This window comes from Myripristis murdjan, chromosome 9 (assembly GCF_902150065.1).
Source record: "Myripristis murdjan chromosome 9, fMyrMur1.1, whole genome shotgun sequence".
Lineage (NCBI taxonomy): Eukaryota > Metazoa > Chordata > Actinopteri > Holocentriformes > Holocentridae > Myripristis > Myripristis murdjan.
This window is the reverse complement of record NC_043988.1, coordinates 26976649-27099920: the sequence shown is the minus strand read 5'-3', so window position 1 is coordinate 27099920 and position 123272 is coordinate 26976649. Positions and strand designations below refer to the sequence as shown.

The window sequence follows — 123272 nt, the reverse complement described above, 5'->3', positions numbered from 1 at the left end:
AGTTGTCCAATAGGGCTGTCGGCTGTGTAGTAACCTGACTTCTGCACAACACAACTGATGGTCCCAACCCCATTGATAAAGCAAGAAATTCCACTAATTAACCCTGATAAGGCACACCTGTGAAGTGAAAACCATTTCAGGTGACTACCTCTTGAAGCTCATGGAGAGAATGCCAAGAGTGTGCAAAGCAGTAATCAGAGCAAAGGGTGGCTATTTTGAAGAAACTAGAATATGAAACATGTTTTCAGTTATTTCACCTTTTTTTGTTAAGTACATAACTCCACATGTGTTCATTCATAGTTTTGATTCCTTCAGTGAGAATCTACAATGTAAATAGTCATGAAAATAAAGAAAACGCATTGAATGAGAAGATGTGTCCAAACTTTTGGCCTGTACTGTATACTATCCTGATGGGAGTGGTCTCTTCCAGGATTTCCACAGGGCATGAAGATGAAAAAAAAAAAAAAAAAAAAAAAAAAAAACAGGAAAAACAGCAAAAAAGGGAATATCTTTTGGAAGAATTGTGTGCCATCTCTCCAGTTCAGTTCCAGGGACTTAATCTAGCACAAGGCGCATATGGTGGCCCAACACCTTAAAATCACACACAATAAGTAATGAAAAAGACAGTATGCTTATTAAGCATACGAAAAAAGACAATTCGAAAAAACACTGTCATATCTTAAAGTACATAAAAGCACTCTATATAACTAAGCATACGGCTGTCTTTTTTATTGATGTGACTTTTTTATTGTTCTATCCTTATTGTTATAATGGACTGTATTTGCATCTAAATTATTATGTATTTAATATAGTGCAATTGGAAATTGCCTCATGTAATACAAATAACTTGTTGTAGCGACTTGATGTTGATTTTTCCTTTAATTCATCACCTGTCTGTATATTAAAAATAGTCAGATTCACTCATTCGCCAGAATTTTGCACAGTTTGATGTAGGAGAAAAGCTGTGCTCATAATATTTATTACCACCCACTCTTGCTATCATGTAGGCCTACCTACCTAGCACAGACAAAAGCTGTTCTGAATTAAGCCGCATATTAAAACTTTTTCTAACATGGTTGTCTCCTTGAGTCAAAATCATCAAAAGAGAGTCCATGGTCTGTTATCAGTTCTTTTGAGGGTCCTCGACATGTTTAGGTGCCCAACATTTTTTTGTGTGTGTTTACAGTATGACATTTCACATTCCCTTCATTTTTCTCCAATGCATGATGAATGCATTTTCTCGTCTCTCTTGGTTGAAATTAATTTCTCAGCGCTTAAAGGCCTTGAAACATGGCATGGGGGATGGCATGTTTATTTTTATCCTCGTGGAGCGGTGATGGTCTTGAACGTCTCCCAGTGGCGAACGAGCGCGGCACAGCGCCGTCGGGTGTCTCTCGTGCAGGTAGGAAACTTGCCTGTCAGGATGGAGGACTCTGATTGGTCCGCGGCAGACTGGTTCCACATCAGCCGACGGATGGCTCTATGGAGGCGTGCCGGCCCCAGCGGAGCGGCGTCCCGCAGGACCAATCACAGCCCGGGTAGGCTGTTTCAATTAGAGCATTTTCAGCCAATGAGAGAGGCAGAGCGTCAGGATTTTTTATAGGGGTGTGCCCAATCAGAGAAGGGCAGTAATGACCCTCCTCTCTGTCTGGTCCTCTCCTCCAGAGTTCGAGTTAAGGATACAATGGAATTCTATTCTATTCTATTCTATTCTATTCTATTCTATTCTATTCTAATTAAGTCTAAAATTCAGCTGGCCATATTCATACGTTACTGCTTTTTTCTTTTTTCTTTTATCTATCTATCTATCTATCTATCTATCTATCTATCTATCTATCTATCCAACTACAGTGGTGGAAAAAAGTTTTCGGACACCCCATGCATTTGTGAAATATTGCATCAAGAATCACTCTTAGGTCTTCAAGTGCATTTTTTTTAGTACAGTCAGAGCCAAAATACTAAACAAATCCTAAAAAAAAACATTAAAAACTTAAAATTGATTGGTTCCATAAAAATACATAAGAAATTTTGAGTATTGGGTCATTTTGGTACCAGTGATGAAGGTCGTTCTTTTTATTAAAAGACACAATTTTTGTTGCCAAGCTTCGTGTCTATATAAAGCCAGCACATTTTTAAGTTCTTCAGACACAAAAATGGCTAAAACAAGAAACCTAACGCAGGAAACACGCCTGAAGATAAAGATTCTCAGCCAGGAAGGGCACAGCTGCCGCCAGATAGCCAGGAAGTGCAGATGCAGTCCTTCAGGAGTTGGATACACTCTGCAGAAATACAGACGAACCAACAGCTTGGAAGACAAACCAAGATCTGGGCGCCCAAGGGTTTCTTCAGCAAGAAATGACCGCATCCTGATCCGCATGTGCAAGCAAAACCACGAAATGACATCACAGGAGCTTCAGCAGCAGTGGTCAAACCAAACTGGTGTCCAGTGTTCCACCCGCACTGTACGTGGCCGACTTTTAGATCATGGCTTAAGGTCCTACAAGGCTATCAAGAAGCCCCTGATCAATGAGAGACAGAGGTTAGCCTGGCATCGTTGGGCCCAGGCACACAAGAACTGGACAGCCAGGAACTGGAAGAAGATTCTGTGGTCAGAAGAATTTGTCAAGAATTTAGTTTTGTTAGTTTTTCTTGAAAACAATAAACAAAAAAATATAATTTGTATTTGTTTGTATCTGTCTAATGCAGCCACACCTTTTGAAACACAAAACAAGATTTTTCCACAAATATTTCATGATAATATTTGAGATTGTGTAAAATTTTAAGGGTGTCCAAAAACTTTTTTCCACAACTGTATCTATCTATCTATCTATCTATCTATCTATCTATCTATCTATCTATCTATCTATCTATGCGTTTGTCTGTCTGCCTGTTCATGTCCAAATGTCCATGTCTAAATTTCTAAAAACAGCATAAATGGACAATTTCTCCAACAACCATGGTATTTTTTGTCAAAGCATAATCTAATTCTATTATCAAGAGAAATGTATAGTATATTGCTGAAAGACACACATTATCTTTAACGGCTTCACCTGCTAATGGAAATTTTAACCATCTACATTAGACAAAACAGCTCATGAATGTGTGGTGTTTCAAGGCTCATCGCCAACTGCTAGGTGTTTAAAATCTGCCCTGCTTCTTACAGTTACCACTCTTTGACTAAAGGAAAGATAATCCAAACTTCCCTTTTGTCTTCATCATATATGTGCACTTATATGACCTCTGTGACCAGATTGCTGTCACATATGGAGCACGTGGCCAGCTCACGGAATAAATTATACATTTGGGGGGATTGCAACAGTGAAGTAACATCCCTCCTCTTACGCTGCAACTTGAACTGGCTTTGTCCGGCTCTCTTGAGCAGATTTTGGAATGTATGCACACTTAACCTCCCACTCTTCCACATGGCAGTTTGGTCTGGCACAGCTGGTACAGGACAGCGAAGGAGAGCGATAGATTGGGCTAACAGAAAATGTTGTAACCTGTCTGATAATGTTTTGTAATGTGGTATCAGAGACAGCGCGTCCTTATGGGCTGCACACCCCAGAGTCCAGATTGCAACAATGGAGGTGTCACTGTCTCAAACTTGAACTCTGAAACCTTGGCAAGAGTCTTCTTTATACTGTGAGATCACATGAGGAACACTCAGCAACCACAGTGTGCTTCTCATGTGCCACCACACTCCTCCCGGTGTTTTGGCTAAAGCCTTTATCAAACGACTTGGGGTAAGACCTTGATAATGCATTAGCCAAAACAACTTGTGTAGGTAGAATATCAATGATAATGATAATTCTTGGAATGTATTTTTTGTTAACATAAAATAAAATAAAATAATATGTATTAATAAATGATTATTACCATGATGCAGCCAGGTTCAAAGTACTGTCAGAACTGAATCACACTCCCAAAATGGAAGATATTCCTGACCAAAATGTTTTCTTGAAAGTAATTTAGTCTAGTATAAAGTTTTTCATCTAATTCCAATTTTATGGGATATAGATTTTTTTGCTGATACTACCTGTTGTACACCATCAAATTCTAAGAGGTGAGACTGACTACTATGTGTGCCCCCAACATCTCCATGGCTTATCTTCCTTTTTAAAACACCAGCATCACAATTTATAGTCTTTACAGGTCTGGGTTGCATAGGCTTTTTGGAAGTGTGTCTCATGTGCCCTAAGGACCTTTCAACAAGAAGAATACAACAATAAATAAGTTACATCAGTAAGGGAAAAGACTGCAGTATGCTTATTAAGCATACAAAAAAAGACCATTAGAAAAAAGACTGCCATATCTTAAAGTACATAAAAGCACTCTCTATATAATTTATTGAGAATATGGCTGTCTTTTTTTTTTTATTGATGTGACTTTTTTATTGTTGTACCCTTATTGGTGTAATGGACTGTAATTGCATCTGACTTATTATGTATTTAACATTTAATTTGAAATTGCTGCATGTAATTCAGATAACTTGTTAAACTTAATGATGAGAAGTTATCTATATGTTGTTTTGCAATACAATTGCATGCATTCAGTGGTCACATGACTACACTATTATACACACTTGTGATCAGTCTCCTACTGAGCAAGCCTAGCAACATTCAAAACACATTGCTGGCCATGCTTTTTACTTACAAAATATTTAAAATATGTAGAAATAAATAGTATATTGACCAAGTGGGTCTAGTGCTTTTTTGGTGTGCAGCAAGATTTTTTTGGAACATATTTGAATATCATGCCCTTTACTAACACCTAAAGAAAGCAAGTGTTTGGCTGTCAGGGGATGTCCTTTTGTAACCTTACAAAATGGAAACATTTAATCAAATTTTATGCATTGTCAGAAAATTGTAGTACTTGTTTATATTATTATGCACAATCATGACTTCATATTGATAATGATTGCACAGAGTGATAAAATATAATATTCATAATATTCAATAGCCTGTAACTATATATAGGCCTGTGGTACGTGTAGACATATGGTTGTAGCCGATTGTATCCTGTGCACTATTGTTCCTGTATCACAATATTACTATTTGTTTTTCAATATTTCTGTTCCATTGTCACATGTACTGTTTTCTGTACTGTGCATGCCATTACTGTAACTGGTGAAATATAGTGATTCTGACTCTGACACTGTTTTAACTTGAAGTTGACTTGAATTGAACCCTAGTTAACTTAAACAGTACGCAGCTCTTTTTTTTTTTTTTTTTTTTATCTGTTTACCTTGGCTCTGCTTCCACATTTCCTTGTATGTTCATCAGAGATATGAGCTGCCGGTGCCAAAATTCACAGTTTTTGGCATAAGTCTTTTGCCTCCTTTCATCATGACCCTGTCAATACGTCTTTCCCAATGGCTTTCCCAATGGCCAAGTGGCACATGGTTATTATATAATGCCTTACAACCTAGAAATTTATCTGGCAGTCATGTTCAGAAAAATGAGTACTAGATCAGCATCAACACAAATGGCTAACAGCATGGAGAAGAGTCACAGTGCAGTGACAGTATTGCTTTGTTATGGAAGCTTGATTTATGTATGTTTGAAATATTTACCTTGATGCATCACACACACACACACACACACACACACACACACACACAAAATCAAAGGCATCAAGTCAGCTTTTCAGTCTCCATTAACATCAATGACAAGGCAGCCAATAGTTTTGCACTAACTCCAGTGACAGCTTATGTAGACTCCAAATACCATTTAATGATATCCACCCTAAAAATGTTTGGACTTCAGCGCATCAGGCTACACAAATGGTATTGCCTCAGTGTCACCATAGTTAGCTATATTGCCGTCACTGAGTAATTCTGGATGCACATGTTGCTTCCTTCTTAGGGCTAAAACCGTGACATCATTTTTACAGGACAAAGCACAGTCTTAAGTATTAAGGAATATGGCAGCATATTGCATACTGCAGCATAAATGGGCCAAATAAGACCATGAAAGCAGCGAACTTGTAATTTACTGTTTTCAGTCATTTTTGAATGACTAAATGACTGACTGTGAATCCTTAGTTTTGAGAGTGTACCTTTCTCCTCTGTGACAGGGTAGATAGCTCATCCACAATTTCAAGGAGAGGCCCTGTCCTTACTCAGGTTTGGCCAAATGGCTTCGTCATGAGTGCTTTGCGTGACAGGCTGCCGCAGACTCATGTGATTTTATCTCTGTTTACTTTGTTTATTTCATGTGATTTTACCTCTTTTTACTGTAAAGTGTCTATGAGTGCTAAGAAAAGTGCTATACAAATAAAATGTATTGTTATTAATCTTATTATCAAAGGACTCTTGAGTTGTAGAAAAACATATAACCTCAGGTTACGGTGGCGTAAGTATTGGGACTGTAAATGATTTGTTTTCGGGAACCAAAAACATTTCCATTCCTTATCAGCTTATGAGGTAAATGTTCAGGTTGTCAGATACTGGTTTTGTGTGTGTGTGTGTGTGTGTGTGAGTGCATCTGTATATGTCTGTATTTTGAAGCATGTTGAAATTACTGCAGGATGAACACAGGACAGACTAGCTGGTTAATGTATGCACTATATTGATCAATTGTGTGATGATGTGCAACAGTGATGGATGTTTTCCACCGACATGAGCCTGATAAGTGTACACGCTGCCCAGTCAACGTAAACATTTACCTTCTCCCGCACAGGCTGTAACACGTGCATGCCTCTGTGTCCTGGACAATGTCCCAGGTAGGTTATTCTAGTTTCGAAAACAGTGGCAAAAAATAAGTTGGACATAAAATGGACATGAGATAACACAAAATGTGACTATGTGGCATATCCCTAATGAAAATGATTAAATTTTGGTGTGTGTGTGTGTGTGTGTGTGTGTGTGTGTGTGTGTGTGTGTGCATAAACGTGCTTATTGAAATGCATTAGGCTGTAGTTGTTGAGGTAGCTGCAGCCTCAAGGTTAGACAAGCTGGTGACCAAAAGGTCACGGGGTCAAATTCCAGAGTAACTGGCATGTAGAAAATCTGGCTGAGAAAAGAGAATAGAATGAGAAATGCTATGGACAACTACTGTGGAGCTTCCCTTATGCAAAACAGATAAGTTCCAACTCACACGCCATTAGTAGAAAACTGGTTGTACTGGGTGGCTCCCTGATGTGAATATGAGTAACTGTGAGTGTGACACAGGGTGTAATGAAAATATTTTCAGGCTCAGTCAGATTTACATAGAAAATACTGGTTAAAAGGAGCCTGACTAATCCTCTCTCAAGTGTGCTGTTTAAATATCCCTGAAGATGTATGTATGTCCATGAGGTCACCTATTGGCCAATGAATGAACTACAGGCAGGCATGGGCTTCACCCACATCAGTCTGCACTCCCAAGCCGCAGCTTTGACACAACATGATCCATACTTTATTGGTTTGCAGTAAAGGCACAGATATGCACTGTTTGAAGTCAGTACAATAGAAGTCTGTCAGTGCATGTTTGGAGAGTGGTGTTAAACAGAGACATATTGGAACAGTGGTAAAACATTCAGCAACTATGCAATGTCTTTGTTCACTCATATAGTTCACTCTCCAAATGAACTATATAAATAAGACAGTATGCAATAAGAGATCATGTGGCGATCCAGAAATGCAAGCATACTCTCCTGTTGCACTCACTGGACCACCTTGAAAAGGTGCATCGACCAAAGATAACGATGTAAAACTCGTATCTCCAGCAGATGGCGCACTAGTACAGTAACGTGAATGTACAATGAGAGGTAAGCCTTGTTTGCTGCCTTGTTCTGAACCACTAGATAAAACTTCAGGTAACAGTTTTCCCTTCTCTTTAATTACAGTGACATGAGATGTAAAATATGAAGAAAAAGTTGATACTACTGATTCTAGGCCTATAATTTCCCTGACTCCCTGAACATCTTTTGGTCAGAGTCAGACCTTTACCAAAAGGATGTAGAGCAACGTGGCGCATGTCTGCACATCAGTAAACCCAAAACTTTCTGCAATGTACGACAAGAAAGACACATGTTAAACTTAACATTGAATAGCAACACAGATAACATTAATGTGATATCCAATTATTCTACATTAAATAGTCTGGCAAATAATGAAATGTCTGGCAGGAGTTTGAATGTAAAATGATGGCAACATCACTGATCAGCCTTGAGCCTGGCATTTAGCTGATAATTATATCTAATTTATCAACCACGTCCATTATTCTGGATGTCCATAAATAGGAAAAGCTGTGAAATGTGGGACTTCTCAGTCACTGACCAGTGGGGAAAGGCGGTGTTTGAATAAAGTCAGAATTCGCAGTAAAGTCAGAATTTTGTCAATAAAGTCAGCATGAGTAAAACTAAATGCTCAAAAGACAGGTTGACGCTTGGATTGCATAATTTTTCTTCTCCAGATCACATGACAAAATAGAAAGCCTCGTGACGTCAGCACCTGTCACGGAAGTCAGCCCTAGTGATGGTGGCGGCCTCGTCAGCCTGGCAGGAAGAGGATGTTTGTTTCTTGGGAAGGAATCATATCGACTGATCATCAAGCCTTGTAATTGACTGAAGCGCCGTGTTAGTTTCCGTTCAAAGCCTGCCAGAACCAAGACAGCCGATCTTCCGCGTCCGGAGCCAGCCTGTGTGAGCCTGACGCAGGGAGCAGGACAAGATGTCCCTGTTTCAGTCGGCACTTGATTTCCTAGCCGGGCCCGGCTCGTCCGGAGCGGCCAGCCGGGACCAGACCGACTTCGTTGGACAACTCGTTGAACTCGGTGACATGAAACTGAGGATCAAACGGGTGATCGCAGAAGGTGAGATGGTGTAGCGCTTCATCGCAGATTATTCACGTCCGTCAAGGCATGCTAGGCGAACTAGCTAACAGAGCTAGCATAAGGTTAGCCTCCGCTGGTTTGCAGTGAAACTATCGTTAGCTTATCGCAGCCATGAGTCACCAAGTAAACACCGGCTCGCCTGCTTGGTATGCGCCCTGTGCGCTGTAAGCAAACTTCTTGAACCGTTTTACCTCGTAAATGTTAAAAGGCAACTTAAACGTAGCCAGAGACAAAACATTGATTCTTGGCTGAGCTATGACTCATAGCTAAGTAGCCAAACGTTTCATGAGTGCAGATCTGCACCCCGAGCTGCATTTTATTGGTGTAACATTACGTCCTCCAGCACAGTGGCACAACTCTTCTTGCTTGGCTGCAAAACATGTTTGAGTCAAGAAAGTAAGTGAGAGATGAAAATAAATTGAGGCAGATGGACAGGACAATAACACACTGCGCTGGAGCAGAAGATCAGTGAAGACAATCTGGTTTTAAACCCCTTACTTAAGCAGGCAGCTTGCCCAACAGCACATTTTGTTTCTTGCAGTAGGAGCCAGTTGGAGTAGCTGCAGGGCTGCTTGGATCCTGCCATGTGACATCTGGGGAGGGCTGGTCTGGTGCCAGCACTCCTCCCTGTTCCCTCCTTTTCATACTTGTCTTTATGTACTTTTGGCCTGGGCTGCACGGTAAATCAAAATATCGAATCTTTAAAGTTGGAATTTTAAAGTTACTACTACCCGTTGTTTTAAATAGGCCTGGGCGATGTGGACAAAGTCAAATGTCACAGTTTCTCTGACTGATATGACAATATTGTAGGGATGACTATCAGTGCATTTACAAGATATTTTCGTACAAAAGATTTTTGCTAAATGACCATTACTAATGTGGATATGTGACCAAGCAGGTAAAAGCAAACAATATAACAGCTTGAATAGTCTAATAAGTCAATAAAACTGTGTCCCTTTGCTGAAGTGCAGCCCTTTAAACCAAGAAATGGCAACTTTTATACCACATCAGAATATTACGATATCCAAAGTCCAAGACAATATCTAGTCTTATTCGTCAGCTGTTGCTGTTTGTACAGTGGAGCGTACTTATCTATGAACCAGCTACTTTCTTAACTCTGCCAGACAATTAAAATGGAATAGGACCTCAAAATTATATATGCAGTTACCTTAAGAAAAGTTGCTCATAGAACAGTGAAGCTCCTCAGCCACAAGAAGAGTTTACCTTTTCACTTGTGTGTGGTTTTTCATTCCCCACCTTCATGCCAAGCTGATCGAGTCTGAAGTCTGAAGGACCCCTCCTTCATTCGTATTGAGGGATATTAATGTTTGCAGCTACTGAGTGTTACAGTCTAGTTACAGTAGATGTGTAAACCCTGAGACCAAGTTGCTTTTTCATCCCAAGAGACAGGGATGTGTGCCTTAGTAAGACTAAAGTAGGCATACATTATATTTTCTCGGATAAATAAGTGGTTAAGTATCTATTCCAATATAATTAACATTTTCATCCTCTTGCTACAGGGGCTGGTGGATCTAGCAATTACGTTAACACTTTAATCAGCCAAACAAATGTATGAAATATTATTCTTAAACTTAATTGTTGGTTACCTGCCACAGGTGCTTGCAGACAAATATACCAACCACAGCCAAACCAGACCTGGTGTCTGATGGCTTGTATGTGACTAATTTGGCATATTCGGGCTTTGTCTGGTCAAAACATTAATTAGAGCAGATTTAACAGAGAGTAGGTGTTTATCCAACATTCAATGTTAAAATTCTTTCCACTTGCTCAGGAAAGATTTGTATTTTTACTTAAAAAGCAACAAGAAAGAAAATAATTGATAGTGGGTCAGTTTGAATTATGGCTGCTGTAGTTTGGCAAAAGTCATAATCTTGATTATTTTGGTCAATACTGACATCACGATTACACGATAACTCATCTTTGGAAACTATGCATTTGTTGAACTTTTTAAACAGTGGATTTCCTTGAACTTTAAATATAACTAAATATAACTGCATTGGAAGAAGTGGAGGGGGCTTCACTCCTCTGTGTTTTTTGTTCCTTTATTGTTTGGTCATGGATCTCTTCCATTTAATGGATATTTGAGTATATTAATATCAAGCAAATAAGACTGTCTAATGGTGCAGTGTGTTTTTATCCTTGGTTAGAATTTGGGTGGGTTTGTTAAATGTGCTACCTTTCATCACATAAATGTTATGAATAAGCAGTCATTTATAGTCCTCACTAGGAATCTCTATCACGCTGGGCATCAATGCAGCAGGTGTGGAAACAGGCGTAACCTGTTACTTTTAGAGCATTGGAGTGTTAGTTCCATCTTGAGAGGTGTGTGTGTGTGTGTGTGTGTGTGTGTGTGTGTGTGTGTGTGTGTGTGTGTGTAACACCGTGGCAGATGATGTGTGTGTCAGCAGCAGAGTGAGCTGTGTAGAAGCAGAGCAGTTAATAGGTAACATCAAGAAGTGTAAAAGTCACTCTTCATTGTTCACGGCAGTAACCAGAGCAGCCACAAAGAAGTCATTGCCATACTTGTTTATGCATGACGAAAATTGTAACTTTGTCAACTTCTCCCTGGGCTATCTGAGCTGCGATTGGAAAGCATTCACCAGGAAGGCTGCAGAAAACAACAAAGAGTTGACTTCAGACAAATGTTGGTGCAAAAAGGTGCCATGAGCTGGCGAGTTGGGAGTTGTATCCTCTTTGTCAGATTCCCTTATCTTTAGGCTGTAGTGTTTGGGCGCTATGCAGCTTCTTGATGGAAGAAGTAGCTTGCTACAGGGAAAGTTACATTATTTAAAAGTAGCACTGGTAGTCTTTCACTGTAAATCTCGCCTTGTATTTGTTGTTGTTCCTTGTCACACTCCTTGAAAACAAAGTGTTTCCGCACACCTGAAATGGTTTTACCTTCTTGTCGACCAAAGGCTTTCTGTCCATCATTTTGGCTTGAAATGAACTCAACATGCCACAGCCTGGCCCACAGTGAGTTTGGGCCTTTAGTGGAGGGCGAAAGCACACCAGTTCAAAGAAAAGGGGTGTGCAGGATATATATCATGAGACAAAACAAGAGCATCGTTGTGAAATGGAATGCTGCGCAATAATCGTCCCATCTTGATTATCTAGTTTTCATAATCAGGGGAAGCAAAAGTCATAATTGAAAATAAAATTTGATTAACTTCCCAGCCCTAATTTGACTCACATGATTTTTAATCATTTGATACAAGTGAAATAAAAGCAAAAAATCATCGGAGAGGGAATTCATAAATCTTTTAATTAATTTGTTTTATGGCACATTAGTCAGACCTATTGAGGGTTTATCAGCTTTCTGCTTCGCCAGCATACAGTCGAGCTGCTGCAGGCTGTTGTCTTACTCTTGAACATCACGATCCATCTCACTCAGAAATTGCTCATAAACAATATAGGATTAATTCACCATTTTTCACTGCATGGAAACTGTTGCTTCCACCATGAAAAAAATCACTTTTACTTTTTGCTTTGTAATTCAAAGCACAAATCACCCTGTCCTGAGTCCTCTTTACGCAATCCTCTGACTAACTCTGAGGTGGCAGCCAGTCTCATCTGTGTTTATAGTGACCCAAATCCTGCTGTCAGATATTTCTATAAAGCTATATTCATACAATATTCCTACATTTTTATATAGTATGATGTAAAATTAGCACCGATATTCTTCTATATCAGCATGTAACAAACCATCATATGGTTATCCTGTTACATTCTGAAACAGGTTGATAGCTAAAATAATTAGGGAAGCTTGTGAGCTTTGGCCAGCCAACTGAAACAGTAGTATTCCACCTTAAATTACAAACTGCTGACTTTTATGACAATAGGTATTGAATCATAATGGCTGGATTTGTTTTATGGGTGGCTTAAGGAGACAAACTACGAAGCGGTGAAACCCTAGATTATTGCACACTGCACCCTTGGTCTTTTAAGACTCACTATCTTACGATCTGGGTGGGAAGTTGCACCAGCCACATGCTTGTGTGTTTTTGCTGTTGCTGATTTGGGGTATGCTGTCAGCCACTTGGGCATGTAACCAAGCAACATTTCAAGGTCCATTTCACTTCTAAAAATCGAACCGACTAGTCAGATGGTACAAGTGGCTGGTAATTTTTGGAAAGCACCGCCCTGTGCTGCAGGTGGATGAAAAGTCCCATCTTTTCCCTCGTTGCCATCACACCAGTACTGAGCTCAGTTTCACAAAGACAGACACAGTCCTCTCTGGGTTAATGAACCAAGGATTGTAGTCGTTGTGCAACAGAGGCCTTTTACAGCCAAATTCAACCCTGGCTAGCATTTCATTCCTCTTGGGGTTTTCTTTCCCTTTCTGAGCAGGTGAAGCAGGAAGTAAGAGGACTCGCCACATTCAGAAGAATCCAGTGTAATTGCTAACATATTGACTGAATTATTTAACCCTAACCCATGCAAGATTTAAGAAATTTGGGTACAGTTAACTGGAGTTTCCACCCAGATGTTCAATATTTTGTGGGAATGGCTTGCTAATGGAGTAACACTGTGACAAAATGGTCTCCTTATCAGTATGAGGCAGAGCAAGTCCTCGTAATGCCCAGGGGGAAGGGGGTGTGTCTGTAATGCAAAGTCAGTGACAGTGCAGGTAAATGTTAGTGGAGGAACCAAAGTACTTTTCCCAATATTCATACTGCATATTGGGAATTTTGCGTGCTGTTGCAGTCAGTTTTCACAGCTGATGGGGTAGTGGTAGCCTCAAGGGGAATAATTACCGGTAAGTACCATCAAAGTGCCAATGAGCAGAGCTTTTATTGACCCACAGTAGAAGACTGGTTTCACTGGGCAGCTTCCAGATGTGAATGTACAGAATTCTATAGTATGAAGCAAGGCATCACTGAAGGAGAGTATGCAAGTCAGTCTTCCCTCTGTTAATAAAACTTAAATAATGAGGGTCTTGCGGGTGCAGGTTTTCACAGAGCAGGGGAGAGCGAGGCTGGTAGTTGATTTACTTGTCGCTATGGTAACCTTGCCGCAGTTTAGACTGTGGCCTGCTGAGTACACATTTACATTGAAGTCATGTCAGCACGGACGCATATGCACACCCGATGAAAAATGACAAAACCAAAACTTTTTTCATGCACCAGCCACAGCGGTTTGCAAGTCTCAAAATGAAAAGTCACCAGCCACAACATACGATTTGACGAATGATGCTGATTTCCCACGCTGCTGCGTGTGCACACACAGGCAGACAGGCATGTGCACACAGATTGACAAGCACACACCGCTCTTTGTTCTTTGTTTCTTCTCCTGTTCACCAATCATTCTGTCATGCATCCTCTGAGGAAGAAATGTCTCAGTGAACCTATTCCCTCTCTCTGCTTTGTTTGTTGTCCCCTTGCAGTTTTTTTTTTCTGATTGCTTCGGTGCTGTCTTTGAAACTATAGGCTATTTTTGCAAAACTCTACACACTAACCACAAAGCCTTGCACCAAACCATATACATCTCTTGCAAAAGCAAACAATTCTTGCAAAACTCTCTTAAAAACTTGTGTTTTTGTGTCAATACACGACACGCGAACCATCATTTGAATAAGCACACAAAGTATCAACTACACTCTGATAGTGTAGTTGGTACTTTGTGTTCTTTGTGGGTCTGGACATTAGACTATCGTATGGCTTTACCTCCTCCTGTTCCTCCTCCTCCTCATCCCCCTCTAGTTCTCTCCCTTCTTGCTCTCTGTCCAACATTGGCCTCCATTGTTGTCCAAACAAGGTGTTTACCTGTGGCTCAGGCTCTGATTTGTAAGTGAACTCATTATTTATGTGTGTAAGTGTTTTCGCATGTGTAAATGTGGGAAGGCAAACAGTGTAGCAATATAGACACCAATGCAAAAAGTGTGTTATTAAATTACAAACCGAGTGTAAAGCGGAGAGTGTTCATTCCGTTTGGCACACTTGGTAAATGCATCGGCTACAAGTGCTCATGGTGTCAGAGATAGTGTTTCAAGAATCACTGCTAGTGTTTAAGCATTCTGAAAAAAACTGTAAAACAGGTTGTTCCTCAGGTTGTTGACAGGCCCAGAGAGGTGACTCGGCATACAGATGGAGCTGTTGCCGAAGTCCCATTTTCTTTTTACTGCATTTTTGCTTAAACACTGCAGCACTTTGGCTCCATGCCCAGGAAGAATTGTCAGGAAAAGAATTGTTTATTCTCTTTGTAGACATCACAATACACAGTGAAGTGCCTAGTCACCTCTCGGCTGGGAGACACAAGAGTTTTGAGATCCAGTGTGCAGATTTGGCCCTACCATTTAACATTCATGAATGAATTACCCACAGTGTGAATGCTTTTGATTGGTGGCTGATGAATGCAAGAGGGAGGATCTAAACAATGGGACTCTTCTGCCTCGCGTTTCTATTCCCTTCTGTTGATACAATGACACTGAGTGGACATCTTTTTAGTATTATGTGGTTTGAATCACCGTCACACATCACTTGTGCTGTGTGAATGCTGTGACAATGCACAGGTTAGCAACTAACCAAAGGGAATGGTTTCAGTTTGTGTATTTGGTGATAATAATGAATTTACTAGTTAGTAGTAGCCTTGTTAAGTGAGTGGTCTTTTGCCAGCACTACTTGTTGAATGAAATACATTTGAGTGTTGCTTTCTGTCTCCAGAAAGATGCATCTCCAACTGAGAACACTCTATCCCTCTTTGATGTGTGTCACACTGTGAAAGACTGATGGATATCACACAAGGCTAAACAGATTCTCCTTCCCCCTAGACGGTGTAATATTACAACAGCACTGGCTGCTCTATCACCAGATCTGGTTGAAAACCGCAAATACAGCCCAAGTGTCAATAGCTGCCCACACACAAGGTCTGATGTTTACTACTCACTGTGGTATTTATAGTGAAACTACGTCAACCTGTCTTGGAGGTTGGAGGGAAAGAAGTTAAGGGGGATGTCATCTGGGTTATCATGTGGGCTCATGCTGTCATAGATGATTTGTTGAATTAGAGCTATGACACCTCCAGAGGGCTTATGGGTAAATTCTGACATCCTGGAAACTGTCAGTCATCCGAAACAAAAACAGCAAATGTCAAGTTTTAGTGTCTAAAGGTCTCCATTGTAGAAGAAGCAGAGATGCCAGTTTCTGCGCTGATAGGAGCCCAAACAGACCACATTGCACTGCAGCTACAAGACTTTGTGTAATTAGGTAAAGGTATGGGTCATTTTGGGAAACACGGGAAATTACTGACATAAAACTGGACAAGGCGCCTTGTCCGCTCTTACTGAAAGGATTTTCAGATTGAGGAAAAATGGCTACACCACTTATATCACAGTATATCACAGATGATGCAATCTTAAGGCTGAATTATGCTTCAGCGTTAGGAGAGCGTACGGGGGTTGTGCGAAGCACGCATTTCCTACGCAGCGCGTGTGTGTCCAACATACCTCTGCGAAACACACTGAGCAATTCTCCACCCACCAACGTCGCTGCTCTTCTGTACGTCTTTGTAATGGCGAGAGGACGAGTCGTATAGGTGCGGGTACTTGCGCACCTCCTCGGCCAGGCGTTCTTCCGCGAGATCCAGCACTCTCCAAAGTTTTCAAACACAACCGACGAGTAGAGACACAACAGTTGTTTTAAAAACGGCGCTGCCGGCCGGCATAACAACAGGATGTGATGCCGGTTGCAACGAAATGCCGGAAATGATGTACTTCGGCGGACCAATCACAGCTCTTGTGGGGCTGCGTAGGGTCCGCGTAGTTACAATTTTTGGGAGGCGCGCGGCAAGGCTCTGCGGCGGTCGCACAACCCCCGTAAGCTTCGCACAACCTCCGTACGCTCTTCCTACGCGGAAGCATAATTCAGCCTTTACAGTGCAAGAGTACTTAGTTGTTTTTTTTCTCCTTTAAAATCTCACTTAAGTGTAAGTGAAATCTTGATTAACTCTGTCTCCTCCCCAGGTGGATTTGCCTTTGTGTATGAAGCCCAGGATATCGGCAGTGGCAAAGACTACGCCCTCAAGGTAAGCTACACATTCAGCCATTTAAGAAATCACAATTTTACTGCATGCGTTCTGTGCTTCTGTTACACTTTGACTGTATCCCCGAATATTGCTGGTTTTTAATCCTTGGAAGTTGCATAGAATGATCTGGTAGCTGGACTGAGAGACCGTTTTCTTTTGTAACTGTGTAAGCTTCAACAGCAAACTGTCTGCAATTGTAATGGAGGATAGATGCTTGGTACATGAACACAGGCAGAAAAAGGTGGAGCATGTATAGCTGTATCAGTGGAACAAATTTAATCAGTAGAATATAAATGGCAGTCATCACCAGCCGCCTCAAAATTGCAGATTTTTGTGCTGTGGCTGGTAAGGTTGCCATCGACCACTTGAGGAATCCCTCTTATTCTAAAACCAGTTTGGCTGGTAAAATAATGAGTGAGTTCGGAAACCCTCTCAAGTCCCACAGCCAGCATGGCCAGTGAACAGTGCGCTAATTCCCACCATGTTCAGTCTTGCCTCAGAATCACTAACCTCGAAGCAAATCTTGAAAAGACTGTTCCTTTCAGATCTGTGAGATGGAAAGGCAAAGTGTCACCTGTCAATAGAAAAATAGCTGAAACGTGATGTGATCTGTGTGTTTCTGTTGTTTCAGAGGCTTCTGTCCAACGAGGAAGAGAAAAACAAGGACATCATTCAGGAAGTCTGCTTCATGGTATGCTTAAATTATCATTCCGGCATTATTTAATTTTTTTTTTCCTTTAGATTATTTGATCTTTTTTTTTTTAGCAGACAGCACAGGGGAGGGCAATGGGGAGTTGGCGGGGTGACAAAGTTAGACGCCACCATCATTATACTGTCACTACCAGGGAACTTACAGACACCCATACATATTTCCAGAAATTCCTTGCATAACATTCGTAAAACATCACGTTTGCATGCTTGGTTCTACTCTCCAACGTAACATGCGCCGTGTGCGCTGGCTGAGTGTGTTTCCTTTTTAGAGATGAGTCGGCGTACCCACTAATCTATTGCATCACCCTGCCTTACTCAGAGGTTATGAGTTAATATGGCTGGAAACAAATAGAATAATTCTGGGAGATAGTGATTTTAGTTTTGAATTTGTCTCATCATTCCAGAGTTGCCAGTGCATAGAAGATCGTTTTAAGATAGCTGTGTAACACTGAGCGATCTGGAGTATTTTAAGAATCTGGGGTTTCAGGTTTAACCTCTTTTGTGAAGCATTATTGGCTAGAGGTCAAGTAATATCCTGGGATATAGATAGCCAGGGCAGCAAACTAAACTGTTTGTCCACTGGCTAGTATATCTCCAGCTTTTTCACAGCAGCTTTTTCAGCAGCTGGATAGATTTTTAGAGCAGAATTTGACCCACGTTCTGGTTGGCTATGCGAGTTGATCAACTTATTCTGTATGAGATTGTGGGAGATTGCCACAGTAGCTGCTTTCACAGTTTGTCAACCGCTTCCACTAAGTGTTAGAACCCAAAACAACTTGTAGGTCATAATTTGGTACTTGCAGGAGTGGCTGGTACAGCACGGGAAGTTAGCAATGTCCCACCCAGGCTCTAACACAAGGAAATGATTAACTGTGGCTGTTGAGACAGCAGCAGTTAAGGACGCCGTGGTAGTGTCTGACCCTTGACTTGTCATCCCTTTAGAAAAAGCTGTCGGGTCATCCCAATGTGGTCCAGTTCTTCTCCGCTGCCTCCATCAGCAAGGAGGAGTCAGACACTGGACAGGCCGAGTTCCTCATCCTCACTGAGCTGTGTAAAGGTAAAGACAAGATTCTCACATACACGCATGAATGCTTTCCACCTCCCCCCTTTTCATTCGCATTTTGACTTTCTCTCACTTTTCTGTTTCCTCCTTTCCTACTGATTCATTGCTTACTCAATCACCAAGCTACATTCCAGTGAATCTCAGGAGTCAGCACTGTTTCCCAGTAGCTTTAACTGCAATATGTTGGTGGTGAAACAGTTTCCGTCCTGTGTGATCTCTGCTTCCTGCTCTGCTTCCTGGCTGTTGAGTTTAACAGTTCATTCATGTGCTTGCTTCAGCAGCACACCTCTAATCTCTTCTTTGCTTCTTTATTAGTGTGCTTGCTTCAACAGCACACTCACACTCTCGTCCATCCTTTTTTTTTATTATTATTTTTATTTTCAAGCCAAATTTTTGCTCTCTAACTGCTTTCACATTGTTTAAAAAATTGACACTTTTCAACTTTTCAAGTGTTAAATATGTTCTAGTGTTGTGTGCTTTGGAACAGATTTTTGATATTATTCATTTTTTTATTCAACTATTTTAAGTACTGCCTTAAGCACTGCTTAAACTCCTTCTTCAACTTCTTTAGATTCTGCTTAAACTACTACTTCAATTACATCAAATACTGCACAAAATATTTATACTACTACTGCTTTTGTCTGCAGTAGTCTCCTGTTTTATAAGCCAGTAAGGTGTTAAAAATATAGCAGGCCCTCCAGATGCTGTTTGATTATTTGCCAAAGCGGTGGGTAGCTTTGATTAACCTCCATCCATGAATAAAATCTGGCATTTGGATAGTGTCAGGTGTTACTTTCCCACTGGTTTTTTATTTGTTGATATATGAATTAATTGATTTTTTTGTTTGTTTGTTTGTTTGTTCCCCAGGTCAGCTGGTAGAATTTATCAAGCGAGTGGAGCAGAGGGCTCCTATGTCATGCGACACAGTGCTGAAGATCTTCTACCAGTCATGCCGTGCCGTGCAGCACATGCACAAACAGAAGCCTCCGATCACACACAGAGACCTCAAGGTGAGTCTGAGGTCTAGCACTGCGATGTTGGATGTTGGGATTAATGAGTGTTGCATCAGTGGAATAGAATACTGCAGAATGAATGACTGATGTGTCACAGGGATTAAATTCGGCAAAACAAATGAATGTGTTTATTATGATTTTTGCCAACTGGGGAAAGTGCCAGCTGTCATTTTTGGTCTCATCTTGGTACTAAAATTCTTATTTTAATTTCCCTGTGTTAATTTCTAGAGGTTCATCATAATTAAGACTAATTGCTTTTATCTTCATATTTATGGCATTTAGTTGATGTTATTATGCTTTAAGCAGGTATGCTTATGAATATGATTGTTTGTTGTCCTTGTTTGTAACATATTCAAAGGCTCTTTTGCAAAGGAGATTTTAGTCTGAGTGATACTTTACATGGGCAAATAAAGGTTATTGTCATATTATTACGACAATAAGTTAGGAGGTTAGGCTTCAGGGTCTTGCTCAGGGACCCTTCAGCAGGACCCATGGCAGCTGGCAAACTCATGTTGGCAGTTGTGGTAGTTGAACCTGTGACCTTGCACCTGACCAGGACGGTCATGGTTCCTGTTGATGTATTAATTTATTAACTGGCATTGAGATGATGAATTAATAAACAAATTTTATAACAAATAATGTGTTGATCATTTGTTTATGATCTTGGCTAACTGAGTGCTGATATCTGGGTGTGTTGTAGATTGAGAACCTGTTGATTAGTAACCAGGGCACCATCAAGCTGTGTGACTTTGGCAGCTCCACCACGCTGGCACATTACCCCGACTACAGCTGGTCTGCACAGAAGAGGTCCATGGTGGAGGATGAGGTACACACACACACACACACACACACACACACACACACATGCACACACACACACAGACATAAAAGTGCTCGCAAAACTCACATCTCAGCTTCTACCTATAATGATTGATGTTGTGGGTGCTGACCCAGTTCTACCTGCTTAAGAAATATTTATCTGTAGTCTAGAGATAGTACAGGGCACTTTGTCAGTCGGTCCCAGAAACTTTGAACAGTCTTCTTGCTTCTTATGCAACCTGTGAAGGCAGTATGGAGGGAGGCGACTGTGACCAACAGGACAGTGGTAGCTTCACTGCAAACAGACTCAAACAAGGGGAGTGCAGAAATGTCAAAAATAAGCAGGGGAAGGTTTACTGGGAATGTTTCTCTGCCAGTTCAGATGCCTCCAGTCTGCCATGTCAAGTCAGCCATGCCTTGAGTGGGCAGGCGCGGTCTGCAAATAACAGACCCACACAGAGCTCTAATATACAGCCCCAGGATACAGAAAAACAAGACCTACCAGGCTGCAGAATTTCATTCAAGGGTCCTGGATAATAACAGTTAGCAATGGTTTAAAAAGAGTTTTGAAAAATGAAGTCCACACACTTGTTGAGTGCTCCCCCAAAAAATATCTGTTTTATTCGTCTACCTTTCATCGTCCAAGGATCTTTGTCAAAATACAATAGTTTTGTCTTTTTTTTTTCTTACTTTGTATGTTGATAAGATACATGAATAAAGCTGATGTTTTTTTTGGGGAGCATTCATACAAGTGTGTGGATTTCATTTTTATTTTTCTTGCGCTCATGTTCAGTCTGGCACCTTCTGAGTATTTTTTATAAGGGGGATATAGACAATCTAGTCTTTGTTTGTAGTACTTCCACAGAGTTTGACTTCTGAAGCCAGCAAGCACAAAATGTTTATGTAATGATATTTTATACTGTCTTTTTAAAAGATTTCCATCAAAACACTAAGACAAAAGGTACACAAAAATCAATATAGTATTGGCTTATTTTATTTTATTTTACTGCCACTAATATGGATATCACCAGTCTGGAAACTACATCTTTTTGCCATTTTTTTTGTATTTTCTGTTCCTTCTTGTCCTAATTTACCTTTATTGCGAAAAAGTCTTATGCCAGGTCTTCTCAATATATCTATTGGGGGTGTAGTACATGGTCTGGTTTAGTATCTAATATCTCTGTCACTTATGGATAGCAGTTTATTCTTGCAACTCTTCACAGATGTTGTGATTTTTTTTTTTTTTTTTTTAATTTAAATCAGATAGAAAAATAAAAACTGCACTGAAAAGTCTCCGTGGACCGGTGACAGGACTGACGTCATGGTGTCGGACAGAAAACAGAAACCTCTGATTGAATTAAAAGCTGGAGGTCCAGGAAGCAGTTATCAATCAGGTTAATTTAGTTTACACCAAAACCACACAGACACACGCTGCCTGAAGATCGACGACAGATAACCTCAGCATGCAGGACGCCAGGGTTCATGCAAATGCCCCTTGCGTCCATCAGGCACCTGGTTTCGAAACAGATGCTTGAAGGAAGAGCTTGTCATGAATCCTGCTGTAGTGTGCCATGAAAAACCTTGAAATGTGATGCGCTTCAGCTGAAATGCTCTTTCTTTAACAACAACGGAAAAGAAGCGGCTGTTGTTTCCTCAAACACTTTCTCTTTTTTTTTTTTACTAGCCTTAGACTAGAGCAGGACCTCCAAATTCTGGCTTTGATAAACATCCATAGCCAATCCTGAATTTGGTCCTACTATTATCTGTTTTTTTTTTTGTTTGTTTTTTTTTAGTACTGGTTAATTATCCTTTCTTTTCTTTCTGTTTTCACCTCTTTTTAACTTTCTGGAATTTACCTTTTTCTTGTGAAGCACTTACTTTTAGCTGGATTTTATGTGATGAAAGGTGATATATAAATAAAGGCTATTATGATTATTTATGTTGGTCTTTCTGTCTGTCTGCAGATCACAAGGAACACCACTCCAGCCTACCGGACACCTGAGATGATCGATCTTTACTCCAACTTCCCCATCAACGAGAAACAGGACATCTGGGTCGGAAGCTTTACCGTTTTATTTCTGAATTTGAGCTGATGTAACCGCTTCTAGTAATGCATTAGTGCTCATTCAGGGCCGGTCATTGCGAGACTGTATCGACGTCACCACTAACCACTACTGTGGAAGCTGCAAACAACATCATTAGTAGAGAGCAGACCACCCAACTGATATCTAAACAAGACTGGTTTTGCATAAAGCCAAAGATAATGAGAGATCACAATTCATCATCACATTTTTTTTTTTTTTTTTGTCGAGGCATCATTTGGAGACCTGAGAGAGAAAAACAAGAAATGACTCAGCAGTGCTGTGCAGCTGGCAAAAAGATCGCTTGCATTCGGCAGACCACAACAACAGTTGTTTATGTAAAGAATGCCAGTTTTCACAGAGGCCAGATTATCCTGACCTAACTCAGGGAGTCATTTGCTTACTTTTTATCTCCGATGCTGAATGCATACATGATATTTCAATTTTGAATTATCACAAGAAAGTGTTACTTCATGTATTTCCATTGTGCCATTCAGTGCATGTTCAGCTTTTATTGAGATTCTGTTATTTGTTTTGTGTACTTTTGTTCTGTGCTCCTCAGTTGACGTGAAAGGATCACTGAGAGAGGTGATTATTTATGAATCATAATTTAATAACTTCTGCTCTCCCTTTCAGGCCCTGGGGTGCATCCTCTACCTGTTGTGTTTTAAGCAGCACCCGTTTGAGGAGGGCGCCAAGCTGCAAATAGTCAACGGCAAATACTCCATCCCTCAGAATGACACCAAGTACACTGTGTACCATGACCTCATACGTACGTACTCTGTCTGTCTGCCAGTCTCTTCCTCCGTTATTCTTCCTGTCCGTCCATGTGTCCGTCTGTCACCACGGCCGACTGTGTGGGCAGTAAAGTATTTTTGTCCACAGACCACAGTGCACTTGTCACTTTAATCAGCCAATGAAACCTCTGGAGTAGACCGAAATACAGGAGTGTAAATCAGAACTTTCATCATGATACAATATTGTGTTACCTTTTTTTTTTTTTTTTTTTTTTTGGATCAATATGAGAAACTGTATGATGTGCCCATTTCACACAGTTACGTTTCTAGTGACTGACAAAAAACAACTTAAATATGATTTGAATTTTTAGATCTTTGGAAAACAAATGATTCTTTTTAATAGTAAGAATCATCTGGATCATATTGACTTTCTCTTCTAAAGGTTTTCTGTTGTAAAAGTATTTGGGTGCCTGTTAGGATAGTGGAAGCAACTGGTGAATTTTGGCTGTGACTGGTGTGGGTGTGTGGACTAGATGATTTCCCTCAGCTACTGTAGATAAAAGCACTTTTCCTGCCTTAGTGAAGAGTCAGATTCGGGGGCATGGGGTGAGCAACACAAAGTAGTGTGACTGCCAGTGCCTAGTCCATACACATGACCTCATGGTGCTTTTTTTTTTTTTTTTTTTTACCTGCTTTGTCCACGAGCCTCTTCTTTTTTGTCACAATCATTTTCCTCTGTCGGCTCCAGTAGAATGTTTTTCTTAGCAAAGTCACGGTCAGTTTTTAACATTCTTATATTTATTTCTCCCTCTCCAGGTTCGATGTTGAAGGTGAACCCAGAGGAGCGTCTGTCCATAACAGAGTTGGTCAACCAGCTCCAGGAAATAGCAGCAGCACGCAATGTCAACCCCAAGTCGCCCATTACAGAGGTAGGTGTGTGGGTGTCTGTCTGTGTGTGTGTTTATGTGTGTGTGTGCGTGTGTGGGTGGCTTTGTGTGTGTTAGTGTTGCGTGAGTACATGTGCTGAAAAAGCCCTGTGGCACCACATTTGAGGAGTGGTACTGCAGTGGATTTACTTCTGCTCCATCATTTTGTTCTCACCTCAGCTTGCATACATTTGGCATTTATCAAGACAACTTCTTACAGAAAACATCAGTGGATGATAGAGTCCAGTTATCACCAGTGTAATAGGTTTTAATTTTTTATCGTGACTGGTAAATTTGGCTGCTCTTGTAGTTTAAGGGAAGGGTAAGGGAAATGCACACCTGGATTAGGAGGACACCTGCTGCAGCAAACCCTTAAAAGTCTTTTCCCTTATGAAGACGGAACGCCCATCAAGAATTTGTTCATTGATTAAATAAATTTGAGTTATGAGTGTACAGCTGCTCTTTTCTGGAATTTATGTTATTATGTTTTATTTATCAGCCTCACTGATAGGCGGTTTTCCACTATGAAAACCAATTTGGCAAGATTTTAAAAGTGGCTTTTGAATTTTGGAGTCTGCCAGCCTCTGTGGTCAGTGCATGAAAAAAAAAAAAAAAATCCGCCCCCCGCTCAAGTATCACTTTTGAGTGTGTGAGAAACGGTATTCTGGAGTAAACAAGTTGACTTGCTTATGCAAAGGCACATCCTAAGTGTCAGCCGGCCTGTCAGGAGGCTATTGACAGGCCAGCCACACCGCTTCTTCCGCCGCGTGCACGCACACTCACACAAGCGTTCGCGCACGCACATGCGCACGCTCACAAATTGCTGATGTGCTGACACTTGCTCGCTTACCTCGCACACAACAAACACACGCTTGCACACGCACACGTAAACACGGTGATGGGAACAAAGGGGGCTCTCTTCTCTTTCCCAGGCTTCTCTTATCCCAGCTGGCTCAGTCCTACTGGGCCCAGAGAGACACAGAGGTCGAAAAAGGGGGAGACAGAAACAAAGAGAGATGAAGCATGAAAGACGGGGAGGCATAGAAAAGACAGAAAGTCAGGAAAGGAGAGACTGAGACAGAGAAGGGCCAAACAAAAGCGATTCACTGATATGCCCTGTAGAGAACAAGACAATAAGAGGGTCCAGGGTTTTATATCAAAGACACAAACAGAGGAGGGCTGAAGGAGCAACAGAGAGCTTTCAGGGTTCCTCCATAGGTTTGGAAAGTCTGGAAATGTGTGTGAAAAGAATTCAGTGATTTAGCTCACCTAGTAGAAGCTTGCATAATACATATTTAACAACAGTGTCTTCTTATGCAGTAAAGCAAACAAAGTCTGGGAAAAAGAACAGAAATTTGGTCTCAGGTTCTCATACACTGTATTTGGAGATGGCTGACTCCCAAATGCACTCTCGCTTTGCACATACAGATAAATAAAAAAAAAAAATGGGCAAAAGGGTCAGCTCCTGTTCAGACTTGGTTTTAACATCTGTCACAGGTGATCTGATCACAAGTGGACAGCCAAGACGGATCGCCCTTCACACCTGGCATTACCATGTGTCAAATGTGTCTCCAGTGACCACTTGATTGAAGTGGTCACTTCAGTCTTCTTCCTTTTATTTACTTACTTTGAGTCCTACAACTCCCTCCCTGTCCTGTCTTTCTCCTTATTTCTATATCTCATACTTTCCAAATATTCACCACCCATCATATTCCCTGTCTTTGCCCAACCTCTGTTTTTTTGCTTAATGGACAAAGACATCGTCACCTCATTGTCAAGTTTGATATTCACACCAACAGTCCACTCCATCAAAGGCTGCCTCCCTCCTTCCACTATGCAATAAGGTGGTCTTCCAGTACACAGAAATGCATTAATATTCACACCACAAATGCGTCCCTTACCACATCCAGCAGCACTTTTAGTGATCAGATCAGTATGCCATCAAGATGCATTGAATTCTGTTCACACTTTAGCGCTGTTCACTTGTGATCGGATCATCTGAGATGAAAGTTAAAACCAAGTGTGAATCGGGCCTAAAAGAACCGCTGCCAAAAAGTGATTCAAGAAGACTCCAAAATAATAGAAAGCAAATTACTTCCAAGCTTAACATGGGAGAGAATTGTACAAGAACAACAAAATATCTTAACACAATGCAGAAAACATTCAGCAAAATAGCAACAGTTCAGACATACAAGAGTACTTTGTCTTTACAGTCGTGTAGCTGAAGGCAGGAACCTGACTTTTTTGACCATCAGCGATTGGTGCATCTCAAAATTTAGCAGCAGCTTTTGCATCTTTACCAGCCAAACAGGATTTTGGCATGTTCTACCTGGCACGACGGCTGGCAGAGCAGATGAACTTACCAGCCACAGCCGCAGGCTTCTTATGATTCATACTCACCAATCCTGGTGCTTAGAACCAAATCCTAAGCCAAAGCAGTGATTCATAAAAAGCTGATCTGATCTCATTTTTTATGCCGATTCTCTGGTGTATCAAAATCTAAATCCAGTTTTTATCCTCATCCTAAGTATAAGTCGCATGCATACCATTTTTTTCCCCTCATGTAACAGTAATCAGTGTAGATGAGCCACTACAAAGATACAAAGCTTTTCTTTTTTGTTGGGACCAAATTAATGTATTGGAGCATAGAGATCTGCTGCCGCCCAACCAATTAGCCGCCAGACCATTCCAAACAATGGATCATTTCATTTGTTGTTCCCCAAAGATTTCCTCCCTGAAGGTGGACAGCAAACGGTGTGCAGCAATACATGAGAAATTTACAGTGGTCCTGTCTATAAGCTTTGAAAATCACTTTTTTTTTTTTCCTACATGAGGCCCTTTTGCTGTTGGTGGTAAATGTGTGCAGAGTGAAGGCAGATTTGGAAAGCACTGATCTGATTTGGGTTAAGAAGGGGTTTCTCTGCTGGACATAAGGAGATTATATTCCTTCTCCTCCTCCTCTCTCTCTCTCTCTCTCTCTCTCTCTCCCTCCTGCTCTTCTTCACACAGAGAGAGGAAGACAAGCATAGGGAGACGTAGACTAAGATCAGAGAGCAAAGACCAAGCAAGGAAAGAAGAAAGTTGGGAAATAAAAGGGAAAGAGATACAATGAGAGGAAGAGAAAGAGGGAAGAAAGAAACGAGAGCAGAGGCGGGCTGGCTGTCATAAGTGGGACCAAGGGAACAAGACAGACCACATTTTTTTTTTAATTCTTTGCTGCAAGATTGTTTATACTGGCTACTTCGTAGGACTCGGACACTGCTTGAGCTTTTTTTTTTCTTTCCAGTTCAGTCAGTGACAGAGCAGAGCATTGGACCCACAACTGCGCTCCCAGGATTTGTCTGATGCTCTTTTTCTGTCCCCCCACATGTTGTTATCTCTATTTTTTTCTACCAGCCTTTATAAGGATGTGATTTTATTATTACTATTTTATTTGTTATTCTTATCTTACTTTACTGTCTAAAGTAGCTTCTTTTTTTCGGATGCTTGTACATTTATCTGCCTCGGACCTCTTTTCCAAACTCTCATGCCATCTTCCCACTTGCAGGAGAGTAATTTTTTTGTTATCTCGGTCTGGTACCTTTCGATCACCTTAGTTTTCATGTTATTGACCTGTCGTATGCAATGAGCATGTTGAGTGCGTACTACTGTTGGCGTCCTGTGTTTGACGGATATGAATGTCTGCAGCTGCTGGAGCAGAATGGAGGCTTCGGTAACAATGGAGCGCAGCCGCCCAACCAGATCCAAAACCTTCACAACAATGCTGGTAAGAGACGATGGGACACTGTATGGGGAGAGGGATGGGAGGGGTACGGGGGGGTTGAGTGTTTGTGGGTTATTTTCTGCTTCTCTGCGTATTTGTTTCTACTGTTCAAACTGTACCTGAGGAAGGTGAAACCTCTGATCAGAGCAGGCAATCTCATGTCATTCGCTTTGTGCCCTATATCCAAAAATGTGATGCTTATACTCATGCAGCATTACTGTGGGGCTCGCTATGACAGCCATTGTCCTCCGTCTTCCCCCTGAGATCTCATTAATGCAGACTATCATCAAAATGCCCTTGAGCAAGGCACTTAATAACCAACTGCTCTTTTTCACCAACTATTTTTAATCAGTTGCCATTTGCCACTGCCACATGATCCTCCTTCCTCAACTGTTGACACACACACACACACACTCACATACACACACACAGTCAGTGCCATGCAATGCAGTCATGAATGTCACCTCATTGAACTTAGAGAAAAGGATTACAACTAATGGTATTAGACCGGTTGTTTTCAACCTGACAGTGGGGACCCTCAAGTATTCGAGAGATGATTTTGCAGATTTGCTGATGTATTGAATAAAAAAAATACACACTATTTTGTCTTTGTGATAAATGCCTTTCTCTTCTAACAACCAGTGGCAGCTTCTACACTGCTTCCAGCTGTTAAGTAAAATAGCCTGAAAAAGGAGAGTAAAAATCATTTTGTCAAGAGGTGCCTTATTGTGCATTTGTTCGTTCATTCAGTTATTCATTTGTTTTATTACGATACAGGAAAAGATTAAAAGTAACATTACAAATGTTAAAATGTGTTAAATTTAAACTGGCCTGACTAAAAACTTATACAGTAGCCTGTTCTGCAGCACATAAAAGACATACATACAAAATAAGCAATACTGCAATTACAAACAGTTATAAACAGTTACAACAAAACATCATGATTAAGCAATCCTTCTGTTTCGTTTTCGCAAAGCTGGCCTGCTGGTCTAACTCACCAGAGGCCTTGATTGACAAGTTTTCTACTTTGTGGTGTAGCTTCTATTTTCCTGTGCTTCTCCGCAGTTTAGAAGCTGTATGAATGTTATTTATTCCTAACTTTTTCTCCCCCCCTACAAATTAGTGAAATGGGCACACATTACCCCGGGCATCCCACACAAACAACTGTTCATACAGCTTGCATGTACATATAGGCACACAATCACACAGGCTGTGCACGGTTCATTAAGAGGATTGCTGCACGGTCGGCCAACCATCTGTTGATAGCAGAATGTGTTTGCTCTTGTCGTTATGGAGTGTCTCCAGACTCCTACCCATTCATATGGTCAGCCCTGGCCAATTAATGTGCTTCAGAATGTCCTTTGTTCTGCAAATTCTTACTTTTCAAAAAAGGCAACTGTTGTTTGATTTTTCCCATTGCATTTTCTCCAGGCCAACGTTTTTCATCGTTCACAAATATAGTATAAGCTGTCCTAGACCTTACAATTTTCATTTGTAATTTGAGTGACGTTTCCCTCAAACCCCTTTTTTCGTTGAACTACCTGTTAATGACATTTAATCAGTGTTTAACTGTGACATAATACATACTGCCTTTTCAAACAGAGGGAACATGCCCTTTAGATATTTGATATCCACCATGCTTTAGAGCCAAGCTTATTTTTCACTTTTCAATCATAGTCCCTATTCATCATATTATAAACTACATGGGGATTGTTCATACCGTGGTAGACAACTCTTTCCTCCTTTTCCCTTCCATTAGATTGCTTTGTTTCAAAATACAGACATCACCAAGTTGACCAGCATGCAGTTTTAGGTGTTAACCATGCTCCTGATTTACATGCAATAATACATAAACCCAATGTCAGTGTTTTAAACCATCATGATATCCACAAATTCATCAGTAACCTCTCTTTTTTTCTGTTTTCCCTGTGCTGTATAGGTGTTTATGATCCTGATCAATCAGGCAGCGGCTTTCTAGACATTTTGAAAGGTGGGACAGAACGCTTCCTGACCAACATAAAGGACACTTCCTCTAAGGTCATCCAGTCAGTAGCTAGGTAAGGTGCTGCCCTAATGATTGCCTTGGCAACCAGTCTATGAAGTCAGTCTTTTTATCAGTTATGTGCTTATGATCATCACGCCATTGTAAAGGAATGAGGCAAAAATCTGCTTCTTGAAGCATTTAAATCCACAGTTCTAGCTGTCTGTATTCATGACACTACAAGGACATTTAGATGAAAGCACCTACCAAGTAGCATGCACTCAGTGCCACTTTACTAGGCACAAGTGTACAATCTAACACAATGCAATAAAATGTTCTGCTATGAAGTTTACCTTTATGATGCCTATGATGTTCATCTTGTTGATCCCGTCACTGAGATGTGAATTCAATTATATGTTTGGCATTGAAGTCATAGCTAGTGGTGCTGTTGTACTGGACTGCATTATATTGAGAGGTGTTTCTAATATTCTGTCCCCCCCGGTTGTATATGAGTAAGGAGGACAAAAAATTGGAAACACCTCTCAATATAATGTAGTCCAGAAGAACGCCACTGCAATTGCATTACATTGTACAGGTGTACCTAATAAAGTGACCACTGAGTATATATTAAATACTGTTGATGGTCCAAAACAAATACTCTGGTATTGGCCCCTCTGTCACCAAACCTTTCATTGACAATCATTGTGTTTCATGACAGTTGCCTTGACCTTAGTTGATTTTAGATCTTCATTATGCACCTGGAAGTGGTCAGTGTTTTCATGCATGCTCACTTCTACCCTGCCCTTAGATTTACCTTAATAGCCATGCTGCCCAGACTCACTCAAAGTCAAGGTTTCATCTGGTTAACCTGTCATTGGTTTGTCCATTTGCTTTTGTTTGTTTGGTGGTGGTGGTTGTTTAGTTTATTTTTTTGTTGTCTGTTTTTTTTTCTGTCCCGCATCCCTCATGATCCTACTGTGTCATCACCTAGCAGCCCAAGGTAAATATGGGTCAATGTTGCAGACCTGACTCATGACCCGTTCCGTGTGTGTTCCTATAGTGTGTGTGTGTGTGTTTGATAGAGAGAAAGAGAACCCTACTAAGCCTTATGCTGTGCTTTGTCCGTAATTACACACTGTAATTGCTGACCCTAACAACACTGAATGAATGAACTGAGTGAATGGAGAAAGTGAGGGAAGTGAACAGATAAGTGGCCAATTAAAAGAGAATGGGAGAATGATTGGTAAATGGAAGAAAGTTAAATGTGACCTCCACAAATGATGAAGGAACGCTTTAGGCCAGTCATTATCAAGATGCACCATCCCTCCAAGTTTCATTAAAATTGGACCAGGTGTGTAGCAATCCTTGTTTTCTATAGTTTGTAATTTGGATGTTAAACTACAGAACCTACATTACACCAATCCATGTATATTTTAAACACCAGAACATTGTGACTAAATGCACTCACACCAGTGTTGTCTGAGATGTCACGTTTAAGACTAAAACAAGTTTCTTGTGAAATGGACATGATGTAGGAGTTATGGCCTTTAAAAACTAAAAATTTAAACATTCAATAATTAGTGTAATATCTTTAAATGCCAGAATACAGTGCAGAGATCCATTATCCCTTCAAGATGAGTCAAAATCAGAACAGCTTGTCTGTGATATTACCTTAAATATTACCTTAGATGTTGTGTCCTGACAGGCTGAGAGTCCTATCCATAGCCCTCCTTGCCTCAATTTCATCACGAGTTGTAAAAACAGTTGCATAGATAATTGAATGGTAAAATGAAGGATGAATGAGTGAACGAGTGACTCTTGAGGAGATTTGATTACCCCCCCACTGTACACTAAACCAGCATTCTAGCTACTTGTGTGTCTTAACCAGCATCATGTGTGCCCTAACTCCATACAGACACAATGAAGAATCATCGGCATAGATGGATTAACTAGTTTAGCATTATAACTTGTTTGTGTGTCCCTAATGTTTGGAGAGTAACTGGCAAAAGTAAAGGGGGCTGTGCGCTAACTTTGCTTGGTTTTTGCTTGTCATTTTTCCAATCCGATTAATGTCAGAATGCCATTTTTCTTTGCTTTTATTGGTTGTTGTAAAATCCAGTGCAGCCTACTTCTTAGATGATGTCAGTAACAAATGAGAGTTAACAGCAAGGTGGCATAGTCAGTAAGGCGGCCATCATTCAACAAGAAGGCCTATATTTATTCCTGGGTTATGGCAAGCATCTACCCCGGTGAAATGCCCTTAAGCTTTTAGCTCACCGCCCCAGTGCTTAAGCTGTAGCTGTATAGTTTGTCTAGATGTAGCTGTTCCGCCTATAAATCAGTAATCCTGTTGAAGCAAAAACTGAAGAATGGTGCCCTGATGTTGATGAATATCAGGTATCTGCTATCTGAAGGCATATGTAGCCTAAACTGATTCCTTTCTGAATAATTGCTGTTCTTAATTTCTTTTCAAGTGATTTTGAAATGAAAGTGATTTTACCGGTAATCTTGGTTAAATCCAGTGGTAGTAGTTTTCTTTAAAGTGTTGGTTTTTGGTAAAGGTGACATGAAGCATCCCTTGAAGTCTTGTCTTGTATCATAATGTCTATCACTGCTGTGTGTTACCTGCAAATATAAGTATGTAGGTTTTCTTAAGGCCCTTTTTTTTCTTTTTTAATACTGGACCAGGCGTCATGCCGGTCTACTCCTCCACCCTCATCCATGACAGCCTGGCATGCATCTCTTCCCCACTGTCCCTCTTTGAGCAGTGAAGAGCAAGGCATTCAGCTCCGTTTTGAACGAGCTTGATCTTACTAAGATCTTGTTTTGAGGCGCTAGACCAGGTTGCTTGGCAGTAATCAATGGTAAAACAAAAGGTTGTATTAATTGTGGAATTATTATCTCTGTTGAAATACCTACCATGCCCCTCTCCTGTAACAATACTGCAGACAGCTCTTTCTCAAACGTTACAAAAAGGAACCAGATTTTTCATTTTTAACTTTTGGCAGCAATAAAGCAAGCAAATCCTAAACTTTTTCAAAAAAGTTTAGGAAACATAGTTTCTCCTGGGGACAGAGCACCGCAGTAGTTGAACAAGCTCACAGAAGAAAAGTGTGACTTCTGTGATGGTTATATTTACATTTTCTCCCATAGTGTAGTCAACTCTTTTTTGTTATTTAAATAGTATCTTGCACTCTGTACTATGCTGTCTACGTGCTGCAGATAAATTCATGAGTGTGCCATTTGTGTTTTCTCTCACAGCTATGCCAAAGGGGACCTGGATATTTCATACATCACCTCCAGAATAGCAGGTAGGCATCGTCCTCTGCTCAGTGATCAATCTAAACTTCAACCTGGACAGTATTAGAATTGAAAGAAGATGTGGGAGTTGCGGGGGAGGCTGTAAAACAGTGCATTGCTTGTTCTGCAACTATTAGTCTGAGTCATACATCCCAAATGTTGCCATTCAGAAAAACTGTACTGTTGTTTTTTTTTTTTTCCTTAGTTAATTTGTTGCATGTTTCCTTGTGTGTGCTTTTGTGTGTGTGTAGTCATGTCATTCCCAGCAGAGGGGGTCGAGTCAGCGATAAAGAACAACATTGAGGACGTTCGCCTGTTCCTAGACTCACGTCACGCCGGCCACTATGCTGTTTACAACCTCTCCAAACGATCCTACAGGCCTTCACGATTCCACAACAGGGTACGAATGAGAAAACACCCAAGCATGTGTGTCTGAGGGGGAAGTTATCTCCATAGCTAAATTCTAGTAAATTTTGCCTGTGGCTGATAAGTTAACCCACTCTATCAGCCGCACATTTAGAAGTTCCTCTTTTCTATACTTGGCTTGTAGAGGAGTCAAAATGGCTGGTGAATATTGGGACTGACTACCCATTAAGCATTGTAAATAAAGGTTCTTAACCTTGTGTGTGTAGGTTTCCGAGTGTAACTGGCAGGCGCGTCGTGCCCCGAACCTCCGCAGTCTCTACAGTGTGTGTAAGAACATGCACCTGTGGCTCAAACAGGACCAGAGGAACATCTGTATAGTCCACTGTCTGGTTAGTAGCTTCTCTTTTCTTCTTCTCTTCTCTTCTCTTCTCTTCTCTTCTCTTCTCTTCTCTTCTCTTCTCTTCTCTTCTCTTCTCTTCTCTCATGATGTTTTTATTGTCTCTTGTTTCTCTGTACAGGATGGCAGGGCAGCATCGGCTGTGGCGGTGTGTTCATTCCTGTGTTTCTGTCGTCTGTTCACCACGGCTGAAGCTGCCGTCTACATGTTCTCCATGAAGCGCTGCCCACCTGGCATAGCTCCCTCACACAAGAGGTTCGCACACATACATGCACATCATCCTGTAATCGGGGGAGCATTTCTCAATAGACTAGGGGGTTGTTACAGTTGTGGCCAGATCGTATGCATACCAATACAGTTATAATGCTTGTAAAATTGACAATTTCTGAGTTAATCCTCTCTTTTAGATTTTGGTCATAACCCACAGTTCAGTTTCAGTTTATTCCCGTTTATCCAGTTCACATTTACAGACTATGAACTGTAAAACCAAATGGTTGTTACTTTTTTAACATCTGAGTTTGTCCGTAAGAAAGATATTTTGCCGTTCTGTGAACATGCCATCTTGGTTTTGATTTGGTGGTTGTTTTCTGTAGGTATATAGAATATATGTGCGACATGATGGCCGAGGAGCCCATCATCCCCCACTGCAAGCCCATAGTGATCCGCTCCATTGTCATGACGCCTGTGCCGCTCTTCAACAAGCAACGCAACGGGTGTAGGCCGTTCTGCGAAGTGTATGTTGGAGACGAGAGGGTCCTCACCACGTCGCAGGAGTACGACAAGATGAAGTAGGTTTTCACGAATACTTGAAAATGTCATGGGTAAATTATATGATTGTGAAGCATGGATGTTGCTGAAAAAGAATATGCTCCCTCAGTCAGATTTCCCTGGATAAAGTTGTTCTTTTCTTTCACACTCTCATCTGCTCGCTCTCTCTCTCCAGGGATTTTAAGATGGAGGACGGGAGAGCAGAGATTCCCCTCAATGTGACAGTCCAAGGAGATGTGCTGGTGGTGATCTACCACGCTAGATCTACTCTGGGAGGACGCCTGCAGGCCAAGGTACACTTACAGGCTGATGCAAACACACAGAAACATGCAGGTGTATACACACACATAAACTTGCAGGCACAGACACACAGTTTATACCTGTATGAACATGTTGGTGAATACACTCGTATATACACCCTGATGGGCTAAGGGTCATGACTCTTGCTTTCTGGTGTAGTGTAGACCTTAGCATAAGCACACATACACAAAATATTCTCAGCAAATGTGGTGTTCATTAGTAATGCAGTCATGCTGTACTATGAAACATTAGATGCAGCTAATGTTTCACAGACTGTGCTGTGAAATATCTATGTGAAAACATTAATAGAACTTGACACTGTACTTTGTACTCATTGTAAGCCTCCGTGCCGGTGCTGTCATCTAAATGCAAAATGTGTATTTAAAGGTGTATGCAAGGCAATTAAAGGTGATTAGGGATAAAGTGAACATTTAAGTCTATTTTGTTTCAGATGGCATCCATGAAGATGTTTCAGATCCAGTTCCACACAGGCTTCGTCCCCAGAAATGCCACCACCGTCAAGTTTGCCAAGTATGTCTACAGTCTTTGTGCAATACACGTACATTGCTAAGATCATTCATTCACTGCTCAAGCTTCCTACTGGCAAACATCTGATAATTTTAACTCACTTTCGTAAGGCCTAGCAGCTAAGATGACTCATAACCTGAAGAGTAACTATTAATCATCATAGTTCATGCAGTGAACTTTTTCTTATTTTAATGCCAGAGGTCATTTTGTCAGTCATGACACTATTTTTTTTAAATGGTATATATATCGTTTTGGAATCGAGCTCTTAAAATGTTCTCTTTCTCACTTCCCTCCTCTTACCCATCCCTCTCTTTTCCCATCAGGTATGATCTGGATGCCTGTGACATCCAGGAGAAGTACCCGGACCTGTTCCAAGTCAACCTGGACATTGAGGTAGAACCCAGGGATCGACCCAGCTCCAAGACCCCTCCATGGGACGGCTTCCACACCAAGGGACTCAACCCCAAAATCCTTTTCTCCTCTCGGGATGAGCAGCAGGAGATCCTCAGCAAGTTTGGTAGGTGTTTTCACTTGATGGATCCCTGTCTCCATAGGCTCTGCTCAGCACAAGGTCGGCCTGGGTGTGTTATGGTTTAGTCTTTACTTTGAGTCTCCATTTATGAGCATGTAGGCAAAGGAGAAGCAGGATTTGAAAACAATGAGCTTCTTTTCCACACTGTAAATTTAGAACAGTAAAGACAAGATTACAGTGTTATTGTTGTCTTCCAGTATCTTACTTTGTGAAATAAATAAGTTACACTTAAAAATGCTGCACATAATGATTCCAAGTTATACAGCAGGTTTTCTGTTTAGTATCAGTCGTCCCTCCTGTTGGAGCTTGGGGGCAGCTTGAGCAGGCTCCTGCCAGGTCGTGTTACAAAGCCTGCTCTGTGGTCCGGTTTGGTTTAGCCAGGTTCTAAAGAAAGAGGAGACGCTGGCTTTGAGCCAAATAGGCCGCAACATGGCCAAACCCTGGTGTGTGAGGACAAGTCAGCAGTGAGAGGTGAAACCAGTACTTTCCATGGAATTTCAAGGATGGCTTGACCCTCAAGTGGCTAACTGGGGTCATATCTGATCTCAGACATTTACTTTTATTCATATCTTTAATGGTTAATTCTTTGATTAGTCCAAAATTTCTTGACTTTGTCAATCAGTTCGTCAATAAATCCATACTTTTTTTCAGATTTCTGCCTTCATTTGGGATGATGGCAACATTTATGTTTGAACTGTACACTGTCCATTTTGAATAAAATAAAATTGAAAATTGAAATTATGTTTTGACATGTCACTGGAGTCATATGTGAACCCAGTCAAAAGCAACGAATATCGCCTTTGTTCCTTGATCAAATTAATCTTTATAAAAATCCAGATTTCTCTAAGGACAAGATGTCAAGTGACACATATTCACAGAGAGAGGAGAAGGGGACTTTTGTGGGAAGTTTTTCCCAATTTCAAAATATGAATAATATTTGTTTTAAATTATCACTAAATATGCCATAATTGTAATAAATTAGATAATTGTAATACATTGGATGTATTACAATTATCTACAATTAGATAATTGTAATACATCCAATGTCTGTAACCTCTCTAATGACTTCAATTAAAAAAAAAAAAAAATCTTTCTTTTTTTTCCTTTTTCATTCATTTTAAACTGAGGTCTGATCTGACCCCAGTTGGGCATTAGTGGGTGTGAAACATATTGGTCGATTGAGGGTTAAATAGACAAGCTGTGTGATGACTTCACATGGATTTTATTTACCATTGTTTGTTAGTGTGACATATTATTGTGACTTTTCTGTTCTGAGTTATTATATAATTTAGTTTCTGCTCTGTAGAAAATACAGAAAATAATTTGTTTGCTGTTGTCTTCATTTTTTCAAATGAAACCTTTGATCCTTACCCCCTTCCTAGGTAAGCCAGAGCTTCCCCGCCAGCCAGGTTCCTCGGCATTTTACGACTCCGAGTCGGCCCAGCCGGCTCAGACTCCTGAGGACTGCAGTGTGACTGAAGAGTCTCCTGTCAGCGCTGAAACCAACTCCAACAACTTTTTCCAGACCCTGGACTGGGACGGTAAGAGATTTTCAATACCAGGAAAAAACAATCAGTTTGTAATGATGACACCCCAGGGAATAATGCTCAGACCGGTTTAACATGTAGTTGGTACACAGGTAAACTTTGTCTGAGATGATTTTCCCCCTTCAAATACAATTTGATGCTATTCTGAACAGGAAGGCTGAAACTACAAAAAAAGCTCTTCCTGTTAGCCTCACTTTGCTGTCATGATGCTTTTTACTTGAATGAAGGACATGATAGGCTTAAGCCCTCTGGAACATATATATTATATTTTCCAGATATTCCAGTAATATTGATTTTTGTGTTATTTCTTGTGTTGATTATGTTTAAACAAAGAGACCAGACATTGCATTGCCAGACATTGCAAATTAGCTACGACTATAGTTGCTATGTTGCAAGGTATCATATTTATGTTCAATGCAAATGTATCTGTCCTGATCAAATAAACATTAAATAAATAATAAATAAAATAAATATTATGCAAAACCCTGCCAATAGTGGCAGCTCTGAAAGAAGTTGGATAGTTGAGTGGGCATGAATGTTTGTTCTTCATTAATGTGCTGCTCCATTCACACTTACTCATTTCCACACACTCACACCTGGGCAGTGTTATTGTTTAGTGCCTTGCTCAAGGATACCTCGGCAGTCATTGCTGAAGGACAGGAGAGAAATTCTCATTCTCTCTCCCTGCCCAGATTTTCCCATCAGGATTTGAACTGGAAAAACTTTAAAATCCAGTGCTCTAAAACTTCTGTTAACCAGCCTCATCACTCTTTTCCAGATGGAAGTGGCCACCAGGACGCCTCAGACAGTCAGGGAGGCGGGACCCTGAATGACCAAGACGACCTGAGCGACCAATCAGACGGGGAGTCCTATTCTTACTCTGCTCCCGGTGGGGAGCCGCTGTCACGCGACCCCAGCGAGCCGCTGTTTGATGCTGACTTCCAGGTGGGAAACTTGAACGTTGCTTTGATTAATGATCATGTATTCTCGCTTTACAGGCTGTACTACATGACTGATTGTATGAAGTCTAGAGGTTGTAAGTGTTTTACTTGACAGAGCATCCATTTATTACAGATTCATTAGAAATTTGGTTAACTATTCTTTTCTTCTCTAATACTAAAACTCAATCAAATACCATACACAAGAGACCAAAACAATATTCCACATGAAATTTTGCAGTGTGGATATTTCACATTTTTGCAAATGTGCCATCTCAAAGTTTAACAAGTTGGGAAACAGAGGTTCGGAAGAGCAAGTTGCAATTAAGATGCTGTTGTATCATTTGTTTTATATACAGATATGGATATATAGATATAGAAGCCACAATGTCTGATTAATTCCAGAATGAATCATCTACTTTCAGCATTTTACTCACCTAACTGAGTGTTAGAGAAGAAAAGAAGCCTTAGGTGTTGCTTGGCAGTCACAAAAGTATCTGTTACATTGGACAAAGCAGTCAGCTTTAACCTGAATTTGGCAGGTGTTGATTTTCGTACTCAGGTACAGATAGTGTTTCAGCCCTCAAATCTGCCTTATTTTTTCACTCTTGCCTCCCCCCATCCATGATTTTCCTTGCTCTTCTTCCCGTCCTTGTTCCAGACTCCCCCTCCTGCCCAGGAAGCCCCTGCCAGTGACACAGCGGACCTCTTAGGGTTGAACTCTGACCCTGGACCTCATCCTGCATCCTCCTCCTCCGCCTCTGCTCCTCATGACGGAGTCCAGGCAGGCCTGAAAGCTTCTTCCAGCAACAGTGACCTCCTTAATGACTTGTTTGCTCCCCCTGCTGGTCACACTGGTGCAGTGCAGGAGGATTTGTTCTTCAGTGGGACACCTAGTGGGACAGCACCAGCTGCAAAAAGTAAGAGTTCACTCTTTGGCTGAACAATTAATCGAAAAATTAGCGAAATCGCAGTATGGACAAAATATTGCTGTAAATAAAGTATTATAGTGTTACAGAAATGCCCTGGCCTCCAAATTGTTTTTTTCCAGATATAAGAAAACAATATTATCAACTTTTATGCCAGCATTTGGTTTTCAGGAATAAGCATCAAAGTTTCCAAATGGTGGATATCTCAAATTTGACTTAACTTCAAAAGTCACTTTGTTTCTAATGTAGTGTAAAATGAGTTAATAATCAGGGCAAGAAACACTTCTACTATTTTACCAGACAAAAATGAATAGAAAATTACACCAAGATGATGGGTGGTTGCCTGACAGTAGCTGAATCAAACTTATTCACACACACACACACACACAGCAGATGTTAATTTCCTACCTGTCGAGATGTTTGGTGGTGGCTCCAGCAAGTCTTATGTTTCACAAAGTGCATTTGAGCCTCAGTTCCATCACATAGCTAAATTGGATTGGTTACCTTGGTTCCTTACTGTGGCTCTGTCACATTGCCCTTTGCAAGTAAAAAAATAATGTCAATGTTAATAAAATGTCCTTATCTTTCATTTCTAGTGTTAAAACCCTCCAATTCTTTGTCTTCCTTTCTTCCCTCCACATCTCTGTCTGTCCCACAGCCATGGCTGACCCGTTTGATCCGTTTGGGATGGGCTCCAGCTCCAGCACTGGCTCTGGGTTGGGTTCATCACGGCAGGCCTCGGGACCTGACCTGTTTGAGGATTTGTTGGGCTCTGATACTTCTGGTACCAGCGGGTTCAGTTCAGCACACAGTAACCCTCCACCTGTGTCCAACACCAGCCTCTTCAACCTCAGTAAGTGCAAGACATTAAAGCTCATCTGTATAAAAACATTTCTTGTCTTTCTCAGTCCAAGTTAATGGCCGTTTTGTGTTTGTGTCGTAACAGATAAGCGATTGAATGACCCTCCTAAGATGACGTCATCAGCCAGCCAGCCTGACCTGCTGGGGGGTTGGGACAGCTGGGCAGCCAGCACCACTGCTGGCATGAGCACCACCACCAACAAATCCAATTACACCAACACAGGTATGTGGAGGAACTTTTTTTGGATTTTGTATGCACATTTAGCAAGCCTCGCAGCTCTTTTGTGTTTTATTTCTTCAAGTTATAATAAGCTAATGTTCAAATGCAGTTGACATTTAAAATTATCCCTCCACTGAGTTTGTGTCACAGCAGAAATGGCTGGTGAACTGGGGATGCACCAGCCACAATGTGTCATCACTTTACCTGTCCATATGTTGTTGCACCCCTTGGACAGTTCTTTTAGATTGATGGGTTTTTGTAAATAAAATGATTGAATTCTAAAACACATTCTCATGTGTCCTGTGTAGCTCCTGGAGTGTCATCCATGTCAAAGGCCAAGTCTCAAACCTTTGATCCTTTTGCTGACTTAGGAAACCTGGGGTCCAATTTACCAGGTAAGAGGCCTGCTCAGTTGACAAGTTGCCTATAATGGTGGTAATATGCCAACAGCAAGCAGGGAACTGGGCAGGCAGCCTATTTTTGACGGATCAAATCTTGATAGAGTGGCAGTAGTATCCAGAAACACTTATGTAATCCTCATGCCAGTAAATGTGCAAAAAAATATATCTTTTGTCAAGTCTAAGGTGTAGTACAGCTAGACATCAGACAAAACTTTCTTAGACAACACCTGACACCTTTAAGTCCAAGAAGAAGAGCAGTTTCATCTGATGTCTGAGAACTGACTTTCTGGTTACTTTCACAAGTTACCAGTCATCACTGACTTTTTCTACACTGAAAATTATATCTGACTTGTAAATACAGTGACAGTAGCTGGTAATCATTGCTGTGTCTCAGCCACAATGGTTGATGTCCAGAAATATTAGTTTCCTACAGTGTTGTTTGTGTTCAGAAGTCTGGATGTCTACAAAACAACCACTGTAATCCAGCCTGCAGTAAATAACATGTTCTTACAAATTGTGCATAGTTAGATGGATAGACAGATAGAGTAGATTCATAATGTAGCTTGACTGACCGCTAATCATTTCTCCTCCCTTTTCCTCCAACTCTCCTCCAGCTTCCTCCAGCACTAGTTTTTCTGGCCCTGCTTTCAGCTCCAAGGCTCCTACCTCCTCTGCTAAACCTCAAGGCCAGTCCTGGCAGCCTGGAAGACCCAGCTCAGCCCAGAACAAACCCTGGATGCCTGGTGCGGGATCTGGATCGGCACCTAAAATGCCGTCATCCTCCCAGCCTGCTTCAGGCTCACAGCCCTCAAAACCGAACTACAACCTCAGCTTCTCCAGCGTCATCGGAGGAAGAGAGGAGAGGGGAGTCCGTGCACCTGGATTCGGTATGTTTGAAATTAGTTATGATCTTAATATGACATCTTAAGAGCAGTAAAATATTTTTTCCTAAATTTACCAGGACTAATGATTGTGACTATTGATCATGATCACAATTTGAGTCCCGATATGGACAATTCCCTGACTTAAAGTTTCCTAATGGATTCTTTGAATGTGTTAACAATTTTGTGTGTATATCAAGACTATATAAAAGCCACCAAAATATATATTATTACTGTATTAAATATCTCAGGTACTGTTTGTGATACAGACAGTTCCTCTTAGGTATCATGCCAAAGTACAGCAGTCAGTGAACAAGCAGCTGCAGCTTCTATGTGGGCTACATCTGTATCTCTGACATGCAACAGCATCTCAAGGCATTTCATTCAGTGGTTCATTTAGATCCCCTAGTTTAATTTCTTTACTTTTTCAGTATTTTGATACCATAGCTTCAGTTCTCTGTATTGTGTTGTGATGCAGGCCCCAAGCCCAAGGTGAAGGAGGATGATTTTGAAGACCTGCTGTCAACTCAGGGATTTGCCTCTAAGCCTGATAAGAAAGGACCGAGGACCATTGCAGAAATGAGGCGACAGGAGATCTCTAAAGAAATGGATCCCCTCAAATTACAGGTTTCCAACAAAATACACCTGCACTTAAGCACCCTACACTTAAGCACTTGCATGTCACTCTCAAAATAGACATTGCAGTGTGAATATTTTTCCAATATCATGGAGCCCTAGTCTTCAGTGTGTTATGCTTTCCAAAATACACTTTCTTTAGGAATAGACACTAGCTTCCAAGGTAGGACCCCGTTGTGTGTACCTTTTTCCATACTAAAAGACCCTTTTATTGTCTCGCTGTCTGTACTGTAGATCTTGGACTGGATCGAGGGGAAGGAGCGTAACATCCGAGCACTGCTGTCAACTCTTCACACTGTGCTGTGGGAAGGTGAAACACGCTGGAAACCGGTGGGCATGGCTGACCTGGTCACACCAGACCAGGTGAAGAAGTACTACAGGAAGGCCGTGCTGGTCGTCCACCCAGATAAGGTACAGTATAATGCCAGATCTTTTAGGCATTTAGCCAGGCAGAACAAATCAGGCCATGTAGTGAGTTCCACCATCTATCAGCCATGTAGGTTTATAAAATACAATAGGACCTCACAAGTATGGCTGGTTACCTGCCAAAGTGTCTCAAAAATTAGATCAACTTACCAGCCACAGCCACCAGGCAGTCCTCGAGTAATCAGTTCTATAAATCATAAAACATCTTGCATTAAAATGTGTTTTTGGTTTATATTGTTGTAAAACTCAAAGATGTAAACAGCAAATTCTCTTATTCATGAAGATTTTTATTCATCAAGATGCATATTCTCTTGCTCTGTCTGTCTTTGTCTGCCTCCAGGCAACAGGCCAGCCTTATGAACAGTACGCTAAGATGATCTTCATGGAACTGAACGATGCCTGGTCAGAGTTCGAGAACCAAGGATCCAAAGCACTCTTCTAAAACCCTGGTGTGGGTCAGATTGGACAGGACTGAGCCCACATTGGGCCTTAGGGGACGCAGTGCCTCTGAGAGGTGTCCTCTCTACCATTCCCTTCACCCCCACCCCCCCTTCCCTCTTTACTCGTTTCTTCATTCTTTCCTTCTACAATCGAGGGAAGAGACATTTTGCCTCTCGCCTGGCTGCAGTGAAAATTTCCTCGCGGGCCCATGAACAGTCAGTTCAAACCATCATGACCGTCTGAAAACTCACTGCCTACCTTCACGACTGCCTGTGTGGTGCTGCGATTGACATCGGGAGGGATAGATGGAGGGATGACAGACAATCACAGAACGTGGAATGAAATCAGATGTTACAAGGACTTTGAAAAGAAGCAAGCTGATTATTCTGAGGATAGTATACAGATGGAAAGATTATAACCATACACCTGCCACCAACCAAATGCTGGTAACTTTTGGCTGTGGCTGTTAGGTTTGCCTACTTTACTAGCCACTTTCGCGGGTGATAAATCATTTAGTTGCCTCAAAAAACACAACTGAAAGTGTCGGCTGAACCTTGGAACGTACCAACCACAGCAGCCTGTAGACACAAGTTCCTTTCCTGCCCCTAATGCAGTAGCAGGGTTAAAATCTCCCTAAACTTTTGGGACAAGGAGGTGCTTGGGGTGCTGATGATGACATTTGATGTTACTTTGAAGTGCCACTGTTGCACCTTTAGGGGGCACACATGGGTTGGGTTGCACTTAAGCTATTTCCTCTCCAGAAAGACAGACAGGCCTGCCAGTCGGCCGAATGCCTGCTGAACACACTACTACTAGTAGTGCTACTACTACTGTTAATACTACACACTCCTTCAACATTAAAACCTACAACCTGAGCTGCTAACCTCTGAAGAAGGTGATGCGCTTGTTTTGAACCCCCAAATTGTCCCTAGTGGATAGGAGCTCTTTGTTGAAATGTTTCTTTTAGCCGAAATGTTGATGATTCCACCAACTCAGGCTACACTACGTAGCAACCACCCACCCCCCACCCCCATCACCTAACTTCTGAGCAACCTTCAGGGTATGTGCTTCAGTTCTACATTGGGGCAGTCACAGTCAGGTGGGGCTCTTATTTTGAAGTGCTCTTTCCTTGTAGCAGAAACGGTGAGGGATCCTCCTGCTCGGGCTACGCTTAGTGGCAAACTAAATCCCATAGCAGGGCTCACGCTGGTCATCGCTTTGATTGACAGGCATTTTACGCATCGCAGTCATCATCTCATCCTCTAACAAACCCCTCCTTTTGCCGCAGTAAGCCCCGCCCACCGCCAGCACCCAGCTCTGTGGGCAGTTTTTTTTTTTTTTTTTTTTTTTTTCTTTTTTTTTTTTTTGTGGGCAGATAAAAAGTGAAGGAACAAAAAGAGAATATGCTGGTTTAATCTGGTTGCTATTGATTTTACTTTTTTCTTGTGCTTTCCTTTTTTTGTTTGTTTTGGTTGATTCTACCTTTTTATATTGAGGTTTTTGTCACAAGCAGTCATTTATTCATCACTTAAGTGTAAATATTATCATCCGTGAAGTGGCTTTGTCGAGCTCACAGACTGGGAAATTGATTTGAAATTGAGCTTCATGTGTTTCTGTGTGCGCCGTTTGTGCACACAAGTATTCAAGGGCACGTGTGTGTGTGTGTGTGTGTGTGTGTGTGTGTGTGTGTGTGTGTGTGTGTGTGTGTGTGTGTGCGCGCACGTGCATGGTTAGTGGGTGCTGGGACATACATAATTATGCAATATGTGTATGACGTGTGTGTGTAAGACAGTAGGAGGCATGTGTAATAATGAATGAGAACAATGAAGCCTTGTAGGACATCATTCCTGTCCCCAAACACAAGCTCTTTTATAAATTGTTTTTTTTTTTTTCACTGTGTTCACAGAAACCTCTCCCACATCAACAATGTTGTCTATTTTTTTTCTTTTTACGTCTTTTCAAAATGACCTCTTGATTTTTTGTTGTCTTTGCTTCTTTCCTCCTTTTTTTATGTTACATTTTACCACATGGACCAATCCGATCAGACCTGTTTTCTTATTTATTATTATGTTTTTGAGAGGGGTGTCGTATTCATGCATATTAATGGCATAAGTTAAATGACCTTCAGATAATATATGACTTGAATGTGCAAAGTAAGAGTGGGACGATTGTTGGTTGATCACAATGAGCCTCTTTGTTGCTATTTTCATTCCAAAGCATCTATTATTAATGCGAATGTGCTTTTACAAATATATATATGCTCTCTGTAGTGATTGGGTATGCGTCTATCATTTGTCCTTTGAGTCAGTCTTTAATTTTGTACCTTTTTCATTCTTTTTTTTTTTTTTTTTCTTCTGAGACCGAACTGAGGTTGTCTGGGTCAAGACTGAGAACGTTGCTTCTGTTTTGGATTTGGACATTTTGTTGACATTGCAACAAGAGGGGCCAGTACATCTTAGTAAAAAAAAAAAAAAAAAAAAAAAAAAAGACAAAAAAACAACTGTTGCTTGGAATTCAGTTGAAAACTCATTTTGACAGTATCATCATAACATACAAGAGGCAGAAATTACAAAACCACACATCAGCAGTGTTCACTGTTCCAAATTATATCATACTAATATGAATGTAGGTTTCAATGCAAAAAAAAAAAAGAATAATGACAATAAAAAATACTTTTCATCTGAGTCACGGATTTGGGTGTTTCATGTGTCGCACCATTTGCTGCCTGGCTTTTTATCATGTTCGTTTGGTTAGTTATATGTTTATTTCAGTATGATCTATTATCAACAGTGTTTTTGGCAGTTTATATTAACAAATGGATATCACCTATTGGATAAAAACTTTGTTGAACCTGGTTGAGTGCTGTATTACTCAAAGCAGCAGTCAGTATTAGGCTACACAGAATAATCCTCAGATATTGGCAGGAGCTGATGGCTAGTCTAATGTCCTTTGACCGATGTTGACTGATGTGGATCAGTCCTGTGTGACCTGCAATTGCAGCCAGAAAGTGGATCAGCTCTTATTTAGATATGCGTAGGTGATGATGGACCAGAGTGGAAGGTTAAAAATACAGCAAAAAGTTCCTGTGGCATCGTTGCATCTTTGAATTTACACGTAACTTTGCAGTTCAGCTTCTCGTAATCCGTGATAAACATGGTCATAGCATCAAAATAAGAGCATAGCAGCTACATAAAAGGGCATACAGTAAGGCCATTGTTAAATTGTTGCTGTGTTGGGTTGCTAACATTGATAGATCTATTGTTTGGTCTTGTTTAATGACCAAATTTTTGTAGGGATGACAGGAACAGAAGTCCTAAACATTACTTGGCTCCCTGGGTATTTCACTGGAACTTTAACCGCTGTGTGTAAAATAGCCCCGGCAAATTTCACAGCTGAAAGGCATGTCTTGGGGTTAGCAAAACAAATCAGCCCTGTGTTATAAAGTGTAAGCGTTATAACACTCCAAAACAACATCAACAGTCCATTTCAGACGACTTTTCCGCATCTGTGCATTCTATTTGACTGAAGAAAATGGTGGATGCTCTTTAGGAAGTAAACAACATACGCCAGCGTCCCGATGAGATATAGTTTTATTCCAAAGGTGGATCAAGTCCAACTCAGCCCATTTGTGATCATTACATCATCATCAAAGCACATCACATGACCCCCTCATCAAAGTCTCCTCCCGAGCACGGACTGTGAATGCAAAACTCTACCACATCGTGTGGTCTATACAAAACAAATTAGAAAAGAAGACAGAGAAAAAAAAAAAAAAAAAAACAAGAAACACAGAAAAAGACCTCCAAGCCTGCTCCCTCAAGTCTATTCGTCCCTGGTTTCCAGCGGGCATCGATCTTACAATGTTAGTTCAGGGTTTGTTCAGATGGGAACCATACAGGGAAAACTCCGGATGGTTCCTGGAGGAATCCCTGCCTAAAGGGTTCATGAGCCCAGATATAAACGGGGTTCACTGAGAAACCCTTTAGAGATTATTTTTGTGTGAGGAACCACAAAGTGCTAGTCACCTCCTTTAGGTTCTTAGAAGATCCCCTATTGTTTTAGCATCAGACTGACTTCTCAAATTGGGAATGCAGACACCGCACAGTATAGGGGTGAGGGGCGAAGCTGGGACGCACACAGACAATCCCATTCACAAGCAATGGCACTTCACTGGGGCAGAGGAGGACTGGAGGAGAGATAAGGGGAGACAGGGAGGCTAGGGAGCAATCTGCTGCCCTGCCCCTTCAGAAAAGAGAGCATGACGAGCAAAATCTGGGATTTTTAAATGTGAATAAAAACACCCAAAAAAAAGGTTTCCCCTCCCACCCTTATAAACATGGCCCAGGTACAAACTATAGCCACATTCATCAATGCTACAGTATTGATACGCATTGGATGTAGGTACTTTACAATCAATGCAAATTCACTATACATGCTTTTGGGGAGAAATACAGACAAAATCTATCAAAGGAGCCATAATCTGTTTGTTCCGATTGCGACATGCTTATGACAAGAGTCTGCTCTGCCACCTGGAATCGGGCAGTTTTATCCTGTTGACTTTTGGTTTGGTGTTTTGACAGGAACCCAGACAGGAAAGGCACTTTGAAGTGTGGATGTCCCTTCGATTTCCCAGAGGTCCCTTTGTAAGCCCTAAAAAATTTAAAAGTTAACTTCGGCTGGTTGGCTCCCAGTGAAGTCTTTAGTCCTCCAAACGACTGAGGGGAATCTGGAGGAGACAGAGCAGAGGGAAGAGTCGAGGTCAGAGACTGTCACTCAGTCAGCTGGCTCTCAAGAGGGATGGGAGTGTGAAGAAATACAAAATAAGATGCAGTCTGTGCAATGAGGCATTGATTCGGTCATGTGGGATTTTCAGTAAAGAACATAAGTTGGGCTGGAAATCCTCCTCTGGATAATATTTGGTACTACTACAGAGGAGAAACAGAGTTACTGTTGTTAATGTGGCAGGTGGAAAGTGAGGAAGTAATGGTGACGTTACAAGAAAGGGGAATGGCAGTGTGACATTGGGAGGTGATTTGTTGCAAAAAGCCAATGAGAAACTGAGGAGGTGACGTACACAGAAAAAGACTGCAATGACTGCTTTATATACAACAGATTTTCAGCATAAACCTCTATTTACAGCTTTAATAATAAAGTTTTCCCTCAGGGATCAGTAAATTTTCTCTTATTTCATCGTATGGAGCCAAAAAAAACGGTGATCTGACCTGTGTAGTGTGGACCTAGCCTTCGATGGACACCTCTGGAAGGATGTGTCCGTTCAGCGCTCCTTCCACTGGGATCTCCTGCATAGCAAATGAGGAACTGGATGAGGTAAGCGCTTAGACACAAGACAAAAGAAAAAAAAAAAGGCTCAAATAAGCAGCAGCCACATTAAGAAAGTCGTTTGAGTTCAGGGTGAACAGCTCAGATATGAGGTATTTTGAAAGAATGCGGATAAATTTGGATACTTAGATAACCAGCCATAACTGGAAGTCTGCTTCTATTCAAAACACAGACTGGCTGGTAAAACAGTGAAAGTTGAAGTCGAACTTTGTAATCCAACCGTCAGTGTAGAGGTTGAACTAAATGCATTTCTTAGCCTTGCCATAAATGCATAATTTGGAACTGAATTTACCAAATTGGATAATGCAAGAATGACATAGTAGACTATGAAAGACACAATCATTCTAACAAAATTATTCTGTTGGTCATGGGTGTCGGTGATAAGTGATCATCCTTGTCAGGTTTGATGAATCTTATGGCTTTTAAAATGAATTCAAATGACAAATATGCAGGGGTCCTCAGCACTAGTTATTTTTTTTTCCCAACTCTTTTGAGGTTATAAGGTTATCTGTTCTGACTTGAGAAAGAATGGCTCAATTCAGGGGGGTTATTTCAAAGTGACATACTGTATACACTACATGATCACAGGACAGGTTTTCAGTTGGATTTTGGGTCCTTACAAGCTGCATGGGCTCCACGGCAACCTGCGTCTGACACGGCATGTCGCAGATCTCTGGCTGAGGGGCAGAGAAGCCGTCTGACAGCACATCCAGGCACGTCTGCTCATCAATGGCATCCTGGAGGAGGGCGAGGTGACACAAAAGAGAAGGAGTGGGTGGGTAGGAAGAGGAGGGGTGAGGTCAGATGTGGTGAGGAGGAGAGGAAGGGCACAGTGAAAGAAAAAAGGGCAATATGGGAGGAAGAGATGGGGCAGGTAGAGGAGAATTTGGGATTTGCAATGAGAAAAGAAGAAAGAAAGAAAATGGTCAGGAGGGGGAATATTGCGACAGAGGCTAAACTCAATATACACTCTGAATGTAATGCAAAAAAAGTACAAATACAATTAGCATACAGCACTTCTGAGGATTGCTGACTACAGCTTTGCAGCTTGTGTTTCTTTTTGGCAGAGCTAAGTTAAGACCCTTGACTCCCATATCTGAGATACACAACTGGATTCTTACCTTCATGGCCTCAATTTTAAGCTGAGCTTCAATTTCCTCTTTAGCCTGAAGAAAAGAAAACAGACGATAGCATTCATAACCACCACAGTTCCACTGCATTTGCACTTCTGTGTTACTGGCTGTTTGTTTTGAAAAGGTGCATTATGTAGTTTTAGGGGATACATTTGCAACTCAAAGTGGTGCAACAATTCTACCGTACATGAAAATGTACATTACAATAAACTGTGTGCCAGGAAAAACTTCTGTTTGACTTGCAGTGTTTCAAAATGAGTTTTCTTTAAATTTATGATAAAATGAGAGTGACTAACATAAAGACATTAAATTATAATAGCAGACTCTGTAAACGTAAACAGTTATCTCTCAAAACTACAAAGTGCACCTTTAAAAGATTTTATCTGCAGTGAGTGATATGAAGGAAAAGCCACAGGATAATCTGTGGAAGTGAAGGATGGAGGAGGGAAGACCACATGGGAGAGAGAAAGGGAGGCAAGCAGGGTGAGGATGAGTGTGATGCACCTCTGCGTAAAAGCCCAAAGATCTGAACATCCACAGGCATGATTCCCCACCTCAAGAAAGACAGAGTTGTAGCCATTGTAGAAATATCAACTTTTATTATGTTTGCTAAGCCACTGCTGCACATGGGCTCCATCCTCAAGAGGAGTTTTCTGGGCAAAATTAATTTTGTTTTGCTCTCTTTTCCGTCATCAGAAGGTAGAGTTATTTTTTACATGCCTTGCTCAAAAGCAGATTGGCCATAATTTGATTTCTGTGAAGATATTTTGTTACTTACCTGAGATATATTTATTTATTTATTTATTTATTTATTTACTGAGACAGATGCAATGGATAAACTGAAAAGGTTTACCCAATTTATGCATTGTGTTTGTAATGTGTTTATTTTTGTGACTTGCAAAGCCAGCAGGCTCTGTAGCAAAGATGGAGAGTTGAGAAAAATGAATAAATAAATACATTTTATGAAAAAACATGAAACTTGGGCCTTTTTAAAGGACCGGAACAATATTGTATTTCATTTAATATTGTACTGTATATTATTTTATTTGTTTCTTAAATTGCCGTCCATGCAGTTAAAACAGGGAACTATTCCTTTAATGTTATTCTCTATATCCAAATTAATGTATTTAAAACAAATCTCTATGTTCTTGCAGTGGATTAGTCAACCCTTGTTACCTCTGACAACTGTCAAGTGAGCAACACGAGCTTTCTAAACAGTTCCTCTTGGTGATGGAGCCAAATTACCGCAGCACTTCAGCTTGCCTTCAGTAAACAATTTGACTTCTACAATCGCAACATCTGTATAATTGTGGTTGTTTAAGATCACATCTAACCAGCAGGTCCTCCAGGGACGGCCGGTACTCAGGTGGAAGGGTGTCCTCCCTCTCCCCCAGCTTGGACATTTCCTCCTCCCCACACTCTGTTTCCTGGGACCAACAACATTGTTGCCAGTTACACCAGTGTGTGTGAGTGTGTGTGTGTGTGTTTAGTGACAGCAGTAGCATTGGGAATGCAATGCATTTGTGTTTGGGGGATCTACCTGTGTTGAAACAGCTAAAACTAAAGATTTATTTTCAACACTTGAACAACATGATAAACCACAGGATGAAGCTGATTACGTGGTCTGACCAGATGATTATTTCCTGCATTCAACAATCAAAGCTCAGAGACTCACGTTCACAATTTCCTCTGCAGGGACAGGGGCGGGCTCAGGGGCAGCGGGGATCACATCCAGAGATTCTGACAGGGCGTTGAGGGCGTCGCCCATGGCCAGAGATGCCTGAATTGACAATGGGGGTGTGGATGAGTATAAATGTTTTATAAATGTGCTGCTGAAGAACAGAGAACACAATCTTGCTGACTTTTTAATATAGTGCACACAAAGCTTGTCTGAGTTAAAGTTCCAAGGAAACAAAAAATGACCTTTTCACTGTTACCTCATATCGTATCATACACCTAATTACAAATAGACTCCCACCAAATACTAATGAAAAAATACTTTCTTGTATTTTTATTTAAAAATGAATGCCACTTCTTGTATTTCTGGATGTTAATTGCCCCCCTTTTCCCTAACCATTACCGACTTTGTTGTGCTTTTGTTATGGTCCAACCCATATGATTTAAAACAGTACCGCACCTGCTGCAGTTTTCTTCTTCTGCTAATGAAGATACTTGTGACTTCAAACCTCCGGCTAATTAAGTGTCAGGATTTAGCTGTATTTGGCGAGTGGTGAGTTGTAGTTTCCCACCTTAAAGTGTTTTTTTCCTCACCTGCTGCATAACGGCAGACTCAGCCATGGCAGCCTCCACTACTGGAGCAGCGTCTGTGACGACAAAGTCATCGACCACAGTGTCGGCCACAGGCTGCACAGCAGGGGCCTGAGAGGGAGATGGAGAGGAATGGTGTGAGGCAGAAAGGAATGCATGTATTTATTTATTAGCTTGAAAAACAGCAAGTCTTCCTCCCAGCACCAACGCTGTGTGAATCTGATCAAATCGCCACATTTAAAGCAATTCAGGTAAGGGTTTCCCTTTGACTGCCAATGTAGTTTGCAGCAATTCTACATTCAATTCTCTATGTAATCAAACAAACTGCACTTTCTGTGACATTGGAGAAAGGATATTTAACATTTTGAGTTTAAGTTTAAAAAAAAATCAAAACGTATGAAAAAATCCTAGAATGGAGTTTAAGGTGCTCTTTTATGATAATTTGACAGAGCAAATTATCATCAGTGGACACATTTGCATGACAGCAAGGATAAAATTGTTCATGAAAAAAAAAAAAAAGGCTTCACCTCTGTGACTTCAGCTGCAGGGGTTTCAGCCACTTCTGCCGGGGTCTCTGGGATGACAGCTGGCTCCTGGTGAGAGGACAGATACAGCCATGACCTCAGTGCACGCACAACACATTTTTTTTTATGCTTGCTGTTCTACTGCTGCTCCCTCTACACATAACACAGCCCATTTTGCAAAACCTGCACTTAAAAAACAAGGTACTTAAGGAACCAATAAGTAAAAGGATGATCGTTGTTTTATAATTGTTGTTGACCATATATTTATGTTGGTGCATGAAAAAAAAAGGAGAAATAAACTCACCACTGGGACTTCCACTGGTGGGGCAGGAACATCCTAAAGTAAATAAACAAACATTAGGAAACAGAAATGCAAAGGCAATCCTCTTTACTTTTCAATATTAAAATCTGAATGAAATAGTATAAATTGAAGAGGCAAGTCAGAAGTATAGACATAGCCACTGTCGAGGTCCCACTTTTTCTGAATTACTGACGCACTAGTGCTGCATTTTGTCTCATTCCCAAGTTTTTTTCAGCTGGAAAAGGAATGGTCTGGTAATATCTGACTGTGCTGAGTGTATTTATTTTTTTCATAACATTCAAGAGAGGGTTGTCTGCAGTGATAAAGTAGAAAAAACTGCATCATGAGAGACATCAGTAATGGCTACTACTGTACTGCATACTACATGGAAATTGCACACTGCATGCACAGTGCAGTTCATTACAGAATAAAAAAAAAAAAAAAACACATACACACAAAAAAAACCCCAACAACCATGCATCACTGTTATTCCCTGCCCTTGGAAAGAGGGAGAAATTGAGGTTTCTAACAGAGAGAGAAAGGATAGTATTTATAACGATGTGGCACCTCTCTGATTTCAACAGGCTCATCTGCGACTTCAGGTGCAACTTCTTCTGCCAACACTTCCGCTTCGACTTCTTCTTCTTCTTCTTCCTCCTCCTCCTCTTCCTCATCCTCCTCCTCCTCCTCCTCAACAGTGGCTGTAGAGCTGACAACTCCCTCAGCCACCTCTTCTGGCTCAGATATCCCATTGGAAACCTCCTCTACCACCGATCCTGCCACAACTTCTGTGACCGTTTCGTCTGTAACAAGTTCTGCTTCAGTGGAATCGGGTTCGCTGATGAGTTCCTCCGGCTCTGCAGCCACTTCAGCCAGGGTTTGGGGTGTACAGATGGCCTCAGTGACAGGCGGCTCCGCCTCAGCGTCAGGCGCAGCATCTTCATCTGACAAGCGCTCAACCACCACTTCAATCTGTGGTTCAAAGATAGCATGCGCCTGCACATGCAATGCAACCGGACACACAAAAAAGTCAACAGGTCACACACTAAAAAAACTCCCATGCAACATGTAAACTAGCAGGCAAATAAGATAACAATCTGAGCATATGGATCACTTATCAGTCAAACACAGGGGCATAAAAGGTGCACAGATACAGGCACTGCAGCCACTCTCAGCCCCATATTGGAGGGGGGTATAGGCCTTAAACAGAAAATTACTCCTGATTTTTAAGAGCTGTACAATCAGTTTTCAATTTAAAATCACTGTTCATTGGCCCATAGCGTCCCAGATCTGCCCCTGGACAAGTCTGATGTTGACAACATGCACTTAAACGATGATGAAAGACAAAATTACACTCATCTACTACACATGTGGTGCTCAACCATGGGATGGATCTTACCTCTGCAACCTCTGTGTCAGTGACTACGGTCTCCTCTGCCTGAACCTGCAGGAAAAACGACAAATGATTGCAACAGGCTGTATAGAAATGACTGGGTGGATGACACACCCTCCAACTCTCACTTTGCCCCAGACTGAGCTGTTACCACTCCCCCAGTGGCTCTCTCCCTCTCGCTCCCTGTGAGTGTGAGTGTGCCTGTGATTGTGCTTGAAAACAGGTGTGCTGGAGTCAGAGCCATGCCAGCTGCAACTCATCTCCAATCCATCCACCTTCACTTACTTATACTATGCTCATCCACCACCACCTGTGACATCTGCTTTGTGTTTCATGCCGTTCCTACTTTTTGCAGTTCTGTTTGATACCTGTTGCCTGCTCCTGTGTTCCTCACCCGGCTCTCTTGTTCCTGCAGTTCTGTCTGCTCCTGACTCCGGCCCCTGTCCTCAGCCCCCGTCTCATCTCCACCCTGCACCCCAGCCCTGGCTTTTCCCCTAGCGCAGGGTTAGGCAACTGTGTGCCATGGAGAGCCCAGAGTCTGCAGGTTTTCGTTCCAACCAAAAACCACACCAGGTGATTTCACTGACTACCTCACTTTCAAGCAGAGAGGAGAGGCTAGTCAGTGAAATCACCTGGTGGAGATTTTGGCTGGAATGAAAACATGCAGGTCCTCGGCTCTCCATGGCTCCATGGTTGCCTACCCCTGCCCTTTCACGACCTCGGCTCAGCCTTGCTCGGGTCTCAGCTCTGCTCTGTCCCTCTGCTTCCGCTCAGCTTGGAACCACAACGCATCTATCTCCTCTGCTCAGCTCAGGCCGGCTCATCATCCCAACTCCCCTTTTCCCTGCAATAAAATGCCTTCAACTACAGCTCTGTCTCCTCGCCTGTGTGATCTGCTCTTGGGTTCACCGGTACAGCCTTCCACATAATTGATGGATGGAGTGCTTGATAAATGAGCATATTATTTATCAGCAAATCATTTCAGTTAACTGCTGCTTGTGACACCATTTATTGCCTAACTAATTGGAGCTTTGATATCAATGGCAGCTTGAAACCTATTATAACTCCAGTTTTAGGGTTTTTTGTTTCAAGTGAAAATTTGTAGTAAAAATCCCTAAATGCTGTATGTGCTGAGTTGTATGCAGATTCAGGAAACCCAACAAAACCAATTTTATCCTTTAAAAAATCCATGGGTGTGAATCTGAACCTAAGCCTGTTTCCTTTTCCTGTGCCTGAAAAAAAAAAAAAAACTGTGGACCAAGGCAGCGTCATATAAAGAGACGGGCTGCAGCAGACCTGTAGTAAACAGTGTAGCAATTATGCCTGAGGTGTGAGGCTGAAGTCATAGGAAAATTCAGCACTTTTCCATTGAACAGATTGTCTTTTGTCCATTTGCAGTTACTCTATGCTTTCGACTGCACAACTGTTTTGGTGTAACCTTCTTAATAAATGCATATTATTTCATGTAGTGAGGCTGTGAGCCCAGTGGGTGCACTTCATTGTGCCTCAAAGGAGTCAGGTTGACTTGACTGGCCACTTTTCAATGACCAGTCACTCGGTTTTTTTAAAACTTTATTTATCCAGGAATGGCTGACTGAGCATGTATCATCGCAAAATTACCCAGCTTCAAGCAAACACAGAGTAATATATTCAAGTATGAGAATGGCCACTACAAGCAGAAGTATTGTGCTGCTGGTCACTTGGAGCCCCTTGAGACTTTGACCAACTGGGCTTCCAGTGGAGCTGTGGAGTGCCTCGCTCAAATGAAAGAGCTCTTATTATTTATTTATTTATTTATTTATTTATTTCCATGTGTGGCCTTTTTTTCACCAAATGTAAAAGTTGGTGGTGTTTGTGGTTTCAGTGGCACCTCAAAAATAATCCCCACTTCAAAATAACTCATGGTTGCTGAGTGCTCTGAGTGCATTCCTGCCTATTCCCACCTGTGTGCTCTGTGCCTCTGGCTTGTAGAGAGAAACGTCTGAGCAAGTTGAGGTTAGCAGGAGAAAAGGAGAAAAATGCGGGCTGATAGACCAAGAGGTGTGTGTGTGTGTGTGTGTGTGTGTGTGTAGGTGGACGTGTGTGTTTTGTGCTTGTGTCGAAAAATGGATAATATGCAGTGCTCAGGTTTATTATACCTCATTCTCAGCAGGAGCCGCCACAACTGGGGCCTCAGCTGGGGGTGTGACCTGCAGGGGAGGGAGGGAGAGAGAGAGAGAGAGAGAGAGAGAGAGAGAGGGAGAGTACGCATGGGTCAACAAACTTAAAATATGAATACATATGCAATCTATGCAAATACATGCACATTGAATTTAGAGAGCGGTTGGCAGATGGGAATTCTGATTAGAACAAGGCACAGATTTATTAACAAGCACTCCGAAGCATTTCCATGAGCTTGAACATTTTTGGGGGAACATTTTGTCCAAGCGGACTCGCTGCCTTTACGCTACAGTGCTGCTGCTGTTTTCCTCCACAAACGGTTGAAGGTCAGGCTCTGGGAGGAGCGCACCAATCCTAAAAATGTGCCCAGAGCAAGATGATCCATCTTCTAGACAAGGGTTATGCTGACTAACTTTAAGTGTGACAGCCCAGAGGCTTTTGTTACAGAAAGATAAGTGGGAGTTAAGCTGGCTTATGTTTTCCAAGACAGGAAAGGTTGCCAAAATGTTTTCAGATCGTAAATTCTCATGACTGGGGGTCCACACATATGCACACAAACACACAGAGAGTCTTTGTAGAAGGGGAGGTGCGTTATGCAACCAAAAGTAACGTTACAACCAACTGCATAATGTTGGACAGAATAGCCCTCCTTCCTCTGGTGCCCGTGTCTTTACCAGGTCAAATCCAGAAAACCAAATTGTTCATTTCATTAAAAGGCCTGTGCCAAAATGACAAAAAAAAATTCTACAACGCACAAATGTCACACAAAGGTGCAGTAATTACAATGTTGGCTTTTGCTAGCTGTCTTTTTAGCTGGACCACAACAGTGAGGCCAGCCCTACAGATGCCGGTGTCCATCACTGAATATCTGACTGATCAAGTTTCCCCATTGGTCAGCAGAGTGTTGGCGATTGGTCGTTGCTCTTTCAAGCACTTTTCCATTCATCCTCAGGGGGGCGTTTACAGTGGTCCCACTCACTGACTGCAGCTCATTTCAAAATTTTTGCACACTAAGAACAGAATATTTTGCTTCTCTTGGATGCTACTGAAGACTAAAGACTTCTGAATTCATTGACCAGACCCTTTTGTCCATCTATTGACTGAAGCTCATTCCAAATTTATCGCATGTTAACAACAGGATGTGACAAATTGGCCACAATTTCACACATCGACCCTATATACACGATCCAAATAGGTTCTGACCTAGTCTTATTTTCAAGACTGGGTCAAAACCTAGTTTCTCTGTGAGGTGGCAGCACATTCATCCCATTCACATTCATCCATCCTGCTGAAGCGCCCTTGAGCAAGACTGCTGCTCTGTAGCCAGCATCGTGGAGCAAGTGATAAGACGTTTTCCCAAACTTGAGTCAAGAGATTATCACATTATAATTATTATTAATATTCCAAGAAGAAGTGACTGTAGTTGTGGCAGTAGCTATTTTGTGGACAGACAAAACAAATAATGGAGGTTTGATAAGATGCCATGAACACCACAGGGCTGACCCATCTCCACTTCTCTTTTCTCTTTTATTGCTCAGTCTCTGTGTGTCTAGGCCACTTTTAATGGCCTCCCAATTTCTGCCTCACCACCCAATTAGTGGCACGGCTGGCACTGCTGTAAGTGGTTGTAGGCGGCATGCTCTGCGCGGTCAAGCGTGCTGAACCATACTGACAAGCAGAGTGCAGCACATAAATATTGTATATTGTCATAGTCAGATAGTCAATTATTTACTCTGTGTTGCAGCAGCCCATATTCAGTGTAAGGCAGGTCTGTCCGTCGGATGGCAACTCCTTTCACCGCCAGTCGGGAACGGGCCAATCATGCAACATCTGGTGTATTTAGGTTATCTTGGTCTGTCTGTTTAGCTGTATAGCCTGAGATGCCACCCTCACAACAGGGAGTTTTAACGGCGCAGGTTTCAGAATTCCTCCAGTTTTTCACGAATGGGAGAAGCTGAATATATAGCTCAAAAATATAAGCTGGGGCTTGCCTGGGAGGGCTGGGACAGTTTTCGGGAGAGTTGGAGAGCAAGAGGGAGGGAAGGAAGGAGGGAGGGAGGGAGGGAGGGTGGTGGGCTATAAGGCTTCCACTGCTCCACAGCGAAACGCACACATACACACCCCCTCCAGTCCGTCCCTATGGCAGAACACTGTGTACTGAACCGCTCTGAGCGCAGATCCTGCCTCACTCGCCCTATTAAAACACACTGTAATGAGCACATGCCAAAACTGATCTGAGAGCAGCCATATATGAGACAGAGCATTTTAACCCATAATGGAACACAGTGTACCTAGATGCTGTGTACTCTGTGTTCTCAACCCAACCTCGTGCTCACACAGACACATTTCCCTTCTCTCTTTCAAAGTGACATGCCAGCCTTCCTGACAGCTACACAATAGTCTTAATCATGATACACTTCTGGAGACAGTATTTACTTGCAGTAAACTTGCAAAGCCTATCGGCTTTGTAAAAAGAAAAGTGGAAGCAAATAAAATGAAAAAAAAAAAAAAAAATGCCACAAAACAAAACAATGGCTCAGCTAAATCACTGTCAATGTATGTGGAGAGCGCACTTTCAGAGATGACAGCAGCGTGTGCGCGCAGAAAAGACTTTTGAGTATGTGGGATGAGAAGGAAAGACAAAGACAGAGCAGAGTACGAGATGAAAACAAAGAAACAAGAGGGGGGGTGGGGGGGGGGGGGGGGGGGGGTGAAAAACACAGAAAGAGGGGGGTGTTTCACTTGTTCCCTATGTAGAGGCGACTGCTTCCACTAACAAAGGCCCATACTGTCTCAGAAAGCAAACCCATAAAAGTTGGCAGAGAACGTGGAGGGGTGTGCTTGACGGGGGGTTGAATAGAATCACGTGCCGTGCCACAAGGTGTTAATCTTTCAGTCAAGTCATGAAAAACACAAAATATCACTTTACACATCCTTGTTCGCCTCCGTTTTTCTCCCTCCGTTTGACCCATCCCAACTTACAGGATTACAAACATATAATTCATAACTTTAAGAATTAAGATGATTTTTGTACCAATTATTAATGAAAACACTGCAATTACCGATCTAGTTTTGAGTGCGTCAGACTAAAGGCATACCGACCCTAATGCTGCTTCAAGACGTCTCCTTTAGTCATGCTGTCACCAGAAATTTGTCACACACTTTAAAAAGGTTGTGACAGCTGTCTATAAGCCCCCTTCAACCCGGCAAATACCAAAGGCTAAACAGCCACAACTACATACACACACACATATTTGAACACACTTGTGGGAGGATTATGGCCTTCTGGATTAGTTTACTGCAGGCGAACCCTTGCTCCTGCATCCCAACATAGAACTCAATATCCTTCTCTTCTCATTCCTGTCTCCTCCGACAACTCCTGGCTATGCACCAATGACAAAAAAAGGAGGACACATGGGAAAACGTGAGCACGTGACAAACGCACAAGCTGAGGTGTGCTTGTAAAAGGGCCCCATAGGCAAACACGCGGGGCAGGAGGAGCAAAGAGGAGAGAAAAGAAAAGGGTGGAGGGGCGCAAGAGGAGGCAGGGAGAAGGGGGGGGAGGAAGGTAGGAAGGAGGGAGAAAGAGTAAAGATAGGGGGGAGAAAGAGGCAGGGGTAGAGAAGAGGGAGGGAGGACTGAGAGGGAGTTTACAAGGGAGAGAGGGGAAGGTGAGAGGGACAGAAGGAGGGAGTGTAGGGCTACAGGAGCACACAGAGAGAGCGAGCTGGTACAAAATGTTCAGCCCAGGCAGAGGCCGTGTCCACCATAGCTTTAGACCAACGAAAAAAAAGAGCTTAACACGCACTTACCTGACTCTCCGTGGTGACATGCAGAAGTGCAGGGCCCACTTCGCTTGAACCTCGAAACCAGCTTAATATGAGCCCCATTTGTACCTGCTCCTTCCACTATCTACAGACCGAATGACCAGCTGATGTCCAGCACGAGACTGAAGCGTCCTGACTCAGAATGAGCGCTCTTATTAGCTCTGGCAAGAACTGCGGGCGCCCCTGACTGTGTGTTTGTGTGTCCAGCTCAAGCCAAGCCAAGGTTGATAAAGCTCAATGCTCAGTTGACAAAATTACTATTACTTGCAGAATAAATGCAACCTCAGTATTATATGTGTTTGCATTTACGGTCACTATGGACTAATTTTAAGTCATGCAAAAATGTATGTTTCAGTGCCTGTTGGTACGAGTCGGAGGTAAATCTGGCACATCTGCAAGCGGTGACGGAGCTGAGAGCTAAGAAGTGAAGCGAGCAGGGAGGGAAAAGGGGATTGGGTGAGGAGGTGGGAGGGTGGGAAAGAGGGGGTGGACACTGCCACAGCCTAACAACCACACAATCATAGGAAGTCCATCTCCTATAGACACTTTTTATTGGTCCTGTATAGCTCAGTGGGGAGAGGACAGCTCTCGCACTTTCAGGGTTATGGGTTACATTCCCACTGGGGCCACTCATCCTACAAGATTTAGGCTCTCTTGGCACTTGGGAGCATTGTGGGCAAAAACGCCCACCAAATTGCATATGTTTACGAGATTAAGTGGCCAACCAAATGATAACCCCTCCTTATTTCTTACACTGGGCCTGGCCTGCATAATGAACCCATGCACATGTGTGCCAATGAACATGTGAGCATGCAGTACGCATACCATATGTGCTAATGGCTCAGCTATTGGGACCAAATATGGTTCATTTGTTTGTTTGTGTGTGTGCTCCTGTGCAAGGATGCATGCATTTATCTATGTGCAAAGTAAGTTTAGGCCTATGCATATGTGTAGGCTTGGCAAGCTTAGCCATAAATGTATGTGCATAGTGTGCAGCGTATGTGTACATAGCCTATAGCCTACAGTGCATGGTGAAGACAGTACGTTCTGTACCCAAAATGTGCTCATGATAGCTGCATGACAAAGACTTTGCAATAACATCACAATTAACCTCAGTTTAAAATGTTTAAAAGTTGATTTACAGCTGTTGGATTTACAGCTGAGAGTAATATTTCTATATATTTTGGTGAGAAACGTGCACAGTTTGTGTTAGAATAAACTAGTTTAGTCAGTAAAAACTGTACACAAAACAAATGCAAGATAGACATAGGATTAATTCCTGAGAGAGGTCTAGCTAATGCCCATGCTTAACTGTTCACACAAAAGAGCTTGCACAGCATGCTTTTTTTTTTTTTCTTTTTACCAATTTCATTAATTGCAAAAATGAACCATCATTCACCATCACCTTTGGCCTGAACCTCAACCCCCACCCCTCTCTTCACCTTCAGTCTTATCAAATCAGCCTTCTTATTCAAGATATTTTTTAAAAAATTATAACTAAATTGAGAATTTGAATGAAAGAGGCACGTGCCGAGTGAAGCAGACAGTTTTGATGTAGTTGGTAATGTGTAGTGACTGGTGAACAAGCCTTGCCCAGTCCCCCACTGATGCACAATTTCTCTCTCTCTCTCTCTTACTTTCTCTTAGCTAAATGGAACACGTTGTTCCCTCTGTCCCCCCAGCCTCCCAGCCGCTCCACCTCTTTCCTCCTAAAGGACACAGCTCCATCTCACTGCCAGCCACAGCGACAGTTTTCATAGCACACACTTGACCAACCAGAATCTAAACTGGCTGTTCAGAAAACACCATTTTGCACTCTGACAAATATGGCACATGTGGGCACTTTATGGAGCTCATTTCTCCAGCAAGCACTTTTGGTACCACACAGTTGACCAACCAGCATCTAAACTGGTAGAAGAGCACTCAAACAAAAAAAAAAAAAAAAAAAAAGGAAAGAAAACCTCTGAATGCTATCTGCATGCAGTTTTAATAAACGCACATCCTGAATCCTGCGTTGCTCATTGCTCCAACAAGAAACCTGACCCATTTTCTGATACAACTTGGTGAAACTTCAGAAAAATGCACCAGGATACTCTACAACTAATGAACGAAGATAAGCTTAGATACATTTTCAAAATCACATTGCTGCAGATGCTGAGTTTTAAATAAATGTGGTTGAAATCTTCAACATTAGTTGGTAAATTGCGGGGCCTTAACATGCCTTGATCTTTTGTTAAAATATACTCTCTACAAAGTGAAAACAAACCTAAGAAGTTTGCTTGAAGAACTCCTTGATAAAGGACTCATGACCTCTGACATTAGCCTGGGGCATATAGGGGGTTTACAAGGAACCCATTAGGAACATTTTTTTCTAATGGGAAACCCTAAGGTGCTTATTGGCTCCCTTTGGAACTTAAAATAAGCCTCAATAAACATTGTTTTAAAGTGTGTACCTAACAAGGGGGGAACATTTCACAATTTCTGCCCGCTCAAATAACCCAAGCACATATGAAACAAAGTGGTTCATACCTCAGTTACTGGTTCTGGTTCTGGTTCTGGTGCTGGCTCAGGAATGATAGCTTCAGCCTCTTGTACTACTGCAGCTTCAACCGCAGGGGTCTCCACTGGCGTGGCCTCAAGAACTGGTTCCTTCTCAATGACCGGTGTTAGGGCTTCAATTACAACTTCAACTTGAGTCTGTTCCACCACCACAGGCTCGGGCTCCGGTGCCACAACCTCAGCCGGGACCGGTGCTTGAATTGTTTCTTCCACAACCGGTTTTTGGACAACTTTGGGTGGCTCTACAATGGGGACAGCAATGGGAACAGCCTCTGGAACCTTTTCTTTTACTGGCGCTGGAGTTTTAGCTGCCTTCTTAGGGGCTGCTGCAGGGGGCGCACACACTGCAATACCTGGGGTTGCTTTAGCTGGGGGGTTGGCTGCATGCTGCTCTTCGAGGGCTCTCCGCTGAGCCTGCTGTTGAGTTGGAAAAACAAAATCAGAATATAAGGGTTAATGATAATTGTCACGTCATCACAGTTGGAGTCATTAATGAAGTTCCCTATCATTCGTTTAACCAACATCTACCCTTCACTCTGCTACAGTCAATAGCCTTTTAAACAATACTGTATTATCTCTGAACCAACTACAAGATCATTTCTTGTAACGAGCCAAACCTGAAAAAAGAGAGCAAAATAAAAAGCATTTTTCCAGAGAATTCCTCCTGAGAACTGAACCTTTGCACAGTAGTTCAGTGGGCATGCATGCCGTAAAAAGTAGGCCTTCAACAATGGCCTCACAGAGAAAGTGAACAGACATTACAGAGATAAAAACTGAATGTGACAAAGATATTTGGAGTGGAAATCAGAACAAATGAGGCTCTGCTTGTTACTACAGCCCTTTTCTAGTTCAGATATTGATGTTGTTGTCCATGGGAGGTTCATTCTGGCACTTTTCTGTTTACAGGAATACCAGGGATGCCATACCAGCCAGGTCTGACATGTTTTTCCGCTCAGGACTAAACCCTTTGGGCATTATTGGAGGTTTAGGAGTGCAGACCACTGGCGGGAGGGGCCGGGGTAACTGGGAGTGGGCCCAGGAAAGCTAGTTAGATAATGGGAGCTAATTAGCTGAATCAAAATGATTCTGACAGGTCTGGTGAAGCGGGAATGGAAACCGTGTGAGTCAGCAGGGATGAGAGCTCCGGACGGGGGCCCCGCAAGCCAGACAGTGGGCCTAATCACATCATAATCAGGTTATAATCACACCCCGAAAATGCTTTGTTAAGTTGACAGACAGTAAGGCATTCACAGTGTTTGACAAGGCCTGTAAGCCGACTGTGCATGGGCGCGTGCATGTGTGTGTGCACGTGTGCGTGTGTGCATTCATGGGTGCATGTGCACATTTACGTGCACGTGTGTCAGTGCCTGCCCAGCTATCTGCCGTCAAAACAACCCCTCCCTTCTGTCAACCAACCAACAGTTGGCTTATCTTGCAATCCAAATGTCACAGAGTGTTAGTTCAATTTCAAATAAAGTTTTAATCAAAATAAAAAGGTCTTCCTTTAAGCATGGAAGCCATATTATGCTCTCAAGAGACCCAGTGAACCTTGGAGAGAAACAAGAGAGACTGTTTACCAAGGTGGGGGTGCTTACACACAAAGGCATGTGTTGAAACATAGCCGTCAGGTTGAAGTCTTCCAGTGTCCGACAAGCCCCTTCCCCTCCTGTGCTCCTGCGCCTCAGACTGATACATCTCGACCATAGAGGGCATGATGATAACACAAGGCCTTGAGTGACGGCTGGGACCATTTTTATCTAAGTGTCACTGACAGGCTCTGAGACAATCACAGAGATTGTGCAGGCTCCAATCTGGCAATCTAGTGCAAGACATTCCTACAATCCACACACTACCAAATACAGCCGTGTGGAGTGGAGAGTCAGGGACTGGCCAGCGAGAGGCTTAAGCCAGACAAGAAGGGAGGGCTGTGGAGGAATGCCATTAACTCCATACCGACAAGTCTTGAGTAAACGGCTGAACCACCGGTTTCAAGTGAGGTCAAACTACATCCTGCAGGTTTTAGTAATGGAACAATTGACATTTCTTTATTAAAGAAAAATGGAGAAAAGGTATGGTCTAAGAGAATAACTCATTATGATAGGAATAAAAACAACAGACAATAGAGTTTGATGGTGTTTGCAGCAATGCTGCATGTTGACTTCATGATGAATTGGGATGGGTGGAGATGAAGTGGGCGATAACCTTTGCCCTCTCTAGAAGTTAGAGCTTCCATGTTACATTTTCACTCTCTACAGACCCCGCCTAACCCTCCTCTCTCTGCCACACCCACCTTTCCCCTCCCAGGGCACTGAATGTTCAGAAGCACAAATCCCAGCTACAAAAAACCAAAGGGGAGGGGGTGAGGGGATCAGATGCCTCCTTTGTCATATCATTGGCACTCGATCATAATGACTTTACATATGAATATGTTTGTGTTGTGTGCTTGTGTGTTTGTGTATTTGTATGCGTGTGTGTATTTGTTTGCCTTGTTTTTGTTTTTGTTTTGTTTTTTGGGAGGGGAGGGGTTGCATGCGGGAAGCAGAGTAAAATGGTGCATCTGGAATATTTGAAAAGCCCAAACTAAAACACAGATAAATTAAAAGAAAATAAATGGTGAGACAACCAGGACCTCCATACTGCACACCTTAAAGCAATTTTACGCACACGGCGCGTCGGAGCGCCTCGTGGCGCACGGGAAGTAGGCCAAGAAGAAACTGATTTTTGTTATCTCTCACAATAAAATAGCAGTACCAAAGTAGCTACTTAGATTTATCGGCTACCGGCGCAAAAAAAAAAAATTAAAGGTGAGATAGGGTAATCTCTTTGCACAATTGTCTTATCTTTGCCAGATGGAACTTTTTACGCACGGGGTTTAACGCACTCCGCAGAGTCCAGCGCATCACTAACATCACCAGCGCGGAGTAAAAAAAAAAAAAATCCCAAATAGGAACTCAGCACAGGTATATGTGTTTTGTCATGCCTAAAATTTGTTGTTAGCGCCTGTTTAACCTCCTGTAGTTCTTAAAAAGAAATGAAAAAAGAAAAAAGACCTGCATGGAGGAAAATTCAGATATAACCATCACCTCCATTTTTTTTTCCCAAAAAAGTTTTTTTCGCTCTTCAAATCATCCCAGAGAAAAGGGCTCCTGCGTGCACTCGCAGAACACTTACACTAAAACTGGTCGGACTTCATTGCTTCTTCATGGCCCGAATGCTAACGGGTCGGAATTTTGGATATGACAGTGATGAGAACCAAAACGGAGCGAAAGGCGCCTGCGACCACTTACCACCCTCCTCATGCGACGCTTGTTCTTCTTCCTCTTGCTGGGCATTTTGGCGTGTGGTGATGGCGGGGGGCTCCAGAAACCAACGAACGAACTAAGAACAGCAGCGAGGCGCAGGGAACAAAGTGGATCGTTTTAAACCCCTCGGTATTTCTCTTATCGGAGCTCCGAACCTATCGGAGCACCAGGATGAACGATGGGGGGCGTTGACGGGAGAGGGGTGTGCGCTTGGTTACAGCTCCCACCCCGCTCCCCACACACGCCACACACACGCGCACGCGCACGGCAGCTCAGATGATTATATCAGAGCTGGACTACCTAGTGCATGGGTTGTATGTTATGTAACCACTCCATCAAACCAAAGGCAGGGAGACAGAGAGGGAGACAGAATATCACCCGTGGGCATGCAGAGTGACACACCCCCCTTCCCTGGATCAGTTGAAAATGTTTTTTTGACTGAAACACAAAGCCACGCAACACAAGAAAAATATCCATCTCTTCCCTTGTTTATCTTTCCCCCATGTTCTCTAAAACAAACAAGAAAAAAAAAAACACCATCCAATTAAAAGAAAGAGAAAACCAACAGGAGAATCGATCAGTCCTGCATATTAAACAGTCTATTTGCCTCCGTCAAGTTTTCTATTTTGAAGGCATGATTTCATGCCGCACGGAAATAGCTTTCATTATCTGTGGCTCGTGCAGGGAGAGTAAAGAGAATGAAAGCGCGCACGTGTTCCTACGCCCTCCACCCCCGAGCGCTCAGTTCGTTGCGTGCTCACATAGCTCCAAGTTCCCGACTCCGACAGTTCTATTCATGTACAATTAGATGAAAGAAAGAAACGCTCCAACTGGGCACTGCTGTAATCACTCAAAGGACACACATTCAACTCCGATTAACCTCTTTCTACATCAAGAGGGTAATGAGCATGTGTGCAAAGTAACTAAGTACTTTTGATACTAAACTACTTTGATGTAAGTAGTAAATAAAATGTAGTATTACTTAATAGTACTTTTTATTTACTTACTGTACTTATCTTGAGAACAGATATTTACTTTTTTTCAATCATGATATTGTCTGCTTTTAAAGAATCTGAGTGCCTTTTCCACCATTGGTAATAGTTTGCACTGACATGTTAAATCATCCATCAAGAAAAAGTGTAGCATGAAATGCAGAGAAGAGGGTGTGTCAGTATGGCTTTAATTTGGGGGGAGGGGTTTAGGTACTGTATGGAGTGGTACAGGATGTAACAGTCATGCATAAATTAAGTACGCTTCCACTATGAGTATTCAGGTGTGCCATACAGTGTCATGGCAGCTGTAGGGGATGATGACTGTCCAGCAGTGCACTGGAGCACTGGACCGTGAGACAGGATAAAAATCTCAGGATAATATCTGAGCGTTTGGGAACATGGATGTTTCCTGAGGATAAAATGATTTAGTGGAGTGAGACTTGGGCAGGAATTGTGAATATAAAGCATTACTGTGCAAACAAAGCTGGGGAATAATATGAGAATGAACTAAAGTCCTGTAACCACAGCAGAGATACAGTTTGTTCCACAGATGGAGCGCTCAGGACTCCAGAGGTTTTTGGGCTTGGTTTTGAGTCAAAAAGGCCGATTGAGATGAAACATGATGCATGGCCAACTCGTCACGGATGGTATCATTTGACAAGCACATCTATCATTTGACAAGCATATCTTAGAAGATTCACTTGTCAAAGGTGGCATGGTGGCTCGGGTGTTGGCACTGTTGGTTCACAGCAAGAAGGTTTGAATCCCAGGCCTGGACCTTTCTGTGTGGAGTATGCATCTTTGCATGGATTTGTGTGTGCTCCAGTTTTCTCCCATGGTCTAAAGACATGCTGGTCCGGTGAACTCATTATAATACCCGTAGGTGTGAGTGAATGGTTGTGTCTGTGTGCTTGCCTTGTTTCCTTGCCTTCTGCCCAATGCACGCTGGAATAGGCTCCAGCCCCAGTAACCCTGTTTAGGATAAAGCAGGTATGGAAAATGGATGCATGATCTATTTGACTAATCAGATCATATGCATGTGGGACTAGTGTCATATTGTGCAATGTGCATTTTAGTGATTCTCAAAGCAAATCTGGGGCCCAGCAGAGGTCTTTGAGCTTATACTGGCAAGTCTCGGCAATATGAATTTATTTTCACCTTCGGTTCACTTCATAAAAGTCAGCACGGTGAGAGAGTGTTTAAGAGTGGCAGTGTAGTTCACAGTTTTCACTGTCATCACTGTCACAAACCATGTCTACAACACAGATACTGGTCACAAATGGTCAAAAATGTTCCCAGCTGAGGTTCCTTGGGACGAAATCTCCTGATGTGCAGCTGGTGGTCCCTCACATGAACACTAGAATAAGGAGCTGTTATTACCTTTGAGTCATTCGTTCTGTTGCCCACTGAGAAAAGATTCACATAGGCATGATGGCAATTAAATAGAGGTGAGAAAGGGACATTCGGCAGCAGTGTGTGTGTGTGTGTGTGTGTGTGTGTGTGTGTCTGTCGAGTTGAGTGGCATACTTTTACACCTGGGTGCCTGTATGTTTCTGTGTGCATACGTAAGGCTGCACATACGGTTCTGTTCACCCAGTTAACTGAGCAATAATGTCCCCACCTCTCCCAAAAGAAAACAGTCTCACATGTGCATCCATATGAGAAGACATTTCTCTTTCCATTTAGCAGAAGCTGTGTCCAGCTCAGAGGCTCTTACAGGGTATGGAAAGTGTCTAATAGGCCTTTGTACCATCGTGACTAAGTGTAGCTCATCAAAAAAAGCTCCCAACATTTGTCTCTTATAATGTCAGGCCCATTACCATTTCTGCAAAATACTAACAATAGATATGATGCCATCAGTCCACTCTGTCACTCAAGTATGCACACAAGTATACTGTTGTTTTGGCTTACCAAAAAAGGTCTGTCATCGATCAACTAAGAATAAGAGCACTGTTTTTATCTTGACCACCATATATTTTTTATCCAATTGGTTTTGAAAAGGTGTCATAAACCCGGTAGTTGAAGAGGAACATGTCAGTTGAAATTTAAACATATAATAGAATTAAATATATAAATTGGAATAATGAGGTTTTAACAACAACAGCAACGGTATGTAGTAGCATTGTGTGCATGTGATACATGTGCACTCATGCATATACAAGCACATATACAGGCAAGCAGGATGCCATATGTGCACACATATATTGTGCATACCCTCGGTCAAACAGTCAAAAATATTCTCCCCACATTATGCTTAGGTGCAGCCACACTACATGTTTGCTACACATGTTCTTCAGCATCGTTTTGCATGTTTACTCCATGCGGCTGACATGGCTAGACAGCTGTGAAAGTGTATAGAAGGGGTCTTGGGTTGAGTTGCACCATGTATCACTGTCAGTCACATGCTCTTCACATGCCACATATTGTACTTATGTCTATCTATCTCAGCCTTGATTCACACCGGAAATTATATCTGATTTTTGTACCAAGTCCCGATTTATGGCGTATTTGCTGAAGTGTTGCTGAACTTTGATTTCATCCAAAAGTGAAATTATTTCATTTTGCTATATTTTCAGCTGTCTCAAGTTACAAGGAATGGCCCAGTAACTAGTTTGTTGTGAAACATTAGAGTTTTTTGTCATAATACACCAATTTAGCCCTTCATGTGATACAAAAGAACAAATTACCTGCAAGTGCAAGATAGATTTTGGGTAAATGCTTGCAGAGGGACTTCTTCAATTGACAAACAGAATTGTTCCCCCAAGGCAAAATTCAATGAGTTCATGATTTTAGCTCTTTGTGGCACAGATCTGGTGTTTTCGTTCCTTCCTAAATGGGGAAAAATCAGATTCCATTTAGTTTCACTTTGTTAGATTTGACATGAAAGGGCCACAACCAAATTGTTACCTGTCCGTTTCTGGTATAGCCTCTGGTGGCTGAAAATACCCCCCTCCTCTCCCCAGAGCTTCCACTGTAGAATGAAGCTAAAGTTATTCATTGAGAAGTGGGACTTCTACAATAATGGCACTTCTGGGATGAATCCTCCCATATTATTACATGGATTATTAGATTGAATGATTCTAAAGTGATATCTCCTATAAAAATCTCACTGTCACATTGAAGACAATTTTTTTTTCTCAATATACAAGGAGTTTCAGGGTTTTTTGGGTGGGGATGATGACACCAGGTTCATGACCTACAAAGGAAAAAAGCAGTAAGTTCTTTGAAATCACAACTTTATTTTTCAAAGCATGTTCTTTCAGGGATGGAGCCTAAGTGCAGAAGTGTTGTAGTGCACTTGAAGTGAAAAGTGGGACTTCTCCAGTCACTCTCTATCTTTTGTTTGACAGCGCATGTTTTGTACTTGCTTGTCCTTTCCATGTTGACCATGTTTGGTTATCAGTATCACTGAGTTATCACTCATTGTTCTCGGGGAATGCCTTGTCTTGAGTGGATTAACATACAGCAGAACCAATCAGTCAGGATGTCAAGTGGAGGAGTGAACAGTGCTGCACTTTGGCTCTGACAGGAAGTGTTTAAAAAAAAAAAAATCAAGTCTACCTTTGCGTTTCATGGTCTGCTAACTTTGTGGTTACACAATGAAATTCAGTTGGCACTCTCTCAGCAGCAATTAAAACCAAGTCAACACAAGACAAGACAGGATCTAAACAGACGACAGGATAAAAACAAGGATTATCAATCAATCATGGTTAAAACTGTAAAAAAATATTATAAATAATAAATAAATAAGGCAGCAGCAGTGGTAAGTAAAGTGCATAAAGACTTCAGTTCATTGCACGTATGGCTCGTATCAGTTCAGGTCAGCTTATCAGTTTCAGTCCTGTGTTTTGAGTGAGTGTGTATGTGTGTGTGAATAATTGCCAGGTATATAACCAAGGATGCAATCATTTGTAATTTTTCTTAAAAACTGAATTAACTGTAAATTATAATGCGTAACTGCTGACTAAATTGTCTCTGTAGGGCAGCTTCTCTCTCCCAGCCCTTTCTGTCACTATCAGCTCCAGCAAGTGGAATTTATTCAATCAGTGCCAGGGCAGAGATTCTGTTAGGTCTTTGTTAACCCCTCCCAAACACACACACACACACACACACACACACACACACACACACACACACTGATTGCACCCACACAATGATAGCCTGTTGCCTAATACACTGAAATAATGGTGTGTAGTTTGTGTGAGCGTGTGTGTGTGTGTGTGTGTGTGTGTGTGATGTTGAGTGAGGGTCAGTAGATTTGCTGAGGAGGCACTCGGGCCTCAGAAAGAGGACAGTATCTTTGTGTATTTTGGGTCAATTTATTCTTAGTTGGCTAAAAGTAGTGTCTGTCAGTCTTCCTATGCTGTTCCGTGTGTGTGTGTGTGTGTGCGTATGAGAGAGGGAGAGAGAGAGAGAGAGAGAGAGAGAGAGAGAGAGAGAGAGAGAATAGCTGACATTGATTAATTACTGTGTGTGAGAGGGCAAATATTTAAAGGTAAATTTGATTGAGTGCTTGCCAAAGGACACAACAGGTAAATTGTAGTCTGTAGCTTTTCAGGAACTTAGAAAATGTTTTTTATATTTTTAGCATAGCCACTGCATTTGTTTGAGTTTATCCAGTGGCTTTTGCAAGAGTTTTTACCGAAGGGTGGAAAAATTCTCAACACATAGAGGTGTAATCCATCAACTGAAGTTAAAAAATTAAAAGGTTATTCATAAAATGCATATAACCATGCTATCTATCGATCTATCTATCTATCTATCTATCTATGTGCTGTGTGTGTGTTTTAACACATCAAAGTGTGCCTTTGCTGAGCAGAGCCTGTACAGCAGGTTTATCAGGTCACATAGCTGAAGGGTACGCAGCTGCTGCTTGTCCACACCTAAAACACGTAATTAGAAAACCAAGGGAATCCTTTGCTCACCACTTGGAACTGAAAGCAAGGTATTCCCACCGTTAAACTTTACTGACTAAAGCTGCTTCTTGTCTTATTGCCTCAACAAACAGGAACACACCAAAACTGTGGCAGTAGGCGTTGGGTCAAAGAGGCCGCCTTGTCACTTGACACACCAACACCCGCAAAAGAAAACACACAGTGGGACTCAATCAAACAAATGCTCCAGAAGAAGATATCACCGTAATGAAGTTAAAAGTTCACCACAGGATTTCCACTCATTGCACTAATCAGAGGAGCTGTAATCACAAACAACAGTGTTATCTGGTCACAGCCCTGTGCACCCCGGGGGTCCAGATTGCTGTCGCATGTGGTCTCAGCAGACCGAGGAAAGAAACATAATCAAAGACAGGGACACACCGAGCTAACATCAAAGAAATAACGCCAATGCAGGTCAGTAGTCAGATCGTGTTGCATCGCCTTACACCACCTCATGTTGCTGGACAAAAGTTGTCCCTGAACACATCGCACATAATACAGCAATGAAGCATTCATGTTCTGCATATGCATGAGAGAGGATACTCTAAAAAAGGAGTCAGTAGTCCAAAAAAAAAAAATCCTAAAGTAAACCTGAAGCTGATTCTGGAAAGATAAAGAAACAAAGAGGAATATGTTGAATATGTTGAATATTTTCGTTTTTTTTTTTTGGGGGTGTGGAAGAGGTTCTGCACTATCTGGTTAGTTAGCTGCCTAGCTGGTTAGAACAATATTAACACAAGCCAATTTCCAGTTCTCCTCTTTGCTTTGGCTGACCAACCACTAAGAAGGTTCTGTGTCATGAATGGCCTCCATCACCAGTTCAGCATGTTGAATCGACCAGGTGGCCGTCGATAAGCGTGGAACACTCCACACAAACTATGGATGATCGCCAGCCACTAACAGCCAACAACAGACTAATGGCTGACGGTCAGCTCGGTGTGTGTCAGAGCTTTAAAATGCACCACAGTCAGGCACAGGGCAGGAGAACAGGAGAACAGGAGAACAAGCGCATTTTTTCACTCTGTGCAGAACACATTACATTTACCAAGTAACAGACTTCTATCAAGCATTCTGTCAAAGACTGAATGTGCAAACGCCTCGAGTGTTACAAGTTTGTTTGAATACTCTACATAGTGTGAAACATGGCTTTTTCCACTTGTGACTACCTTCATTTGCAATGCACGTGGCATTGGCATGTTTGGAGCCATTCAAGTAAAAAAAAAAAAAAAAAAAAAAAAATCATTCTGATACATAATGTAATAACCTGGGGCACATTCCTGCCTCAGGTTTACTGACACGTGGTTGTGAACCAGCCAAACATTTCGCTGTCAGCTCCTCCGGGAGGGTTTGTGAAGGACTGAGGATGCTACCTGAGAGAAGTCACTCATCACTCCGGTGCCAGGCACAGATATGACTTTGTTAGTCAGAGGCGCTGTGGCTTAGTTGGTTAAAGCGCCTGTCTAGTAAACAGGAGATCCTGGGTTCGAATCCCAGCAGTGCCTTAATAATAATAATAATAAAACTTTATTTGTATAGCACCTTTCATACAAGAATTGCAGCTCAAAGTGCTTCACAATAAAAAGAAGAAGATTTGACACACATTAAATGAAAATAAAATGTTAAAAAGAATAAAACAGCACAGGGTGGAATTGGAAAAGGCAAAACAATAAAAGACAACATATAAAGTACATTAGACTCAGATGAAGCACAGTAGATGCATATGAAGCACAGTAGACTCATATAATAATATTACATATATTACCTGGGTAACTTTCCCTCCACTGTTGTTGTATAGGTGACTATACAATGACTTATCTTATCTGATTACAAATATCTTAAACTGGTCTTGTTATGTCTTTCCTGTTTATTATTTTTGTTATTGAAACAAAAAGTAATTTCCCCCTGGGGATCAATAAAGTATTCTGATTCTGATTCTGATTTATTTCTTACTTAATGTTACCCCTATATTTGTGCATCCTAGCAGATGCAGATGTGCGGAGTCTAAATGTGTATTTGCTCAGATGACATGCTCATAGTTTATGTGTTGGATTCAGTGAACGCCTAGCCAATGATAACAGGAATTCACATTCCTTCAGATTAATTGCATGACTGTGCTAAATAGGGCAGCTCCGTGGCGTCAAAGCTGACTGGTCCTGAATCGGTGCTCATTTTTGAGACTGGAAGGATCAGAGGGAGGTGTTACCAGCAGAGCGGGGGTCAGTGGTTATCGACTCCCAGGAGCAATCACGGCAACGTCTGATTTACGGTTCTGTGTTGAAGTGATGCTGGAGTTATGCCACAGCTGCTCGTGGTGGTGAGTGCTTTTAGAGGTCTGTGTTGGTGTTTTGTGGACTACAGTTTTTTTTTTTTTTTTTTTTTTTTTTTCTGTAACTAACACAACATGGAGTTAATCATGTTTACATTTTCTGAAACAGAGCATCCACTGCCAGGCACATTCAGCAGTATCCAAAGTATCCAGAGTGATGTTTTGGGATTATCTGGGATAGTTGTCGCCATGAATCTAGTAACATCTAGTGGTTGTCATAATATGGAAACGCGGTGTCACACAAGTGAACACATTTATGGATCCCTCTTCGACCGGCTCCATGTTCTCTTGATTATCAGCTAGAATCAACTGGAAACACATGGAAGATAATGTGAAGTGGTCCATTGGATGGGAAATAATATAAAAGTTAAACTGGATTTGGTGTGTGTGTGGGTGTGTTTGTGTGTGAGAGAGAGAGAGAGAGAGAAGTAACTGAATATGAGTGTCTGTAAATGTGTGTGTATTTGTGTGAACCTGCCATAAGATGTGCATGTGTGTGTACAGATGTTGAATCAGTGGGGTCAGTGCTCAGTTACAACACTCAGTCATAGTTAACAATATACACACAACTATTTTAAATTCACTAAAATGCTGACATGACTCTGACCTCTGACCTTTCTGTGGTGAGGGGCAAGCTAAAACAGACTTTCCCTGTGAAGATCAATACAGTCTCATTATGATGATTATGATAATGATTGTTATTATCGTTAGTATTATTTACACTTGAAAGGTCAAATCGCCATGTAGAGCTGTTTTGATTCTAAGGAATGAAACATCTCGGCTTTCAAACTGTACCGTCCGTGACCTTTTGCCCACGTGCACTTTGTGTCGCTACATTGTCAGAGCCACACGATGAAACTGCAGCTCTAAATAATCTGTGTTTACGCTCTTCAGCTGACAGCCTGTTGGCCATCTCCGAGATCTGCCAAACTCGGCCGTGCCTTTCTCGTGTTAATCGCCGACAAACTGGAAATCAACAGTACAACAGAAAGAGCAGCATGTTCATCTCCTGTTCTGTGTTTGTGTATCAAAACCTCTAGGACGTCACTGAAGGATTTTGGAGAATAATCTCTATAATCTCCAAAAATGTATTGCTCATATAAAAATATGTTCCTAATAGACATAATGCAATTATTGCCCTGTCTTTGTGGTAAATGCTTTTTTTTTATTAATTGATCCTTTTTTTTTTTTTTTTCTTTTTTTTTTTTGTCATCCCCGGTTACTGGAATTAATTTATCTTCAGGGAGAAAATAAAAACAACCTTCTCTTTTAAAAGTCCATGGTTTGGTTTCTTTATGTAACTTAGTCTTCATAAGAATGCATTGCTTTGTTTTGGAAGTAATAGAAAAAAGTGGAGAACAACAGCTATCTGTTGACCCTTAACCTGCCCTTTGACCCCTCTAACCAGCAACCTCTAGATCCCCTCTAAGTGTTATTGTGAGTCAATAGTTTACTTTGTTATTTTGATTAAACCAATCCAATAACCAAACTCTACCACCTTACCTCAAAAATATCTGTACATGCTGTGTATCCATGTTGCAGCCGTACATGTTAATAATACAGAAGAAAACAAAGAGTTTCCTCTTAGGTGCAGAGGGAGCCAACAAGCGGTAACCTCACTAGAAAACAGAGAACAACCCCTACAGGTGAAGTGCCATAAAAGTTCAATCCTTCAAAAAAATCTCTGAAGATTCCCACATGTTCTCTTGTATTTTAGTGTCTTCATACATTTACCTTTTGAGGTGTTCATTTATTTTTCTCTAGTACCTGCAATATAAATGTACATCTTGTACTCAGACAACTGAATGCGTAAATGAGAAGTCTGCACTGCTGCTCCCAAGGCTTTCTAGAAATATCCAGTGACCTTTGACCCTACCACATACCCTTTGGCTCTCTTTAGTCCATCAGCTGCCCCCCTCCAGCACTCCCTGTTTTTGTGGTGACCCCTGACATTCCTAAGTCGCACCACCATTAGGGGCCCACCCACTTACCCAGACAAACATACAGGATGTGTGCAAAGGCAGACCTGTGCACACTATGTCCCTGATTCCTGCTAGTCTCGCTTTCCCCGTTTGTCAGGCAGCACACATCAGATTGGATTACATGCCAAAATTTGGCAGTATTACTCATCATAAACCTGCAGACCACAACTTAAAGAGATGAATCAAGTTTATTCCCAGCTGACCTGCTACCAAATAAATAAGAGTATAGGCGACAAACTAATCCAAGTGTCCCTGGTAGATTGTTATCCCTGGTGCTCATGTTAAGTCTGTGGCATGCATCATTTTGCATGATATCGAGGCGAAATAGTGCACAGTAGGAAAACCAGGACCCTGTTTCGTTCTGTTGTTGACCCTGGGTTGACATATTAAAATAGCCAAAGTAAATAAATATTCCAAAATAAGGCTTCACCAATGTCTTTTGAGGTCTAGGAGATGTTTTCAGTGTGCTTCCTAAGCCTCAAGGACACACACAATATGCTTTTGTTTTGAATGTAAATGAATTGAAAACATTGGGTACTTTTAAGCAAGTAAAATGAGCTGAAGCGAAAAAGGAGAAAAAAAAAAACATGACAAATCTAGAGCTATAATGGTAAGTATTCTTAATTTCTCTGTGGCCACGTTTGGGAGTTTGGTGTAGAGGAGTGGTAAAACATATGCAAATTTACAGGCCACATACTAAAAAATATGACTAACTTTTATTGCTAAAAGGCCAATCTTCTCACTTCTGATACTGCTGGTTGTTTACTGTGACTCAGCATATCAACACTAAAGAGTTAGCATGGAGTACCAGTGTGAATGATCTATCAGGGACATGTGGATGCTTTGTGTGTGTGTTATCACTTACTGGGTAACCTGACCCATTACCACGGAGGCCACTCTCCCAAAAACACGGTCTTCTCCTTGGAGACCTTTTCTGAATAGCGGGGGGTCAGACAGCGCTGGTTTTAGTAAAACTTCAACTTTTAGAGCCGGCTCCCACTTCTCTTCTCAGCCTTTGTGGTGAGTTTTGGTGGAGGGAAATAAAGCCTGAACCAGTCTTAAAGTTTGAAATTTGTTTTTTTTTTTTACATTTCAAGTGTCCCCCCCACTCAGCCACACACAAACAGAAGCACATACACCGTGGAGAGAGTGATAGCAACGACTGACAACCCTGTGGTGACGAGGGCCAGGCAAAGATAGCAGTGTGATCCAGATCCACATTACTGAGCGTGGCACTAGATAATATTATGCCAGGGACTCTCCAGTGTGTATTCATATCACAGAGCAGGACAGGAGGAGGAGAGCGGAGGAGGGGGCAAGAGAGAGAAAGAGAAAGGGAGGAAAGAAAAGGAAACGGGGGAGAGAGAGAAGAGAGAGAGCATGGGAAGATGGAAGATAGAGAGGATGAGAGAAAAAGACAGAAGGAGGAGAGGGGACCAAGGAAAAGGAAAAGACTAAGAAAAGATGATTAGACAGGAGAGAGTGAATCAGGAGAGAGAGAGAGAGAGAGAGAGAGAGAGAGAGAGAGATGGGTCATCCTGTTAATAAAAGCAACTGTGCTCAGCCGTCATTCAACAGAGAACAGAAGTACACACAAAGCATACACACACACACACACACACACACACACACACACACACACTTTGTCTCCGTCCATCGCCCCACCTCTCGCTCTCTTTCACCCTCTCGCTCTTGCACTCTTTCATTCTTTCATCGACATGCTCATATGCACAGACATAAACACATCCCATCCTTTCCTTTATCCCTTTCATATTCCCCGTGCTCCTCTCTGTCTGCCCAGCCCTCGGGGCCTTCTTCCCTCTCAATCTATTCCAGGATCCCACATGTCTCTTCCAGACCAGCGGCGTCACAGTGCCGTGTCCAAAACACTGGTGCGGGGCTCAACAGCGGGTCGCCTGCAGATGAAAACAGGCCACTACAAGTTTCTCAATAAATTATTCAAAATTGTTTTTACTCTTAAGCTTGCGCCCAATTTAGACTGTTAGACTGACCTCCACCAAAGTGGGAGGAGGGTGTGTGTGTGTGTATGGTTATGCTTGCAGGATCAAGAAATCAGTTTCGGCTCTGTCAGCTAGATCATAGGATTTGTGATTACAAATGCATTCTGTTCAGCCCAAACTTTGTTTAAACCTGGAGAACTTTCCCAACATCCCGAGGTTTTGGAGGATACCAAACTCATCCTGCTGAATCACAGGGAAATGTGTGAATTATGCACAAAAGAAGTAGATATTTTCCAATGGTTGTAATGGTGCAGCTGTAAAAAACAAACAAACAAACAAACAAAAAAAAACAGCATTTTGGATTTGAATATTTCACTCAGTGTAAGTGTGAAACTGCCAGCAGATACAGATATGTATGTGACACTGTTGTATAACATTGGGAAACATGCTTTTCCTAACTATGAAGATATTTAAGGGGAAATTTAAGGGAAAGTCAGAGTTTAAGGGGTTAGAATTTAAGTGATAGGGATCATATGAGGATTAACCGGTCAATCCAACAGTATTGACTAAATGATTAAAATATAATAATAATAATAATAATAATAATTTCCCCCTAAAGGATTATGAAATCAGTGAATCTTTCCTCTTTTTTCTTAAAATCACTGGGTGCATAATGTGGCCAAAACCCTGCCAGGTTAACGTGACGCCAGGTTACCACTGGCTAAAAACACAAAAAGGATTTTACCAGATTTTTGCAGGACATACACAGAGAGTTCTCTGCCTTTCTGCTGCTGTGGCGTCTTTGGGGGGTCGCAAGAGGGGCCTGGAACAGGAGATGGAGGGAAATGTTTGTTAAGGGGGGAAGGGAGAGAGAGAAGGTGAAAAATGAGAAGGAGAAAAGACAGACAGCTGGAAGAAGTGCGTGTTTGAAAGAGACAGAGATGGACAGAAAAAGGTGGGAGAGGGAGAAAGAAAGGCAGTAAAGAGGAGAGGGAGGAAATGAGAATAGATAGAGACAGAGAGAGAGAGAGGGAGGATGCGAGACAGAGGACACAGTGTAAGAGCAGAATAAACCGCAGCAGGCGTTTTTGATTTGAGAGGTTATTGGTCCAAGTCATTTCTGGTGTGAAAGCTGCCAGAAACCAGAAGACTTCAGGCTGAAATAGACTTCGCTTGGTCACCATAGTCTTGTTTAGACAGATGGGTTGATTTGTATGGATGTTCCGCAATTTGGGCTGTATGACTTGTAGAAAATGTAAACGAGTGGTGGCCAGGTTTTGGCCGTCACGGCCTGGAGACGGGGGGAACGTCCCACATGAGGAGCTCAGCCTGGACAAATCAGTGTCGTCACAATCACGACCCATTTGTACAAATACAACTCCTCATAATATTATGCATGATTTACACTGAATATAATTTTTTTTTGGCTTGTACTGCTGTTGTTAATATTTCACTTTATTATTGTTTTCCCTTGCTATTGCTGATGTTTCTTTTTGATATTTAGTTTGATAAGCACTTTGAACTTGAACTTAAGAGTTGGAAGTCAATGTAAATGTTCCCAGCATCAATCCTACATTATTACTACATTTGTTTTTTTGTTTTTTTTTTGTTTGTTTTTTTTTGTTTTGTTTTGTTTTTTGTTTTTTTTTTGTTTTGTTTTGTTTTTTTTTTTGCGTATTTTCGTTACAGACTTTTACATCTCTACAGTTACCAGATAATTAACTGTAAAGCCCAGAGATTTGAGAATACAAACTTGATTCTTTCGATCAGCTCCTCATGAACATGGAGGAGAACATGCAGCATCGGCTCATCAAACTCACAGTAAAAAAACAGAAATGAAACCAGAATTTAATTTGGCGACAGATTTTCACTTGGACTGGTAAACTGCCTTGTATGAACCTTGAATTTCATGTACTGGAAAGGTTTTTCATTTGAAGATGCATGACGTATGACAATGTGAAATATATCCGATTAGTTCTGGACAATTTCAGAGAATTACAGACCCTAAAGCTGCTGCAGAGCTAAATTGGTGTAATGAATGTGAAAGAGGGCTTTTAAAATGAGGGCCTGCATGCTTAGCCAATCTATACCGCTGAAATAAACATTTTCAAAAGTGATTAGTGATCGACTGCTGAAGGTTTTACAAACTGGGCCCAGAAAGTGAAAAATGCCATCATTGGGCCTATGTCTCTAAACACTTGTATCGCCCTCTAGTGTTTTATTTGCATCATAACAGCTATATCATAACTATCCCTCTCCCCCAGAAATAAAAACTGTACAAGTAGTGTGTGTGTGTGTGTGTGTGTGTGTGTGTAAAAAAACATACAATAGAGAGAGGAAGAGGCAGCGAGACAAAGGACATAGTGTAACAGTAGAGTGAACCACAGCAGACGTTTTTGATTTAAAGATGATTGGTTTCTGGTGTGATCACATTGACTCTCTAAGAAGGAACAGCTGATGCGTACAAGCTTCTTGCATTGCAGGCTATAGTGTATGACTAACATTAAAGGCCTGTGTGTATTGTAGAGTCTCATGCAGGGACAGTTGTCGTTGTAAAGTCACTCACAGTGTAAGAGGAGTACAGGATGTTTCCGGTTACTCAGTATGTGACCCCTTCTCTGTGTAAGTGACAGCACAAGTGATGGCACAGCAAAGACGTGCATGAGACGCGGGCATTTTGTCCCTACAGAAGCCAGCAGACGACACCACACCCTGGCTTTAAAAACGGAAAAATGACATGTATAAGTGTCCCTGCCATTATTGGATTACAGTTCACATGTGAGGGATACAGTGTTGGACCTATGCTTCCATATATCTCCTCCAGCCCTGTCTGTACAGTATCTGCCATTGTGGGGACTTGTCAAGCAAAAATAAAGGTTCACCCTCTTTTCAGGTGATATAAATTAATGTTCAAGTAACTTGTCTGCTCTGGTAATTTGTTTCCTGCGTAATTCAATGGACCAGAGATTGCAGTGCTAATGCAGACTAGATGTAGGACATTATACAACGGCTACAACTACAGTATACAACTATAATCAACTCTCATTTCAAGCAATGTAACATGATATTAAGGTGCGCAATTTTACAAACAGAACTATTTTTTCTCCACGGCAATTGGTTGTAGAGAAGCAGACATATACTGTATAACTAATATATCCTCTTAGGACCTCTGTGAGTTTGAGCATGATGTGACTTTGGTGAGTTGGAATAGTTGTTTATCATATAATGATATATTTATATACAGTATTATGGCAAGGTTTTACCTCTTCCAAGACAATTATATTTTTTATGTTTTTGGGATTTGTTTTTTGCTGTTAGCAAGATATCCCAAAACACAAATTATAATGAAATTTGGTGAACAGATAGAACTACAGGAGATAGAGATGTGATACAAAATTTTAAGGTTATTTTTGCAGGGTTAAAAATAAAAATAGAGTGAGATTGTCCATATTAATGCCTATGGGTTTAGACTGGGATGTCATAAAAGCTCCTGTATGTGTAATGTGTGGGTGGCCAGGGGCGTTGTAGTGGGGGGAAAAGCGGGACTGATTACCCAGGGCCACAATGGGGGAGGGGGCCCTCGAAAGGCCTGAAATAAAAAGGTTTGCCTATTGGCCGGCTATACAAGGGCCCAATAAGATTTCTTTTCTTGGGGCCCAAAATCCCTGGTGGCGCTCCTGTAGGTGGCCCAATAATTTTGTCCATATTGTGTTTGTTTTATAACAAATTTCTCAGGTCTGTTAATCACTAATTACAAGGCCAACACAACTTGCAACACCAGAAAAAGACAGCAGTATGTTACGTATGTCAACTCTCATTTCAAGCAGTGTAACATGATATTAAGGTGTGTAATTTTACAAACAGAACTATTTTTTCCCCACGGCAATTGGTTGTAGGCGTGCACTGTGAAGACAAACTCATATTGTGCACACTCACAAAGAGTAAGTGCACGATATGTTAATAGGGCATATTCTCTATGCAACAGTGGACTTACGGACTGAAGATATGCGAATTGAATCAAAATACTAATTAAAAGGAGGACATGATGTCATATGAAAACTGAATAATAAATGAAAATTACATTGATCATTTTGTGGAAGAACCGTGGATGTTGTATTGGTAATATTGTAATAACACATTACAAAAGTGATCCAACTACATGTCCCTCACTCTGTGGTTTCTGATCCTCAAGCACAATAAATGATCAGTTCAAAATCAGTTCTTTCACTTTGCTTGCTTACTGTGATTCTCTGTGCCAGCTGGTTCAGTGAAACCACCTGGATTGTGCCATAAAGTCGGCTGTGCCAGGACTCAAAGATTATGATTATACAACTGCAGGCCGGGAACACCTACCCCTTTTTACTGCATGTGTCTTGAACTACGGCTGCACTTTGACTCCATTCCCCTGAGAACAATTGTTTGATAGCCTTGTAATTTTGTCCTACAGTTTAAGTCGATTTGACTAAGACGACATAACAGACTTGCATTTACAGAACAACACACTGGAGCTGCTATATGAGAAATAAAAATTGGAGTAAAGAGATTAGGTTTAGCTTCCCCTTTACTGAAAAAAATGATAAACATATGACTTTGACATCATTAGATAATCTTAACCGGTCAATCCAACAAATAAATTTAAGCATCTGTATATGCCAATAAACTATATAATATATGCAGGACTTTTGCACGATGAAGGCATAAAAGATGACTTACAGTGACTTCTCTAAAAACTGGCCTTGTAATTATTGTGGACAAACACTGAATGGTTTGCGCTGGAAAAGAAAAAAAAAGCATATTTATACATAAAGCATCTGATTTTGTCTTTTGTCTCTGGCTTTGCACCTTAAATGTCCTTAAAAAAAAAAAAAAAAAAAAAGAACAAGAACAAGAACAAGAAGAAGGAAATAATAGTTTATGATGGCAGCATGACACAGCAGCTCTGTTATGTGGCAAAATTGTTTATTTCTGGGTAATCCACTGTAAGGTTGTGCATAAACATTTTTCTCTTAAGGCTCAAACACAATGAATGCAATACTTGATGCTCCTAATTTGATGAATAATGCGGCGAATAATGCAGAATTTAGGCATCAGCGGCACTGGTCCTGCACCTCACCATGGCCATAGGTAGACCTAGTATTTTAATTTTTTTGGAGAAGATGCTCCCTGGTTAGCAGAGCAGCTACACCATAGATCATTAGTATTTTATGTATGGTATCTGCTTCATTCACAGTTATTGGGCTAGATACAAGAAACAATGCACAAACAAATTTCTTCTGATTTTGTTCATATCCACCAATTTGTTCTTATTTTGTTAGAACCCACTGATTCCTGGGATTCATTAATGTTTCCTTACTCTTGCCTTTCTCTTAGGTATGAGAAGCTTTTGCAAGCGGTTCGGAAAACATTTTCTCAGTCTACAATATGTCCAGCGTATGGAAACATACATTTTAAAACTGAAGAACATTTTATGCACCAGGCTAGTGTTTGGATGTGTGTGTATTTAGTCCCCTGTATAAAACTGAGCCACATCAAAAATGCATCTAACAGAGCTAAAGTTCAGTTCAGACTTTTATTGCCCCACTAGGGAAACATGCAGCATGACTCAACACAAACCATACAATCATAGTCATCTGATTTCAGCTGCTGAAGTTCTTTTTTCCTCCTACAGCTTTGTTTTTTTTTTTTTTTTTTTTTTTTTTTTTTGGCAGCCCCACTTTTTGAGCATCTGTCAGAGTATTTTCTGGATGGCACGACAGTTACCTTATACTAATAAATGTGATTCATCATTGGCGAATAATCTTTGGTGAATCTGGAATTGACTTCTCTTATTTCCTCTCGTGACAGAAAAATAAGGGGAGATAATAAGCAGAATTTAAGGGCACATAATAAGAGAAAACATAATGGACATGATAAGAGAAAATATGAGAAGTTTAAGAGAATGTTCCCGCATCTGGTCTATTGTGTCATTTTACCAGGAAATGACTGCTACAGCTGCAGAAATTTCACACACACGCATACACACACACTCACACACATACACACACACACACACGCATGCACAGACAGCAGTTTCTGTGCTGCATTCATATCACATTGGGAGAGACAGTAAATGACACTCCCCACTTTAAAATACTGTTAACGTCAGCTTTCATGTGGTAAATACTACTTGGAAACTTGGCGCTTGGCAGTGGAGTGTGATTGATCCAGTGTCAAATATAAGGAAACACAGGTGCTCGAAGGATGACAATTGAAAAAATTTATAATAATAATAATAACCAATATCAAGATTACTTCACATCACTTCAGTTATTTTGTGATCACAACGCTTCAAATACAACAGCTGGGCACAATTTCTTGTTGTTACAATAGAAAACATGAAATCTCACAAAGTGGATACGTATTACAGTAAATGTGAAACCGATGTCCTGGCTGGCTGCTGGTTTAGGGAATGTGCCGTGTACTCATGACATCGTAGCTTTGAGCCTCTGTCATCGTTTCTGTCATTTTCCCAATAAAAACAGAGTTGCTATAAAAATACACATTTGGCATATAATAGTCCAATTACCTGCTCACTCCAGTCCACGTGACAGTGTGCTTAACTCAAAAGATTGTGTCCATAAGTGCTTCACAGGCACAGAGACAGTCCAACCTATGGCTGTGAGTGTGGCTGTGTGTCTGTCTGCTGTGGCTGCACCATGTCTGTAGGTTGCGGAGGTGCAATGGGGTAGATGGGAACGTTGCTGTATTCTGAATAAGCAGGAGGAAGATCATCTGGCTTGAATCCCAGCTTAAACAGAAAGACACAGACAAAGAGAAGAAGTGTTAAAAACCAGGCAGCACACACTTTGTTCACTTCGAAGCATCGTGTCTATCCTGAAATCCCACTGCAGGCAGACAGTTCTCATTGCGCTTTTTTGTTTATTTTTTGTTTCTTGTTCTACGTGCTAATAGAGTTATAACATGTGTTTAAATAATTAATTAAAATGGACACACTGCCTCGCTTGTAATGCTACTTTACGCAAAGCTAAATAAAATTAAAACTTGACATTTCTAAAATAAATTAATAGAAAATGGGAATGCAGGCCTGAAAACCACCTGAGACCTAAACTGAAAATGAAACATAATTAAACTTAATGAAACAAAAAAGTACCTAACTGAAGATGCACTCAACCTATAACATGCCATGGGGTGGCACAGTGGAGGATTAATGGCCTATGCAGTACACTGTGTTATGCTGTGATAGAGCTCAGCAGACAGCCGCTGGCGCTGTGTCATACCTCATGATAGGCTGGGGGGGGCCCGCTGTACATGCCGGTGCTGTACTGTGGCGGTGCGTGCAGCTCTTGGCTGTACCGAGGTAAGCTGGAGTGATCCTCGCTGTGCGACCTGCCACCAGGGTAGGGGATGATATAGACCGGCGCGGGCCGACCCTCCTCGTTGCGTAGCTCCCTCTCCATCTGCCCCTCCCTGAGGCGCTGACACACCCTGCAGATGGCCGTGCAGAACATGATGGAGAAACCCATGCCCACAATGCCCACGAAGATCCTGGGAGAGGAGAAGGCAAGGGAGAGGGAGAGTGATTAAGTGTGTGTGTGTGTGTGTGTGTGTGTGTGTGTGTGCGTGCCTTTGGAGAGAAATTAAGGAAGAGCATATGACAACATGTGGCATAAGAACTGAACTGAACTGAATTGAGGTCTTACTCAAAAGCAGGGAGAGCCGATCCAGAGATTAGGCCATGGCTCATCTTGGTGGATGAAAACAGACGCACAATGAAAAACCTGAACTGAAACAAGGTCGAGACCTGGAAGAGAATCAAACAAAAGAACAGCCTGGTTCACTTTCATAGTTTTTTCTTTTTTTTTTTTTTTTTTTTTTGTCATCAGTTAATAATAATAATAATAACAACAATTTTTCATTCAACCCATTGATAGGTACATCAGGGATAAGCGTGTGTTCATGTTGTGATTACAGCTGTCGCACAAGCACCAGGCATACACACACACACACACAATGTTCCTGTAGCACACTGGTTTCCAGACGTTTTCTTCTCATGAACCAACATACAGTACAGCTTTTCATTGCATTTTCACCTCCAGACTGACACATGATAAATGTTTTGTTCCTGAAACCTGAATGTGAGGGTCTTTATTGTCCGTGTCTATTTGAGGTCAGGAGATAACATGCCTGTAGGAAGGCTACTTTTGCAACACTCTGCTTGTCTGGCCTACAGTAACCTCATGTGGTTCACAGACGTCTGAAAGCGTCATATCCTATTCCACGTATACCTGACTTGATTATTGTATTGCGTAAAGGTCTGATGATCAACGATTTTCCACACCTGTTGTAAATTCATCAGGTGAGCAGTAGCAATATTAGGTAAGAAAATCTGAGTGTGTATTTAGGTTAGAGGCATGAGGAGCTGGCCCCTGGATTTACAATAACATCAACAATAAATGATGTCAAGCACATATGATGTAGTCTTCCCCGGCCCAAATCAACGACAAATATAGTATTATAGCTTATTTTGACTTGTAGTTGTGACCATCATCCTTGCGCCATTTAGTGTAATGTTTTACATAGATGGAGGCCAGTGGTGACAATGCAAAATTTAAGTTTCATCAAAATGAGATGCTGTCTGAGATATCGTATGTGACACACAGACAAATAAATGAACAGTGAACCACCTCACCTGGATCAATCAGGGTTGAGGTGAAAACACTGAAACACACAGCTGAGATCTATCATTCAAGTTTTGTCAAAAGTCCCAAATTAGGCAGCTATGTTTTGAAAATGATGGCATCTCCTTTAAAAAAAAAAACAAAAAAAAAACATTCCATAACTACTCACATGTAATATTAACTGCTGAATGTATTTTTAACTATTCGGGGAGACTTTTACTTAAAAAGAAGTTCATTTAACTGATGTAAGATTCTTTATTAAAGAATTAACATAATTGCTTTTCAATCTACAGATACAGTATGCCGTATAACATTTTGGAATCACACCATACTTCCATACTTCTATCCATACTTCAATTTATTTTAGATGTGTTATGTAAAATTGTATTAAAAAATAAATCACCTTTTGACTAAAGCCTCATCATAAGGTATTGCAGAGCGGTATATTAACACTGCATGACAGAAACCCCTTGGACTACAAAATGATTTAAAAATTGCTCATGTAACTTATGGCAGGGGCCCCAAAATTTAGAAATTTAGGGTTAAGACCCCAAATCTATTCCAGACCTTACTTTAGTATCTTCCCACTTGGCAAGAGTCGTATTCAAGCCTGAAATAACTTCATTTTCGAACCTACAGTGCAGGCACAGACACAAACATAAATGCTGGAGAGGTCAGACTTTTTCTTGCATGCAGATACAGAACTACTGCTGCAGTTTGGCTTCATAACTAAAGGGGTAAGATACTGTAAAACTATAGGCTGAGGAATGTCATCATGGATTTTTTCTGGACTTCTAGAGTAGCTGCTAGAACACATGGAGGACCATTTACAGTTTACACAGTTAAAATGTCTTAAGAGGCAGGTTGGTCAGAGAATCTTGCTACTGAGAGTAACTAAGCCAGGGGTTTTCAAACCTTTTCGTGTTACACACCCCCAAGTTGACTTTCATTAACATGCAGACCCCCCCATTTTAAGTAATTTGTCCTTGGGATGATGACATGAAAAGATATTTTGGATGGTGTTGTGTTGAAAGCAGTGAGATTACAATGATGTTAAATACTCCTTAATACATTTTTGTATCATAACAATTTCCAGTGAAAAAAACTGTGAAATTAAATGAAGCTCCTAGATCCCATTCTGACAACCAATGCTCAAAGTTACCATATAGTTACTGCAAACAGATACAAAAAACTAATTAACATCAGTTATATACTGCCAGGGCAGTAGGTGTGTTTTTACATTTAACTTCAATGTAAAACATAGTTTCACTATTTACACCTGCCGATTGGTTTGCCAAACTAGCACAGTTGACACACTCGCCAGCAAATTATCATTAATGGCGGCTGGCGGATAATACCCCGCCAACAGGCCTTTGGTTGTGTTATGTCATCTCGATTTTATATGACTGCATAAGAACAAGGTAACAAAAAACATAACTGGTGATCTACCATTACCTTTCTTTATGAGAAGTATATATAAGAAGGTGTCTCCGTAAAGGAAGGACAGGAAAATGCCATCAATGTTCACTAAAAGTACATTCAAAATCAAAATTCACAAAGTAGAGTAAAGGCTCAGTGGGCAGTAGTCCAGTAACAGACTGGAAGGAACCAGGGCTAAGTCTGTATAAACTGTGGTATAAATTTATACTTCATAATAAGTTCAAAATCACCAAAAATGACCAGCTCTTTCAGTTTCCAACAATTTCCAATAATTCAAGTCTAATGAAGAGGAAACAAAACAGAATGTAATATAATGAGACGATCTAAAGGGGGCTTACCTCTTCTAAGATGGCTTTCCTCAGGTGTAGGACTGGGAGGGAAAACACAGGAGCAGAGTACAGTTTCTATTGTGGGTGTGCTGTGAAGGGGGCGGGGTGTATGTGTGTATGTCACCCACATTTAAAATCTCGAATATGCGTGTGTTTGGGTGTATGTCCATACACAACCAGATGTTTTGCAAGTTCATCTCTGAGGTTGAAGGGGCGTCATATCTAGCTGTGCTTATGTGTGCGAGTTTGTGTATGTAGTGTATTAGGACATATGTGTATGTATGCATGATGTATATGCATTTATGTGCGTGTGTGTGTGTGTGTGTGTGTTTTATCAGTCGATGGGTGTGTTTTATCAGGATGTGCTAAAGGTCCATCAGGAAGATTTTATGGCTGCATTTACAGCAACAGCCACCATTCTCCAGCATGACTCAGCTGACAGAGAGAGGCTGCCTTAGAAACAGCAGCAGAAGAGAAGGTACAGTAAAAACAAAAGACCCTGAAAGAATGAAAAAGTAACTAACGCTAACCCCTAACCCTAATACTGGTGCTCCAGAGTCACAGTCAAAGAAAAAACATCACACTGCAGCTTCTGATTCAGGCACTTTGTCCTGCCACCTCAGGTCCAGGGCCATGAAAAGGACAAAATCTTATGCTGTATCACATACACAGACACACACATGTATGGACTGATGGATTACATCAGTCCATACAAGTGTGTGTCTGTGTATGTGATACACAGAAGGTGGCCATACCTTATGCAAAAATAAATAAATAAATAAATAAATAATAATAATAATAATAATAATAATGAGGGGAGAACATCAATGAGTTTGTCATGTTCACTATAAGGATAATATGTAATTTGTTTCAATTAAATACTGGGGCAAATAAGGTTTCATATCTCACCATAATTTTAGGCCGGTGGTTATTGTGGTTATTTGCTACCCTGTGCAAATAACCACAAATGGAAATGGAAGCAAATGGAAGAGTCATTTCTTTTTTATTTTACTGTTCACAATTTAAGAAGAAGGCATTTTATTCAAGACACATTTTCAGTTTAGAAAATGCAGAACAGAAACAGAACAGAAACGTAAGGAATCTTGTTCAACAAAACAGGGATGTTACAGTGGCACGACAAATGACAGCGTACACCTGTGCAAAGTGATGAAAAACCTTAAATAAATCAAAGCCTATCAATATAAATCTAGTGGTACTAATGAAGTATCTCAACAAAGCTTTTTACCGAGGACCACTGGTTTCAGAATTCATATTTATCTTCACAAATTTTGAGCACTGGCAAGTAAAATATGAACAGCTTAAAGGAGTACCCAAACATTTGAGGTGGTCTCCTAAAAATATAAAACAGTGCCTCCTTAAATTGAAAATAAATTTAAGTCGGTTACACGACAACAAAATAGGGATCTGTCAAGTGCAATAAGAAAGGTTTTGTTTGCCTTGAAGTGCCGGTGGTTTCATGATTCATTCAGATGTAGTCATTATAGAAGCTCCCACCTTTTACAGCTTATTTATTTTACTGCTGCTACTGTCCTCCTCTCCAAGTTTTGCTTTCTTTTCATCTGCCCAAAGCTATAAGCAATTGTCTGGTAACTAGTTGGTTGAGAGGGCAGAATTGAGAGCTGCAATATATTAATGTCTCTAATGAATCACATTCATTAACCCATTTGTAGAGAGGACATAAAGGAGGGCTTCTACAGTGGCTACAGCTGCACTCACACCCATAAATCTTGGTACATTAACGTCAAACGTCATTGAAAAAAGCTCATGATCTTCTAAGATGAAGAAATTTATGGAGCCAAAAAATACAGCAGTGCCTCAACTTCTCTATTTTTCTTTTAAGGCAAATTAAAAAACACACACACACACACACACACACATATACACACACACTTACTGCACACACATAAGAAATCAAACAAGTGTGACTCAACTTCTTTTCCTGCTATGAAGAGCCTTGGTATCTGTATTGACCACTATCAACCACAGCACTGTGCTGATGTCAATACAGCTGATCCTTAGCTTCAGCACCAGTGCTGTTACAGTGACAGGCAGGAAATTCAATATTAAAAAATGAAAAAATAACATAATATTAGCAGCCTCTGTATGATTTTTAAAATTTAAATTTTACAGTCGGCCTTTCCTGATACTCCAGTTGCTGGAACTGGTGATAATCGTGTTCTATCCCATGCTTAATGATACCTTATTTCATCTTTTTTTGTTGTTTTCAGCCAAACAGGAAAATGCTGGTGATATTTGACTGAGCTTGGATGCGCAGGTATATTTTAAATAGCTGTTTGACCATTAAAGGCACACAGTGAAATTAGGTATGTATCTGACAAGGAGTAAATTTTTATTATTATTATTTTTATAACTGCGGTACCTTTTATATTCTATAAATTTAACTGGGTAGTAAAGAAGTGACAGGTACATTTTTGGAAATGTACAGCTGTGGCCTGTTGACCACCTAAGCGTTCCTGACTGGCTGCACCTAGTCCGCTGGTTTGCATTTTATTTTGTGTCTTGGACACGCTCCTTCGACTGATCTACTTTAACAACTTCTCAGTCTGTTAGTTGTAACAAGGAAGAGGTCACAGGTAGGGCCATTATACGCAAGACAACATGAACCTCAGATTAAAGCCTATGGTCAGCACCAACAAAAGAGAAAGAAAAAGCTATGATCGGGTAATAAATGGACAGCTGAAGCACTGCACAAAAATGATCGACAAATAAATTATCTATACAGAAGACAGCAACCATAAAAAAAATCCAATAAAAAGACAAAAATGACAACACAGAAGCAGACAAAATATGCAGAAATAATAGCGAAGAGAAGAGAAACTACCCGAACCTGTTAATAAGGCAGAAAATTAACAAAAACACAACCAAATGCAGGCAAATTCAACTCAACTCTATCAATCTGTCACTCTGGCAGGTGACCATCCATCCTTTGAAGGGGCTATTCCATTGTAGAAATGTAGATGAAAAGTAATTTATGTTTGTCAATTTTGGAATTTAAAATCCACAATGGCCCCAACAGTTCATGCCTTATGTTAATTTGTTGACTGTTTCCTGTCGGGTAAAACAGCGTGAAAAGAGATCAGAGAGGCTAAAATGAATCTGATCGAAGCTCGACTAAAAACAAAAGGAGATTGTGCCTTTGAAGCTGTGGCTCCAACACAGAGGAATCTACGGTATCTTTGGAGATACAATCTCTGTTGAAGATTTTCAAAGCAACTACAGGCTCAGTTTATTTATTCAAACTGGCTTCATGATGTCTCGCCTCAGGATGTCAACTCGTTGTAATCTTCTTCGTTCTTTTTGTTGCTGATATTTTTATTGTTTCTTTGTTTTAAGGTCATTTTTTTTTTTTATATTTTACTTTCGTGAACCACTTTGTGACATTTGTGAAAGGTGCTACAGCAAATAAACTTTACTTACTTGCTTAAAGTAAGTTTAAAGTCCCGTTCACGGCTTTGAACAGAAATATCCAGGCATCAGTGCCATCGCAGGGCACTACCATTGGAGAGACTACACTTTTAAAAAAAAAAAAAAAGGTTCTTGTGCCACAAGGGAGCCCCATAAGGTCTCTTGAAGAAACCATTTATAAAAAGGTTGTTGGACACTGCAGACATCAGTGTTTCTTCATGGCACAAGCAGAATCCCCCATGAACCCCTGGTGAGTTTTTAGAGTGTAGTTTCTGCACTGAGGGACAATTCTCTCCACTCCACAGATGCCTCTCTTTCCTCTGGACCTACAAATCCTCATGTGGCTGTGGCGGTGCACAGGAACTGGCCTTGTGTCTGTTCAGCCAGGCCTGCAGCAGAGGGAGGTGGGTGTCCATCCAGCGAATGTTTTCCTCGATGGTCTCGTAGGTCTGCTGGATGCACCTCATCTCTGAGCCTGTCTCCTCAGTCAGGGAATCGAAGAAGCTTCGCACCTGAGCACACACAGGGTAGGAAGACTTGAAAATCTAGGATAAACTAATAATAGATCATTTAATAATAATAGTTGATGACATGGGAAGTTTCCACAATATGTAACTGACAAATTTAGTCAGATTTCATTTCATCACATGGAGCGTGGCACCTATGGTGGAAAATAGTCAAGATGTTTGAAAAAAATACAATGAAGTAACACACGACTGATAATCATGAAGCATAAGTGTGATCATAATATCTATCATCATATTCAGGGTTATTTTATTAGCAATAATTACAGCAAAGTGCTGTTCAGCTGCTTGAAATATGTAAAAATTAAATGTTTTGGGCATTTCTGCTTTGAATAGTTGACAGTACTGAGAGAAGAGAAAGGTCTCAACTCAGATTCAAACCCAGAACAACAAGGATGCCACAATTTACATTTTTACCCTTTGCTGACAGGAATATGCTACTGCTCTTATTTTTTTTAAATCAAAATTATTGAGCAAAAGAGGCCTGCACAATAAGGAGCTTACCTCATCCAGCATCTCCCTGGTGGAGTACTGGCCGGTCACCCCAGTCACCAGGTGTGCTATGGAGTGGGAGCCCAGGTCAAACCTACGAGATCAGAAAACACACAATCACACACTCCAAAGCACACAAACTCAACACATTTTGGGGTTCTTTAGATTGCAGTATTTTCCAAATATCAATATATGGGCTTCTTCTAGGATAACATGTCTATTAACGAACACTAGGGGGCATGTAGGATATCTTAAATTCTGACTATTTTACCCCTAACACAATGACATGTATAAAGAAAACAATACAGTCTGTTATTTACTCCTGAAGTGCAGCATTAAGACATTTTATCACTACTTCATGTTGTCAGTCATTTGCAGTAGGTATTTGCCTGAATAAACATCTGTTTAATCTGAAATTTGGAAGTGCCTTCATTCTTCTCCACAGGTAAAGTCTAAGCCTGATAGCTCGAGAACTCTGATTTAATATGGTAACCTGGAGGTTTGAGAAATGGCCCCTTAACTGACAGGTCAAACTCCAGCGCCTCAAATTGCAGAAATCTGATTACAATTGCAAAAATCTGGGAGGGAAAATGACAAACGGCTATTTGTGAGGGAGTAAGTCATCCCCTAACCCAGCTCTACAAGTACAATTTCCATGTTGATTTGAACTAAAACAAAGGCAGAAACCTAACTATAAGATGGAGTAAGACCAGACACTGACTTCTTGATTAGAGCGTGCCAGTTGGCGCGGAGGAAGTCCCAGGCCAGCTTGTAGCCACGGGGGTTCTTGCTGATAGAGACGACCACAGATGGAAGGTCCTGAGTCTTCATCACTTCACCATGCAGGCTCTGCTCCATCATCCTACAGAGAGAGAGAGGAAAATGGTAGAAGAGAGAGAGACAAGAGAGAATATCCACTATAATACAGGACAGTTTTAAAAATGACAGGTCTCTCGACTTTTACTAAGATGTATTCTTATATTCCACTGCATGTAATTTACACACCACTTGAGCTTATCCTGCAGCGGGCTGATGGAGAGAGCAGACTTAATGCGGCTCTTGACGCCTGTTTGCTGAGAACTACGATACTTCTCAAACAGGAAGTCCCACCCCTCTGGCGTCCGGGCTCCAACAGCAAACACAGCCAAGCTGACATCAGTGGGGAGACTGGAAAAAAAAAAAAATCACAGAATGGTTTTGAGAGCAGGGATCACCATTTCCAGTATAGCTCAGTGTAGTCATAACATCTGATATGATTGGCTTGGTTGGATTAAAATCATTCATTGTGTGAACAGCAGTAAAATAGTAAGAGACAGTCTTTTGAAAATGGAAATGGAAAGATTGAGAGCCAGAGGTGAGATTTTTAGATGGTGCAAAACTCTAAGACAGGGTGGCAAAACATCACCACCTAAAAACCAGTGATTTTTTTTTTTTTGCTGTAGGCGGTTCAACTATTCTTCCAACCACTTTGGCATGTGACCAATCATCCTTTCTGCTTTAAAAATCTACCTCAGTGGTAAAGTACTGAAAAGGAAAACAAACGTTTCCTGTCCTCATCTAGAGATTGTGGCACCTGGATGCAAACTCATAACCAAATAACCATCAAAACATAAAGGAGAGTGAAGTGTAGAGCCTTGGTGATACTGCAGGACTGTCTGCTGCGAGTCCTGACCTCATATTGCCGTCCGAGTCCCTCCACTTGTTAAAGAGCTCGATGGCGGTGGCCAAACAGGGAGGGTGGTTCCTGACGCAGGCAAAGAGCAGCAGGTAGCTCCTCAGCACCCTCTCAGACACCAAGCCTGCGTCGCTCCACTCCTGACGGTCGATTAACCCCCGGAACAGATCCACAATGTAACCCTGGGAAAAGATACAATACAAATAAAACCACCGTGTGCTTAAATCCCATTTCTACTGAATGCTTGCTGACATTGCACCGCCCTCCAGAGTAACTGTTACTGCTTTCTTTGAGCCATCAGAAGTTACAGGGAATGATTTGCTAGCATTAAATGTGCTCAGTGCTAGTCTTTATTTAACCACTTAAGGGTGACTTAGCAGCTGGTGCACTGTATATGCTGCTAGGTAGTTAAAACTCATAATAAATCATATTTTATGAGTTTACAGCATTTTTTTTTCATGCAAAACCTCATTCTGCAAATACCCTAGTAACTACAGCAGTTAGTTAAATGTAGAGGAGTAAAAAGTACTATATTTCCCTCTGAAATGTTGTGGAGTAAAAGAATTAAGTCTCCCATAGAAATAGTGCCAGTACCTCAAAACTTTTTTGTTAAAATCAAATCAAAAGTGTTAACCAGATATACATAAACAGCACAAATACAAGTGCTAAATTATGAGACTGTGCCACACTTCAGTGCATGGAGTTACTGTCCACCTCCAGGCAATGACGTCGCCTGTGAAGCCCGTTAACATGTCAGATCTTCAGTCTTCACCAACCTTCATCTGGTTCTCAAGAGCCATCATGTCTCTCTTCTCCATTAGTTTGTAGAGGGGAACCAGCTCCCCAAGGCCCTGTGTCACAGCCATGATTTCAGTCTCTCTGGACAGGTAGAGGGACAGATCCAGAGCCGTGTCCAGCCTCACCTTCCCCACACTGAAACACACACCAAGCGCTTGAAATTTACATCAGCTGCCAGACCGATACTTCAGCTTTGGTCAATTATAGCTGCCATGTCCGTCCTTCAATTTTACCTGCCACGTTGGCGTGCGATCATCATTAATGATTTTATTAGAAAATATCATTTTAAATTAATTAATTTGATGATTCCATGCAGCTCTGCCTCCACAGAGGAAGTAGGACTGATGTCTTTACTGGCTACCACTGGCAGATGTCATGGGCAGGATTTTAGGATTTTGACTGACCTGACCAGCTGGAAGACATTGTTGATGAGGCTGGCGCGGTCGTTGCTGCTCAGGGCCGTGTGGTTGTGCTGTAGCAGTTTGATGATTGAGCTCCATCCCTCACCTTCATAGTGAACCATGTAGTAGCCGTTCATTTTCACATTAAACTTCACCCAGTCCACCTCCTCCGGCAGGTACAGGACATCTGCAGGGAGGAGGACAAGATCGGCTTATTCAATGTTACATCTTTGATCTCTGAATGAGTGTGTGCTGCACTGATTCTCAACCTGGGGAGCCATGATGGTTGCAATATAGCATGTAAATACCATGAATAGTATTTAACTATGTTGTTATTGTTTATGTACATTTATATCAATCTCTCGCTCTCTCTCTCAATATATATATATATATATATATATATATATATATATATTCATTCTGTTAAATGCTTTATCAGATCCTTAACTGTTCATACAAACAATCTGAATGAGGTCTGCAGCCATTGTGTATTGCCACAGAGAGGATAGGATTTTATGGGCAGGGCCTTGAGCTAAAAATTGCCAATGCAAATGATTTGCATGAAGGATGGAAAAAGTGCATCATAGCAATCCAATGACCAGCCTTTAATAAAAATCTCACCAGTCTTGGTCTTGAGCAGAAAGCGATGAACGGTGCTGGAGGCGCTGGTCACGTAGGTGAGAGGGATCTGCCACAGGAATCTATCAACACACAATGACTGTTACAGGAAATTAAAAAAATCAAATGCTACAGCTGAATATGTAGCCACAGCAGAGGTTAAACTGCTCACTGGGGGTGTGTGTACTACTGCTGCTGTTTTTCGTCATCCCTAACAGGGAGCGTGTGGGAATAAATGAAAGTGTTGCTCCCATTAATAAGACAGAAGTTACAGAGATGGTGTGGCACCTTGGCCATCTGGTAGAGAGACATAATGCAGCAAGACGGACAGCAGCTGCCAATGTAGTGCAGCTATTCAAAAACTATTGGAAAAGAACTGGCCATGTAAAACTATCTGCCTGAAGTGCTCCCAATGCAACAATTTACCCTTCAGTGAGGGAGGGGTCGTCTGTCTTCAAGTAACGCTCCTGAGTGAGCCTGACCTCGCGACCTCTGACCTCCACCGTGACCAGAGGGAAGCCCTCCTGCAGGGTCCAGCTCTCCATGATGGTCCTGACGTCCAGCTCATCATCAGAATACCACTTCTACATGTCCATACACACACACACACACACACACACACACACACACACACAGTACATAATGAGTAGAGTAGAGTACATAATGACTCAGTGAGCATGTACAGCTGTTAAACCCTACAAGCAGCTAGGTTAAAACCACTTGATGTTTATCATGAACACTTACAGAGGCTCCAGACTGGACTTTGCTCTTGGAGCAGAATTCCTTGTGTTTTATTCGGCCCTCGTCCAGATCATCTGAGTGGCAGATCTAGTGAGGAGACACATCAGGTTTTCACACAAAATCATAAAAATGCAGATACTAATGCTTATAAAAATACTCTGACAGGACCACGAACATACCACAGTCCATATGATGTATGTTTCAACCTAATGCAACTAAAGTTTTGGGTTTGGTATTAATATCGCTAAACAGGGAGGAAAATAAACTATATCCAATTTATAATATTGAGTCAAGACCAGTATTAGCCCCATAATTACTCTGTGAGCAAAAATTAAAACATATATTTAGAACTTCCATGATCAAGCTAGGTTACTAAATGATAAATGCACAAACTAACATCATACTCCACACTAACATGACAGTGTAAAATAATTTTATGGTCAGAGAGGCTATCAGAAAAGATCACACTTCCTTGGCTACATCAGCCATCATCTGTGAATGCAGGCATAACACAGAGGCATTGTATATTTTGATAATAACATGTTGACCTATAAATTATATGAGAAAGTTGTTTTTGTGCAATATATTCATAATAGAAACTTCTGTGACGAATATTCCCATATTCCACTGTGAAAACGCCAAGAAGGCTGTGACTTTTGATAGTTTGCAAGTGTTTAGCCTGCCCTCTAGTGGTGAAAGGTAATACAACCACTATAGCTGAGGTTGAGGAGTGAAAAACCACAAGTTTGAAAATGGGACCTCCAGTGCACAACATTGACAAAATATATTGCTTTATTTTCCAGGCATATTGTGATTCAGCTTTCTATCCACAATGACTAAAATATTTATTGAGCATCACAACAACTTGTTTCAACTCACATTCACTCTGGTCTTAAATCAAATGCACTCATTACCATTCATCTAAGAACAGACGCAAATGTGTGCCAATTAGTTGCACAACATTAACAAAATATTAAATACTTGTTTGATATGATATTGCACACTTTGATAGGCATGCACTGATACCATCTTTATCAGACTGAGTACCAATAGGACACTTCAGGGTACTCACAAGTCATAAGTACCAACACTAGGACTTTTTACATTACTGCAATTTAAAAAAGCAGAGTGCTGATTTATTTATTTCCAACATTTGAACTGGCTCCACTGATTTAACAAAATATAGGACACTGTCAACTGTTTTCTGAAATTACAACATAAAACTTAAACTAATCTAAACTAAACTAAACAAACAAACAAACAAACAAACAAAGAAAAAACATGGAACACGGATACCAGTATTGGAATCAGTGCATCTGTACATTGTGATAGATATTTTTACTATATATCACACAACACCATTGATAACCCTTCCACCCACACACACACACACACACACACAACTCACATTAGTCAGGCTGTCCCAGAGGTGGCTGTTGACAGTGTTCTGGTAGCTGTAGCGCTTCAGGTATCGGATAATGCCGATCTCAAAAGCCTCGGGTGTCAGGAAGTCGCGCAGCATATTCAAGATACAAGCCCCCTGAAAATAAACAGAAAAAAAAAAAATACACTCACTGAAAAGGATTCTGCATGCTTTTGGAGGGTAGGGGTGAGATATTTTCATGAGCACATTTCTCCTTCACGCATTCATCCTACATCCATCCTGCATTAGCAGTGCACACATTTTTTTTCTTGAATGTGGTAGACTAAAATTTGTGTACTCAAAAAAATCCTACTGTCTCACAAGCCACTACTTACCAGACTGCCTCATTCAATTTGTAAATGACAGTAGGAGAGAGAGATATTTGATTTGCATGGATTGGGTCAAACTGCAGCAGGCATTCAGCAAGAATGCAGTAAAAAGTGGGACACCTGTATGGATCTAATATGAAAATGAATCTGTATTGAATGAATGGGAGATAGGTGACTGAGGGAGGGAGGGGCTCTGTTTGGCTCTGTCATGGTGATGAGGGAACAAAGGGGAGGCAAACCAACCTTGTCGTACGACACATCATCGAACATCTCCTGGATCTGGGCAGGGTTTTCAACAGGGGTGGAGATTGGATGGGACGAGCTGAGGGAGTCCACCTCCATGGCCTCAAAACATTTCCCCAGGAAAAAGTCATCCTGAGAGAAGGGGAGAGGAAGAGAGAGAGAAAGACACACGGAGAAAAAAAGGATGAAAGGTAGGGTGAGAGGCAGAAAGAAAGATAGTTGGAAAGGTTTGAAAGGCATGCCTGTAAAAATATTGTCAATGCTAATGTTCATCCTATATACAGCACAGTAGATGCTCATGTCAAACTGTATGGAGGTAAAATGTCACGTGCATTCTTGAACTGAATAGCCCAAACAACAGAGATCCCAGGTATCTTCAAATCTCTACAAATGTATTACAAATGAATAGATACTTCCAACATCTTAATGATGCCATGATTACTGTGTGACATGCTTGATTGCCATCCACGCTATCCATGTTGCAAGTAACGCTGACGTTTATTGATTATCAAAAAACGGTTTTGAATTGAGCAGAAAGAGATGGAGAAGACAAAAGAGAGTATAGTGAAAGAGATACAGAGAACTGTAGAGAGCAGACATGCAAATCAGGACAACAGGCTATTGCGAATATGTCTGAAAGGGTGTCTGGGTGGCCGTCTGGGCCGCTCAGTGTGCCGATTCACACGCTTTGTGTGAGACACTGGGAGTCTGTGTGTTCTCTGTGCTTGGCTCTCACCACGTGCAGCTCTGGGTAGGTGATGTCAACAGAGATGAACTCCATGAACTTGGCAAAGCCCTCATTGAGCCACAGGTCATTCCACCACTCCATGGTCACCAGGTTCCCAAACCACTGCACAGGAGAGAGAGCACATGAACACAACTTCCATATACACAAATTAGGCAGGGCTAAGGCATATAAGTGCTCAGGACTTTTGAGCTGTAGTGTACAAAGCATGCAAAGAAGATTTGTTTCCACACACCAGACTTCTAATAATTAGGCCATGACATAAGACAGTGGTTCCCAATGTTGTTATGATCAAAAAGCTATTATAAGCGAAGTGATTATTATCACCTTAATATGGGAAACAAGGAACAGAATGATGAACTGAACAGCTAGACATTTTTATTTTGTCGTTTCAGGGTATTTTTCTTAATTTACTGGAGGCTGGGCTGGAAGTTGAAAAGTGTTCATTTAATGCAAAGCACTCACATTTGTACTTATCTGAAACTGCAAATGAGACACAGGACACACAGGATATATTTTTCTATTAGAAGTCCATGTCATTACAATCTATAAATCATGCAGCCTCTGCAAAACCATTTCATCTCCCTAACCTGCCAGGCTGAGCCCCACTAGCCCAGGGCAGCAGGCCCACTGATACACAAAACAGACTGAGGCAGCTACCTGGTGCGCGAGCTCATGAGCGATGACCATGGTGATACCCAGTTTGTCTGAAGCTGAGGACTTTGCAGGGTCAAAGAGGAGGCCTGCTTCTCGGTAGGTGGTCAGTCCCCAGTTCTCCATAGCGCCTGACTGGAAGTCAGGGATAGCAGCCAGGTCTGTAGAAATAACAGCAAGTTCATAAATATAAGTAAAAATGCCAAGTTAATCTCATTGTCCATCTATGAATCTCTTCAATTGTCCTCTAAAACATGTGTTTATACAAAGCCTGAAGATGAGGAATACACTCTGTAGTTAGTGTGTACTTTCTGCCTTCAAGAAATCCTACATGTCTCCAGTGAACCACATCGTCCTGCCATTATTCCTTCTCTTTATCTTTGATGCCTAAGATCACAAAAATTTTCTGTTACATCTAATGTCACAGCACAGTACACTTGCACTCTTACATGCCTTGATTGAAATTTTAAAATTTTCTTACATATACTGTAAATAAGTAAGAAGTAAGTAATAAAGTAAGACCTGAAAAGAACTGATCATAATAGTTAATTCTAGATGTGGGTCTGCACAAAAATTGCAGCTCGAGCAGCAACAGTAACTGCATTTACTTCAGTGTTGTACACACAACCTTCCCAGGATACAAACAGGTCTCAACATGTTAGACTTCATCTGCGTGAGGCTACAGTGAGGCTATATTTGTGTGACAATATTGTATTCCCACTGACCTTGTTTGGGCAGCGGGTAAGGAATATCAAAGTAGTCATCGTAGAAGTCCAGCAGCTTGACAGCAGCATCCAACGCAAAGGCTGTCTGGTCAATCTTCTCAGGTACAGCATAGACTGAAATCTGATGGAAATCACAGTGGTTAAACACCCTCCTGGCTATTATCATGATAGTGCCTATATGTTCTCTATTGTATAGAGATTTGTGACTTACAGTTACCCATATATACTGTGGAAATGGTTTCACCAAAGCAGTAAATATACATCGGAATAAAACACAGGGGGAAAACAAAGCGATTGCTAACTACTGTAGCATCCTGATTACCACAAGCAACTGCATAGAATCCTATTCTTGAAAAAAAAAAAATCAAATATTCATTGTATAAAAGCCTGTGACACTAAATAACCACTTCTGAGTGACAGAACAAAGTAACGGCATGGCTGATGTCAGTCCTCCTCACCTTGACGCCATGTTTGGTGGTCTTGCTTACAGACAGGAAGTCAGATACGATGAAGGCCACCAGGTAAGTGCTCATCTTTACTGTGGTGTCGAAGTGATCCTCAAATAAGTCACCTGGCAACTGCACTGCTTTCACCTTAAAAACAGAGAATTGTGGTAAAGGAAATGGAGAAAGGAAAGGAAAAGGGAATGAAAGAGGGGAAACGGGTGGAGAAAAGTGGAGACGAGTAAGGATGAGTAAGCTGTATTACCTATCTAGAGATATTAAAAATAACAGTAGCTTAACATACTGACTGCAAACCTGTAAAACAAACTGAGAAATACAGATACAGTGGGAGTCGTACTGTACATTCATCCTGCAGTTAACATACATCGGTGCTTGAGATGATTGAAAAAGTATTAAAAGTTATACTCTATAATCACATTAATATATTGAAAAAAGTGCATTCTTCATAACCTCTACAGCCAAAATGAGCACAGAATTTAACTTAAAAAAAAAAAAAAAAAAAATCATATTTGTAACAATTCGTCTTGGGATGGGAGATGCACCTGTACTTGGAATAATGTAAGCTTGGGTTTAAAAGTGTTTACCTTGGGCATATTGGATATGGCGATGTGGCGAGCCTCTCTTATGATCCGTATGGTGAAGTTGGCTTTGAAGGCCGGCTCATCAAAACAGGGGAAGGCTGCCCGCGCGCTGGTGGCTTCAAACTGGGTGGAGGCCAGCATCCTAATGGATTAAGTGGTATTGTGTTTAAAATAACATGCTGTAGTAAAAACTGTTCTCACTCTCTCTCACATTAAAATCACATTTCCCAATAAATTCATTGTTTCCGGTTGCAAAGACAACGCTGCTGCTCCTTCTCCTCTACCTCTCCAGTGTTTTACCAGCTCCCACAGCCAGAAACAATCCAATTTTTCACTTTCTTTTTTTTTGCTGTGGGAGAACAGCATCCTATTCCAGTTTTGTGCTACAAAGCAATTTCCCTGCGTGCAGTAAAGCAGTCAATACCGCAATGGATGCTGCAATATCCAATAAAAGGCAGTATAGCAACTGAGAGTGGCCTCCATGATCTCAGCAATGGTCTTGTTTCTTCACAGCAATTACACTTAATTCCTCAAAATGAATGTGCTCATAACGTCTTGAGGCTAAAATGCCTGTAAATATACAAGTAGTTCACTGTCTTACCGGACCTCCCCACTGCTGGTGCGGTAGCTGCCCTTGTAGAAACCGTGGTAGCTGTCAGACAGGTTGGCAGCGAACTCCAGCTGGACCTCATACCTCCTCCCTTGGATCAGCGGCGTGTCTGACAGCAGGGCGAGCTGGTGGAAACGAGGGTACTCCAAAAACCGGAGAGGCCTCGCGCCCTCCGGTGCCAGGAGAAGCACCTTGGAGATGTGCATTTCCTTGGTGTGGAGAATGACGGCGCTCGTGTCTTCGTGCACCTCGAGGAGAATACGAGCCACGCCGGTGAAGTCAAGGCTGGTCAGGTTGGGGTGGAAGGTGAGGTCGTAGTGAACGGGGGAGACGGTTTTGGGAAGCCTCATGCGGTCCCAGGGGAATGGCTGGCCGTTAGTGGCTATGGGGGCTTCCTTGGATTTCGGCTGCTCTGGTAGCTGTGCTCCTGATGAGGGAGCGCAGGGAACCAGCAGCAGCAGCAGCACAACAGGAAGCACCAACATGGTGGCAACAGGAAGGAGGAAGCTCTCACCTGTCAGACAGTGCAAAGACATCAAGAAAGATTAACAATTACACAAAGTGATGTGTATATACTATGCAATAAAATCATCCAGCATTTCTCAAAAACAGAGAATCTGGTAAAAGTGTAACCATTTGGTCAACTAAAGACTCAGTCACTGTACTTTTAAAAATGCCTTAACCTGTTTAAACATGTGTTACCTAGTCGGTTACATAGTTAATCGACTTTCAACACACATGCACAGTTGATAAGCCAATCCAAATATCAAAGACAAATAACGTTACACCCCAGTTGTTCCAGATGGCGTGGAAACGCAGTGGTTTCGATTTCATTACATCCGAGTCATTCATTGTCAAAACTCGCTAGAAAAACGTGTCTTTCCCCCCAAAAAGGAAGACGTTGTATTATCTGTTATGTTCAAATGTTGAAAGCAAGAATTAACAGTGTTGTGTGTGTGTTTATTTCGACTTACTGTGTCCTCTTGTGCCCGCGAAGTTCAGCGGTCGCAAAACGCAAGAGCGAAAGTGAAAACGCATCACACGAAGCTGGAGGGTTGCATGCTGGGAGACGACAGAGGGCGCGTGCACTGACGTGACCCCACGCTCATTTCACGTCAAAACACCACACAGATATATTGTCGCATATCGATCATGCCACATTACAGATATGATTTTAAATCTCACCGTTTTTATGCATGCTGCCACACACTGGCGTCCATGCGGCGTGAATTAGAGTATCTGCAAAGCTTCCGGTCTTTCAAAATAAAACCCCATGACGAACAACTTGCAAAGTGTTCAAAATGTATTTAAGAAGGAAATGGAAATAAACTTCCACGCTGGACAGGAAGTTAAATGTTGTTGCCAGCAGTAATAATACGATTTACCACTAGAGGGCGCCATTGGTTTGATTATAGCACAGATTGTCTCTTATTTATATGGTTTATAATGCAAAGGATACCAATACATCTAACTCTAGTCCCAGAAATACAGTCACCCGGTTTAAATATTTCGGATGCATTTATTTATTTATTTATTTATTCATTCATTCATTCAGTTTGTTTTTGTTTTCAAATGATTAATTAATTTCCAACTCACTTCACCTCCTCTTAAGGTCTCAGCCCAACATTTCATTTCATACAACCTGGCCCGGTCTTCCTCAGTTAGAGACGGGCCATATCCAACGCATTTTATTAGCAGTGACCCTGGGGCTTTTAGGGACACAGATTGCAAAGGACAACCAGTTCAAGTATTAGCAGCCCAAGTCTCTGATAAGCCATATGTGAATCATGAAGGTGATCCGAGAGCCAGAGCATCAAATAGATGGCAGCTCTGTGGTCTGTATTTATCTGCTGTTCCAAGCACACACACATACACACACACAAACACACACACACACACACACACACACACACACACACACACACACACACACACACACACACACACACACACACACACACACACACACACACCGTGCACACCACCAAATGCAGTCTTAATCTTCTGGCGCCAATTCAGACCTGAGTTTTACAAAACTAAAAGCAATTTAAGAGCTTCTTCATTGGAAATTGATACACGTTCTTGCAAATTCCTTCAATATTGAATGAAGTTGCTGCTGATTCTGAAGATATATACAAACCTGCAGTTGACTGCTCCTCTTATCGAGCAATCCCACTTAAAGAGACAGATGGATAGAGGACAAGAGATGTTTTACCGAAGATGCATTATACTATTATACATGTGCAATACTGTACTTATTGCCAGATGTTTATTTTGTTATGTCTTACTTATTTACTTTTATTATTTTAGTCTGCTGCACACACACCGAGACCTGGGTAACTGTGTTTCGTTCACTCATGTTTCATGGCTGAATGACAATAAAGTCTGAGTCTGAGTCTGAGTCTGATAATTAAACTGGATCAGACTTAATTCATGGCCAAAAGGCAATTCTTTGCCAATGACAGATGCCTTTTTGGAATGATGCAGTACTGTGAACAGCTGAATGAATGGCTGCCTAATCACTTAATACTGAGGGGCATTTGACGGGGAAATGTCTGGGAATGTCTGTTTTACTGCAATATTTTAATTTGGAGGAAATGATAGATGATGTGATAGTTCTGCTTTCATGACTCCAGTGATGAATCAAAAAGTAAATTCTGCAATTATATCCTCTTCAAATGATACCAGTGCTCAGATCACAGGAATCAATTTATGGAGCAGAAGCTTTTGCGATTTTATTTGACACTAGAACACAAACATTAGAAATTAGAATTAATTGGAAAAGCATGGCTTTGCTAAACACTACAGAAACTATGCTGAGGTGGACACATACAGAGTAACTATTTATGGATGAGTCACCTCTCTATTGTCTCTGATGAGTGTTATGACAGGAAAAAAGTGTATTATCCCAACTAAAGTGATATTGTAATCATCTGTACACAAAACAGCAGCATAAAGCTCCCCTGCAGGCAATGGACAATTTCTCTATGGAAGGACAAGGAGCATATGACATGATAACATGCTTGATAAGGGGAAAAGTTCATTGTCTGACATATCTGATGACTTTGCAAATGAAAGAAACCATTTGCAGTTGCCCCAGTTGCCAACCCCTCAGAATAAAAAGGGCTTTTCGTCTTTCATCTCGGAGGACTTGAGGATGTGATATAATGCAGATGGGAAGACACTGTCAACGCCATTGGTGATATTTATTATACTAATATGGTTCAGATTATCATTATTCTTATATGGTTCATAGATGGCTATTGTAACAAACAAATCACTCCTCTGTGCTGTACTCTCCCTTCATACATCCGTGACAGTGTCAGTAATGAAAAATAAGAACACCCGTATCACCCACTGACTAAAATTAAAAGTTTTAAATAATGCTCACATTCCCTCTGAACACTGACATGTACACAAACATACAGACACAAAAATGCATGCTCAAGCCATTGCAGACATACTATACAAATGCACACACGGACACACACACACACACACGCACACACACACACACACACACACACACACACACACACACACACACACACACACACACACACACACACACACACACACATATAGTAAAGAGACAAAGTCCAGCCCATCTGCAAAACATTAATGAGTAAACTTTACAGCGAGCCTGTCTGTTTCTTATTGGGATTGCCTTCTAAGCGTCAGCCAGTTGTGCACAGATCATTTGGGACAATTAAATCAGATGCAGAAACAACATTTTCTCTTACATATAAGCAACAGTCAGTTTCAGGAGATCTCCTGACCATTTGGGAAACTCAGTGCCAAGACACGATTCAGGTGCTACAAGGGGGTGAACTACTTTTGTGTTAAAGCCTTAAGATGAAAATACAAAAGGAGGTGTTGATTGGAGTTGTGTGCAGTGCGGTCATGCTGACCATGGGTATCCTCATCGGGCACTTTGGCATCAAGGACGACAGCTCAACCCCAGACTGGGTGAGGGATGTAGCGAGAGATGTGGACGAGAGCCTTATAGAAAAGTTTCTGTCTGAGGTGGACAACATGCAGATCCAGGAGAACCTCAGGTGAGTTTTGAATTGGCTGGCATGATCGTTCTTAGTCCCTCACTCACTAAATTTAGTTTGTATTTATAAAATAAATAAATAAAAACTTTGACACCAGAGAGAGGATAAAAGGGGAACATGTGACTGTGCAGGAAAGCAGCCTGTAGAGGGATTATGAAAGCATTTTGCCATACCAGAAAACTGAAGCATGTTTGGCATTTGGTTTTGTGATTCACTGGTTGCAGTGTGTGTACAGCATGATGATAGATACAGATTTTCTGTTTATACAAATGCATTCTGTAAACTGAGGGTTCATCAGGAATCCTTTTACGGTCCAAAGGGAGCCAATGTGCATCTTGGGGTTCCTCACTATTTAAGACATTTCAAAAGGTTCCTTGAAGAACCTCCACATGCTGGAAGGTCACGGACATGCCATCACGGTTCATGAACACTTTGGGGTTTCCCTTTTGGGGAATCTGAGCGGAGCTATTCAATCTGAGGTTATGTTCCTCCAAAGGGTGCTGACCAAAGTGCCTCACATGGCCACCACGGCTGGAGACGAGGAGACGGTGCAGTACATGCTGAAGAGGTGGCAGGATGCAGAAACTGGACTGGATCAGGCCTGGAGAGAGGAATACCTCGTCTACCTCTCCTTCCCTGACCCCAAAAACCCCAACAAGGTCTCCGTGGGTAAGTCGGCAGGTCAATGAATGTGTTCTAGTCACAAATGTGGACTGAAGAGGACTGGAGATGATATAAGGGATTGCAACATTAACAGAATGGAGACGCATCGTTGTGTTTTTAATTTATCTTTGTGCCTTCTTCTTTGGGAAATAATGCAGCCTCTTGTCTTCCTCCAGTAATTAAAAAAATGTAACGTAAAATCATCATTCAGCACATTTACAAACAATGAGAAATTTATCACATTGAAAAGAACTTTAGGGATAAAGGGCGATTAGCAGTTGGCAGGTCTAGCATATAATGTTATGACGGGACTCTCAAAAAGAAATATTACAGTGACACGGTGCCAGGATGTGCGCTTTTAGTAGGCTGCACTCTGTGTGAGCCTGATGATAATGGTGCTGTGTGACACACTGAAGTACAAGCTCAGTACGACTGTTTTTAATGATGTGTAACATTAAAGCATGTAAAATTGTTCCAGAAAGGCCAAAACCCCCCCTGTTTCCCAAATGATTAAATTCAGTTCCCATCAAGCCTCACTGACAGAAAAACTTAAGCTGGGAGGAACATTTTGTTTAGAAATACTCTCCAGGCACAATAACATTTCCCAGAGAACTGGAACCGGTCTCAGAAAGATCACATTAGTTCTGATAGCTAACATGATTTTCGTTTTCCCAGAGTTGTGTCTTAGCTTTCATTCCTCCACCAGCCAAATGAGTTTCAGTTGTGTAGTCGCCATCTACTGTTTGTTTCAGTGAGCCCGTCCAACGCGGAGCTCTACACTGCCAGAGAGAAAGAGAAGCCTTACGGTCCAGAGCAACAGGACCCTGAAGTGGTTCAGCCGTACGCTGCGTACGCCCCCTCCGGACACCCACGGGTAAACAGCAGCTCTCCTGCACCTCTGATCATACTCACACTTTAGAGCCATGAATACTGTCTATTTAGCTTCAGAAACACTACACACAATTTTCAAAAATCCTCCTATTCCCTCCCAGTGAATGTCTTTTATACCTGATCTCAAAAATACTTTTTTTCCTCATCCTTCATTAGGCCTAAACACAGAGAAGAGTGAACTTTGATTCAATCATGGTTTTTATTTCCCCTTTTTCTGGCTATTCACATGAAAATTATAGGGAAAAAATTAAAAGCTTCAATTATTAATTGTTTCACAAGATTAGATGATTATTACTGTCATTATTTCAAAAGAATGATGATTTTTGTCGCTCCTTTACTGTCTATTAGCAAGCTAAGAATAGAAAAGTTCTTGAAGGCTGAAAATATTCATTTTTTCATGAGGATATAAATGTACTCATTACACTGATCACAAAATATGACAACACATCTCAGTAACAGATATATATTTTAATACTTTCTTTCTTTCTTTTTCTTTCTTTCTTTCTTTCTTTCTTTCTTTCTTTCTTTCTTTCTTTCTTTCCTTTTATTTCTATCATCTCACAACATCCTCTGCAACATTTTTCAACTCTCAAGTTGAAAAAAGTGCCCAAATCCGCAGCTTTATGCTATAAAAGATTTTATTTTTAAAACATCAGCCAAGCTCAAGTCACATGCATATATGGTTATACCGTAATGGCACATCACATGTAAGCCAAATGTTAAAAAACACATGTCTTTCAGTAACTTTTCAGTTATGTATGTTTATAAATTTCTGGTTCACAGATCAATGCATGAAGAGTTTGGTGTAGAGACAGATTGAGTTGTAAGATAGCAGCAGATGGCCACTGTTCATATCAAACATCAAGTAGTAATTCAGTGAGACCATAAAAAATCACGATTGCTGCAGAGCCTGGGAAGTGTAATGAGAAGAGAAAAAAGCCCATTTCAAGGCCCTGTGTTAGTCACTTATCTCATGGCCACAATATTGTCTGTATCACTCTTCAAGTCAAAGCGAGATGTGAAAAGCTTTGTGTTTTCTTTTTTACTGCTGCTACAGACAGTGGCTGTTTCACAACTTACACGGTGCATTCAAGGCCAAAACTTTTCACAAGCCTTATCAAGTAGAGATAACATTCAAAGTTATGATGTGGACCAGGTTAATAAACCAACAAGAGCCCATTTTTAAAGAATAGTAAATGTAGTGGATTTATAATGCCTCTATCTCTTTTCATCGGATTACAGGGGAGGAGGCCGTCATAAGGATTTGATAACTCTGTGTCAGCATTACATGAAATATTTGAAACTGTAAAGTACGTACCTTGGAAGCACAATGACTTAGTGAAGTGGTTCTCAACCTGGGTGTCTTCCTTCTTGGGGTTGTGAGATAATTTTAGCACAGGTTGCTTAAAAATATGTGTCTACTAAAAAACAATTTTGTCAGTTTTATTGCCCAGACAAGAGGAAGAAAGTGTGGGGAAAGTTATTCACAATCGTATCTTTTCCATCATGAACTGAAACTAATTCCTGCCTAAATCAAACATTTCTCCCAGCACCTCCGGGTTGTATTGAATGCAGCTGCTAGGATTTAACTAAAGGAAATCACATCCAGTTGCTGCATCACTGATAAGCTGTAACAACTGACATTATGACTCTACTTAACACTTTTAAGGCACCGATAGTTTTGTCCTCCTGTTGTACCTCTGACCAGAGCTACAGCAATTAGTTGACTAATTGTTTAATTACTTAAACTATAATCAAATAATCAATAAATCACTTTGGCCTCTAGTTTCCCGGCGCAGCGCGGGGTGGCGCAGTGAGGCGAACCCCGCGCAGAGCTAGTTTCGACCGGCGAAACGGCTGAGGCGGACAGTGTCCAAGTTTCGCAGGCGGAGGTTCGCCGATATGGGAGTGGCGGCGCAGCGGGGGGAGGTGCCGACAGATTCGGCTTGGCGTAGTGACAGTTTCGTGCCAAAAGGCTTCGCCGAGGTCCGCCAAAAGCTCGCCATCTGAAACCACGTCTACTTTCAGCGCAAGGCGGAGCGGGGCTGGCGCAGTGGAAGTTTGGCTGGCTGGCGCACATCACCAAAACCTCACGATCAGCACAAACGGTGCCAATCTCCTTTGATCTGACATCAGCTGTGACGGGACAGTTGATATGGAGATATATGTATGTGCTGATTGTGATCGTAGCATTGAATTGTGTTTTTTTCGGTATTTATTGCATCGTCCATGTGCCTGACATTCCGGAAGCCTGCCTGTGAGGTTTTGGTGACGTGTCCGCACAGCTCGCCGGTCTTCGCTCCGCGCCTGTCTCCTGAGCTCCGCTCCGCCGGCGGCAATAGACCTCCATGTCAGCTGTGTAAACTTTCATTACGCCTTCGCGCAGCGCATTTTAAAGGCAAGGACAGGGGCTCATTTGATTGGTTAAATGTGAATCGGCTGTGTCAAACCCACTCCACGCCTTCTCTCCTCCCTTGCGCCGGTAGGAGGGACGGCGGAGTACTTGCGCCACCGAGAACGGCGTGCCAAACTTGGAATATCCGCCTGGCCACACCCAGTTGGCGAAGCGCATCTGCGCTACGCCCCCGCCTCGCCTGGTCTGCGAAACTAGAGCCCTTTGAGTCAATGTCAGAAGGACATTTCCAAATTCTCTTATTCCATCTTCTTAAATGTGAATTTTTTTCTGGTTTCTTTAGTCCTCCATGGCAATAAACTAATTATCTTTGGGTTGTGGGACAAAACAAGACATTTAAGGAAGTCGTCATCAGCTGTGGGAATTGTGATCAACAATCTTCACCATTTTCTGACATTTTATAAATCAAACAATAACTAATAGCGATAAAACAACTGACAGATCAAATAAGTAATGACAATAATTATATTGTCATTTTAGATCCCATGCAGAGTACGGCGTTAAAGTCAATAAATTATGTTGCCACTGTCATCAAACAGCCCTTTCCTGACAGGCCTGACATTAACAATGTTTGCAGGGCAAACTGGTGTATGCCAACCAGGGGAAACCAAGTGACTACCAGCTGCTAAACAAGACCCTGGACCTGAGAGGAACCATCGCTATCACCAGATACGGCGGGGCAGGAAGAGCTGCTAAAGTGAGTGCGCCTGCATATTCCATTCAACAGTGAAGTTTGGTTATGTTATGTCTTCTGTTTGTTTTTGTGATCAAATGGTAAAAAGTGAAAAAAGGGAGCAAAAGCAACTGGTTCAGGAGACACAGGGAGAATTGAAAACTCTTTGTAGTTGTGACATGTTGATCAGTTGTAGGTGATTTTGGGAAGTAGTGCAATAACTATAAGAGTTTCTCTGACTGCCATGAATATAGACAATACCTTTAATTTTTTGGCAACATCTTATATTGAGACAACAAAAGGGTTTGGAGTTGAAATATGTTGCATATCATTGTGTACAGGCTTGAAAATGTAGCCTGATGAAGTTACTTTTGAGTATTCCCCACAGCACTGAGATCAGACTTTACTTACATATAGCCCTATTTAAGAGTCTGTCAATTTATATGGCTGACCACATGTGTTTACAATATACAAATAAATAAATAAATATGTTTGCACTGTTTGCACTGTCAATTACATATGGGTTGTATTTCTCATGATATATTATACGATTCTTCATTAATTTGTCATCTACACAAAGAGAAGCACCTAAAGGTGATAGCACACAACCTTCCCGTTGTTAATCAGCACCATTTATAGACCGACAGGATTACTTTCACAGGATCAGCCGTGACAGAGAGGCTGATCAGCAGAGTCATAAGGAATATTACTGTGCTCCATTCAGATATGTGCAGTTAAGCACTGAGTAAAAAACGACAAATACAAATACAGTTAACTGGGCAACAGAAACCAGGAAGGTGTAACACAAGAGAGAAACTGAAATTTTGCCAGATGACTGAGAAAAATATCCTGGCATATTGTATTAATATTACAAAGATGTTTCTGGCATAAATAATGTTGACTGTTTACAGTGAACACATTTTTTTTTGATCGCCCTGTTTTCTTAAACACCTCTCATGTTATCAGTTCCTGAAAGCTGAAACTTAAAATATTAATTAAATGTGATATGTTTCATGTGACCCAGGCCATCAATGCAGCACCCTATGGCGTCATCGGCGTGCTTGTCTACACAGACCCTTTGGACATCAACGATGGACTCATGTCTGATGATAATGAGACGTACCCTCACTCTTGGTACTTACCCCCCTCCGGCGTGGAGAGAGGCGCCTTTGCAACCAACTATGGAGACATGCTCACTCCTTACCTGGCTGCCAAAGGTAACTAGCATCAGAGACAGCCTTGTCCAAATTTACAGCAGCTTTTCAATGATTGTTTCCTCCATTTCATCTGTACTTTGGCTTAGCTGACATGTTAGGAGGGACTTTTACATACTACCAGCATACACATACACATAGATTCACATTAAACCAACACCCAACAATAATTTTCTTTATGAGCTGCTGTTTATTTTGCAGAGGAAACCTACAGAATCCCAGTCAAGAACATTACAGGAATCCCTCCTATTCCAATTCAGCCAATTGGATTTGAGGATGCCTACGCATTAATCTGGTCTGTAATAGTGACAGTCCCGCTTGTCAAACTGCTATGACCCAAAATATGGTTGGTGATTAATTTCCACCGTTTTTGATCGGTCGTCACAGCGAGCTGGGCGGAGCAGCAGCTCCAGATGCATGGCGGGGAGGATTCAACTGCAGCTACAACTTTGGGGGTCCAGGGTTCAGACCCACATCTACCTTCAACAACAGGTATAGTCCTAAAATTCAAGCATCAACTACAAGCTTAACTTGTCCGATTGTTTAACATACACCCTTCGTATCAACCTACATAAAGGATTAGTAGGGCTGCAACAGAGAAAACTATCCATCCAAATGATACTTGCGGGCGGTATTTTTATGAACAAGTCCACTTGTATTTCTGTTTTTGTTCTGCTGATGTGCTAAGAATTTTACTTTATTATCTTATTTTCACTTTATCCTATCAATTCCACAGCTTGAATGCTAAATGTCAAATATAAATGGTAACAAATATTACTGAATAGAACCATATTCGTATTGTTGATAAAGAAAACTTAAATGTCTCTCACACAGAGGGAGAATCTTGACCATTTCCAGTAATTTCCAAGGTCAGAAAATAGAGGTAACGTGAATTTCACGATTTGAACCTTTATTTCAGTGATGTGAAACTGGACATCTACAACCGAGAAGAGAAGAGGAACTCCTCCAATGTCATGGGAATCATTCGAGGGAGCATTGAGCCAGGTGAGATGGGACCACCGGCCAAAAGTCGTCAACCAGCTATTATCTATTTTCAAGTTATGGCTACACGGTGGCTGCTGCTGTGTGTGAGCGCTGTACATATGTGTGCATGTGTCTGTGTGTCTATAGACAGATATGTGATCTATGGGAACCACAGGGACAGCTGGGTCCACGGTGCCATTGACCCGAGCAGTGGGACGTCCGTCATGCTGGAGGTGACCAGGGTGCTGGGCAGGATGGTCAAGCAGGGTGAGCAGAGCTGGAGCTGATTGACAGGCCAGCCAGCTGTCCAACAGACTGCACTGGCTGATTTATCGACTGATTTATTGACTAACTGACTGACTGACTGACTCAAATACAGTCCTGGATAAAGAAGTAAAGTCTGTCACTCTCTGTGGCAGGCAGATGGAGGCCTCGGAGGTCCATTATTTTTGGAAGCTGGGGAGCGGAGGAGTTTGGCCTCATAGGGTCTGCAGAATACACCGAGGTGAATTTTACCATAACTGATTAGACAAAGTGGCAAAAACGTAATTTTTAATGATACAGTGGTGGAAAAAAGTTTTCGGACACCCCATGCATTTGTGAAATATTGCATTAAGAATCACTCTTAGGTCTTCAAGTGCAATTTCTTTTAGTACAGTCACAGCCAAAATACTAAACAAATCCTAAAAAAAGCCATTAAAAACTTGATTGATTGGTTCCATAAAAATACATAAGACATTTTGGTACCAGTGATGAAGGTCGTTCTTTTTAGACACATTTTTTGTTGCCAAGCTTCGTGTCTATATAAAGCCAGCACATTTTAAAGTTCTTCAGACACAAAAATGCCTGAAGATAAAGATAGATTCTCAGCCAGGAAGGGTACAGCTGCCGCCAGATAGCCAGGAAGTGCAGATGCAGTCCTTCAGCAGGTGGATCCACTCTGCAGAAATACAGATGAACAAACAGCTTGGAAGACAAACCAAGATCTGGGCGTCCAAGGGTTTCTTCATTAAGAAATGACCGCATCCTGATCCGCACGTGCAAGCAAAACCATTTTTCCACAAATATTTCATGATAATATTTGAGATTGTGTAAAATTTTAAGGGTGTGGTGGAAAAAAAACTTTTTTCCACCACTGTATGTGTCATATGTCTCTTTGATGCTTACTGACGCAGAAATTAAAACTTGTTCTTGGCTTCCCCTCAGCAATACTTCACCAAACTCAGCGAACGAACTGTTGCTTACATTAATGTGGACATAGCCGTCTTTGGTAAGAAGAACCACCTTTGCTGCTTTAGAGAGGACCATCTCTAATCAGAAAGAGTTGTCTCAGATACTGGGATGTATGTTAACTGCTTACTGGCAGGTTGTCAGCCAAAGAACTCAGAAAATGTCTCATCGCCTCTTCTACAGCACTGTTCATCTGTATAGCTTTCCCAGCTACTCAGTTGTGCAAGCTAAAATATGAGATGTTTCATTGTCTTGCTCCATAGTTTAAGCTGTAAAGATAAAGTCACATTTTTTTTTTCATACCACATGCTTACTGAATTACTGTTGGACTTTGGCACTGTCTGCAAGAGGACGCATTTGGAAAAATCAAGGTCTGCTCAGTTTTGAGCCAGAAAATTAGACATTATGGAGAATGTTCTTGTAAGTAGTTGGATGATAGTTGCTAAAATTATTTTGTGTTACAGTATGCCGATCTGGTTCTTCTCAATAAGAACTGTGTGCAGTAGTAATCGTGAATAGCTATAAAATAAATGCATGAAGGGGGACTTCTACAATGACAAACACTAGGTTTTATTTTTTCACAAATTACAAACATTAATCCACAGCACTAATTTATGTTTCACTCTTTAGCCAATGCCACCCTCAGAGCTTCAGCAATACCTTCAACACAGCATGTCATCTTTACAGCTGCTAAACAGGTGAGGCCCTAACACACTTGTCAAGTCAGCGGTGTGTATCGGTCTAGCATTTCAAAATAAAACGCTGGGATCCTGGGTAACATTGCCGTCCAAAATCACCAAGAAGCTACATAAAAGAAGTGGTTTAGTGCCTCTGAAAAAAGAGGCAGGTAATATATTCTTCTCCCTGCTCTTCTTGGTTCATTATGTTAATTGATTAATTCATCAGAATTTACATCAGAAAATAATTGTTTTGTCGTAAAATGTGCCCTGAAAACATTTGACAAAATATGAATGAATGAAAGAACATGTTTGCCTTTCAGGTCAAGGCACCCGGGCCGGACTCCATATCTGTGTATGACAACTGGATTAAATTTGCCAACAGAACCAACACAGATAATGAGGTCATTCCCAGGTAATAAATTACAGTTACACCTTTCTGTAACAGACAATGATCCTACATCCATGAGAAAGATCTGAATGTGTGTTTCTGTGTGATTGAAGCAGGAAGCAGGAATGCATTCTCCTCAACCCCAACAAGCCTTCATGTTCCTTCCAACCAAATGATAATAATGACAGGCATCAGATTTAACCCTCCTATTCTGTTCATTTTGGGCTAACACTCATGAGGTTCCCGGTCACATGTGACCGGTAACATTGTATTTGATTATAAATCCACTATGATACATATTATCACCTAATGTTGTGTTAGATCTTTTTATCAACTTCTGCTCTTGTGAAAATGACAAGTTTTGAACTTCTTTTTGCTATGTATGTGCTGTAGGCCTAATTTACCTGAGATCATACCATTCGTTTTTTAGGGAAAAAAAACATTATATAGATATTATTTTGACTATAACAAATACTCAGATGAAACATATTGTAGTATTTATCACAGAGTACTTCATTTCAATGTTTTCCAAGGACACTGTTTTGAAAACATTTCAATTTTCTAAATAGTGGCAAAAAAATAGCATCATTTGTGTTCCCGTCAGCATTGACCACTATGATTTAGCTAGTCATCCTCATGACATTTTCACATGGAAGCTGACCGTTCCTCTCAGGTGGGGATGAGGTCCAGGAAAAATGACCATTTTTGGACCGAAAGGTGACCACAACTTCAGCTGGGTCTTCTTCAGGTGACACCTGACAGGTGTCAAGTGTCAGGTGACAGGTGTTGGCAGTTCCCGTGGTAGGTTCCCGTGAGAGTTGCCATGGAAGCCAAAAAGGGGCAAAGTTGGGTGTGTCTGTGTGTGTCTGTGTCCATGTGTGTGTGTGTGTGTGTGTGTGTGTGTGTGTGTGTGTGTGTGTGTGTGTGTGTGTGTGTGTGTGCCTCCTCAAAGACACCTACATGTTGGGGTGTGGGATAGAAGTCTGAGAGATACTTTCCCGTGGGGGTTGCCATGGAAGCCAGATAGGGGTATAAGGTGTGTGTGTGTGTGTGTGTGTGTGTGTGTGTGTGTGTGTGTGTTTGTGTGTGTGTGTGTGCCTGCTCAAAGACACTTACATGTTGGGGTGTGGGAAAGAAGTCTGAGAGATACTTTCCCATGGGGGTTGCCATGGAAGCCAGAAAGGGTTATAAGGTGTGTGTGTGTGTGTGTGTGTGTGTGTGTGTGTGTGTGCCTGCTCAAAGACACCTACATGTTGGGGTGTGGGAAAGAAGTCTGAGAGATACTTTCCCGTGGGGGTTGCCATGGAAGCCAGAAAGGGGTATAAGGTGTGTGTGTGGTGTGTGTGTGTGTGTGTGTGTGTGTGTGTGTGTGTGTGTGTGTGTTCACACACATCTGTGTCTGCTCAAAGACACCTGCATGTTGGGGTGTGGGAAAGGAGTGTGGGAATGTGTTTAACTCTATTTATACACTAATTGTAGTCTTACCCATTCATTTCTAATGACCGGTCATTTGTGACCGGGAACACGATGGGTGTATACAAGTTAAATAAAACATTCAAAAATTAATAAAAATTCTCCAAATTTATTTTATGTGTTCAGATGCCATGTGTGAACAAAGTCATGGAACCTCATGACAAACAGATGAAATTAACTGCATTTTTTGGAGAGAAAACTTGTACACTGGTCAGATTTGACCGCGAACACGACAGGAGGGTTAAAATATAGAACTGTGATCTATTCATAAATGGCTTATTATCTATTGAGTGATTATTTGCTTTGGGAAATTTGGGGTTCATTATGTTCCTAATGTACAAGGCGTACATTTTGTTTTCTCTGTCTTTATTTCATTTTTCCTTTTTCACAGAATGGGATTCCTGACAGGAGCAGGTAGCGATTACGCTGCATTTATCCATTACCTGGGGATCACCTCAATGGACATTGCATACACATATGACAGGGTATGATCGATGTCTTTATGAAATCATCACCTGAAATTTCTGGAATGAGACCAAGAGTAACTCCAATACATGCCCCTCTGTTTTTGTCTTTGTGTGGGAGAGAACAGCACGTCAAAATGTGAGCTGACATTTGGGAGTTTACTGACAAAAATGAATAATTTTTAGAATATGACTTAAGGCCATTATGAATCACTTGTACTTTTCAGTTTAGTGAACATCCGATCAATCCACCCACCTGCAAGCAGAGCAAAATGTCAACTTGTGGAACCATCTCACCTGTAACTCTACTGTCTTCTTCCATCTAAATACACCATGGGGGCAGTAGCAAGCATGACAAATCTATTTTAAAAGCTGGCATTTAAAAAAAAAAGAGAGAGAGAGAGAGAGAGAGAGAGAGAGAGAGAGAGAGAGAGAGACTGGATGTACACCAAGATGAAGAGTACATCTTAATGATTTGGAAAATGTCTTAAGTCATGTCATGTTGAAAACATATTCTGGTTGGCAGATTGATGTGAAGTTCCCTCAAGAGGACAGACCAAAGTTAGACTGATAGCATAAGCATTAGAAATACAGTATAAGCCCTAGTCTAATCAGCAATTTAATTCTTATAATATGAACTTTTTTGTTTGAACAGACTAAAACAAATGCCCGAATTTACCCTGCATACCACACGGCATACGACACCTTTGATTACTGCTCAAAGTTCATCGATCCTGGTAAGTAATGCTGGCTGTCTTGCTATCGACGCACACCAATGCACTTTCTTATACTGGACTTCTTGGAGAGCAATATCTTGTAAAGGCGCTGCAGACAATGTTACACAGTATGGAAAACAATTTGTATCTTTCTCAACCAGCTATAGTTTCCAGACCACTCCTCCAACCTGTAGTCAACTTTTGATATCTGAAAAGCAAAACATCTTGTCTAAGCATTTCTTCTTTGGTCTGGGGCAGAGATACAACAGAAGTTCAGCAAACATCAGACTTTTACAATGGCGCTCACTCTATCTGTCTCTAATTTGCCACCACATATTCTGTTTCCCTCTCACTTTGATTGCACCTTTGTGTATAACGTCTCTCTCTGCTATACCCATCTCGCTCAGGGTTCACCAGTCACCAAGCTGTTGCCAGGACAGCGGGGAATGTCCTGATACGATTGGCAGACAGCCTAGTGTTGCCATTAAACAGCAGCGACTACGCAGAGAGTCTGGAGAGTTACCTCGACAAAGCGCTGGAACTCTACCAAGATCAACTCACAGCAAAGAAAATCTCCATGGGTAAGAGAGCAGGACAATATGGTGGCGTGCCATGGGAACACTGCAGTAGTCAGCAGGCCCGACACACACTAATGCAAATCTAATGCAGTTAAAGGTACAAATTTGTAGGCTCATCACCCTGAGGAGAATTTTTCAAATATGGATTAAAGGTACACTATGTAAAATTGCTTTGACTAAACTGCCAAAAAAAAAAAAAAAAAAGGAGAAATAAGCACAAAATTTGATGGTCGAGTCTACTGGGTTTGCATGACTGGCCCAACTCATTGATAAGTTACGTACTTATTCACACATTTTTTGTCAGATGAGTTTAAGCACTCCTTTTTTTAACATAGTACACCTTTAAACATATAAATGGGCACTATGCAAAATTGCCAAGGGTCAGTTTAAATGAGGACTGTTAAGATTCAACCAACTAAAACTTGGAATAAGCACATAATCGATGATTTAGGAGAACAATGAGAATCATGGAGACTGAACCATGCAATTAAATGCTTATTCCACATTTTTGTCATTTGCGTCTAATGGCAAGCATACACTACACGACTTTAAAAGTCATCACATCACTCTGTTGTTCACAATACACAACCTTCTGTCCTCTAATTGAGGGACTTGAGGCTCCTGTGGTTTGGACACTACATGGGTGACCAGCAACAGGGGGTCACTCATTACAAGATATTCCACCAGGAGGAATCTCTGGTGAGTCTCTGGTCTCTAAATTGTGTTTTGTCACGAAAACACAAACAAGAAATAAAGCAAGACCATGAATGAGACGAGAGTTTTTCTTCCAAAATTCCCCAAACTTATTGCAAGAGGAAAATAAGGGTAAAAAAGGGTCGTCACTGCAATCAACCTTCAGCAATTACTTCTAAGTTAACGAATCTATTATTTTAACATGAGGCAGTGGATCTTATTTGTCTGTGTTTTACATGGGCCACCATCTTTGCCCAAGTCAACTTAAATGAGTATATTTCTTGAGTTGATAAATTACTTGTAATGGGTCAACTGACCATAAGTTTGAGCTAGTGTTGACCAGACGAGCTCAACACTAGCTCAAGTTGCAGTGTTTCTGTTTGGGCCACGTATAGCCAAAGTCCCACTGATGTGGCAGGAACAAGCGGCAGGGGAATGATGAAAACACTGCATGGGTGAAGATAATTGTCTTCAGGCAGCATTTAAGATCAAAATAAACAACAGGAGCTACATCTGTTTCTTATATTAACAGTCACAGAGAATTAGAGAGGAAGAAATCTTTGCATAGAGGTTTCAGAGCAGATTTCTGTCTCGTTTCAGAACCATTAAAGCGAGCAGTGGCCAAGTTTCGCTCAGCAGCCACTGATTTGGAGCAGCTGATTAGAAATTCAGACCTGAAAAATGAAACGTAAGAGGATGTGCATACACACAAACAGACAAGAACACACACAGACATGTATACACACCAGTACCTAAATGATATGGCAAACCACCATCCCCCTCTCTCTGTCTGTCTTCTTTTGTCTGTGTTTCCTGTTAGACCTCTGAAGATCCGAAGGATCAATGACCAGCTCATGCTGCTGGACCGTGCTTTCTTAGACCCTCTGGCTTTCCCAGATAAACATGGATTCAGGTAAAAAGACAATAGTTTTAGGCAAATCTCACTGTGAAACATCCTTAAGAGGCAATGACCTTTTAACAGCAGCCACTTTGACATGAATAGCAGCATAAAAACATGTGTTACTAATGACATTGATTAAAGCTCTGTTTAATTTGGGTCTACTCAGAGCCGGGAACCTGGTATTGCTGGCTCAGTGGAAAGGCAGCTGGTACACTTAAATAGAACAAAGCTTTAATTAATGTTATCAGTAACAGCTGTTTTTACCCTGCTATGGCTGCGGTGAAAAAGGTCTCTACCTATAGCTTCTGGTGGTGTGGAGTAATGCTCTGTTAGAGTCACAATAACCCCAAATGTACAGGAATTTGTCTTTGTGATGTTCCTGCTTGAACATGACATCAAGTACATGGCAGAGGCACATTTAGACTGCACTTTAAACACCACATGAACACCAGTCTATCACAGTGCACTGTAAATTTAGGCAGGGCGGCATGCGGTGGGTTTCACATCCATATGGCTGCTCTGAAAAAGGTCTATGATAACTCTCTGCACTCTCTGAAAATAACACGATGATGATGACGAATGGCTGAGATCTATAAATGTGCCAAGGTAACACTGACACTGACACCTTGTCAAACTTAAATTAAGCACATGTATAACTCTGTGTGTAGTTTGAGTAAATATGACAGCTGACTCCATGCTTACTTAAGCAGTAAAATATTGATAGAACAACCTCTATCTCTCTGTATATGTATCTAAATCTATATCTATCTATCTATGCATGTGTGTTGAGGGTTCTCAGAGATTGTGACCTTTTTGTCTGCCATCTCTCCACCTTTTGTCATTGTCTGCCCTCTCTTCTCTTACTTTCCCCATTTTCAGCCCGCTGCAGATGGCATAAGCATTACATGGAGAGGTTTTGCCGATGATCATTGTTTACTTCTGTGCATTTATGGATTTCAGTCTTGACCTGCCATCAGCTGCTCCATCCTCTTTTCACATCTCCTCATTTCCTCATGTGTCATCCAGGCATGTCATCTGGGCCTCCAGTGGCGCTGGGCAGCCTACCTTTCCAGGTTTGGCTGATGCCTTTTTCACTGCCATGTCATCAGGACTGGCCAGCGACTGGGAGAAGGTGCACTACCACCTGTCGGTCCTGAGCCAGGCCATCGAGGGTGCCGCCCACACGCTAGCTGAGGTTATATAGAGTTGGAGGAGGGAGGAGGAGCCAATACTATCTCAGGGATATACTAACTTTGTGGACCTCCAAACAACCTGATCACTCATGAAATGGCACTTAATACAGCCAGGGAGTTAAACACACACACACACACACACACACACACACACACACACACACACACACACACACACACACACACACACACACACGCACGCACACACACACCACACATACACAAACAAACAAACAAACAAACAAACAAACACAAACTTTAGAAAGTGCAGTTTGAAGATATTTTTGCACAATTTTTTTTTTTTATTTACAAATACATGATAATTCCATGTGAATTATAACTCAGATAGCAAACTATGAAGTGTGAATGAAGTTTTTCATTAAAACACATCTAAACCAAACTGCAAGGGCTGTCTGTCAGTTTCCTAAAGTTCATAACCAAATCACACCCTATTCAAATTTGCTTTCACAATACTCACCAAGAATCCAGATGCCCTGATTTCTATGATAATGCCAATTGAACTATTTATCTAAGATCAGACATGCATTATTACTTTTCTTTGGACAATGAAATAGCTCTCCTGAACCCGTCCTGCTGCTCTATTTCCAGTTTCACCTGTTGTCCATACAGACACACAGGTATTTATAGTGGGGAATGATCTACCAACTCTTCAGTCATGGTAATTATCATATTAAGGTAGCTTGTATCTCACCAGGTAAT

The 123272-nt window shown here is 41.4% G+C and overlaps 4 protein-coding genes and 1 non-coding gene across 9 annotated transcripts; 3 read left to right on the top strand and 2 right to left on the bottom strand.

The window, feature by feature from the left end:
• The first annotated feature begins 8450 nt into the window (after positions 1 to 8450).
• gak (cyclin G associated kinase) lies at positions 8451 to 44767 on the top strand. Of its 3 annotated transcripts, none has more exons than XM_030060051.1 (30): positions 8451 to 8795; positions 16795 to 16856; positions 17488 to 17547; positions 18510 to 18624; positions 19498 to 19640; positions 20344 to 20469; positions 22427 to 22516; positions 23180 to 23315; positions 24097 to 24209; positions 27894 to 27972; positions 29909 to 30026; positions 30945 to 30950; positions 33212 to 33261; positions 33502 to 33650; positions 33883 to 34005; positions 34135 to 34268; positions 34607 to 34801; positions 34957 to 35074; positions 35533 to 35612; positions 35933 to 36126; positions 37524 to 37682; positions 38467 to 38633; positions 39288 to 39546; positions 40214 to 40408; positions 40502 to 40639; positions 40945 to 41031; positions 41652 to 41924; positions 42397 to 42545; positions 42789 to 42965; positions 43321 to 44767. In XM_030060051.1, exons 1-30 carry the CDS (start codon positions 8654 to 8656, stop codon positions 43420 to 43422), a joined length of 3939 nt encoding a protein of 1312 aa, XP_029915911.1. In that variant the 5' UTR covers positions 8451 to 8653; the 3' UTR covers positions 43423 to 44767. The 3 variants fall into 3 exon arrangements, with proteins under 3 accessions (XP_029915911.1, XP_029915910.1, XP_029915912.1); XM_030060050.1 differs by having other exon boundaries at positions 30942 to 30950; XM_030060052.1 differs by lacking the exon at positions 30945 to 30950.
• A 2226-nt stretch (positions 44768 to 46993) lies between these two features.
• On the bottom strand, positions 46994 to 66368 carry LOC115365715 (FK506-binding protein 5-like). 3 transcript variants are annotated; one of them, XM_030060844.1, is made up of 14 exons: positions 66214 to 66368; positions 62897 to 63343; positions 56519 to 56569; positions 54387 to 54431; positions 53555 to 53983; positions 52991 to 53023; positions 52690 to 52755; positions 52166 to 52273; positions 51570 to 51674; positions 51229 to 51321; positions 49883 to 49927; positions 49382 to 49498; positions 48644 to 48721; positions 46994 to 48147 (listed from the first exon to the last, which is right to left on the bottom strand). In XM_030060844.1, the coding sequence occupies exons 1-13, from the start codon at positions 66256 to 66258 to the stop codon at positions 48659 to 48661; spliced, it is 1647 nt and encodes a 548-aa protein (XP_029916704.1). In that variant the 5' UTR covers positions 66259 to 66368; the 3' UTR covers positions 46994 to 48147; positions 48644 to 48658. The 3 variants fall into 3 exon arrangements, with proteins under 3 accessions (XP_029916704.1, XP_029916705.1, XP_029916706.1); XM_030060845.1 differs by lacking the exon at positions 51229 to 51321 and having other exon boundaries at positions 66214 to 66367; XM_030060846.1 differs by lacking the exons at positions 62897 to 63343; positions 66214 to 66368 and adding an exon at positions 60353 to 60486.
• Positions 66369 to 73582: 7214 nt separating this feature from the next.
• Positions 73583 to 73656, top strand: trnat-agu (transfer RNA threonine (anticodon AGU)). The gene has a single exon. It is a non-coding gene; the product is annotated as a tRNA-Thr (tRNA).
• A 16235-nt stretch (positions 73657 to 89891) lies between these two features.
• erap1b (endoplasmic reticulum aminopeptidase 1b) lies at positions 89892 to 104470 on the bottom strand. Its single transcript, XM_030060734.1, has 19 exons — positions 104315 to 104470; positions 103332 to 103854; positions 102734 to 102872; positions 102144 to 102278; positions 101686 to 101806; positions 100967 to 101121; positions 100298 to 100411; positions 99562 to 99693; positions 98975 to 99106; positions 97570 to 97653; positions 97252 to 97409; positions 96829 to 96908; positions 96211 to 96394; positions 95785 to 95941; positions 95006 to 95190; positions 94339 to 94500; positions 94055 to 94195; positions 93346 to 93427; positions 89892 to 92829 (listed from the first exon to the last, which is right to left on the bottom strand). The coding sequence occupies exons 1-19, from the start codon at positions 104376 to 104378 to the stop codon at positions 92644 to 92646; spliced, it is 2934 nt and encodes a 977-aa protein (XP_029916594.1). The 5' UTR covers positions 104379 to 104470; the 3' UTR covers positions 89892 to 92643.
• A 2725-nt stretch (positions 104471 to 107195) lies between these two features.
• On the top strand, positions 107196 to 122576 carry naaladl1 (N-acetylated alpha-linked acidic dipeptidase like 1). The gene is made up of 19 exons (XM_030059693.1): positions 107196 to 107398; positions 107895 to 108067; positions 108814 to 108935; positions 111943 to 112062; positions 113063 to 113255; positions 113454 to 113547; positions 113640 to 113744; positions 114172 to 114257; positions 114384 to 114503; positions 114656 to 114741; positions 115443 to 115506; positions 116097 to 116164; positions 116467 to 116558; positions 118399 to 118492; positions 119127 to 119208; positions 119595 to 119768; positions 121059 to 121146; positions 121279 to 121371; positions 122386 to 122576. Exons 1-19 carry the CDS (start codon positions 107196 to 107198, stop codon positions 122561 to 122563), a joined length of 2235 nt encoding a protein of 744 aa, XP_029915553.1. The 3' UTR covers positions 122564 to 122576.
• Positions 122577 to 123272: the final 696 nt, after the last annotated feature.

Coding starts and splice junctions, on each gene's coding strand:
- LOC115365715 (XM_030060844.1), bottom strand. CDS start 66,258: ATGCCCAGCAAGAGGAAGAAGAACAAGCGTCGCATGAGGAGGGTG. Junction 54,432..56,518: donor CGGCTCCTGCTGAGAATGAG/GTATAATAAACC, acceptor TTTTTCCTGCAG/GTTCAGGCAGAGGAGACCGT. Junction 52,274..52,689: donor CTGCAGCTGAAGTCACAGAG/GTGAAGCCTTTT, acceptor TCTCCCTCTCAG/GCCCCTGCTGTGCAGCCTGT.
- erap1b (XM_030060734.1), bottom strand. CDS start 104,378: ATGCGTTTTCACTTTCGCTCTTGCGTTTTGCGACCGCTGAACTTCGCG. Junction 99,694..100,297: donor CCTACCCAGAGCTGCACGTG/GTGAGAGCCAAG, acceptor CCCTTCTCTCAG/GATGACTTTTTCCTGGGGAA. Junction 99,107..99,561: donor ATGATGTGTCGTACGACAAG/GTTGGTTTGCCT, acceptor GTTTATTTTCAG/GGGGCTTGTATCTTGAATAT.
- gak (XM_030060050.1), top strand. CDS start 8,654: ATGTCCCTGTTTCAGTCGGCACTTGATTTCCTAGCCGGGCCCGGCTCG. Junction 27,973..29,908: donor AAACCTTCACAACAATGCTG/GTAAGAGACGAT, acceptor TGTGCTGTATAG/GTGTTTATGATCCTGATCAA. Junction 41,925..42,396: donor AGTCCGTGCACCTGGATTCG/GTATGTTTGAAA, acceptor GTTGTGATGCAG/GCCCCAAGCCCAAGGTGAAG.
- naaladl1 (XM_030059693.1), top strand. CDS start 107,196: ATGAAAATACAAAAGGAGGTGTTGATTGGAGTTGTGTGCAGTGCGGTC. Junction 108,936..111,942: donor CCCCCTCCGGACACCCACGG/GTAAACAGCAGC, acceptor CAATGTTTGCAG/GGCAAACTGGTGTATGCCAA. Junction 113,745..114,171: donor ACATCTACCTTCAACAACAG/GTATAGTCCTAA, acceptor CCTTTATTTCAG/TGATGTGAAACTGGACATCT.